This window comes from Toxorhynchites rutilus, chromosome 3 (genome assembly GCF_029784135.1).
Source record: "Toxorhynchites rutilus septentrionalis strain SRP chromosome 3, ASM2978413v1, whole genome shotgun sequence".
Lineage (NCBI taxonomy): Eukaryota > Metazoa > Arthropoda > Insecta > Diptera > Culicidae > Toxorhynchites > Toxorhynchites rutilus.
The window spans coordinates 204,908,491-205,052,669 of NC_073746.1; the positions used below are offsets into that span (position 1 = coordinate 204,908,491).

Consider the following 144,179-nt stretch of genomic DNA (forward strand, 5'->3'; position numbering starts at 1 on the left):
AAATCAACGATACTGGATACTGGTTTACTGGTTTACTGGATACAGGTTTACTAATTACCTACTTTTACTTAGTATTGACTGAAACACTTTGATTTGAATGAGGGTTGATTTTTGTGCCCATCACGGTAGTACCTACAGCTGACAGCTACATCTGTTTCTAAGTATTTTGGAACAAACCAATCCCAGAGAGTAGCTATTGGATCTTAAGGAGAGCATCGTGTTTTTTTACAAATAGTCATACATTTACACTGTTTTGTTCCACAATCTTTCGCACTCTTCCATTCAGGTTGAAAATTCCATCCTTATAAAATTACTTTGTTTTATCATCCAAAAATCCTTTTTTATGCTGCCCGGAGAGTCAAAATTTTTGCCCTTGGGATAATTTCCCAGAGACTTGAACATGGTATAGTCTGATGAATCTGATGATGCAATATATGTTTAGTATAGCTGCCAGGACAGTACATTCCAGTCAATCTTCAAGAAAATTTGTTGGTTTGTTGAAGATTCACGATGTTTGGCGTTGCTTCGATGAAACACGATGCCTATCATACAACAAGCGTGTACTGTACAGTCAAAATTCACACATTAATTTTGAATTCGATGGCTTTGATTCTTCTACATTAGCCTGTAATAATGTAAAAGATTAAAAGTAATCGATCGTCATTTGTATGTTTTTACGTCTGCCAACATCTTCTAATTCAATATATCAGAAGTTTCAAGCAGCCGCAAATTTTTTTTCGTTGTTAAAATTGTGGATTTTTGGGATGAGACGTTGTGTCCTCTTCTGTTATCGACTCGGCTTAAAAAAAAGAACTGAAAAGTATGGTAGCTTCCATAATAAAGCGAGTGACTTTGTTTTATCACGTCATTCGCGGAGTGGAATAGGGGAGAGCGTTTTGCAAAGTATACGAGCCGTCTGTACCCGTAACCCAACTTGTTGAACACTCTTCTAAGTGTTCATTCATTTCCGTGTTAGGGGCGACAACACGGGTTTTGTTTGTAAACGTATGACGGGGGGAGTTGCAGACTCAGATAAATGAGCTTGAATAACGTTATTAATCCACAGCAAACCATTGAAAACAATGCCTCAAATTTGGCCATCATGTGCAGGTATTAATGGTAATTACAAGGTATCAAAAAACTAAAAATGAATGAGCCTTGCGAATTATTTGCCAGTTCAACTTCAGAATATTATTTATTGCAACTCATAAAGTGAACTATTAATCCCCAGATTCTTTCAGTTTATCCTTTTACTATATTCCGTGAGCCTGAGTGTAATTAAAGCGTACAGAACTGTTTGCTTATTCTCTTCAAATCACCTAATTACCTGAAGTCGTCGAAATATATACTAAAAGAAAGAATAGAATAATGACACTCTATGGTTTACGGCTATGCTATATAACAAAGCAAAGAACACAAACTCGTACCTCCCCAACACGATTATGTCTACCCAGACGGATAGAATAATTTTATTGTTGGAATTGCCATCGAACTTCAATGCTTGCAAGCATTGCAAGCAACAGACAAGAGAATTGATTGAATGTTATTGTGGGTGGTCCTGGAAAGAATAATCCTATAGACCACATAAAGTAATCAACGAAAATGCAGTGACAACTGCCAGTGAAACAAATGCATCCGTAATTGCACTGAGAAGGCCAAAATGCACAATCTGTCCAGACACCCTTATGTGCTTTTCAATTATCTTGGCTAATTTAAAACAAATGGTGATAAAAAAGTTGTCTTACAAACTTATTAATATTAGATAATTTCTGATTTATAGAATAAATCTAGCTTTTGCTCGGGTGAATACTTAACCAAGTTAGCAATTCAGTCGCATTTTCTTGTTACCGGAAGCCGTTTCTCTGATACGACATGAAAATGATAATTGTGACTATTTAAACGAAAGTTTATGATCATCTCCCATTTTGCCAACAATTTATGAGTAAATTCCTACTGATTCCGGCCGAAATCTCACGTACACGGAGGATAGTTTATGTTGGGAGCGCTATGAGCATAATAAATACATTGATAAAAAGCGATATCGATTCGCTGCGTAAAATGGGGGTAGAACAAGAGAGCATTGGATTCACCGGGGGTCGTAATAACCATTTTTTAGAGGAAAGTGCCATCAATCAGAGAGCAACAGGCGTAGTGCAGGCGATATCATTGAGTCATATATTCAGTGTAAACATGAATAAGTTATTTACTTCCACAACCATTGCGACGGTACGTGTGATAATAAATATTTTCAATTACTCGTGTAACACTCTATCTACCTGTTGGATGAATTGTGTGAAACGATAATTTATTGTATACATAATTAACAACTGAAAACAACTTAGTTAGCATCCCATATCGACTATTTCGCGAAAATAACGTCACTTACATAGCATAAGTTGAATATTTAGTCACTATTACTAATTCAACCTTGTGGGTCGTACGCGGTTGCGCGTTCGCTTACCAAGCGATCGATCGTGAGTTCAAACTCAGGGCCCTCAATTGACCATATTTGTGTTGTTATAGAATAACTACGTCCACGCAACCATCATCAGCGATGGAGATCGATTCACGGTGGAACAAAGATCGATTAACCCATACAACTGCTCTGCCCTGCAAGAAACATCAGGCTGCTGTTCTATAAATAACCCAACAATGATCAATATCAACTGTCTCCGCTGTCCGGTCTGCTGAACAATGGAAGAACAAAAAGAATACCCTTACGCCTAAATGGCTACTACTGTGTAATTTACCATAATCTAATGGCACAGAAAACCTAACGCCTAAATGGCTACTAATACTGTGTAATTTACAATTTATAGAAACATAAACATCTGTACATGTACACGATTAAAACCCGGCTCTGTTATTGATAAATTGCTAATGAGCCTAATAAATAAATAAATGGGATAAAAAACTCAACCTAGACTTTAAGTGGACTATTACGTGAACTCTTTGTGGAACTTTTTTTTTTTTCGTATGTTCTCATAGTGTAAACTGTAGACTTAGTGGATCAGGAAGTATACAGCCATTACATACCAAACCGATATAGTTGTTCTTAGATTTTCGTTAAAATTGATAGTTTTTGTTCCTTCTTGCAAATATTTTAACCGCATTTTTTTTTCATTAAGGTGTTTATTTCCATTTTAGGGTGGTCCGCAAAATCACATTTTTCCTTTTTTCCAAAAATTCATCACTTTTGAACTACTAGACCGATTCAGATGATCAACATATCAAGTTGAAAACAATTAGCTGAAAATATCACACCTGCGGGAAAATTCGATTTTGTTTTTTTTAAATTTATGATTGTACTAGCTGACCCGGCAAACTTCGTCCCGCCCAAAATTTGTGTTTCGTTATCAATACCTTCAAACATCCACGTTTTCTTACTATGAGCATGTTCAAGGGTCCAATCGCAGAATAGTTCATTGATTGATCTTCTAATCGACCCCGTTGAATTTACCTTTTGCTATAAAATTCCTAGTATTTCTAACAAAACTTATCATTATAATATCAGATTATTTTCAGACACAATTCTCGACATTTTTCAACCACTTGCAAATTACACGTTTTCCGCTGCATGGAATAAATGTTTTATACAGAAAATATGATATAATAAAGACATCCCTAAATAGTTAAATTACTTCCTCGAGTTCTGTTCTCATCAATACATCCGGCGATCCTTTTTTTTTATATAGATAGAAGAAGATATAGGTGTGCGTTTCATCACATTAAAATCCATTTCCAGTTTCGAACAATGATTAATTTCGCTAGCGCAAACATCAAATGGACTAACAGCTCTTATCACTATGTAATTGTAGAACATATGGGAATTCACTTTTCCGGATTTTCCCTTTTTAGTTCAGAGTTTTCCGAATATTTTCAATTGTCATGTTTGGTTGGAATATTTTTGGTTGAAATACGCGTAATATTTTTATGGGACCCCTACTCCATTCCAGAAGAGGGAGGGGTGTCATACCATTATAGAAACATTTCTCATACCCAAAAACCCTCACACCCCAAATTATGTTTGATTAGTTCTCGAGTTATGCAGAAATTTGTGTTTCGTTTGTATGGCAGCCCCCCTTAGAGAGTGGGGAGGAGTGTATTCACCATAGAAACGTTTCGTGTCCCGTAAAACCTTCACTTGCCAAATTTGGCTCCATTTGCTTGATTAGTTATCGAGTTATGCTGAAATTTGTGTTTCATTTGTATGACAGCCCACCCTTAGAGAGCGGGAGGAGTATCTAACCATCATAGAATCATTTATTGCACCCTAAAACCTCCATATGCCAAATTTCGTTTCATTTGCTTGATTATTTCCCGAGTAATGTAGCAATTTGAGTTTAATTTGTATGGCGGACAATTCTTTCTCGAGTTTTGCTCTTATCAACACATTCGGCGATCTATTTTTAGTTATATAGATAGAAGACGATATAGGAGTGCGTTTTATCACATTAAAATCCATTACCACTTTCGAACGAAGATCAATTTCGTTACCGCGAATATCAAACGGACTAACAACGCTTGTCAATATGTAATTGTAGATTACATATTGACAAGCATGCGAATTGAATTTTTCGAATTTTCCTCATTTTCCATCAGAGTTTTCCGAAAATTTTCAATTGTCCGGTTTGGTTGGAATATGTTTGGTTGAAATATGTGCATTATTTTTATGGGACCTCCTCTCCTTCCCAGAGGAGGAAGGAGTATCATACCATCATAGAAACATATCTCGTACCCAAAGCCATTACATCCCAAATCAAATTTGGCTCCATTTGCTTGATTAGTTTCGAGTTAAGAAGTTTGTGGTTCATTTATATAGCAGTCCCCCTTTAGAGAGGGGGGAGGAGTGTCGAACTACCATAGAAACGTTTATCGAGCCCTGAAACCTCTAAATGCTAAGTTCGATTCCATTTGTTGTAAAAAACATTTATTGCTCCCTAAAACCTACATATGCCAAATTTGGTTCCATTTGCTTGATTAGTTCTCGAGTTATGCAGAAGTTTGTGTTTCATTTGTATGGAAGCCCCCATTTAGAGAGGGGGATGAGTGTCGAACTACCATAGAAACGTTTATCGATCCCTCAAACCTCTTTATGCTAAGTTTGATTCCATTTGTTTGATTAGTTCTCGAGTTGTTCAGCAACATCTCTCTCCTCCCCTTAGAGTGTCTAACAACCATAGAAACATTTATTGCACCCCAAAATCTCCACATGCCAAATATCGTTTCATTTGCTTGATTAATTCTCGAGTAATGCAGAAATTTATGTTTCATTTGTATGGGAGCTCTTAGAGAGGGAGGTGGAGTGTCTAGCCACCGTGAAACGTTTAATGCACCCTAAAACCTCCACATGCCAAATATCGTTTCATTTGCTTGATTAGTTCTCGAGTAATGCAGATATTTGTGTTTCATTTGTATGGCAGCTCCCCCTTAGAGAGGGGAGTGGAGTGTCTAACCACCATAGAAACATTTATTGCACCCTAAAACCTTCACATGCCAAATTTGGTTTCATTTGCTTGATTAATTCTCAAATAATACAGAAATTTATGTGTCATTTGTATGGCAGCCCCACCTTAGAGAGGGGGGAGGAGTCTCAAACTATCATAAAAACCTTCCCCGACCCCAAAACCCCCTACATACCAATTTTCATGTCGATCGGTTCAGTAGTTTCCGAGCCCATAAGAATCAGACAGGCAGACAGACAGAAATCCATTTTATATATATATATATATAGATTTGTTTTTCATAGTTTACATGGTTTCAGGAGCGAGGGCGCTATATTTTTTATATTTTTTTTTGTGAAAGCTGAGGTTTTTAACATAACATATTGAGCTTTTGAGTTATGGGTTTTTTGTGATAAGGAACAAAACTATAATTTTTCACGAAAATCTGAGAACCACTATATCGAATTGGCGTGGAATGGCTGTTTATAAATATATACTATTAGGCTGTCAAAAAAGTCCTGCGGTATTTCCGCGAGGTGTCGTTGTAAGCGCGTAGTTCTAGTTGTATTCATTGTATCGAGTCATACTATAGCTTGCTGGAAAGGTATTTTTGCGCGCTATAATAGTCCTTGACAATGTTTTGTTTGGTTAAGTCGTTCGTGAGTTATAGTGTCGCAAATATGGAGCAAAATAAAGAGAAAATCCGACATATTTTACAGTACTACTATGACAAAGGCAAAAATGCATCTCAAGTTGCCAATAAAATTTGTGCAGTTTATGGACCCGATACAGTTTCCATTTGCACCGCACAACGATGGTTTCAACGTTTTCGTTCTGGTGTAGAGGTCGTCGAAGATGCGCCACACTCCGGAAGGCCTGTCGTCGAAAATTGCGACAAAATCGCTGAATTAGCCGAGAAAGACTGGCATAGTAGCAGCCGTAGCATCGGCCAAGAGCTGGGGATAAGTCATCAAACCGTTATTAACCAATTGAAGAAGCTTGGATTCACAAAGAAGCTCGATGTATGGGTGCCACACACGTTGACGCAAAAAAACATCTTTGACCGTATCGACGCATGTGAATCGCTGCTGAATCGCAACAAAATCGACCCGTTTCTGAAGCGGATGGTGACTGGCGATGAAAAGTGGGTCACTTACGACAACGTGAAGCGCAAACGGTCGTGGTCGAAGCCCGCTGAAGCGGCTCAGAAGGCCAGGAAGGTTCTGCTGTGTGTTTGGTGGGATTGTCAAGGAATAATCTATTATGAGCTGCTTCCCTATGGCCAAACGCTCAATTCGGACCTGTACTGCCAACAACTGGACCGCTTGAAGGTAGCACTCATGAAGAAGAGACCATCTTTGATAAACAGAGGCCGCATTGTCTTCCATCAGGACAACGCCAGGCAACACACTTCTTTGGTGACGCGCCAGAAGCTCCGGTAGCTCGGATGGGAGGTTCTTTTGCATCCGCCGTTTAGTCCAAGTGAGTACCACCTGTTTTTGTCCATGGCGAACGAGCTAGGTAGTCAGAAGTTAGCCACAAAAGAGGCCTGTGAAAATTGGCTATCCGAGTTTTTTGCCAATAAGGAAGCGAGCTTCTAATACAGGGGTATTATGAAGTTGGCATCTCGTTGGGAACAAGTCATCGAACAAAACGGCGCATAATTGACTTAAAACAGATGATTGTAACTAATTTTATGAACAAATGAAAATTCAAAAAAAAAATACCGCAGACTTTTTTTAACAGCCTAATACTAATCTCAAGTAAACCGCAAGTAATGTTTTTTTGTCCTCTTGAGAATAAGTACAACCGTGATTTGTAAGTTTCTAAAAATTTAATCATGAAATTGCAGTCCGAAGGGCTAACGCTAGAAGAGCCTAATGAAGATCATATTTTGAATTTTTTTTTTGGAATTCAACTCTATTTAATCCGATTTTTTTCCAAACTTAAAGGGTGTTCCAAATCAAATTGCGTAATGGAGAAAAAACACTGTAAAAAATGACCCATTGGATATTTTCTCTTGAAAATATGGGTAGAAATAGTTTAGAGTGTTTTGTTTACACTGTATTTTTATCGCTGTCAGTTTTTGGAAAATAAAAAAAAATGGCGTCACCCGAAAAGCAACGTCGTGATTTGATTTTGCGCAAGTACCCGGAAAATCCACAACACTCTCGTCGGAACATCACAAAACAACTCGGAATCGTGCAGTCAATGGTGAATCCTGGAATTAAACGTGACTACGAAACTCTGAGCATCGAATGGAAGGAGAAAGAATTACAAACGTGGCGTGATAGCGTTTAAGCGGCTCCAAATGCTTCGATCAGATATGTGGTCAAAAAGATGAGTCTGTCTAAGTATTTCGTTCAGAGAGCCAAGGGACGTATCCCGGGAGGGACGTATGTAAAAAGTGCAGAAGGCTCCAAAACGTGACGAACTTCAAAACACAGTGGGAAAGTCACGGGCCTGGAAACTGTACACCTGACAAAGCCATTTATCATCATGGATGATGAGACTCACGTCAAGGCGGACTTCCGGCAGCTTCCAGAGTTACTGTTCTTTATCGCCCAACACAAGTTTGATGTTCCAGAGGAAGTAAGGAAGCAGAAAGAAGCAAAGTTTGGCAAGAAAAGCGAGGTATGTTCAAAAAATATCGCGACTTTTGAATTTTCGCGGGTTACGTATATTCGATTCTAGATTTTTTGTGGCATTATGTTGGTACTCGTGTCTCTCACTTATGCTGACAAGCAGGTATGGGCAAAATCGCATCGAAATTCGTTCAACAACACTCATTCACAGATAAAACTCACCCTTCTATTCTCCGTTTATGTCTCACTTCTATTGAGACAGAAAACATTCACCTATCATCTTCGCTAAGTTCATTCTCGATTTTAACGGAAAAATACTGCCTCGATTCCGCTCATCTATTCTCAGAGAATTTTGCATTCCCTCATTTGTCTCTCGGAATGACGTTAGATGGTGAGAGAATCAAATTGGAATCTTTTGCTTGAGCCAGCGAGTGTCTCTGTAGAAACATTCGTTTTTCACACAAATAGAAATCATTGAAGCCTCGATCGCGGCAGTAAAATATAGGTAGATAGTTTAAATCGAGTTGTTTCCTGTGCACTATTGCAATGACATTTTCTTGTTTCTAGTATGAAACTATGATCTAAGCCAACGCAATACACAATCTACACAATCTTATTTTTACGTCCATATAAACTGAAACGAAAATAAGTTGATTTTTGATAAAAAAAAAAAGGTGGTTACACCATTAATTCTTCTTCTTCTTCTTCAATGGCACTAACGTTCCTAGAGGAACTTCGCCGTCTCAACGTAGTATTACTTGCGTCATTTTTATTAGTACTTAGTTGAGATTTCTATGCCAAATAACACGCCTTGAATGCATTCTGAGTGGCAAGTTCTAGAATACGCGTGATCACAGTGCAAGTCAGAGGAAATTTCTTTGACGAAAAATTCCCCCGACCAGAACGGGAATCGAAACCGAACACCCGGCATGTTAGTTATGACGCTAACCACTCGGCCAAGGGAGCATAATGGATGGTTTATTGTCTATCCACCGTGAACCTAAACCAATGAACTTAGATAGTTATTAGGTATGCCATAAAGGTTCTCGCGTTAGTATTAGTAAATAGCGTGCGAAATAGCGGATCATCCGGATCGGACAAGCAAAAGTGAGCGTCCATTTCAAAGTTAAGGTTATGCTTGCATCACATTTCGGGGGATTCGAAGAGCAACTGCCAAACTTGCCAAAACTTACCGTAAACTCGGTGGAATGTCCATATGGACTCGCATGTTCACCATACCAAGCAGCACGTGTCTTGAACAAGCTCGCTGAGGACGAAGGAGATCGATATCCACTTGCTGCACTCGTAGTTACGAAACGATTTTATGTCGACGATGTCCTGGCAGGAGGAGACAATATCGAAGAAGTCGCTGAGACTAGTCGTCAATTACATGATCTTCTAGCTCAAGGAAGGACCTCTTCCCAGTTGTACTTTGAATTCCTTCTCTGCAGGAATTCAATGTTGTCATCGATGTCGTACAGTAGAGTCCAAAATATCGAATTGTTCGACCCCCTTGGTCGCTTGGGGTCAGTCGTAATCAGTGCCAGAATGTTCGTGCAAGGATTGTGGGCGAAACGGCTGGATTGGGATGAACAATTACAAGCGCATGAGAATCGGTGGTGGCAAGCTTTCCGTGACAAGTTGGATCAACTAAAAGAGATCACCGTACCGTGCTTCTTGAGAACCATCGATAGTATAAACTGCACAGCTTTTGTGATGCTTCATCGAGAGGCTATGGATGCTGTGTGTATTTTGTCGGATCGGCTGCCGAAGGATCCTGATAGCGAAGTCGAGAGTTGCTTCTCTTTGATAAAGAATACGGACTTTTCGAACTCCGTAATTTTTTGGACAGACAGTACAGTTGTTCTCCACTGGATTCGATCACCATCGCATGAATGGAAAATGTTTGTAGCAGAGATTCAGTGCCTTACCAGAGATGCTACATGGAAATACGTCTCTTCTGAGCTAAATCCAGCGGATCGCATATCAAGAGGTACTCAACCAAGTCAAATTATGAATGATTCTTTGTAGTGGCGTGGGCCACCATTCCTCACACAACCTGTAGATACATGTCCCACCATTTATCTCTTCTTCCACCGACCTCGAGCAGGAGAAACTTCTAGTTATCGTGTTATCAGCAGTGGAAATTGATGATTCCATCTTCGAGTGATATTCGGAGTTGGGAAAACCGTTAAAGATTGTCGCTGTTTGTGTAAGATTCAGTAATAACTGCCGACGTGCAAAAGCAGAGCGATGTTCCGGCAGTATAACCCCAGCAGAAGTGAACACAGCGTTGAAGTCAATGGTGCGATTGGCTCAGGCGATTTCCTTTTCAAAAGAAATTCATTCGACAACAAATTCGGCACATGTCACCCAATTGATTTTGATACCAAATCACCTCTAAGAAATCTCAAAATCTGAGCTGAGAAAATTTCTCGATAATTATGATAGTTTACGCATTAACGGACGATTGAGTAATATTAGTTTGTTTATTCATTACTATCAACAGGCCTGAACATGAGTGCCCTAATGATACCTAATAAATTAATAACTTAAAATACTTAATCTACTTAAAACTATGCCTAACTGGAAAGAGCGGTCAAGAATGCCTTTCTTAAACTGGCGCGAGATAAGTGAAAGTCATAAGATAAGTAACAGCGGTTAAATACACGAGACATACTCGATACGGGTTCGTTGTAACCGTAGTTTGTGCGAGAGTGAGGAAGGCAGAGAAATGTATGTGAACGCAGGTTACGAGGGCGTATATTAAAATCGATCGACTGAAGAAGATCAGCACAATCGATTTTCGAGGAAATTAGATCGGATATAAATGTTGCCTTCGCTACATCTCTACGTAAGGTCAACAAATCGAGTCCGATCAATTTACAACGATCCTCATAGCTGGGTAAGTTCGAAGGATCGCTCCAGGGCAAGTTGCGTAAGGGCGAAACGGACGAATTTCCACTGGATCACCTCAATTCGCTGGACACTATTTTGGTAGTAGGGAGACCATACTATGCACGCATATTCAAGATGAGGGCGCACTAAAGCACAATAAAGAGCTTTGATACAATGTGGGTCTTTGAATTGCTTTGTGATGCGAAAAATGAAACCTAACATCCTAGATGCCTTGGTGGTGATGTATGAGATATGGTCGTTGAACGTTAGCTTTGAGTCTAAGACGATACCAAGATCCTTGATAGTTACAACACGTTTCAAAGAGATATTGCGTATTTTATACGAAAATGTTACGGGCGATCGTTTCCGCGTGAACGATATGACTGAACACTTTGCTGGATTTAAAACCATTCTATTGGTTTCGCACCAATCAGAGAAAATATCGAGTTGTTGCTGTAGGAATATCGCATCATCGACACTATTCACAGTGTAGAACAATTTAAAATCGTCCGCATATGCAAGTTTGGGACACTTTAGACAAAGATTAATATCATTGAGGTAAAGCAGGAATATATAAGGACCTATATAAAGGGTGTGTCACATCAAATTGCATCACGGAAAAAACGCTGTAGAAATTTAATTTTTAGGAATTATATCTTCAGCTTTCGCTTATAATCAGATAAGAGTGTATAGATCACGTTGGCCATGCTTCACTGTCAATTTTTCGTTAATTTGGAAAAATGTCGTCGAACGAAAAAGAGCGTCGTGAATTAATCCTGTGCACTCATTTCGAGAATCCGGAGTTGTCACATCGGGACATCGGTAAGATGCTGGGAATCGTCCAATCCACGGTCAGCAGAGTACTAAAACGATACTTCGAGAACCTAACCATCGACCGGAAGGTGAAGAACGGCAAAAATGGATGCTCCGTCAGTGAAAAAAATCACAAGCGCGTAGTTAAGCAGTTTAGACGTGATCCGAGAAGTTCGGTCCGGGATGTCGCCAATAAGCTGAATTTGTCAAGTTCATTTGTCCAGCGGACCAAGCAGCGGGAGGGCCTGCGTACATACAAGGTTCAGAAGGCTCCTAACCGCGACGAAAGGCAAAACATGGTGGGAAAGACGCGAGCCCGGAAGCTGTACACCGAAATGCTGACGAAGCCGCATTGCCTGGTAATGGACGACGAAACCTACGTCAAAGCGGACTTTCGTCAGCTGCCGGGCCTGTTATTCTTCTCCGCAGAGGACAAATTCAGCGTTCCGGAGGAGATTCGCAAGCAGAAACTATCCAAGTTTGCCAAAAAGTACATGGTGTGGCAAGCGATCTGCTCTTGCGGAAAGCGGAGCGCCCCCTTCGTGATGACCGGCACGGTAAACGGGCAGGTTTACCTTAAGGAGTGCCTACAGAAGTGCTTACTACCACTATTGAAGCAGCACGAGGGCCCGACCATCTTCTGGCCGGATCTCGCTTCGTGTCACTATTCAAAGGACGTGTTGGAGTGGTACGAAGCCAACGGGGTCACCTTCGTGCCAAAGGAAATGAACCCGCCCAACGCGCCGGAGCTTCGCCCAATAGAGAAATATTGGGCGATTATGAAGCAGGCCCTCCGGAAGAACCCAAAAGTTGTCAAATCGGAGGCGGACTTCAAGAGAAAATTGTTTTCTGTTCAAAAAAAACTACAACCTGACGTTGTACAGAACCTTATGGAAGGGGTAAAGAGGAAGGTGCGAGCATACGGGCTTGGGCTCGAAGTATGAATAAAAAGAAAATGCCAAAAGTTGTTTAATAGTTTTTATTTTACTGTCTAAAATTTTCAAAAGGATCGGTCTACTGGGCGAATTTCTACAGTGTTTTCTCCGTGATGCAATTTGATGTGACACACCCTTTATTGCTGGTCCATTAGATTCTAGGTATCCACTGATTTTACTAGCAAATCACCGTTTGAGTTTTTTGATCGCACATTATTTACACTTAAGGACGGCCGCGTGTATCAATGCGAACAAACGGTTCGAAGCTCGACGCGGGCGATTAATCGATTTTCGTTGAAATTGATAGTTTTTGTTCCTTCTTGCAAATATTTTAACCGCATTTTTTTTCATTAAGGTGTTCATTTCCATTTTAGGGTGGTCCGCAAAATCACATTTTTCCTTTTTTCCAAAAATTCATCACTTTTGAACTACTAGACCGATTCAGATGATCAACATATCAAGTTGAAAACAATTAGCTGAAAATATCACACCTGCGGGAAAATTCGATTTTGTTTTTTTTAAATTTATGATTGTACTAGCTGACCCGGCAAACTTCGTCCCGCCCAAAATTTGTGTTTTGATATCAATACCTTCAAACATCCACGTTTTCTTACTATGAGCATGTTCAAGGGTCCAATCGCAGAATAGTTCATTGATTGATCTTCTAATCGACCCCGTTGAATTTACCTTTTGCTATAAAATTCCTAGTATTTCTAACAAAACTTATCATTATAATATCAGATTATTTTCAGACACAATTCTCGAGATTTTTCAACCACTTGCAAATTACACGTTTTCCGCTGCATGGAATAAATGTTTTATACAGAAAATATTTATTTTTTTTTTTTTATTTATTTATTTATTTACCATCTTTGGTCACAGACCACACAGACTATTTAGACATTCTTAATTCTATCTTTAAAAACTAGTCTACTTATGTTGAAATCAAAAATATCGTGCACATCGTTAAAAAGCCTACAGCATCTATCTAGCGGATTGTTATATCCGTATGTAGTACGGTGCCCTTGAACTCTGAGAAAGGAAGTGCTTCGGAGTTGGCGGTTCGGAACGTGAATATTAATATTTTGCAGTATGCTGCCGCAGTCGATGTTGTTGCTTAGTACGTCGTAGATGAACAGCCGTTGCAGAAAACTACGCCGGCTCGACAGAGTTTGGAGTCCGATGAGCGCGCATCGATGTTCGTAAGGCGGTAGATTGTCGGGATTTGTCCATGGGAGCCGCCGTAATGCACTTCTTATAAAACGTTTCTGGATTTTTTCGATACGTGTTACGTGCACACTGTGATACGGGGCCCAGATCTGCACTCCATACTCTAATACGCTGCGAACCAGAGAACAGTACAGTGACTTCATGGCATGTACGTCGTCAAATTGCGCTGTATTTCTTCTCAGGAAGCCAAGCATGGAGTTTGCTTTAGTGACTGTCATCGATATGTGCTCGTTGAATCTCAATTTCCTGTCTAAAAGTAGCCCAAGGTCCTTGATAGAGCATACTCTCACAAGCGGTGTCTCATTCATCGAATATTCGAACGTGACCGGTGTTCGACTTCGGCTGAAGGTGATGATTTTGCATTTGGCTGGGTTTGCCAACATTCCGTTCATCTTACACCACGATGACAAGCGTTCAATATCAGCTTGCAGAGCCAGGCAATCAACCGTCGTCTTGATAATGCGGTAGAGTTTTAGGTCATCTGCATACAAGAGCTTGCAGCAGCTTAGGTGGTCGCATACATCGTTTAAAAAAAGTATAAAGATGAGAGGACCAAGGTGACTACCCTGAGGAACCCCGGACGGTAGTTGAAACGCATTCGATGTGGCATCGTGAACCTTCACGAAAGCTTTCCTGGACGAAAGGTACGATTCTATCCAGCGAACAATCCACGAAGGAAGACCGAGGCGGCTCAGTTTTGTGATAGCGAGACCATGCGGAACTTTGTCGAACGCCTTGGAGAAATCGATATACACGGCATCAACTTGACGACGCTTCTCGATGGCACCAACCAGAGTGTTAGTGAAGGTCATCAGATTGGTAATGGTGGAGCGTTTCTTCATAAACCCGTGCTGAAATTCCGAGATTAACGATCGGACTGCCGTGTACAGCTTATCGTGTAGCAGTCTTTCCAGGACTTTCGCCAAACAGTCCAGTATCGAGATTGGACGGTAGTTTTCCACGCTGTGAATGTTTCCAGATTTGAAGATCGGGGTTATGGATGCTAGCTTCCATGACTCAGGAAAGACGCCGTCAAGAAGTGATCGATTGAAAATAAACTTCACAGGGATGGTCAATGATGCAGCACAATTCCTAATGAAGGAAGGTGGAATTCGATCCGGACCAGGACCTTTCGAGGCGTCAACAGAAGAGAAGGCTTTGAAAATATCGTCGTGGCTGAAGGTGATTTGCTGTAGACGAATATCAAAACTCGGCAAGTTATCGATGTATTCCTGCGGAGTCGGAGCCTGATCGACTTCGTAAACGGTTCGGAAGAATTCCGCAAAGAGATTAGCAGAGCTAGCAGCGTCAGAGGAGCTTTGACTACAGTATGTAACGTCCACTGGAATACGTGCAGAGCCTTTTCGGGAATTTACGAAATTCCAGAAAGATGATGGGTTTATCTTGAAACTACTCTGCAAATTGTCAATGTACTGCCGAAAGCTAAGTTCATGTAAACCACTATACTCGGCTTCAGCCGACTGTACAGCAGTTTTATTAGCAGCTGTTTTGGAGCGGAAATAACGTTTCCGAGCTTTTCGCAGACGGTTACGCAGATTACGGAGTTCGGAATTCCACCATGGTTGTGTGAAATTTAGGGAAGGCTTACATCTTTTAACAGGAACGGTGTCTTGAATTATTTGATATATGTTGTCGTAGAAGGCAGAGACGGCTGCATCAATGTCAGAGAGGTCAAGAAGCTCTGTCCAATTCAACGAGCCGATTCGCTCGTTGATAGCGTTAAAGTCAAACAGCGTGATAGCGTTAAAGGACAGCTCAATACCGTCTGAATCGCTAACGAATACCAGGTCAAGTAACTTGCCATTCACATTGACTAGATCGTTGATTTGCTTGAGTCCAACGGACAAAATGGACTCGACAAGAGCAAGTTCTTGTTCAGACGATGCATTGAGTGGCAACAGGCCGTTGATGTCTTCTTCGAAATTCCACACTAGATTTGGTAGGTTATAATCACCCACGACGATAGTTGAATCATGAGGCTTTGCCATATCTATAAGTTGTTGCACAGACTCGGCGTGTTTGGTATAAATATCCAGATGGCTGTTGGGACGAAAAAATATGATATAATAAAGACATCCCTAAATAGTTAAATTACTTCCTCGAGTTCTGTTCTTATCAATACATCCGGCGATCCTTTTTTTTATATAGATAGAAGAAGATATAGGTGTGCGTTTCATCACATTAAAATCCATTTCCAGTTTCGAACAATGATTAATTTCGCTAGCGCAAACATCAAATGGACTAACAGCTCTTATCACTATGTAATTGTAGAACATATGGGAATTCACTTTTCCGGATTTTCCCTTTTTAGTTCAGAGTTTTCCGAATATTTTCAATTGTCATGTTTGGTTGGAATATTTTTGGTTGAAATACGCGTAATATTTTTATGGGACCCCTACTCCATTCCAGAAGAGGGAGGGGTGTCATACCATTATAGAAACATTTCTCATACCCAAAAACCCTCACACCCCAAATTATGTTTGATTAGTTCTCGAGTTATGCAGAAATTTGTGTTTCGTTTGTATGGCAGCCCCCCTTAGAGAGTGGGGAGGAGTGTATTCACCATAGAAACGTTTCGTGTCCCATAAAACCTTCACTTGCCAAATTTGGCTCCATTTGCTTGATTAGTTATCGAGTTATGCTGAAATTTGTGTTTCATTTGTATGACAGCCCACCCTTAGAGAGCGGGAGGAGTATCTAACCATCATAGAATCATTTATTGCACCCTAAAACCTCCATATGCCAAATTTCGTTTCATTTGCTTGATTATTTCCCGAGTAATGTAGCAATTTGAGTTTAATTTGTATGGCGGACAATTCTTTCTCGAGTTTTGCTCTTATCAACACATTCGGCGATCTATTTTTAGTTATATAGATAGAAGACGATATAGGAGTGCGTTTTATCACATTAAAATCCATTACCACTTTCGAACGAAGATCAATTTCGTTACCGCGAATATCAAACGGACTAACAACGCTTGTCAATATGTAATTGTAGATTACATATTGACAAGCATGCGAATTGAATTTTTCGAATTTTCCTCATTTTCCATCAGAGTTTTCCGAAAATTTTCAATTGTCCGGTTTGGTTGGAATATGTTTGGTTGAAATATGTGCATTATTTTTATGGGACCTCCTCTCCTTCCCAGAGGAGGAAGGAGTATCATACCATCATAGAAACATATCTCGTACCCAAAGCCATTACATCCCAAATCAAATTTGGCTCCATTTGCTTGATTAGTTTCGAGTTAAGAAGTTTGTGGTTCATTTATATAGCAGTCCCCCTTTAGAGAGGGGGGGAGGAGTGTCGAACTACCATAGAAACGTTTATCGAGCCCTGAAACCTCTAAATGCTAAGTTCGATTCCATTTGTTGTAAAAAAACATTTATTGCTCCCTGAAACCTACATATGCCAAATTTGGTTCCATTTGCTTGATTAGTTCTCGAGTTATGCAGAAGTTTGTGTTTCATTTGTATGGAAGCCCCCATTTAGAGAGGGGGATGAGTGTCGAACTACCATAGAAACGTTTATCGATCCCTCAAACCTCTTTATGCTAAGTTTGATTCCATTTGTTTGATTAGTTCTCGAGTTGTTCAGCAACATCTCTCTCCTCCCCTTAGAGTGTCTAACAACCATAGAAACATTTATTGCACCCCAAAATCTCCACATGCCAAATATCGTTTCATTTGCTTGATTAATTCTCGAGTAATGCAGAAATTTATGTTTCATTTGTATGGGAGCTCTTAGAGAGGGAGGTGGAGTGTCTAGCCACCGTGAAACGTTTAATGCACCCTAAAACCTCCACATGCCAAATATCATTTCATTTGCTTGATTAGTTCTCGAGTAATGCAGATATTTGTGTTTCATTTGTATGGCAGCTCCCCCTTAGAGAGGGGAGTGGAGTGTCTAACCACCATAGAAACATTTATTGCACCCAAAACCTTCACATGCCAAATTTGGTTTCATTTGCTTGATTAATTCTCAAATAATACAGAAATTTATGTGTCATTTGTATGGCAGCCCCACCTTAGAGAGAGGGGAGGAGTCTCAAACTATCATAAAAACCTTCCCCGACCCCAAAACCCCCTACATACCAATTTTCATGTCGATCGGTTCAGTAGTTTCCGAGCCCATAAGAATCAGACAGGCAGACAGACAGAAATCCATTTTATATATATAGATTTGTTTTTCATAGTTTACATGGTTTCAGGAGCGAGGGCGCTATATTTTTTATATTTTTTTTTGTGAAAGCTGAGGTTTTTAACATAACATATTGAGCTTTTGAGTTATGGGTTTTTTGTGATAAGGAACAAAACTATAATTTTTCACGAAAATCTGAGAACCACTATATCGAATTGGCGTGGAATGGCTGTTTATAAATATATACTATTAGGCTGTCAAAAAAGTCCTGCGGTATTTCCGCGAGGTGTCGTTGTAAGCGCGTAGTTCTAGTTGTATTCATTGTATCGAGTCATACTATAGCTTGCTGGAAAGGTATTTTTGCGCGCTATAATAGTCCTTGACAATGTTTTGTTTGGTTAAGTCGTTCGTGAGTTATAGTGTCGCAAATATGGAGCAAAATAAAGAGAAAATCCGACATATTTTACAGTACTACTATGACAAAGGCAAAAATGCATCTCAAGTTGCCAATAAAATTTGTGCAGTTTATGGACCCGATACAGTTTCCATTTGCACCGCACAACGATGGTTTCAACGTTTTCGTTCTGGTGTAGAGGTCGTCGAAGATGCGCCACGCTCCGGAAGGCCTGTCGTCGAAAATTGCGACAAAATCGCTGAATTAGCCGAGAAAGACTGGCATAGTAGCAGCCGTAGCATCGGCCAAAAGCTGGGGATAAGTCATCAAACCGTTATTAACCAATTGAAGAAGCTTGGATTCACAAAGAAGCTCGATGTATGGGTGCCACACACGTTGACGCAAAAAAACATCTTTGACCGTATCGACGCATGTGAATCGCTGCTGAATCGCAACAAAATCGACCCGTTTCTGAAGCGGATGGTGACTGGCGATGAAAAGTGGGTCACTTACGACAACGTGAAGCGCAAACGGTCGTGGTCGAAGCCCGCTGAAGCGGCTCAGAAGGCCAGGAAGGTTCTGCTGTGTGTTTGGTGGGATTGTCAAGGAATAATCTATTATGAGCTGCTTCCCTATGGCCAAACGCTCAATTCGGACCTGTACTGCCAACAACTGGACCGCTTGAAGGTAGCACTCATGAAGAAGAGACCATCTTTGATAAACAGAGGCCGCATTGTCTTCCATCAGGACAACGCCAGGCAACACACTTCTTTGGTGACGCGCCAGAAGCTCCGGTAGCTCGGATGGGAGGTTCTTTTGCATCCGCCGTTTAGTCCAAGTGACTACCACCTGTTTTTGTCCATGGCGAACGAGCTAGGTAGTCAGAAGTTAGCCACAAAAGAGGCCTGTGAAAATTGGCTATCCGAGTTTTTTGCCAATAAGGAAGCGAGCTTCTAATACAGGGGTATTATGAAGTTGGCATCTCGTTGGGAACAAGTCATCGAACAAAACGGCGCATATTTGACTTAAAACAGATGATTGTAACTAATTTTATGAACAAATGAAAATTCAAAAAAAATACCGCAGACTTTTTTTAACAGCCTAATACTAATCTCAAGTAAACCGCAAGTAATGTTTTTTTGTCCTCTTGAGAATAAGTATAACCGTGATTTGTAAGTTTCTAAAAATTTAATCATGAAATTGCAGTCCGAAGGGCTAACGCTAGAAGAGCCTAATGAAGATCATATTTTGAATTTTTTTTTTTTGGAATTCAACTCTATTTAGTCCGATTTTTTTCCAAACTTAAAGGGTGTTCCAAATCAAATTGCGTAATGGAGAAAAAACACTGTAAAAAATGACCCATTGGATATTTTCTCTTGAAAATATGGGTAGAAATAGTTTAGAGTGTTTTGTTTACACTGTATTTTTATCGCTGTCAGTTTTTGGAAAATAAAAAAAAATGGCGTCACCCGAAAAGCAACGTTGTGATTTGATTTTGCGCAAGTACCCGGAAAATCCACAACACTCTCGTCGGAACATCACAAAACAACTCGGAATCGTGCAGTCAATGGTGAATCCTGGAATTAAACGTGACTACGAAACTCTGAGCATCGAATGGAAGGAGAAAGAATTACAAACGTGTCGTGATAGCGTTTAAGCGGCTCCAAATGCTTCGATCAGATATGTGGTCAAAAAGATGAGTCTGTCTAAGTATTTCGTTCAGAGAGCCAAGGGACGTATCCCGGGAGGGACGTATGTAAAAAGTGCAGAAGGCTCCAAAACGTGACGAACTTCAAAACACAGTGGGAAAGTCACGGGCCTGGAAACTGTACACCTGACAAAACCATTTATCATCATGGATGATGAGACTCACGTCAAGGCGGACTTCCGGCAGCTTCCAGAGTTACTGTTCTTTATCGCCCAACACAAGTTTGATGTTCCAGAGGAAGTAAGGAAGCAGAAAGAAGCAAAGTTTGGCAAGAAAAGCGAGGTATGTTCAAAAAATATCGCGACTTTTGAATTTTCGCGACTTTTGAAACTTCGCCGTCTCAACGTAGTATTACTTGCGTCATTTTTATTAGTACTTAGTTGAGATTTCTATGCCAAATAACACGCCTTGAATGCATTCTGAGTGGCAAGTTCTAGAATACGCGTGATCACAGTGCACGTCAGAGGAAATTTCTTTGACGAAAAATTCCCCCGACCAGAACGGAAATCGAACCCGAACACCCGGCATGTTAGTTATGACGCTAACCACTCGGCCAAGGGAGCATAATGGATGGTTTATTGTCTATCCACCGTGAACCTAAACCAATGAACTTAGATAGTTATTAGGTATGCCATAAAGGTTCTCGCGTTAGTATTAGTAAATAGCGTGCGAAATAGCGGATCATCCGGATCGGACAAGCAAAAGTGAGCGTCCATTTCAAAGTTAAGGTTATGCTTGCATCACATTTCGGGGGATTCGAAGAGCAACTGCCAAACTTGCCAAAACTTACCGTAAACTCGGTGGAATGTCCATATGGACTCGCATGTTCACCATACCAAGCAGCACGTGTCTTGAACAAGCTCGCTGAGGACGAAGGAGATCGATATCCACTTGCTGCACTCGTAGTCACGAAACGATTTTATGTCGACGATGTCCTGGCAGGAGGAGACAATATCGAAGAAGTCGCTGAGACTAGTCGTCAATTACATGATCTTCTAGCTCAAGGAAGGACCTCTTCCCAGTTGTACTTTGAATTCCTTCTCTGCAGGAATTCAATGTTGTCATCGATGTCGTACAGTAGAGTCCGAAATATCGAATTGTTCGACCCCCTTGGTCGCTTGGGGTCAGTCGTAATCAGTGCCAGAATGTTCGTGCAAGGATTGTGGGCGAAACGGCTGGATTGGGATGAACAATTACAAGCGCATGAGAATCGGTGGTGGCAAGCTTTCCGTGACAAGTTGGATCAACTAAAAGAGATCACCGTACCGTGCTTCTTGAGAACCATCGATAGTATAAACTGCACAGCTTTTGTGATGCTTCATCGAGAGGCTATGGATGCTGTGTGTATTTTGTCGGATCGGCTGCCGAAGGCTCCTGATAGCGAAGTCGAGAGTTGCTTCTCTTTGATAAAGAATACGGACTTTTCGAACTCCGTAATTTTTTGGACAGACAATACAGTTGTTCTCCACTGGATTCGATCACCATCGCATGAATGGAAGATGTTTGTAGCAGAGATTCAGTGCCTTACCAGAGATGCTACATGGAAATACGTCTCTTTTGAGCTAATTCCAGCGGATCGCATATCAAGAGGTACTCAACCAAGTCAAATTATGAATGATTCTTTGTAGTGGCGTGGGCCACCATTCCTCACACAACCTGTAGATACATGTCCCACCATTTATCTCTTCTTCCACCGACCTCGAGCAGGAGAAACGTCTAGTTATCGTGTTATCAGCAGTGGAAATTGATGATTCCATCTTCGAGTGATATTCGGAGTTGGTAAAACCGTTAAAGATTGTCGCTGTTTGTGTAAGATTCAGTAATAACTGCCGACGTGCAAAAGCAGAGCGATGTTCCGGCAGTATAACCCCAGCAGAAGTGAACACAGCGTTGAAGTCAATGGTGCGATTGGCTCAGGCGATTTTCTTTTCAAAAGAAATTCATTCGACAACAAATTCGGCACATGTCACCCAATTGATTTGGATACCAAATCACCTCTAAGAAATCTCAAAATCTGAGCTGAGAAAATTTCTCGATAATTATGATAGTTTACGCATTAACGGACGATTGAGTAATATTAGTTTGTTTATTCATTACTATCAACAGGCCTGAACATGAGTGCCCTAATGATACCTAATAAATTAATAACTTAAAATACTTAATCTACTTAAAACTATGCCTAACTGGAAAGAGCGGTCAAGAATGCCTTTCTTAAACTGGCGCGAGATAAGTGAAAGTCATAAGATAAGTAACAGCGGTTAAATACACGAGACATACTCGATACGGGTTCGTTGTAACCGTAGTTTGTGCGAGAGTGAGGAAGGCAGAGAAATGTATGTGAACGCAGGTTACGAGGGCGTATATTAAAATCGATCGACTGAAGAAGATTAGCACAATCGATTTTCGAGGAAATTAGATCGGATATAAATGTTGCCTTCGCTACATCTCTACGTAAGGTCAACAAATCGAGTCCGATCAATTTACAACGATCCTCATAGCTGGGTAAGTTCGAAGGATCGCTCCAGGGCAAGTTGCGTAAGGGCGAAACGGACGAATTTCCACTGGATCACCTCAATTCGCTGGACACTATTTTGGTAGTAGGGAGACCATACTATGCACGCATATTCAAGATGAGGGCGCACTAAAGCACAATAAAGAGCTTTGATACAATGTGGGTCTTTGAATTGCTTTGTGATGCGAAAAATGAAACCTAACATCCTAGATGCCTTGGTGGTGATGTATGAGATATGGTCGTTGAACGTTAGCTTTGAGTCTAAGACGATACCAAGATCCTTGATAGTTACAACACGTTTCGAAGAGATATTGCGTATTTTATACGAAAATGTTACGGGCGATCGTTTCCGCGTGAACGATATGACTGAACACTTTGCTGGATTTAAAACCATTCTATTGGTTTCGCACCAATCAGAGAAAATATCGAGTTGTTGCTGTAGGAATATCGCATCATCGACACTATTCACAGTGTAGAACAATTTAAAATCGTCCGCATATGCAAGTTTGGGACACTTTAGACAAAGATTAATATCATTGAGGTAAAGCAGGAATATATAAGGACCTATATAAAGGGTGTGTCACATCAAATTGCATCACGGAAAAAACGCTGTAGAAATTTAATTTTTAGGAATTATATCTTCAGCTTTCGCTTATAATCAGATAAGAGTGTATAGATCACGTTGGCCATGCTTCACTGTCAATTTTTCGTTAATTTGGAAAAATGTCGTCGAACGAAAAAGAGCGTCGTGAATTAATCCTGTGCACTCATTTCGAGAATCCGGAGTTGTCACATCGGGACATCGGTAAGATGCTGGGAATCGTCCAATCCACGGTCAGCAGAGTACTAAAACGATACTTCGAGAACCTAACCATCGACCGGAAGGTGAAGAACGGCAAAAATGGATGCTCCGTCAGTGAAAAAAATCACAAGCGCGTAGTTAAGCAGTTTAGACGTGATCCGAGAAGTTCGGTCCGGGATGTCGCCAATAAGCTGAATTTGTCAAGTTCATTCGTCCAGCGGACCAAGCAGCGGGAGGGCCTGCGTACATACAAGGTTCAGAAGGCTCCTAACCGCGACGAAAGGCAAAACATGGTGGGGAGACGCAAGCCCGGAAGCTGTACACCGAAATGCTGACGAAGCCGCATTGCCTGGTAATGGACGACGAAACCTACGTCAAAGCGGACTTTCGTCAGCTGCCGGGCCTGTTGTTCTTCTCCGCAGAGGACAAATTCAGCGTTCCGGAGGAGATTCGCAAGCAGAAACTATCCAAGTTTGCCAAAAAGTACATGGTGTGGCAAGCGATCTGCTCTTGCGGAAAGCGGAGCGCCCCCTTCGTGATGACCGGCACGGTAAACGGGCAGGTTTACCTTAAGGAGTGCCTACAGAAGTGCTTACTACCACTATTGAAGCAGCACGAGGGCCCGACCATCTTCTGGCCGGATCTCGCTTCGTGTCATTATTCAAAGGATGTGTTGGAGTGGTACGAAGCCAACGGGGTCACCTTCGTGCCAAAGGAAATGAACCCGCCCAACGCGCCGGAGCTTCGCCCAATAGAGAAAAATTGGGCGATTATGAAGCAGGCCCTCCGGAAGAACCCAAAAGTTGTCAAATCAGAGGCGGACTTCAAGAGAAAATTGATTTCTGTTCAAAAAAAACTACAACCTGACGTTGTACAGAACCTTATGGACGGGGTAAAGAGGAAGGTGCGAGCATACGGGCTTGGGCTCGAAGTATGAATAAAAAGAAAATGCCAAAAGTTGTTTAATAGTTTTTATTTTACTGTCTAAAATTTTCAAAAGGATCGGTCTACTGGGCGAATTTCTACAGTGTTTTCTCCGTGATGCAATTTGATGTGACACACCCTTTATTGCTGGTCCATTAGATTCTAGGTATCCACTGATTTTACTAGCAAATCACCGTTTGAGTTTTTTGATCGCACATTATTTACACTTAAGGACGGCCGCGTGTATCAATGCGATCAAACGGTTCGAAGCTCAACGCGGGCGATTAATCGAGCAGCGCTGTGATAACGCGACAGCTGTTGTCGGGGCTGATCGCGAATTGGCTGCGTTCCGTCTGCAGTACCTCGAGCAGTTCAAGTCGAATGAATGGATTCGATTCTGGGATAAGCTTCTTCTTCATTCCGGCTCGTTCTCCGCACTTCGGGGGTTTGTGGGAGGCCGTAGTGAAATCATTTAAATTTCACTTTCGTCGTTTTGGTGGACCATCTAACACTTTGGACGAATTTTCCACGGCAACTATCCATATTGAAAGCATCGTGATCTCAGGGCCTCTTACACCCCTTACGGGCCACTAGCCAACTCTATCAACGCTCGAAGTGGAAAGGGCAACCACGAACATTCAGGTGAGAGCCTTAGTCTTGCTGAAGCAGAACCATCTTCCTCCATTCATGTGGAACTCTGTCAAGAGAGACGTATGCCGGCCAAGACGGACTAGTTAGAGTGGTCCTCGTGCGTACGGGCGATGGACACTATAAACGAGCAGGAGATTACGGAGATTAGTGTACTACCAATAGATGCCACGGACGATGCTGTCAATACTGAAGATCAACAGCCAACGGATGAGCAACTACCAGAACAGTAATGTTGGAACAGACAGATTTAACGGGACCGTGTGTGTCTCAGAAAAGAAATGTTTATTAATCATCAATTAATTATTTAGTGTTATATAGGGTCCAACTAGTTTGCACTACAATCTATACACATTACTACATTTTACAAGTCTTGATTTACACAGTTCAATTACTGTAGCAGGAAGTAATCTAACTAGTCACGCCTGCGTGTGACCTACAACCTTGAATCGACTCTGGTGATCCCCGCCCTATTAGCTGTTGTGTTAAGAAAAAATAAATTGAATCAGAAAAAATCCCTTAGATTGCGCAGATAAAATTATTTTCTATTGAATTTCTCTTTACCCATTTTGAAATCTAGCTTAAAACAATATACAAATAGAAGTAGAAAACCGTGAATATGTTAATTAGTTGAAAAAAATAAACTATAAAAAAACTGTATAGATGCATAAATGCAATTATGCACATCTCCGAGTAGGAAGCTTGGTTTACTGAGAAAAATATCTTGCCGCTGGATTAGTCATTTTGTAGTCCCCATTCCAACCCCATTAAGAACCTATGTGTTGGGCCAAAATCGATATGGCAACACTGCGGAAGTTTTTCGATTTCGATTCCAAACGGTATTTTTGAAGCGATCCGAAACGATAAAGGTCATAGTAAATATTCGCTATGGTTTCTCTTCGAACTATGCTTTATTTTAGTTGAAATTTGACAATTCGTACAGTTCAACCCAGCTCTCGATTCCGCAATCGCTTCGAAAAGTTGATCAACATATTGGACATATTCTAATCAGGAGCTCAAATCTGTTGTTATTGGTTCATTTGCATTGAAACACCTCAGGCAATATTTCTGGTGTTCCCTGGGAAATCAACAAATCACACTTGAATTTTTAAAAATTCTTCAAATGCATAGCTGACAAATGAATACATAAAAGAGGTATTTTTATTGATTCGCTAATGCGAGTCTAGGATTGCGATACATTGTTTCTTCCAGAAGCAGTATTCTTATGCCAAAATATTCAGATCATATTTGTGTGATCTGCGGTGTCTTCCCCTCTATGCTATTTACTCGATGGCCAACAACAGCTTTATGATGCGTACATGCGTTTCGCTAGCTTGTTTTTATTTGACTTTAATACTCAATTCCGTAATTATTTGTTTAGGGCCGCAAGATACTCATATCGATGTAATGTTATATTGATAAACCGCTCCGAGGTTCACGGCGAATCTCATGAATATTGCCGTGGCTTCTTATGATGATACACCGGGACAGTCAGTTTTGATAGAAACAATCAAAATATACATAAGTCAGATCGCCATCTCTGTCCATCGGACTATTTTTCCCAGCATAATGTGCACATAAATGTGCGTGCTAAACTATACTCAGATGGGAGAAATCAATAGATTTATTCCCTCAGGGCAAGTGGAGACTCCGTCGTATGTTGCATAATGATTTATGCTATGTATGGTTCACCCGAAAAATATGATTCCGTTCGTCAACTGACTTTGAATACAACGGCTTTTCAGAGGTTTGTGCATGTGCAATTTGTTCAATCAATGGATGGAAATAAACGGAGGTTTTTAAACGTTTTGGTTTAAACACTGATACATTTTACCTCATTATATTTTACTAGAGATAATGCACTATAAGTTTGAAAAGAACTGACGCAATGGACTGTTTAACAATATGCTCGGCTTTCCATTCATCAGAAACATTATCGGTGTGTTGATATGTGTTTATGTCTTTATTTCTGCAGTTTGTCTATATAGCGAGTTTGCTTTCACATTTTCTCTATCTGCGTTATCTTCGTTGGGCTTTGTTTCATTAAAATTTCAAAATCAACCATAACTAAGTCGAGCAGATTTCCGTTCACGATTAACATACAAACGCGGTGATATTTGAATAAATATCACATTAACACACATAGAACGTATTTCCGGTGTTAGCATTTGATTAATAATTACGTTCAATCAATTTTGATAGCAGTCATCTTCCCATACACCCAATATGCTAACATGCCGTAACAGAAAAAAGTCAAGATCACATCTCCCAACATTAGCTACTCTCATCCGTGGATATATTAATTATAAACGGTACCATGTAAGGGCCCTGGATGGTATATATTTTCAACATGACACGAACAGTGCAATATCGTTTCAGCCGCTTCAGATGAATCTTCTCTCCCGTCTCGATATCGGAAGACGATAGTCGAATTTATACCAGGTGGTAGCCAGTATGATGCTGTTTTCATTTTTCTTCTTGTTTTCCTCATTTTCTACACAATCATCGTGACCTCTTTTGGTGCTTCGTTTTCTCCCTAAAATCGGCCAAACGGCTGCTGCTGCTGCTGCTACTGGTGCTGGTTTATCATAGAAACGATTATTATCGGGCGCACACACAAAAAAAATAAGGAAGAGAAATTTAGTGCGAACCCTTTCCTATTACCAGACAAACACAAATAATTCCTCCTTTGGCACTTTTTGGTCCTGTGTCTGTCTTTGGGATTTTTATTAGGGCGAGAGATGAGGGAAAAGCCTATACGTCTAGAGGAATCTCTTTAAATCGTGTTGTAAGATACTTCCCAGGATCAATGCCGGCTGCTGCCGGATGGATGGTATGTTTTGCTAACATTCCAGGCTATTCGTTGAGATTTGCTCTAAACACTTTTCAACGGTTATTTTGTACCCTACTTTTTTAGTCTGCCAATACATTTAGCTAAGCTGTTATACCCAATTCCACTGACACTTGAGGTGATCAAACATATCCTAGCTTTGCGCTATATGTCTCATTCAGACAGTAAATATCCTTATAATTTCTTTGACCGAAGTCATAATTAAAACCGTTCCCACCTAGTCCCACATGGTGAAGAAATATGGTTTGTTCTTTTATCCAGTACAATTCGATTATTTGGGATTTGAATTCCATGGTTGCATATGAAATATCTACCGAAAGGTGTCTCCATGACAAGTTATTCACACGTAAAATTATTCACATTTGAACGTAAAGTTATTCACATTTGGTTATGCGAAAATGAAGCATTTCGTTTCCTAAGACGAGCTGCAGAAAATTTATTATTGACCTACCAACAGGTGTCTTCAACAATATTGTAACTTATGATGTAACGTTGTTCGTTGTTGTTGAAGAGTGCCTTACACTAAAAGCTAGGTTCACCAAGATATTCCCTTTTTGAAAATGCGGAAGCATTTAGTCATGCACAATTTAATATTCTTAACATTCTCATAATCGAAACCCTATGGTAGATACAACTAGTATAGCATCATGGACTGTCAGTGAAACTGTGACTGTTGGCAGCAGAAAATTTTCAGGCAGAGCAATTTCAAGTCAAATCGATCAAAATGAGTAATTTTTGACCTGACTCTCTCCGATTTTTTTGAAACTTAGTACTCACGATGGAAGCTTGACGCAAAATGGTGTCGTGTCGGACTCACCAAAATGGAGATATGATTTTTTCAAAATTTATGAAATTTCTTCGTGATACTTCGTGATACATCGTGAAATCGTAACCATTTAAGAAAAGTAACATGAAAAATAGAATCTACATGCGATTCAACATGAAAAACTATTTGTATCACTTTATCCTAGGACCACCCGTTCTCGAGATATAACGAATTTCTTATAATGAAAATAATGTTGGTAAAATGTCGGATCCACAGTCGTAATCAGGGTTACATTATCTACAGAATACTCTGTATTTATACAGATTTTTCTGACTTTTTGAAACCAAGAATCTGTAGTTACAGATCACAGATTTTTTAGATTTTCATACAGATTTATAGATTCTTCCAATATTAGTTATAACTTGATCTCAATATTATTTTTTCCAATCTCACCAATTTTATTCATATAGCATTCGAATCAGTCTGAATGAGAGCCATTTTGCCATTCATATGTAGCGTAAAGTACTGCTTACTCATGTTCTATCTAAGGCGAAAATAGGCAAAAGCCCGTTGTAATCGGATAGCTTCACAATAAATTAATAACACTTTTTATCTTTTTCCTACTAAAGCACAGTGAATTCGTACACCAACATGCATATGTAATTAAATTTTAATTCTATTTTGAAGGCGTTTATTAATTTCCTAATTCCAACTTTAGTATGTGGAACCTTGTTCATTGCAACTGCCTTTAATTGCCTTTAGTTAGTCGTTATCTATGATCTATTTGATGTATTCGGGAGGAAAATTTAACCATCCATCCATCAAGTGGTTTTAATTACTGTTTTTGTTAGAAATCAGTCGATTTCTAACATTGTTATCCAAATAATCGCCATAGCTTTTCAATAGGAGCGATGTCGATAGATTGTGGTGAAGTATCAGCAACTTTTGAGCAATTGTGAAGTAAAAATAGTAAATATAGAAAAATCACCATACCTTGTGCTTTGAATCAGTGTCTTGGTAAAACTAGAATCCACAATTCAATCCCATTTCGTTGACACCTTGTTTCAATTTTTTCCTTCAGGATACTAGGGTAAATGATGTTGGTATGTCTGATTTAGGATGTTTTCACGCCACTAGTGAATGCAAATCGATTTTTCTTCATGAAAATCACATATAGTCAAGAAGAGTTTGGATCTTTAAGTCTCTAATTACTAATAATACCATAAGACGTTCAAATTATCCTAAAGGGCCTGGCCGGGTAAGGGAGTATAAAGTGCCCCCACACCAAATCACCACCTGTATGGCAAATATTGTATAGGATATTAAATAAGGAATTTTGACGGTTCATTTGAACCCCTATGTGGTTTAACATAGGATCTATAGTGAAAAACGTATTTTCTCGTTTATTTCACGTCATCCTCAAAAGCTTCGAGATAAAAATTTGAAAAAAAAACTGAATGCGCATCTTACTACGGTGTATCAAGAAAAATTACAAAAAAAATTTCATCAAAAATTTTAATACTAAAAAAAATATTGAAATTTTGAAAATTTGTTTTTTTGGATTTAGAGATTCAGTACTACTCTAATTGATGTTTAAATGTGTTTCTACGGCTTTTCTAGATATGTGTGATCTTTTTCAGATTTTTTTCAGTGTTGCTGTTCAAAAAAATATATTTTTTATATTTCCCAAGAGTCTGGCTGGGTAAGGGAGTAAAAAGTCCCCCAAACCAAATCACCAGCTGTATAGAAAATATTGTATAGGGTACTAATAAAACATTTTGGCAGTAGTGCCATATATTTGAGTACTTATATGGTACACCATAGCATATATGGTGAAAAATGCACCTTTTCGTTTTTCTCACGCCATTCTCAATAGCTTTGAGACAAAAATATGAAAAAATACTGGAAGTACATCTTACTAAGGTGTATCGATAAATATCTTTAAACTATTTTTTTCATCAAAAAATCGAAACTTAAAAAAAATATATATATTTTCTGGCATTTCGAAATTTAAAAAAAAATAACTTTGAGACCCCCTTCTGCTCTAATTTTTATTTAAATTTCCTTTTTTTGTGTCTTTTTTCTACATGTGGCGTAATTTTTCCTGAATTTTTAAGAGCATTGCGAGACACAAAAATAATTTTCTTCATCGTCTGCATTATTATTTTTATTTTCTTGAAATCGATTATTTTATTGTATTCGTGGTATTCAATTGTGAGATTAAAATTAAATCTGTACAAAAAAAAATGTAAAAATGTAAAAATAACTGTAAACAATTTTTTTCGCGCAATTTGCTTAAAAATTCAAGAAAAAAATTACGCTACATGTGGAAAAAAACCAACACATACGAACGTATTTAAATAAAAAATTAAAAATGCTACTTTTCATATCAGCAAGGAAACTAAGCAATGGATTGAGGACCAAAAACTTAATTTTTTGGACTGGTCACTTCCAGATTTGAATCCTGTTGAAAATCTTAGGGGGATCCTTGTACGCAGAATCTACACTGAGGGAAAACGGTACACCACGATTGAAGAGTTCAAGGTCGCAATTTCGGAAACATGAAAATTCGTTCAGCAGCATTTGGTAAATAGTATTCCAACACGAGTTTTCCAGGTTATTAGTCGAAATGGCAAGGTTGTCATGTAAATCAGCCGATCGTTTTGAATTTTTCATTCATTTTTCCTTATGAATTTTGAAATGGTCTTATAGAAACTGGACCGCTGAAATTATCATATTTAAGCACAATAAATAAACAAACAACACTTTTGAAAGAAAATGACGTTAAATATAGTTTATTCTAAGCAAAGCATGAATGTATCTTGTTGAAATTCTAACAGTTTGTGTTGCAACGAAATAGAATCAGGGTGGTCTTATAAAAGTTGGACAGAGTGTAGTACTTTTTTCCTGAATACTATGGGATATGATAAGAACAGCAGGTTCGTGTTTTTTTCAATTAATTTAATTTGTAAAGGCAATCTGCAATGTTGGTAATTTTAGTAATTTTTAGTAATTAAAATGATTTACCGATATCATGATCAATCGCATAAAGATGGTGGAGTGACTTACACCAACGGTATGAGTAAATGCTGAGTATGTGGAATAATTGGAAGTCGAATCCGATGAGTTATAATACTAAAAACCAATTTTTTTTTATATTATTGCTACATCATCTACTTGAAGATTCAAATGCAGAAATTTAGGTAATTATAACATTAAAAAACACAATTAATTCTCTTTTATTTAAATTTAAAATAATTCAAATTAAAATAATAAAATAAAATTATTCAAGATTACCTTAGCATGGGTTCCCTCTCATTGCTCGATTCCGGGGAATGAGAAAGCGGACTCGCTAGCTAAGGTGGGCGCTTTAGAAGGCACTCTTTTTGAAAGGCAAATTGCTTATAATGAATTTTTCCACATTCCTCGTCAGTATATGCTCGTAAGTTGGCAGCGCATGTGGAGTGGAGATGAGTTCGGTCGTTGGTTACACACGATTATCCCTAAGGTCTCGACGAGGGCATGGTTCAAGGGATTGAATATAGGTCGTGATTTCATTCGCGTGATATCTCGGCTTATGTCCAATCACTACAACCTAAACGCGCATCTCTATCGCATTGGGCTCGCAGCAAACAATCTTTGTGATTGTGGCGATGGCTACCACGACATCGAGCATGTTGTCTGGTCGTGTATCCGGTTCCATGCTGCTCGCTCTCAGCTCTCTAGAGCACTAAGAGCACAAGGCAGACAATCGGATATCCCCGTCCGGGATATCTTAGGTAGCCGTGATCCTGATCTTCTGCTTCATCTATACCTGTTCCTCAGAAACGCCGATGTCAACGTTTAATGATGTTTCCTTCGTTGTGTCCCCGTTTCATATCCCTCCTATCCGATCGATAAACTTTTACTTAGTCGCGGCAATACATACACACACTCTTTACAGACACACGGGCAAAAGGTTGTGCAGTCCACTGATCATTCAACAAGAGCCAAAGGTTGTACCGATCATGACAACTCTACACGAACTGATGATTGCGCCGGCTAGTGACCATTCTATCCTGGATTCCTCGAGTCGAGAAAGACGCACCACGCTAGATATGAGGTACAGACTAGGGGGGCGTTGCTGATTAATGGTCAGCTGCATCCCAATAGGAAGTATCCCGTGTCGGGCACACGTACAGAGCATTGGAGACAGCAACATCCCAATTACGAAAACACTTGTAATACTAACCTCGAGCCAACCGCGAGTAATCGGTTACATATTACTAACATAGATAATAAGAAAAATTGTATTGAACTCCCGGCCCCGTGAGGCTAACGCCATATGAGCCTTTATTAAAAATATATATTTTGGAAAAAAAAATTCTCTTTGTTCATCGCAATGCAGTGTACAGAAAATAGTAATTATATGAGCAGCGTTTCAATGGTTTCTTATATTCATCTATTAGGAAACACTAAGCAATAAGACACTATCGTGACAGGCATGTTTGGACACTACAAAGAATGTGATTCAACTGTAGATTTAGCTTATAGCACATAATACTGACAATTGTTGATTTTCGAACGATGTATGAAAGCTGTATGGAACTGCGTCTGTTATGCGGACAAACAGTTTTCGAACAAAAAATGTTTGTTTGCATGTTGAGCAAACGTATTACACTGCGTAGAAAACAAACGGAGAAAAAGTCGATTTTGTTCATTTTGTCGCTTACGTCTCCTATACAAACATAGGCAGTTGAGGCAACTGCCATAACATGATCCCACCCATCTTCCTGATTACGAGACAGCTTCGCGGAAGACAACTATTGGCGATACGGCCACATAGAACGTCGTACGGCAGAACTGTCTCTTGACCAGCTGCTTCCGTGTATTCAACGAAGTTGGATGTAACTTCGATTTTAATGTGTCCAAATGTGTATTCAAACGTATAATTAAGAATATTAGGTATCTGTCTATAACGAAGTAAAAGTAAATAAATAAATATATAAATATTTTGAGATTTTGATTTATTTTTGAGATTTGATCAAACATCGTGGCGGCAGCTCGAAAATTTTAATAAATGATAGTATGCAATCTAGATTATAAAAACTATGTATAAGTATTATCAAACACACGAATGACTCGCAAATGTAAATGTAGTATTTGTAGTAAAGAAATGAGTATTTTTTGCACGTTAAGAAATTAGTTTTTTCTCCACAACGAATATTTTCGATGGTACAGATTTTTGGTACAGATTTTTGGAAAACAAGTACAGATGAGAAAGATTTTTAACCCCTCTGGTACAGATTTGTGGCAACACTGATCACAGTGGACATTTTTATGCGGAAGCTTCAGTCGAGGCCGGCAATGGACCACCACAAACAACTTCAGAGCCAGGTTTGACGACAAATAAAATTATGCTGTGTTATGGAATCATGGAATTGGAAAATTCGTCCATTATATGGTTACTAACAATTAATTCAACAAAATCAAATTGGAACGGTTTGCAGCTGAGTTATTCACGATAGAAAAAGTTGATAAAGAGAAAATCGATCAAAGGAGAAATCGAAAATGTCACTTACTTTCCTGATGTCGTCTAAAGACGACGCTCGTAACGAAAGGTTTAAGGGGGACCCCGGTCTGGAAGATCGAAAAAATCGAATTTTTGTTTTTCGATTTTTCGGTATTTGATTTAGTTGGAAAGTTACAGCCAAAAGAATGAGGTCACCTCCAGGGATATAGTATAGCTGTATGAATTTTAAAACGCATTTTTCTAGAAACCATGTTTTTTAAACTGATGGTATTAACATCTCAGAATATACTTGAGCGATTTGGCTGAGAATTTTTATCAGCATGTAAAACTGAATTATCGTAACGCTTTAGATAATTCAGTTTTACATGCTGATAAAAATTCTAAAATAGCTGTTTTTTGATATCTCATTTTTTCGATTTTTTATGAGCGATTTCGATTTTCTTAACAGCAATTTTTCATGAAAAATAACTCATTTTTAACAAAAGTTGCCGTCATTTTTCAATTTTCCGAATTTTCATAAATCCCGAAGTTTCAAAATATTCATTGAAATTTATTCTGCGACACTCCGTTGCTTCAGCAAGGTATCGATTTTCAGACAGCATCTACGCATCCAGCTGTCAACAGCGTAACAATCATTATTAGTTGTATACAAAAAAAATTGTTGTATCAAAATGAAGATAATGTATTGTGTTTTTCAGAAAAAAAATATTAAAAATTATTCCGTTACATTTTTGATGAATTTTCGTACTTTTCTTCGGGTACCATCCATCAGAGTTTGGATTCTCGGTTGGTCAACCTTACATGAATCGTTCGTTCTTCGTCAGAAGTTTGTCGTACAACTTTCGAGCGCATCTTTCGGCCACCAGATTTCGCTTCAGCGTGTTTTTGGCGATGTCGTAGTCCGAGAATCCTGGGATTGCCTTAATTGTTCTCAATGCTTTGAACTTCAGCTGCTGATCGTAAGTTTCACTACGACGCGTCCTCTAAATCATCCGAATAAAAGTTGTACGTTAGCGGAAACGTTTCAGCACATCATACACTGTCGATTTAGCCACTTTGGGTGTGGGGTAATAAAGGTGTCCAACCTCAATTTTTTTCTCTCGGCTTCCAGACTGCACAACTTCTTCAAAAAAAAAACGGAACAACGTGAAATTACTACCGCCGAAAAATATGAATTTCCAATCAATTAGCTGTCAGAAGACTTCAGATACGCCTACTTCGACCGTTGCTAAAAAATGAACAGTGAATCCAGATTTCAAGTGTTTCAAGCCTTTGAGGGAACATGGTTGGGAAGATGTGACGAATCCACCATATAGTTCGGATCTTGCACCGTCTGACTAACATTTGTCTCAATCTGTGCTCTCTTGATGGAAAAAAAAATTAGCCAGCGTAAGAGCTGTCAAAAATCACATGGAAAAGTTCTTCGCCATTGAACCACAGAAGTTCTACATGGACAAAGTTTTGAAATTGACCGAAAAATGGCGAATGGTTATGGATAAAAATGGCCAATATATACTTGATTAAGATTGATTTTTAGTGAATAACAATTTCATTCAAAATTGAGAAAAAAAACCGTGGATACTTTCTTAATGACTTAATATTAGATGATCGGGCATCATTCGTGTTTTCATAAAGTACTGGACAAACCAAACAAGTTTTGCTTTTCTCCGAAAAATGGTGCAGTTGCTCCATGATTACTGCTTCTCTTCAGCGGAATGGCCGCAGTAAAATCCGGCTCTCGACCAGATGAAACCGTCGGCAGCAACAATCTTTCGCAATAGAAGTGATTGTTTTCCCGATCACCCCGTTCGAGCCGAAGTGAGCGAGCATTTATCACTCTGGTTGTAGCAGCCGTGACCTTTCTTACGCAATGTTTGGGTGCAACTAGCGAGACAAAACAGAGGCACAAAGAATGATTCAGAATTAAAGCTAATCGACGTATTTCGTGTCTCATGATTAATGATACAGGTGCAAAACGAGCAAAAATATAATGGGTCGTTTAGATTTAGTATGTTTGAATGGTTGCATTACAATTTTTACGATGCAATTTTGGATCATCTTTGCTTCTGCTATACTTCTTAAATGCCACCATCGTTCCGAATAGGAACTGCATCTTCTCATTGCACTATTACTCGAATCATTCACATTAACATGGAGAGATAAGTATATCGCAAGTCGATAGGTTTTACGAGAACATTCTCGAGCTTGAACGAGCATCTAATCTGGAACTCCGACCCTGACACAACTGGCCACTCGATCACGGGAGTTATCATCACGTGTTGTCTCATTTGTCTGTCGTTATACTCAAGGTCTTTAACAGTCTGGTTTCCACAAATTGCTTCATAATACGCTTAATGATCGTTCCAAATAAACTTTAACTATTCCTTCCGTCTTCGGTCGAAGTCTCAAAATATAAGAGTAAGTAAGTAAGTCATTTCTAATGAATTTATGAGATTTTTGCATTAATTGTTTTGGGCACTTAATAACAATCCATTACAATGAATAAAATGCTATATTTTATGAAACTAACTATTTGATGTTTGATGTTTAATTTCCTACAGATGTGCGTCGTATATGTCCCATTTGAAAACCGAGAATTCAATTTCTGTTGTTTGCTCGAGCAAACTGTGGTAGGAATATGTGCTCTTAGTGAAAGTGCACTTGTTCGCGCCCGACTTAACCGCTCCGAAATAGAATTATCGGTGCATGCATCGAACGCATATGCGGCACATTCTCTGTACAGCTAGTTCACCGACAAACCAGATATGTAGGTGGCATTTAAATCACACGTATAGCTGGTCGGAGGCCGCATTCGTACGACAATAAGCCGTGTTTTCCCAGCGGCAACGATGCTACCTTAGTAGTTTTCCCCCCCCCCCTGGTGAAGTGCACATGTGGTACGCCTATCATATGCAGGCTTGAAAGGTGAAACGATTTATCTCAATCTTCATTTATAAAAACCTATCGCCACAAATGCAACAGATAGCCTAACGTCAACCATGCATTCGTGTTTCGGATGCAACCCTCCTGTGACTTTTTTTCATTGCAAAATAATTGTATTGCGCCTACATTCCATTTTATGTTTGTTTCATTATGTACTTAGATCATTATCATTATCAAAAATAAAAATTAACTCAAGTAAACAAATTGTAGGTTTAGAAAATAAAGACTTAGTGGAGCCATCCTTCTTTCGAGGTAACGCAATATTTTATTGCTTTAGGAGCCTGTAACGTAAGTCTGGTATGATTCTGATGCTAACCTTGAATCAAACAATCTTCATTATTTTGACTTACTTAGTAGTAGACATTTGGGGAATCTGTTCAGTCTGCGATTAGGACGATTTTTAGCGGCCCCGAAAAAAAAAGAAAATTTTTATATCGTTTTTTTTACTCAAATTTCATTCACGATGTCGTGTTTTCCCCCCGTAAATATTTGCATCACAATATCAGCTTTACTTTATAGTTTACTACTGAGCATTTTCACGACTCATTAACCGCTGTTTCGATACTCTATTTCGCTATACGCTGTGGACAACCCAAATTACAATTTTCACTGTAATATGAACAATCGTAATAGCAACTGAGTAGGAGTGCACCCGTGGCCGAGTGGTTAGCGTCTCACATTATCATGCCGGGTGTTCGGGTTCGAATCCCGTCATGGGCGGGGGATTTTTCGTCAAAGAAATTTCATTCGACTTGCACTGTGGTCATGCGTATTCTAGAGCTTGCCCCTCGGAATACATTCAAGGCGTGTTATTTGGCTTAAGAAATTTCAACTAAGTATTTATTAATACTTGACGCTAGTTAATGCTTACGTTGAGACGGCAAAAGTTCCATAGGGAACGTTAACGCCATTCAAGAAGAAGACATTTATCAACAAAGTCGAAAGCCAACTGTCTGTTCAAAATACGAAGTTTATTTTTGAAAAATTAGTTAATATTCTAGGAAAAAAATTTAAAAAAAAATATTGGTTTAACTCTTCGACATAGAAAATAATTTTGAGGACTAACATGGAATGGACAATTTCAGAAGAAGGTTTATGCAACCACCTCCACGTTTGAATGAAATCTTTTTTCCGGTAGCCATTCCGTAGATTCGGTATCTAATAGTAATCCAAGGGAGCCAAGTCTGGAGAATAGAGGGATATCAAACGATTTTTTTGCAGACTTATCTCACTTCTAAACTAGGCGAACCTTGCCAGAATGTTCACCTGTCCCTGCGCTTCTGAATGCCAAAGGGGGACTAGACCCTGGGGAATGCACGTATCTGCACACTCGTGCTGTTTTAGCTCTGTCCATAGAATTGTCGGAATTGTTGCGCAGGTACTAAGGATAACCGACTTTTGGATGCCGGCCAATTCCTTCTCCATGTTCAACACCTTTAAGGCTTCCAGAAGTATTTTCGGGACAATCCCAGTTTCAGGGAGAACGACTGGAACAATTCTTGGGACCTCCCTTAGCCCCCACAATTCTTTGAGTTCCACGCCCAATGGTCGGTACTTGAAAATTTTTCGGCCGTGGGTCTCCTCCAGATTCTGGATCAGTTGAATAGAGACATCGATGATGGTGACGTGTCGATCGCTCTTGTCATACACCATAATATCTGGATGGTTGTTGTGGATCGAGAGGTCGGTCGGAACAGTAGATCCCGGTACAGCTTGAAACGATCATTTTCCAGTACAGGTGCAGGCAGATACCGGTAATTGGGTACGTTGTCTTCCAATATACCACATTGGAGCGCCTGTTGTCGATGAACAATGCGGACCACGTTGTTGTGGCGCTCGATGTGGGATGTGTTGGCCATAACCGGACAGCCCCCCCTAATGTGCTCTATGTTTTCTCCGGGTTTATAGCACATCCGGCAAATGTCATCATCGCCAGAATGCCAGAAGTACCGCCTGCAGATGCCAGAAGTACCGCCTGCAGTTTCGTGTTGGCATTATCCTGGCCTGGATGGCTATCATGTCGGCTTCTACTACTGAAGAGAGTTCATCACCCATTAGCCATAGATTAGATGCGTTTTGGTTAGTGCGTTGTGCAAAGTACTCGCGCAGTTGGGCAACACACAGTGCAGATGTGTTGACGATTCCGAGCCCCTCTTCTTTGCGTGGAAGTGACACTCTCTCTAGTGCCGATCGAGAATGGTGCATTCCAGCCTATTTGAGTGCTTTCCTCATCCTCCTCTCAAGGTGGTCTAGGTCAGTTTTGCTACACTTGACTATTTCAAAACTGAAGGTCAAACGGGGAACCACGAAAGTGTTGGTCGCGCGTACAGTTCACTCGACTCAAGAACTTGTTTCGCAGCTCCGTCTTGATGTCGGAGTGGCGAATCCCGGTGAGCTGAGATTGTGAGGAGAGATTCCTATTCTTCTCTCTTTATCTCTCTATCTAAATTACAGCTTAATAATCAACAAAATCAACCCGCTCTCAGCTTTCCAGAGCATTGAGGGCACTAGGCAGACAATCGGATAACCCCGTCCGGGATATCTTAGGTAGTCGTGATCCTGATCTTCTGCTTCATCTATACCTGTTCCTCAGAAATGCCGATGTCAACGTTTAATGATGTTTCCTCCGTTGTATCCCTGTATCATATCCCTCCTATCCAATCGATAAACTTTTACTTAGTCGCGGCAATACATACACATCGAGACTCTTTATAGATACACAGGTCGAAGGTGCACAACAGGTCCACTGATCATTCAACAAGAGCCAAAGGTTGTGCCGCTCATGACAACTCTACACGAGCTGAAGATTGTACCGCCCAGTGACCATTCTACCCTGGATTCCTCGAGTCAAGAGAGATGCACCACGATTGATATGAGGTACAAACTAGGGGGGCGTCGCTGATCAATGGTCAGTTGCACCCCAAAAGGAAGTATCCCGTGTCGGCCACACATACATAGTACTGGAGACTGCAACATCCCAATTATGAGAATCTTTGTAATACTAACCTCGAGCCAACCGCGAGTAATCGGTTACATATTACTAACATAGTTGTAAGACAAAAATTGTCAAAATATTGGACTCCCGGCCCCGTCAGGCTAACGCTACATGTGCCTTAATGAAATATATATTTTGGAACAACAGATATTTAATAAATTTCCAAAAGTCCCTCTGAAACTGTTTCTATTGTTCCACCTTAATCCCGGAATTATTTCATAAAACCGAACATTGATGCTCTTAGATTGAAGGAAATCGCTCTTACCGTCAGCCATAAAGCCGCTTTATGTGTCTTATTTTTTTTTAAATTTATTTCAATTATATCAGTTTTCATTTTTAGGGCAACAATTATTAGCAAAATAATGAAATTACAATTTTTAACACGCAAAATAGCACTGTAGCTTGGAATGGTTATTGTTAGCTCGCTTGGATAGTCAGCAATACAATTAATTCTAATCATTCACTATTCATTCACAAATACAACAAAATATACAAAGCAATAGCAAAAATGTGTGTTTTTTTCATATAGAGGTGAGGAACGCTCTACCAGTCTTACCTAAGAAGGGTTAACCCAGACGTCGAGTGGGGATCGCACCAACAAAAACCAAGCCCTCTTCTCATAGCTTCATTCCCCCCGGGACCACATCTGGGCGACTACTTCGGGGGGCGGCTGTACTCATGCACTTCACCTTTTGTTCCCTTTTTCTTTCTTTTTTATTCTATTCCAATTTTGCAGCATCCGTTTACCCGTTGAAACGTGTACCGATTAGAAATTGCCCTCCAACCTGACGCGCAGCCCGTCACTGTCACCCTTGCGGGATTTCTCTTCCCATCGGAGCACCGATTAGGCAGTGCCTTCCATCATGACGCGCACTCCGTCACAGCTGCTCTCGTGGGGTATTGACCGGTTTAATGATGACTTCCTCCTACAAGCTCGCTCCGTAGAAACGCTCGCAGTGCTGCTGCATCCAGATATTGCCAGACTAGCATGTTGTTGCTTTCCGCGCCAGTATCCGTTTACCCGTCGAGACGTGTACCGATTAGGAATTGCCCTCCAAGTTGACGCGCAACCCGTCACGGCCACCCTCGCGGGGTTTCTCACCGGTCGAGACGTGAACCGATTAGGAAGCGCCCTCCAACTTGACGCGCGCCTCGTCACAGTCAGCCTCGCAGGATTTCTCTTCCCAATGAAGTGCCGATTAGGTAGTGCCCTCCAACCTGACACGCACTCCGTCACAGCTACTCTCGAGGGGTACCATCGGTTGCAACAGCCGTCGCTGTTGTTCGCCTTGCAGTCAGGCGTTGTCAGCATGTTGATCGACTCTCTACTTTCGCTGCAGCTCCGAAATGATTTGTGTGATTGCACTGCTCACGGTATTTCAGATTCTCTCGTCGCGACACATCTCCTCCACAATATTCCCGACATGAAGTGCAGGCAGCCCCTCGCACCTTACGGTGAACCTGGGACAGACAAAAAAGACGTGCTCCGGTGTTTCCTCCATATCTCCACACTCCGGACAAAGGGGAAACTGCGTGCCCGAACCGATGTAGATATTGCCTGAAACAGCCATGTCCAGACAGAAAGTGCGTCAAGTAGAAGTTAACCTCACCGTGTTTCCTGTTCAACCAGGTCGATAGCACCGGTATCAGCCTGTACGTCCATCTACCGTTTTCTGCAGTATTCCATTCCTGCTGCCCTTTGTCCAAAGATTCCGCTCTCATCAATGTCCGGATACCTTTGCTTTCCCGCCGCTTGTAGCACTCGCTGTCTTCCGTCAGAGTGATGCCGATGGGAATCATTCCGGCGATTGCACACACAGTTTCTGTCGAAATGGTCCTGTACGCGCTTACGACTCGCATGGCCATGAGTCGGAATGTACTATTTAGCTTCCTCCTATTTCGGTGGGTATCCAGAGCCGCCAACCAAGCAGGGCCACCGTACCTCGTAATCGACGAAGATACACTTGCCAAGAGACGCCTCTTGCTGCTGCTTGGGCCAAGGCTATTTGGCATAATCTTCGTCACTACGTTGATGCCCTTTGACGCCTTCCCACATGCATAGTTGAAGTGCTGGTTGAAATTCAAACGGTAGTCGATCATGACTCCGAGGTATTTCACTGCCCGCTTCGAAACGATGGTATGTCCTCCGACCGATACCTCTGCCCGCAGCACTGCCTTACGATTGCTCACTAACAGCACCTCGGTTTTTTGATGTGCCATCTGGAGCTTTACGCTGTCCATCCAACTACCGATCATGTCTACAGCCTCAGTCGCCAACATTTCCACCTCCTGGAGCGTCTCGCCGAGTACAGTTATTATGATGTCGTCCGCGAATTCCACGATCTCCACACCTCTGGGTAGTTTCAGCGTTAGTACACCGTCGTACATCATGTTCCAAAGCGTAGGACCTAGGATGGAACCTTGTGGAACTCTCGTCGAGATGTTCTTCTGTTTCTGTCCCCTGTCTGTTTTGTAAACTAGGATCCGATTCTGGAAATAGCTCACCATTATCCTGAACAGGTAGCCAGGGACCTTCAGTTTGTGTAGCGCCTCGGCCTCCCAGCTGGCACTATTAAAGGAGTTCTTTACGTCAATTGAAATCACCGCGCAGTAACGATCGCCTCTTCGTTTTTGTTCAAGCGAGACCTGAGCTTTCTCGATAACTGTCCGAATAGCGTCCACTGTCGACTTTCCTTTCCGGAACCCAAACTGCATTTTCGACAGTCCGTGATCTCCCTCCGTGCATTTCACCAGTCTGTTGAGAATAACCCTCTCCAAGAGCTTTCCTAAAGCATCCAGCAAACAAAGAGGCCTGTACGATGCTGGATCTCCAGGTGGCTTTCCTGGTTTCGGAAGCAGCACCAACTTCTTGATCTTCCATTTCGCAGGGAAGAGACTGTCATCCAGGCATTTCTGCAGCACCATCCTAAACATGTCGGGGAAAGCAAGGATCGCCGGTTTCAAGGCCACGTTGGGAATTCCATCGGGGCCGGGTGCTTTTTTCAACTTTAAACCTTTTGCCACCGCAATGGGTTCTTCGTTGGTAACTCGTGCGTTCTCGGCTTCGTCGTCACCGTACAGTGTGGGTGGCCACGTCGGTGGATCGTGCTGCGGAAAGAATCCTCCCACGATGAACTCGAGTTTATCCAGACATGATTTCATGGGAGTCGTTTTTTATTTATTTTTTTTAATTTATAATGATACTACATCCCATTGAGAGATTAGATCTTCTTCACAATTTTTCGCCAATAGTCCCGATCCATTGCTGCAGTTCTCCAACTCCCGGCTGCACCGATTCTTGCCAAGTCCTGCTCCACCTGGTCCAACCACCTCGCTCGCTGGGCTCCTCTCCTTCTTGTTCCTACCGGATTCGATGCGAACACCATCTTTGCAGGGCTGCTGTCCGGCAATCTTGCAACATGCCCTGCCCATCGCACTCGTCCAGCCTTGGCGACTTTCTGAATGCTGGGTTCGCCGTAGAGTTGCGCCAGTTCGTGGTTCATTCTCCTTCTCCATACTCCGCTTTCCTGTACACCACCGTATATTGTTCTGAGCACTCGGCGTTCGAAAACTCCAAGCGCTTGTGAGGCCTCTTCAAGCAGATTACCCCATGCTTCGTGCCCATAAAGAACAACCGGTCGAATTAGGGATTTGTACATGGTACACTTCGTACGGGGTCGGAGTTTGTTGGACCTCAAGGATTTGCGGAGCCCATAGTAGGCACGACTTCCATTGACAATGCGTCTTCGAATTTCACGGCTGTTGTTGTTGTCAGTTGTTATCAACGAGCCAAGGTAGACAAATTCCTCTACCACCTCGAGCTCGTCGCCGTCGATCACAACACTACTACCAAGAAGAACTCTGTTGCGATCAGTCCCTCCAGCTATCATGTATTTAGACTTAGACGCATTGATCCCAAGCCCAATCAGCCCTGCTTCGTGTTTCAGTCGGGTATACAAGTCGGCTACCGTCGCATGTGTTCTTCCGATTATGTCCACGTCGTCGGCGAAGCAGATAAACTGACTAGACTTGTTGAAAATCGTGCCCCGCATGTTGAAGCCCGCTCTCCGCATAACACCTTCCAGCGCCACGTTGAAGAGCAGACAGGAGATTCCATCGCCTCGTCGAAGTCCCCTGTGAGTCTCAAATGATTCCGACAGCTCACCTGAGATCCGCACACCGTTCATCGTTGCCTGAATCAGTCTTGTCAGCTTTCGGGGAAAGCCGTGTTCGTCCATGATCCTCCATAGCTGTCGTCGGTCGATTGTATCATATGCGGCCTTGAAGTCGACGAAGATGTGGTGTGTAGGGACCTGATACTCGCGGCACTTTTGGAAGATCTGCCGCAGTGTAAAAATCTGGTCCGTCGTCGAGCAACCGGGCATGAATCCGGCCTGATAACTTCCCACAAATCTACTTACTATTGGCGATAGGCGGCGGAAGAGGATCTGAGACAAAATTGTGTAGGCACCATTCAGGATTGTGATGGCACGATAGTTCCCACAATCCAACTTGTCGCCTTTTTTATAGATGGGGCAGATTACCCCGTCCTTCCACTCCTCCGGTAGCTGTTCTGTGTCCCAGATCCTGACTATCAACCGGTGCATACACTCTACAAGTTTTCTCGGACCTCCCTTGAAGAGCTCCGCTACGAGGCCATCCTTACCAGCTGCTTTGTGGTTTTTGAGCTGATTAATGGTCTCCTTAACTTCACCCATCGTCGGGGTTGGTACGTCGTCGTTGTTCATTGCACCGGTGTAGTCCTCCTCAACGCCGTCTAGGTCTCCTGTCTGCACGCTGTTCAGGTTTTCATAGTAGTGCTGCCTCCACCTTTCGATCACCTCGCGTTCGTTCGTCAAGATGCCTCCTTCCTTGTTTCTGCACATTTCGGCCCGCGGCACAAAGCCTTTGTGCGAGGCGTTTAGTTTCTTGAAGAACTTCCGCGATTCTCGAGAACGATAAAGCAGCTCCATCTCCTCACACTCTTTCTCTTCCAGGCGGCGCTTTTTTTCCCGAAAGAGATGTGTTTGCTGCCTTCGTTTCAGTCTGTATCGTTCCACGTTTTGTCGAGTCGCTCGTTGCAGCATGGCTGCGCGTGCTGCATCCTTCTCGTTCAGGAGCGCTCGGCACTCGTCGTCAAACCATTCGTTCCGTTGTCCTCGTTGTTCATACATTCATCGAGGGGAACAGCATCCAGTTCGTCTACCCCCGGTAACGCAGCTTCAAGACGCTGCGAATATATTGCAGCAACGTTCGGCTCCTGTAGTCGTCGTAGGTGGTACCGTGGTGAGCGCTGGTGTCTTATGTTATTGACGACTGACAGCTTAGAACGCAGTTTGACCATCACCAGGTAGTGGTCTGAATCGATGTTAGCGCCACGATAGGTTCTGACGTCGATGATATCCGAGAAGCGCCGACCGTCGATCAAAACGTGGTCAATTTGTGTTTCTGTTTGCTGTGGTGATCTCCAGGTGTAACGGTATTGGAGGCTGTGCTGGAAGAAGGTGCTACGTATGGCCATGTTCTTGGAGGCAGCGAAGTCGATAAGTCTTAGGCCGTTTTTGGTAGGTAATTGGTAGGTTCAGCGCCCATCAGCGAACCAAGATGGGCGCTGAACCTACCAATTACCGGTCTGAATTCCTCCTCCTGGCCGACCTGAGCGTTCAAATCACCGATGACGATTTTGATGTCGTGTTTTGGGCAGCGATCGTATTCACGCTCTAGCTGCGCGTAGAATTCTTCTTTATCGTCATCGGTGCTAGCTAGATGGGGGCTGTGGACGTTGATAATGCTGATATTGAAGAAGTGGCCTCTCATCCTCAATCTGCACATTCTTTCATTGATCGGCCACCAACCAATCACCCGTTTTTGCATCTCCCCCATCACGATGAAAGCTGTACCCAGCTCGTGTGTGTTGCCGCAGCTCTGATAGATGGTATATCCACCATGGAACGATCGCACCATCGAACCTTTCCAGCACACCTCCTGCAACGCTACGATGTTGAAATTGCGGGCTCTCAATATTTCCGAAAGAATTCGGGTACTCGCAAGAAAATTGAGAGACTTGCAGTTCCATGTTCCGAGTTTCCAATCTCTAGTCCGTGTTCTTTGCGTAGGTCTAGTCCGATTGTCCTGTCTCGAATTTCTTTGTGAATTTTCCTGTGCGTTTTATTTTTACGGATGGCTTGCAGGGCCTGCACCAACCCCCTGTCTCGCCGGAGGACCGTCGTGCACAGCTCTTTTTAGAGTCCCCGCTGGCACGAAGACAGTGATCAGCCGCCCCTAACATGGGGATCAGACGCTGTTTTGAGCCGCACCTCCATGGTGAACAGACGCTCGGATAGGCCCCCTTCCCTGTCAGCATACGACCAAGATCCCACCGGGGTTGGTTACCCGATCTTCACTATGGTTACTCGTACCCCAGCCGGTACCACGGGGAGGTAGGGATAGGAGTTACTGGACAGGAAGCTAAGGACCACGAATGGGGTCTATTTTATGCCTGCAGGTACGCGAAGTACCGATGGTACGCTTAGTCCAGTCATTTACCAACCTCATGGGAGTCGTTGAACCGCGGAATTTCGCCATCACGATTCGATATGCTCCACCCCAAGAATTTGCGTTCACGTCTCGACACAGCTCCCTATAGCAGTTTGATTTGCTCCTCCGTATCTTTCGTTTCAAGGCGGCTCTGGTCACTCGAAAGGACGCGCGGTGCTCTGAACCGACTTATTCGATATGGATCTACAAAACATACATGGTGGGACAGTTATGAATAGAATATCAACATGGGACAATTCAACTTGATGTTGTTTTTTTAAAAGTTGGGAATAAACTATATGTTTTCTTTTGTGTTTTCCGTAAGATTATGCATAAAAATAACGTTTTAAGAAGAAAAGTGAAAATCGTCAAAAAGTAACATGGGACAACTATGCGTAGAACGGCAGAACAAGGACTGATTTCAGTTCTATTTCATCAATTGTTTGCATCAATTCATTTCGCTCAACATCGTCTAATGATCATCACTATAAATTATCGGGTTTTCAATCGAATTGATGACTCTACACGAAACGACATCATTTGAAAATGTTTCAGTGTAATAATCAAAACTTTAATAATTTCTCATTGCTATACATTAGCTTCTCCATTTGCCTCCGGTTCAAGCAATTCAATTTGATTTCAAAAAGCCTCGATTTTATTATTTTAATATTGAAATAAGTTTTTTGGCCATTTCACTGGCTTTTATTTTACGCGATAGATGCGTTTGTGTGCGCGCGTGTTTGTATGTATGGATGTATTTGTGTGTTCGTGTGCGTTGTACACCCACACAAACGAGCACAAATACACAGCAAATACACGCACGAACAGAACACACGCGAACATACAATCACACATGTATAAACACACACATGCACAAACACACGCCCACAAACGCGCACACATGCACAAACATGCACGAACACAAGCGCGCACTTGCACACATATGCACAAACACACGCGCACACATGCACACACATGCAAAAACAAACACGAACACTCGCGCACACATGCAAACACATGCACAAACACACGCGCACATACGTGCACAAAAACGCGCGCTTGTGTTGCGCACATGCATGTGTGTGCATGAGTGCGCGTGTGTGGACGTGTGTTTTGCGTGCTCTCGCGTTTCTGCGTATGCACGCAGAAAATTTTTGGACCTGATCGAAAATCGCGTAATTTCGAGCAAATCGCGTTAAAAAAAAGAATCCAGTGTAGCAGTTTTATCCATCCATCATCTTAAAAAGAAAATAGTTTTTTTCCATTACAAATTCTCAACTTGTTTAGTTCTCAACTTACTTCTATTCAAAATTGTTTTATTTTAACTTTAACAATTGAACTTCACCAAACTCCTCTATCGGACCAGTATTATTGACTTTCTTTCCTTAGTTGATAGTTTTTGCTCAATTTTTCTTGTATTTCTTGGGTTTTTAACATAGAATTGTTGATTTTCCGAGATACAAAATCACGTGGTTTAATTTTGACTTTTATAACTATTTCCATTAATTTTTCTACCACAACTGCTGAGGCGTGAGCTGTTGCGCTGCGGCGATAAGAAATCACTCGACTTCATCGCTGCAAACGAATGCCAAATATGAAGAAACATACCGATATGGTTGAAACTTGGTGTGTGTTGTCTTACTTGGCGAAACAATTAACCGTAATTTTTAACGTATGTGAATACATGACTTGATATATTCGGTTACCAAACAATTCATATCGCAAAATGGCGAACAAGAATCTCGACAATTCACGAGTAGATTCTTGTTTAACAACTGCCAGAATATGGGGTTATATTTTTCGAACCGCGAAATATCCATTATACTTAAATTTTCTTGTTCAATACTTCTAATCAATTCATCTATTAGACAAAAACTATTTTAAAAAAAACATTTTATTGGTTATTGTATCAATTGAATTACGATTGACACAGCGAGTTAAAACATATGATCGTGCGGAGCTTCTGCAAATAATCTGAATAAATCAGCTTAGAGCGTGATAAACTTTACAGCACAAACTCGCTTTGATCTCTGTGAAGAATGCGTCGTAGGTGTCCGGCAAGGCATACACGAAGAGAAATGAAAACAGAAATAAAAATAAAATAGAAAAATGAAATAATACCGTGTGGCAACCAAGCTGCTTTTTCTTCCTACCAGTGTCAACCAATGAATCAGTCAGTGCGATTTCTCATTTCTGTTGCATTGCAGCAAGGATCTCGTTCCTGTAGGTACTTGCCCGCCCATTCTCAGTCTGTTTTTTCGGCTATCGAAGTAGAACTGTCTGGCGGTATATTTAAGCCTACAATTTTTAATCACCGGCGCCAGTTGTCCTGGAAACCCCCGGGGGTATTGAAAGTTGTGCATAGGATTTTGCCTTGTTATCGATGTTCCAACCATAGAGAAGGTGTTGATTTGAACTATTTCAGCAATTCGATGGTGCACAGTAGATAATATACCATTGGAGAAATAAGAAGCAAATCACCTCACATCATTCTAAATTCACTAATTATATATGTTAAATGTCATAGATCAAGACGAAATATTCGGAGCATTGTTTCTATTCGATAAGCGATAATTTCATTTTCTCTTCAAAGTTTTCTCAGCTTTCGAGAAATCCTTGGATGCATTTCCTATGTAATTATAGGTCATAAATACGCCCAGCTTTGTGGCTGCTCGATCGTGTTTATCTATCTATCATCTATCGGGTATGTTATTAAAGATTTCAGTCGATTAGAAAATTTTGTTCACAAATATGTAAATTATACAGCCGATGAACTTTGTTTTGTCACATTTTTTTGTTGATACATGCAGACGGGTGAATAATCGATAAAATCCCCATTTCCGTTGATCTACAAAATTTAGAAATTATCTCTTGTAGCAGTTATTGTACATGCATATTGGTATTGAATGGATTTTTATTATTTATTCGATTAGAACTAATTAACATGGATATTACTAACAACTATGAATTAATGATTGAGCCGAAAGCTTTCATTATTGCCACGATCTCTGTTCATGGTAACGTTGACTCGTATGATTTGTCGAGTGCTAGGACTAGGTGTGCGATAACAGAGGGACCTATAACCGGTCGGTATGGGTGGCGGGTCTCCCGACTCATTCAATTTGTCTGGCGACCCATGTCCGTAGTCGTCCATCTCATATGAATCCAAGTTGAGGAATGTTTCACAATTGGTATCATAGCCTTTGTTGACAGTTTTGGTAACTTTTGAAGTTCCCAGAAGCCGCTGTTGATGTCTGTTTAGCATTTCGAGAGATATATTAGAAATATTATCCAACAAAATGTTGGCGAAACTATCTTCCTCATTTTCAGTGATGGGTCTTATCTCGCAATCTCGAATATCCCGTGGTTTGAGCGGAATGATCTTCTTATCGTGTATTTCATACCCTTGAATAAATATGTGGGGTATACTCGTGTTGGAAAACACCGGCGTCTCTTCAGGCGACGAATGAGACTGATTCGATCCGTAAGCTTTCGCCAGATGTTGATGCTGCACGCAAAAAGGCGGCAATTTACGTGAACTCTTCACATTTTTCGGAGCAAGGGTTTGTGTCCCTGGCGGAATGTTAAGATTGACAATTACTAGCGGTGTCTTAGTAGTTTTGGTCGGTTTTCTGGAAGAAGGAGAAAACAAAAGAGAAACATGAATTATAAGACTATAGAGCACTGAATTAATATATATCATGCCTTGCGGGCACGACTTTGGTGCTGCTCTCATATAGCGTGTGAAAGTTGTTTCACGCTGTTTTGTGAATCAACACAAAACTGCTAGCGCCTCGTATATTAAAAATAATTTGGTCGTATCAACTCGTTCGTATTCGTATTCCTCTTCTTAGCTTAATATCTCTTCTTAGATTTCCAATTCTCGTGAACGCCAATCTAGAAGTGACTCATAATGTCTGCACGTCTTCGAATTGACCTACAACAAATGCAACATGATGTGCTTTGGGGCTAAATTTTTTTTACTCTTCGTCCTCTCACGTTTGCTTTTAGGGATGTTAGCGTTTTTGACGCCGGTAGTACCAGTTTGTTGCTCTCCGATGCTGAAATTTGTGGTCTCCGTCAATAAGCAGCACACTCTTTTTAATGTCTTCTCATTAGTCGGTCCTGACGATTGTTTCTGAATTCTTGGAACAGAGCGGCGCGAATGAGCTACAACCGCGTCAAAACTTATTTACATATATATTTTTTAATTATATGAATGCGCTATATTGGCCATTAAATATTAACAATCAAACGATGCCGCTCTACACATGGAAATTGTTAGCAAAACTCGCCTGATCGTGATTTTGGTTGCTGCTGAAATGAAATATTCGCGGATGAATGAAATTAAATGCGTATGTATTTCTCTATCGCGTCAAATATCTTGTTCGGTTTTTAAAACAAGGAGAACCGTTTGTCATTCCATTATTGTTTTTGCAGTATGATTATATGAGTTTCTGTATCATGGCTGTAGCATTTTTTTAGTATTATATGGTGGGAATACAAATATTTCAGACCTCCCAAAACATACGATTTAAAGCTGTTGTGGCTCGATTAGTAACGTTGAATAATATCTGGTCATGTAAGCATCTATACTTTTTTCAGTGCACATGTCGCTAACAATTACATCGTATCCAATACATTTTAACACAAATTCAAACTTATGATTAAAATCTGGATTCCATATTTGCAAAATTTGCAGGAACTTAACCCTTTAAACGCCCCGTCACCCAGATCTGGGTGACGGGTGTATTTCCTAGGAGGCCTCGTTGAATTTGAATAGGATTTTCAAACGGAATTTGATAGAATAGACACTTAAATGTAAATGTGAGATATGTCGAATATTCATAAAATCAAAAACATAAAAATTCCTGTTGACCGATTGATCTGAAATTTAGAACACACCTTAATCTCTGCTGTCGTTATAAAACCGCGTATTCCATAATCTTGAAAATCCAAGATGGCGGCCGCTACAAAATGGCGGACTACATATTTTATCGAAACCCCTTCAATGTGGGATCAAATGAAATGGTTTGACTAGTAGAACACAGTTATTTATGAAAATGCAAATTCAAAATGGCCCCCATCACAAAATGGCGACATTTTTTTCTATTCATCGATATAGGTATCGAACGAAAGGGCTTTACTAGTAGAACAAACAGATTTGTGAAAATGCAAATCCAAAATGGCGATATGTTTTTTTTTTCCCAAACCCAATTAATATGGATATCAAATGAGAAGGTCTGACTAGTAGAACACATTAGATCATTAAAATCCCAAGTTCAAAATGGCCTATTACTTTTATTTATACAAATATATTCCACCCCAAATCACCGGTTGCTGACACGACCCTCTACGATTTTTTCAAAACATGGTGCCAATGATGGAAACTACCTAAAATTAAATTTTTTTGTTATTATATTGTATAAATAAAATTGTCTTTTTCATTATTTACAGTAGTTTTATAGTGTTTTTCCACGGAATCACATGTTTTAAAGGATTATAAAATACACCTTCTATATAATATTGTAAACATCATGCTCAAAATTGTCTTTTTCATTATTTACAGTAGTTTTATAGTGTTTTTTTTTTCACGGAATCACATGTTTTAAAAAATTATAAAATACACCTTCTAAAACATCATGCTTGCACACTATTTGTATCAGATTTACATAGCTAAACCATTGAATTAACGTATTTTGATGAACTCAATTCTGATTATGAGTTGTCCAATTCAATAATGTTGTTTTGTCCACATGATTTCTATGGCAACTGCTTGACGCACTGCTGTTTGTTTATTATGTCATTTATGTCATTCGCGCATAGCAGAAATAAAGTTTCTCTGTGTTGAGTGTGTTGAAGGTAACACTTTCAAAATGCCCAAGAAAAGGCAATATTCCGAAGAAAGTCTATATTATGAATGGATCAATATGATGACAGTAAACTCAAACAATGATAAATGCAACATCTACTTGAGAATTCGAATGTTTTCATTCAAAAATGGCGAGTTCTAAAACCAGACCAACCGTGATCATTTTTGGGATAAACCATGATCATAATTTCTCTTTAAGAAAATCGTTAAAGAAACAAAAAAAATTAATAATTTCAACGTCTTATGGTAGTACAGGTCGGACTCGATTATCCGGAGACTCCATTATCCGGGATTCGATTATCCGAAATTTTAGACTCGACTATCCGGAGTATTTTATTTTTGATTTTCGAAGATTTTGAATAATTTGTATAATAATTCCATATTGAATAGCTAGTATGGGTATAAAATGAAAGTGACTAGTGACTAGTAGAATGTTGTTATTTATGAAAAATGCAAATCCAAGATGGCGGCCACTACAAAATGGTGGATTACATATTCTCTCAGAACCCCATCAATATGGGTATCAAATGAAAGTGCTTGACTGGCAGAATACAGCTATTTATAAAAAGTGCAAATACAAGATGGAGGCTATATTTTTTTCACAACCTCATCTATATAGGTATTGAATAAAAGGGCTTGACTGGTAGAATACAGTAGATCATAAAAAATCCAAATCCAAGATAACCGCAGTTCCCAAATAAACAATTACTTTTTAATGGTTCCATTCAGCTTGCTCTTGTCATTTTTTAACGAAGGCCAAATTGAATTCTTTTCTAGATCATGAAATACGCAATTTTATAATGATACCAGGGATAAAGATGTGTTCCAAATTTTAGATCAAACGGTCAACAGAATAGGGGTTAAATTTCTATTAAAGTCGTAAAGCGCTACAGACAAAGCTACAAAATTACAAAGTTTCAAAGACACAAACATACAAACGGGTCAACCTAGATAAAACCGTTAAATAAATAAGTGCAAATCATAATTATATTACGTTTACCGAGAGAAAATTCGTTTTTTTATGACTCGATTATCCGGAGGATTTAATTATCCGGACTCGTATCGATCATATGTGATTTTCATGAAGAAAAACAGGAAGTGGGTTATATCTATGGTATAACCGCAATGGTGACGTAGGACTATCGTTGATTCAGTGATCATTTGTTTTAAGTTGAATCTGAATCCATTCTGAATGAAGAATAAATGAATATTCGGGGGACTTCGAAAACGAGAGCGTTGTGTTAGAGGTACAAGGTTTTATGCATCCAATATTGGATACGAAAATATCCTACTGATGAGGAAGAATAATCTTCAGAAGCTTTCCTGCTAATTGCCCTTGATTGAAAAATCACAGAACGAAATGTATTAGGTCGCAGTGTTATATGGTTAGAAAACATTAAAATAAACTCTTTCGCTTGCATGTTATTTTCAATGCCAAGGGGAACTGGCAGATTATTTTGCAGCAGCGATATCTTTCCGGATTCTTCTCGAAGCCCATCACCAGTGGTTAATGCTAACTCGATAACCACCTGTTAATTGCACTTGATTGCAACATCACAAAACCAATTGTATTGTATTTTAAACCAATTGTATTTGGTCGCAGTATTATATGGATAGAAAACGTTAAAATAAATTCTGATAATTGCACTTGATTGAAAAATCACAAAAACAAATGTATTTCGTCGCAGTGTTATATGGTTAGGAAACATTAAAATAAACTCTTTCGCATGAATTTATCAATTCCCAGGGGAACTGGCAGAATATTTTTCAGCAACGATAATATTCTTCCGGAATCTTCTCGATGCTGGATGGCATTTAAACGAAAGAAGTTCCGCACGTATATGTGTGTGTGTGTGTGTGTGTGTGTGTGTCGGCTGCTCTGATGTCTCAAACGGAACCGTTTTTCGGTGCTGATACTCTCTCGGTCGTCTTTTCTTCTTCTGATGGATCGGTTTTTCTGCGCTCCCTCACTGTTCCAAACTAACTGAATGCGTTTCATGTCAGGTAATGAATCTCTTGATCCTTCGCCCTTCAGCTCGTCCAGCACGTTCAGCTCGCTCAATAACGATGTCCTCACGAAAAATGATTGCATTTCATGATGATGATGTTGAATTAAAGAGGCTTTAAACTTTTCAGTTCATTCGCCTCTAACAGATTGCGTTTCACCACCAGAATATCGCTTAAGTATGCTTTTTGTCCGTGATTGAATAGAAAGAAGGTGTGGTTTACGATGGCAATTTGAAAAAAATCTTGTTTGAAAACAATCGCTCAGTGATGCGACAGAGAGCCTTTTTTCTCTGGTCCTCCAGCCGAAGTAGTGAACAAGCGAAATAATTTCGTAGTCCTGCATTAATAATGCGGTCTTGTCTTGGACATAAATCTCCATATTTTTTTAGAACACTTTGCACCACACTAGTCCGAAATAGTGTTTCTTTTTTATGTTGAAGAGTTATAATAAAATTAAAAAATCATCATCAGCAAATTAGTGGCAGATAAATGTTTAAATGTTTTGAAGATCGCTAATAGTAGTACAACATGACAGTATTACAAATATTTTTTTTCTTTGTACTCAAAATACGGTACAAAATGATAAAAATACGGAACCATCAAAAATGGTCGAAAATACGGTACTGTATTTTATTGAGTAGTGCATGTACAAAATATAGCTTCCTAAATTGTTGATTCGGTAAATCAATTGTATGGCTACTTTTACGATATTTCTATAACTATTTTTGGACTTCGAAAAAAAACTACAGTAACGTCTCGATTATATCACGTTCAAAAAAAATCGCGTGATATAATGGAAATATTGGAAACAGATTTTATTTTCTAATAAAAAAAATTGTTTTTTTTTTCTCCAATATGTAATTTAAACACTTTTTTTTCAATAACGATGTTGTCTTGTCGATGTCCTCACAAAAAATGATTGCGTTTCATGATGATGTTGAATTAAAGAGGCTTTAAACTTTTCAGTTCATTCGCCTCTAACAGATTGCATTTCACCACCAGAATATCGCTTAAGTATGCTTTTTGTCCGTGATTGAAAAGAATGAAGGTGTGGTTTACGATGGCAATTTGGAAGGCAAAATAGAGGCGAATGAACTCTCTGAGTTTGAAACTTTCAGCGACTGAGCAATAATCGATTGAGAATTATGTTTTTCGCGATGCGAAACATTTTCCGTTGCGCGCGCATCCAATATTGGAAACGAACATATCCTACTGATGGGGAAGAAAAATCTTCAGAAGCTTTCCTGCTAATTGCACTTGATTGAAAAATCACAAAACCAAATGTATTTGGTCGCAGCGTTATATGTTAGAAAACATTAAAATAAACTCTTTAGCATGAATGTATTTTTCAATTCCCAGGGTAACTGGCAGATTATTTTCCAGCAACAATAACATCTTCCCAGATTCTCCTCGATACTCGAAGCCCACCAGTGGTTAATGCTAACTCGATAACCACCTGTTAATAGCACTTAATTGAAAAATATTTGGTCGCAGTTTTACATGGATAGAAAACATTAAAATAAACTCTTTCACATTCATGTATTTTTCAATTCCCAGGGAACTGACAGATTATTTTTCAGCAGCGATTAGATCTTTCCGGAATTTTTTCGATGCTGAATGGCATCCAAACGAGAAATTCCGCGCGTGTATGTGTGTGTGTGGCGGCTGCTTCGATGTCTTCCCGGAGAACCGTTTTTCGATGATGATACTCTCTTGGTCACTATCTCTTCTCCTCCTGATGGCTCGGCTTTTCTGCCCTCCCTCACAGTTCCAAACAAACTGCATGTCTTTCAGGTTAGGTCAGGCTAGGTAATGAATATCTCGATCCCTCGATTCCTCGCCGTCCAGCTCGTTCAATTATGATTTTACCTTGTCGATGTCCTCACGAAAAATGAATGCGTTTCACCACCAGAATATCGCTTAAGTATGCTTTTTGTGCGTGATTGAATCGAGAGAAGATGTGGTTTACGATAGCAATTTGGAAGACAAACAAGAGGGGAATGAACTCTCTGAGTTTGAAACATTCGGCGACTGAGCAATAATCGATTGAAAATTATATAATTTTCGCGATGCGAAACATTTTCCGTTGCGCGCGCATACAATATTGGATACGAAAATTTTCTACTGATGGGAAGAATAATTTTCAGAAGCTTCCATGTTAATTGCGATCGATTGAAAAATCACAAAACAAAATGTATTTGGTTGCAGTGTTATATGCATAGAAAACATTAGAATAAACTCTTTCGCATCAATGTATTTCTCAATTCCCAGGGGAATTCGCAGGGTATTTTTCAGTAAAGATTAGTTTGTTCCAGATTTTCCTCGATACTCGAAGCCGATCAGTGGTTAATGCTAACTCGATAACCACCTGTTAATAGCACCTAATTGAAAAATATTTGGTCGCAGTGTTACATGGATAGAAAACATTAAAATGAACTCTTTTGCATGAATGCATTTTTCAGTTTCCAGAGGAACTGGCGGATTATTTTTCAGCAACGATTGAATCTTTCCGGAATTTTCTCGATGCTGAATGGCATCCAAACGAAGAGTTCCGCGCGTGTATGTGTGTGGCGGCTGCTCCGAACTCTTCCCGGGGAACCGTTTGTGGCATCACTCTCCTCCTGATGGATTTCCTTCTGGTCTAAGGTGCACAAACAGGCTCTTGGTGGCACCGTTCATCCGCGCTTTCATGATAAACGAAGAGCTTCACCACAACAGCGACAACATGTTCCAATCGCTGTTCAATTATAACTGAGTGGATTTCCGAGCGACGCTCGCTTATATACCGATTGGTGAATTCAATAGCCTGTTTTGAAAGCAATTTTAAGACTATTGAAACAAGATTTTGAATCAAAAAGTAACAAGTATAGAACGCGTAGACATTATATCTTTCGAATGAAGTGTTTATCATACCATTTCGCTCAGTTGTTTAGGAGCTATTAACGCTCAAAATCTCGGTCTCCGGCGTAACGCTTTCGTTTTCGAAACTTTGATTTTACACCTCGGTATAGAAATGAAAGACGTAGTCCTACGTCAAAATCGATTCGCATTTACTAGTTGCGTGAAAACACCCCAAATCGGACAAACCAAGATCATTTACCCTATGACTGCAATCGACTGCCTCGCTCTACAAAAAGACATCGACGAACTGCTACTGTGGTGCACTGAAAACGGTATGAGCGTCAATATTAACAAATGCAAGGTGATTTCATTTTCCCGAAGAAACACCATCGAACATCAATACGCTATCGGATCTTCTGCACTAGAGCGCGTTACCTCGATTTGTGATCTTGGTGTCACGTTTGACTCCAAGACTAGATTCTGGGTACCTTATTATGTATCCATGGTCGTCAGAATTGAACGAATACAGAAGCGCTTTATTCGATTCACTTTACGAAACCTACTATGGAATGACCCGTCAAATCTGCCTGATTACCCTGCCCGCTGCATGTTAATCAAAATGAAAACATTAAATGACAGGCGCAGAGCAATTCAACAACTAATGGTCTTTAACATTCTAAGTGACAACATTGACTGTCCTCAACTCTTGCAGGACATTCCTCTATGCGTGCCTCCTCGGCAACTGAGGAACTCACAAATATGAAATCAATCGATGCGTGTTTAAAAATAGAATTAAGATTTTTAGAAGTAATTAGTAGTCTGTACTTTTAAATCGAAGACGAATGAATAGATAAATAAATGTTCTAAATTATATAAGATTATAATCATAATAATACGATTTCAATGTTGCAGGCCCCGGAAGTAAAGCAATGTGCGTTGCATCGAAAGTAAGATGCGCCGCCTGAGTTGAGAATTGTTTCACGAGCACTCTAGAAGCCAATTAGATATTCAATGCAGGATGGTCGCTAGGAATTTGTTAATACAGTGATAGACATTCGTTTAGCCGCGCTTGAAAAAAAAAACTTGAAACACTTACAAAACAACTAGGAATGTTCTTTTTATCGGAATACTTATTTGCTGTAGTGATAGTATATTTAGATCACTTTTATTGAAAGGACGTGCGACACAATCACACACACACACAATGCGGCATCGGTGGATATAAACATTCAAACGTCATTCAAGCCTTTATCTGTGTTTTTTGAAAAAAATACTTGGGAATGTTCAATTTACAAGATAAATATTAGATGTGCAACGTAAGAAGTTGGTCAGATTAGTGATTTACGTAGAATTTAAAGGAATGGCGAAAGGTATTCTATTGACGGAAGAGGGGCGGAAAATCATAAAGATATTCAGTGAATAAAGGTTTTCTAATCGCTCGATCGTAACAAAAATTGGTCTATTTGAGAAAGTGGTACGGAATTTCTTTAAATAGTGCCAGAAATATGGGATATATAGGAAAACCTGTTTTTGTGCGATTTTTCATTTGTGTGACTGTTTAGGTGCGATTTTATTATGTGTGCGATTAGTTTGTGTGCTTCACGACCCGATGTCATAATAAAATCGTACAGAAAGAGTCGCACAAACGAGAAATCACCAAAGTTACTTTGCGTCTTAAAGGTCGAATAAGACACGAAGCAACCAGGAAACGATGTCCTGCTCATGCATTAAGGCAGAATCGGATGTTCCAGTAACGAAGAGACATATTGCGCGCATCTTGAATGAGTCACCAAACATCATTTGGAAGAAACCTCAAGGGAAGCCGAAACTGACCGCCACCCATAAGCAAAACCATCTCATTTTCGCCCGGCAATACATGGAACGGAAACTAGAATGGAGAAATGTTGTATTTTCCGGCAAAAAATGTTCAATTTGGATGGTCCAGACTGTTACAGTTGCTGTTGGTACAATTTAAGTCAACGGCATGAATCTCAAGCGAAACTTTGGGGACGGAAGTTTGACAGTGTGGGGAGCCGTTTCCTATCACAGCAAGCATCTCATTTGTTTCAATTTCACCCGAATGAACTCCGAAAAGTATCTTCAATTACTGGAGGTTTGGCCATATTGAGAATAACGCTATCGAGGATATCGTTTTTTCAGCAGGATTATGCATAGATCCACGTTTCCAAGCTATCGAAGGCATGGTTTGCCGAGAAGGACATTCCGCTTCTTGAATGACCTGCTGGCAGTCGATAGCAATCCCATAGAGAACCTAGAGAGAATCTTGGCCGAGATGGTCTATGCAAACGGATGACAGATTGACAACATTTCCAGTCTCAAGGCAGTAATTCATGAATGTTGGGCTATAATCAATATGGCAACACTTTAAAAGCTGTCTGACTTAATGCCAAATCGAGTATCCAAAGTGATCCGAAATGGAGGTGGACATACTAAATATTAGCTACCGATTGGACTCGAAATTTGCGAAATTTCTTTTATTGAAATTTTAGGATGCGGCTAAACGAATGTCCACCCTGATTCGACATATTTGAATTACTTAGAAAACAAAAAGTGAGTTTATACTTTTTTTTAGAATGAATTCGATGAAAATAAACAATAATCGTCTTTTATGAGCAAAACTGTACAAAGAATTGACTTATTTTGTTTATTTGTTTATTTGTTTATTTGTTTAGATATAACATTCATCTGACAAAATCGTCTTAATGAACAAAAATTAGTATAATAGTCGAACAAAAACATAACATTAAAAAACATAACATTAAACACATCGGGATTCTGAATTCGGTTTCTGAAGCGTAGTGATGATTCTCCAAAGTCATAAAACTGCTCTACGGATGAAAAGGTTCTGATCATTTCCGTGACCGGCTCATGTTGACCATACGATGAACGATGTGCAAGCGGTTGCAGCAAAAACGAGGATCGTAGAATTCTACTGGGAGCGCGAAAGTTCATCTTCTCGAGCAAGTTAGGCGCATCGATTTCACCACAAAGAAGTTTGGCAACGAAGGTGGCTTGTTGAATACGCCTACGACGCTCAAGAGTATTCAAGTTCAGTAAGCGACATCTAGCTGTATATGACGGCAGGTTCCGCGGGTCACGCCAAGGCAGATTCCTAAGCGCTCTATGGATGAACCATTTTTGAATCCGTTCAATCCTGACGATCCACATGTGTTGGTACGGGCTCCATACTACAGATGCGGTTTCAAGAATCGGCCGAACAAGCGAGCAGAAGAGAGATTTCAGGCAGTAGGGATCAGTAAAGTCCCTAGAGATTCTCGAAATAAACCCAAGCTGACGATTGGCCTTGGATATCAATGCAGATCGGTGTGCGTCGAAAGTGAGCTTAGGGTCGAGAGTTACGCCCAAGTCATTGACCTGACTGACTCTCTCCAAGATAATATCATCGATCGTGTAGTCGAATATAGTTGGTTGTCTTTTTCGATGGAAACTCATGATGACACATTTATTTATACTGATAGTTAGTTTGTTCAGGCGACACCAACTCACAAACTGGTCAAGCAGGCTCTGTAACCGTCGGCAATCCTCGAGGGTTTCGATGGCTAGATAGATTTTTAAGTCGTCTGCATATATCGACACACAGTCACATGCTAGAATAAGCGACACATCGTTATAGAAGATCGCGAACAGCAGTGGTCCAAGATTGCTGCCTTGCGGAACACCCGAAGAAACAGCAAACGGAGATGAAGTGTGAGACAGGAGCTTGACACGGAGCGTTCTTCCAGACAGGTATGATCTCAGCCAGTTGATGAATTCGTCGGAAGCACCAAGACGGGATAGTTTTCTCAGTAGGATGCGATGGTCAATTCGATCGAAAGCGGCTTTTATGTCGGTGTAGATAGCATCAACTTGAGCGCGTTCCTCTAGACGGTTGATACAAAACGACGAAAACTCGAGGAGATTGGTGCTAACCGAGCGTCCTGGCATAAAGCCATGTTGTACTGGTGAGATATAACGCTTAACTTTGAAAAAGACAGCATCGTTCACGATCAACTCAAAAAGCTTGGAGGCGGCAGATAAACTGGTTATGCCACGATAGTTAGCCACGTTACACTTATCACCTTTCTTAAACACGGGAAACATAAAGGAATGCTTCCACACATCTGGAAAAACCCCTTGACTCAGCGAAGCTGTGTAAATACGGGAGAGCGGTAAAGCCAAAGATGTAGCACAGCGGCAAAAAACTATAGCTGGAACGCCATCTGGGCCAGGAACTGTTGAACGTTTCAATTTTTTTACGCCCTTCTCAACCATCTGTGGGGTAACGACGAATGGTCCCAAGTCTATTAAACTCTCTGGAATGTTAGCTGCAGCTCTCTCGGCTTCTGACGGGGTGGCTGCCTCAGCGACAAACACCGATGCAAAGTGTTTTGAAAATAAATCGCACATTTCAGAAACGGAGGACGATTCCTGAGCGCCCGAGAACACCTTAGACGGGATATCTGCTGTTTTTCGCTTGGAATTGACAAACTTCCAGAAGCTCTTTGGATTTCTACGCAGGTTTGTCTGGACACGAAGCACGTATGATTTGTAGAGGGCACGGTTAAGGCGTCGGTATACACTGCTAGCGAGTTGAAAGTTGTGTATGGTTTCAACAGTTCGTCGACGGCGTAATTTACGTTGGCAAGAATTTTTGTCGCGCCGTAGAATGCGAAGAAGTGGAGTGCTCCAAGCTGGAGACATTGGAGGTTTCCTTCGTGGGGTATTCGTCACGAGCCAGCTGCAAACGATTTCGCAAAAACGCGTCGCCATGTCGTTAACGTCCTGACCAAGAGCGTTCCAATTGTAGCTACTCAGAAACTCGTTAAATGCAGCGAAATTAATTTTTGCGTAACTCAACGCTTGTTCGCCTTCGTTCCGATCCTCAACGGCCAACACTGCTCCTCTTGTATCCGATAACGATAACGAATACTAACGAATACTAACGGAGGATGGTGCAAATCCACCGCTAGCAGTGGCGATACAGATTCGTTGATAGCGATGTTAATATCGGGAGCACAAAAAACCAGATCCAGTGTTCGGCCACGAAAATTACGAATGAAGTTGCGCTGCTGGAGACCGAGAAAGGTGATTCCATCCAATAGAACAGCACTCGCCGCAGAGGTCAAAGACGGATTCAGATCAACAACAGAGTTAGCATGTAATTCCCATGCAATATGAGGCTGATTGTAATCGCCACATACCAATACGGTGTCATCAGAAGACGCACGGTCACACAGCTCACGCACAGAAGCCAAATGGGAATCATAAACCCCCACGTCACGACTGCGGTCGGGAGGAATGTATACTGCGCAAAGTAATATCCTTTTCCCACGTATGGTAGTGGAGACACAAATCTGTTCCAAAGAGTTTCCATTCCTCGTTTGAACCGATACAGCAGAGAAGTGACGAGCTACTGCGATAAGGACACCACCAAATCTGGACTTGGAACTGTTGGAAGGACTACGGTCACAACGGAAAACGTTAAATTCAGCTCCGAATAGCTGTATGGAGTTGATGCTGTCGTCAAGTCCGGATTCAGTCAACATGATGACGTCGTAATTACAATCGCATACTGCTACATAGAGATCGTCAATTTTCGTCCTCAGACCGCGTACATTCTGATAATACAGCCACATAACATTGGAAGTCGTGTCGTTGCCCCTAGAAATGAGAGGCAGATCAGGTTGCGAATGGTGCTCGATTGAATCGTACTCGTTTAAAAAATATTGAGGAAAAATAGGGTGCGGCTAAATGAATGTCTGCTGTATGCTTTTGGTCTAGATTCAATTTTCCATTCCGATTCCATTTTTTCTTTAGCTTGAACTGTGTTGATACCGTACTTTGTGCAATACTGAAATGTTTTGTAGCTTCGGACCCCTTCAGTACTTTTAGACCTGCTCAATGATGCTCAAACGTTGCGCAATGGTTAGCATTTTAATTGTTCGCTTGAAAGGTTTTTCGTGGTTTTCTATACTTGAGAAGAAACTTCTTGATTGCACGAACACTTCGTCTTCACTTTCAAGAGCAATTGAAATCACAGTTGATACTGCACAAAAACATGTACGCGAAAATCAATCGAGTTAGGGAATCCAAATCCATGGAAAAAATGAATCAAAACACATCGAGTAAGGGAGGCATCGAGTTAGGGAGGTATCGAGATATGGAAAGAAGAATGTTTGTAAAATCAAAGGTACCATGACATTCATCGAGTTAGAGAAAATATCGAGTTACAGAACATCGAGTAAGGAAGAGTTGACTGTATTAGATTGGGGAAAAAGTAATCCATTATATTTAGGTGAAATTCAAAACTATTTTTAATATGCTTCAGATTGTCCGATTTGGGTCAAATATGTACCTTTTTGTTGTAAAATTTGTTGCCATGCTGAAGGTAGCTTCATAATGTCTCTATCATAGAGGTCTTGGTCCTGATTGGCGAAAAACTCTAGCATTAGATTTTTAAAACCTTTTTTTAATCCCAATTTCTTATCACTCTGGAAATTTTGTAATGCGAGAAAAAGGTGGTAATTGTTTGGTGACAGGTGACAGACGTATTATACTGTGACAGTATCGGCACCATACACTCTATTCACAATTTCATTTTGCATTTTGCTTGCATTTTTGCATTTATAGAAGAAAAAGGGTAAAATGTACCAAATTTTCTCTTTGTTGACCTCCATTGTTAACACCCTGTAACTCACAACTGAATGGAACAAATAAAAAATAGCAAAAGATTTTTTTTTGTGTGACCTTTACAACGAGCCTAAACATGAAGTCGCATGATCGATATTACGCGAGATATTGATCACTGAAGCCAGCTACCAAAAAAATAATGGATAACTTTTTCCCCAACCTAATATTATTAAATGAGCTATCACCACAACAAAACGCAGTGAAATACAATCAACAATGCAACAAACTACAATGACGAAACTGTCCCCGGACTTTATGCAAATTAGCTTCCGTTGCATGTTGCTTTCATTTTTCAAACTAACATGTGATGCTTATTAGGAGCAACTTTTTTCGTAAATTAACACTAGGCGGACAAAAACCATTTAAATGTTAATCGAAATATTTTATTTGCTGCTATAATCATAAACCATTTTGCTATCAAACTGTTACTCATTGATGAAAAGCAATGTACGAAGTAAACCAGAAGCAAACGCGGCGCGAGCATCTCACTCTATACATAAATTAAATATTTATCAACAGCAGCAGCAGCCGCAAAAGCACTATCTCACTGCTTTTGTTGATGATGATGAGCATTTTAATATCTTTACCTTCCATGATGACCGACTGAGAACAGCGCCGAGTCTTTTTCGTTTCCATCCAGTTTGCGCGCGGTGCAAGGACGAATAATTGGCCCTTCATTGGGTTCACGCGGGGGCTGAATGTGGCGCTCGGTTAGACGCATCTTTCGACACAGCATCTCGTTGCCCGACTGATCGTGGCTTCCAGGAAAATGAATCTGTAAACAAACCAAGTGAAAAATTGTCGTTAGTAGCAGGCACCCAGCAATAGATTGATGGACCAACCAGGAAGAGTAAAACACATTCAATGCCAGTCTCGCGAAATGATTTTATTACCAAACTACTTGTTCAATAAGATTTTCCAGTATGTCAATCAATCAATTTTCAAACTAATGCTTTGCCCTCGTTTTTTTTTTCTCTTTCGGACATAGACACGATGCTGCGTATCGTTATACATACATAAATGTGCCACTGCTCTGACTGCCGATTGTAGGTTCCTCGCCGGTCTTTTGCTTTTGGGAGGCGAAAAGATTTAAATCAGTATGGAAGACAATAAGTCGTCAACAGTGGACATTCAGCAGAGGTTCATAGTACACACGAACTAAATAAACCACATGTGAATCTGGTTCATACACACTCCAGTTAGGGATGTTATGTTTCCACAGCGCAAATGAACATTGAAAAATCATGTTCACTTCAAATTCCGGATTTGGATATTAAAATTATTTCAATGTTCTTCCACAATTAGAAGAGTTGTGAATTTTGGCTATTAACAGCATTGATGTCTATCGATTACATTTTACATTACATAGAATAGGTAGCATGCACCAATAATTATTCCGTGTTGAAGATGCTTACTGTTAGTAACATTCAACCAAAATACAATCATTCAAAAATGAGCCGGGTTAAGCAATCAAATTTGAACATCACCAGCCTCCAGAATACACTCGGTTGCACCAGTGGTTGAGGGATATTTTATTGCTGTCGCTTGGTCGGTTCAAAAAATAAATTATCAACGATATCGTATTACACACTTTTTTTATCTGATGCTTTCAAAAGTCAGTCGAAGAAGAACTTTTTTTCATTCCTGCTTTTTAGCTAGCAAATATAAGCAACACGAAGTTCAGTAGATTGTGTGTAAAATTTGATAATAAGTCGTTTAGGGTTACCGATTCCATCGATACCACAGTTCCATCATTCAAGATTGGACAGCAAATAAATGGAAACCATCACAGCACAGATTCCTCATATTTTCAACTTTGAATGTCTTGGAATTAATACACAGAAATCGGGCGGCGTCTCAGTATCAAGTTGAAGGCAAAGAGGTCGATTAGATGGAAATCATCTCTACGCTAATTTGGTTATATCGAAGTTGACAAGTGTAGTAAAAATATATTACGCGTTAAAGGTAGAATAGCGAAATTGATACACTGGGGATGCGTTTAACTGTATCCACAAGCTTCTTTCAACAGTATTAAAGATAGATTTTTGATTTTACATTTCCATATTTTTTCATCGTACAGGTAGATCTTGTCATTATCTTTCCTATGACGTGTTCAATTCGATAGTATATGTTTCGATTTTTTCATAAATAATATATAATGATGAAATAGCCGACGATAATCATCAATTATATAAGCTGTTCGACTAAGAACAGTTTTACAATAAACCATTTTTTCAATGAGGCTGCCTCCTATTAGATCTTTCTTACAACACAATTTTGCTAAAAGAGCCCAACCTCAATCTTCGCCAACTCCTGCTAATCCAAATACTACCTCGCTCGCGAGACTCCTCTACTTCTAGTCCCGACCTGATTCGGTGGAAGGACCATATTTGTGGAGCTGTTGGCCGCGATGAAACAACATGATGTAACGGGGTCGATTTATTCGGTTTATCGGCCGATGCTCTCCTAAGAAATTTGTATACTTCGTTTTGTAGATCCCCGGCCACGATGCGATCGTTTCCGAGTTCAAGCAGCTGAGCAAACCCAAGCCTAACTTTAGCCGATACTTCAGGCCCATTACTTATCTCAAGGCATGTCAAGAAAATTTCCAACCCGAAAAAATCCGATCAGGAATTAAACCCAATACCTATGTCAGCATTAGCCTTGAATTTACAAAGGAATTCCCGCTTCACTAGATACCCGACAACATTCTGCAAATGTGATCGAGACCAGACAGTTGAGCAAACCTAAGCCTAATTCCAACCAATACTTCAGGCCCTACATTCAACCTGGAGTATAAACGTATCGACCAGAATCTGCAATGAGATCTGCCACAATTTACGAGTATTCCGGTTGAGCTATCCATAGCTTCCCTCTGGTTTTCACATTATACCCTTTGGAATGCTTCAATTTTTCCGCGAAAAACTGCTTTTGCTTATGTTCGATATAAAGTATTTTTATGTCTGTCAACGCGCGCGGGCTCAAACTATTGCAGACTTCACAACTATTTTATTTGTTAAATCTTAAAAACTAAAAATGAAATCCAAACAAAATCAATCAATACCATCATCATCAAAGTCTTGAAATAAAACAAAATAAAATTTAAAGAAAAATACACAAACAAAAATACACAAACACAGAAGACAATATTTTAAAATATGAAATCATGATGATGGTACCCTTACAAAAGCTTGAGCTGAACGAGTTCTCTTGTTAATAATTATTATGAAGAAATTTATGAAAAAAAAGACGGGTGGGTAATGTCGGGAGAACCGGAGTGACGTAGGACTATACAAAGGGGACAGCTTTTGTTAAATATATATTTTAAATATATTGTTTTATTTTCTTCTCCTACGTGAATACCTACCTATCTACCTGAAAAATGGATTAGTTTACTGTTTACTCTTTATGAATATGTGGATGGTTCTGAAAAGAACCTTTGGTGTTATGTTTTTGTTATCACTCGATATTCCCATCTTGTTCGGTTAAACCTTCCTGTTTAGCTATTGCGTTTGCCACTCGCCACAGCTTTCACAGTTGGAAAATTTTTTCCCATCCAGCTTATGACATGTTGTTCAGTAAATTACATTTAATGCGACGTGCCGAAGCGCCACTCAGTGTCGCATTGGAGGCGATTTTAACCTGTAATTGAACATTTGCGATGACAGTGGTACAGTGTCGACTTTCAATGTGGGGTCATAATTTGGATCTCTATGTTTACAAAAATGTCCAACTAAATAAGTCGCATTACATGTCCGTCCAATTAGCTAAATGTCGAACTAATTGTAAATTACTGTACTTTCAATCTGGAAACAATTTAAGAATTGGTGAAAATTGAATAATCAGGAAAGTCCCCAACTATCAATAAGCTCAGAACAACTGCCAAATTCACATACTCATCAGATCCTGGCAAACAAATTATGAAAAAATCAATTTTTTTTTATCCCTTTTGTTTTATTTTAGGCTCATTAGCATTTTAGCTGTAACAGAGCCAAATTTGAATCGTGCACATGTCACATGTTTATCATATCTATAATTAGCACATTACACAGTTGCCATTTTTCGGCGTTAGACTATTCCCTACTATACCATTGCATATGGTACACATTTACACAGTAGCCATTTAGGCGTAAGAGTTTTCTATCTGTTCTTCTATTATCCAGTTAGACCGGACAGCGGAGACAGTTGTTGATCATTGTTGAGTTATTTATAGAACAGCAGCCCGATGTTTCTTGCAGAGCAGAGCAGTTGTATGGACGAATCGATCTTTATTCGACCGTGGATCGATCTCCATCGCTGATGATTGTTGCGTGGACGTAGCTATTCTGTAACAACACAAAGATGGTCAATGAGGGCCCTGAGACAAAAAAAAAAAAAAAAAAAAAAGGTTCTGCATGGAGTTCGGCCTCGACAAGTGCCGCTGTGTCCACCTGCTGAAGGGACAACTTACCGAATCCGGAGGCTACGAGGTCTATGACGGCGAGTTTATAAGAGACATGGTTCGTGGCGTATCCTATAAATATCTTGGATTCCGACAGCTCACCGGGATTCGCCACTCCGACATCAAGACGGAGCTGCGAGACAAGTTCTTGAGTCGAGTGAACTGTGTCCTGAGGACTTTCCTCAACGCGGGGAACAAGGTACGCGCGATCAACACATTGCGGTTCCCCTGCTGACCTTCAGTTTTGGTGTAGTCAAATGGAGCAAAACTGACCTAGAGGACCTTGAGAGGAGGATGAGGAAAGCATTTAAAGAGGCCGGAATGCACCATCCTCAATCGGCACTGGAGAGAGTTTCACTGCCACGCAAAGAAGGGGAACTTGGAATAGTCGACATATCTGCACTGTGTGTTGCCCAGGTACGACAACTGCGCGAGTACTTCGCAGAACGCGCCAACCAAAACGCGCTATACCGGGCTGTCTGCGCCGCCGACAGAGGATACAGCGCTCTGCACTTGGCGCAAGCGGAGTACCAACTCAACTGCAATCTGCAGACAGTGGAGGAGAAGATTGCAGCTTGGAAGCAGAAGGCAGTGCATGGTGCCCACCCCCATCAACTGGACCGGCCACACGTCGACAAGGCCGCATCTAATCTGTGCTAACGCGTGGTGAACTCTCTTCAGTAGTAGAAGCCGACATGATAGCCATCCAGGACAGGATAATGCCGACGAGAAACTGCAGGCGGTACGTCTGGCATCAAGACGTTGATGACATTTGCCGGATGTGCCATCAACCAGGTGAAAACATAGAGCACATTATGGGAGGCTGTCCCGTTTTGGCCAACGCAGCCTACACCGAGCGCCACAACAACGTGGCCCGTATTGTTCATCGACAACTGGCGCTCCAATGTGCTCTGCTGGAAGACAACGTACCAAACTACCGGTACCTGCCTGCACCTGTCCTGGAAAATGACCGTTTCAAGCTGTACTGGGATCGCACTGTTCTGACCGACCTCTCGATCCACCACAACCGCCCAGATATAATGGTTTACGACAAGAGCGACCGCAAAGTCACCATCATCGATGTCGCTATTCCACTGAACCAGAATCTGGAGGAGACCCACGGTCGCAAAATCTGCAAGTACCGACCATTAGCCGTGGAGCTCAAGGAACTGTGGGGGCTAAGGGAGGTCCCAAGAATTGTTCCAGTCGTTCTCTCTGGAACTGGAATTATCCCGAAGACACTTCTGGAAGCGCTAAAGGTGTTGAACATCGAGAAGGAATTGGCCGGCATCCAAAAGTCGGTCATCCTTAGCACCTGCGCGATTGTCCGACAATTCCTCGGTCAGGACTAAAACAGCACGAGCATGCAGATACGTGCATTCCGCAGAGCCTAGTCCCCCTTTGGCATTCAGAAGCCCGGGGGCAGGTGAAAATTCTGGCTAGGTTCGCCTAGTTAAGAAGTGAGATAAGTCTGCCTAAAAAAAAAATCAATTTGTGTTTTATTATTATTTTGGATAATGTTTTAGAAAGCATTGAACTGTATTTCCTAAACTCTTTTTTTGGAAGGATTAATGGCCCTGAAAAGCGCCTTGTTTTATGGAATGGTTCCAATTTAGAAAACTTAGTACTCGTGGTTTTGAAAATGCCTGGTTTTCGAACACCCTCGATGCCGCCTTGTTCTGGATTTGCCACCAAAGCAGTTTGTATAAAGAACAAACTTTTTTCTTCTGCTACCTGATGCCGTTTTGCGATTGCGTTTGCCACTCGCCACTCGCTGCAACTGCCTGTTGTCTTGATGTCCACCGAACCGAATGTGTTCTGTTCCGAATGCGGATTTTCTTATCGTCGCGAGCAGCTTTGCCAGCTAACTCGATCACTTCGGCGGCCGGAACTATATAAAGCCGGCTAGGTGGACTGGTGCACTGGAACTAACGCGCTCGGCCTAGCTACCCTTGCGGGGAACTCCAGATCAACACGGTTCGAGCGGGATTTTGCCTTTCCCTTCATTTTCCTCCTTTACCATGTCCAGATATGACTGCTTGGGTTTGTTTGTTGATGTGTTGTGATGCGAAACGATGTGGTGTACGGTTTGAATGAGAATGATCGTTACGGAAGGAAGGAAGGTCTTGAATTATAGAGACTTTAAACTTTTGCAGTTCATTCGTCTCTAGCCTTGAGAAAGGCCCTTTGAAAACTCTACTCTACTCTTTTACTCTACTCCAGCGCTACCACCTCCGCCCTCTTGCCTTGAGAAAGGCACTCGATCCCTCGCCGTCCAGCCCGTCCAGCAACGATGTTGTCCAGTCGGTGTCCACACAAAGAATGATCGTTACGGCAGCGGAGTGGGGATTTTTAAGCTGACTGACTGGTAGAGAATTACGCATGTGTGAGACTGCGACCAATGTTTCGTTCTTTTTTTTTCTTTTTCCTGTCCAATCGTGCTTCATTCTATTTCGCAGCTGCTCTGGTTGCCCGTTTTGGTCGGTACGATTTGAGGAGCACGAAATGGACCAATCAAAAATGGGCACATAGTGCATTTTGACAATGCTTGATATTTCACAATTATTCAATTATTTATCTCAAGAAAAATGAAATGTTATTCGTTATGATAGATGCGTAGATATATTTCCTATCAATTGATACAAAAACCTTTGCGATCTATTAAGAAATGCTCGAGTTATAAGCGTTCCAAATCTTGCATTTTTTCCTACTTGTTCAGAGCCTAGATTTCCTTTTCACCCCCTATATCTTCCGGCCAGACGTAGTCCTACGTCAACAGACTGTTTACGTCACAGGCATAGATTCCCATTCGAAAGAGCAACTTAAATCATCATCTGGACCTATTTATTCCATGGCATGTCGAGAGAATTTCCAACCCGGGAAGACCCTACACCGATCGGGAATTGAACCTAATACCTATGTCAGCATTAGTCTTGAATTTACAAAGGAATTCCCACTTTACTAGATACCCGACAACGACCTGCTAATGCGGTCATTTTCGAGACCAGACAGCTGAGCAAACCTAAGCCTAATTCCAGCCGATACTTCAGGCCCTACATTCAACCCAGGGTGTAACGTGTCAACCTGACTTAGCAATGAGATCCGCCACAACACAGAAAAATCTCGTTATAATTATCAGTTGAGAAGATGAATTTACGAGTATTCTGGTTGAGCTATCCCTAGCTTCATTCTGGTTTCCACATTAAGCCCATTGGAATGTTTTTTTTTATGTTAATCGAGAGAAATTGCTTTTACTTGTGTTGAATCTCCTGCTTCTTTGCGTCTGTCACAGCGCGCGGGCTCAAACTATTGTTTGAAGTTAAATTTGGGTCTACGACTAAAGGAAAAGAATATATTGCAAAACTAAACAAATAATTAACATACCATCATCATCATAGTCTTAAGATAAGAAACACAAATGTCCGTTATAACTTCGTCATCTTACACACTAACATTGATTAACATTGCATACTGGGTTAAAAATCTAGATCATGTTTCAAAAACTATTTACAAATACTACGGAACGTTCGAAGGCTTCATTTGGTAATGTGTTGTATAGTCTATATCCTTTATAAAAAAAGTGAATTTTGGGTACATGACATTCGAAAGTTCATGGTTCTGAGGTCGTTTGCTTGTCTTGTGTTATATCGATGCATGTCTCTTCCATACGCTATGGTGTTTTGTAAATAATTCGGTGTCATCCCGTTAGTCATCTTATGTATGAACGTAAGCGTGCAATATTTAATACGCTGTCCACTGACATCCATTGCAGGCAATCGAGCATAAATCTCCGTGGAGTTAATCGATCACATCTCAATATCAGGCGCATTGCCTTTTTTTTTTTATTAAATCGTTTATTTTTACAGGCTCAGTTACATAAGTTTAAAGGAGCCAAACTCCTATCTGTATAGTTACAAGTATACATAAACATTTTTTATTAATTCTAATGTTAATGAGGTAGAGAACCGGTTACTCGCGGCTTGCTCGAGTTTAGAAGGGTGACATTTTGTTTCAGGAAAAGGATGGGATATAAGGATATGTTAACAATGTTCACACTCACATTCGCACTCACATTCATCATACTCAATTCTTAAGCCTATCTTATATCTAACATGTATTTACATTTCACCTTATTCTATTGTTAGTAAGAAGGGATTTGATTTCTCGCGAAGGAAAAGGAAAAGGAGAATATAAGGATATAAGGACAATCACACACGAAGATCGATAGCTTTTAGGAAGACATATATTTGGGACATGTAATCAAGGTCTAACCGAGCCAACACATCTCTCACCGGCACATTGGGCTGCTTTCCTCTAGCCCGAAGAGAGTTTTCTAAACTCGATCTGGCAACAAGATACTCCTCGCACGACCAAACAACGTGTTCGATGTCGTGGTAACCTTGGCCACAAGCACATATATTGCCATAGGCAAGATTAAAACGAAAGAGTAGCGCGTCTAACGAACAGTGATTGGACATGAGTCGAGAGAAGGTGCGAATAAAGTCCCGACTTAAGTCCAGACTTTTGAACCATGGTTTGAGGCTAACCTTAGGGATAATCGAGTGGAACCACCGACCCAATTCATCTTCGTTCCACTTACGTTGCCAGTTAGCGATGGTATTTTTACGGACTAAAGAATAAAATTCATTGAAAGCGATTTGACGCTGATAAATATCGCCTTCAATTGCACCTACCTTTGCTAATGAGTCAGCCCTCTCATTACCCGGAATTGAGCAATGTGAAGGGACCCAGACAAAGGTAATGACATAACAGCGTCTGGTTAAAGCACTCAAATTTTCTCGTATTCTCTCAAGGAAGTACGGCGAGTGCTTTTCCGGCCTCACTGAACGGATAGCTTCGACAGAGCTAAGACTATCCGTTACAATGTAATAGTGTTCAACAGGTCGTGAGGCGACGCTGTCCAGCGCCCAATGTATTGCTGCCAATTCAGCAATATACACAGAGCAAGGATTCTGAAGACTGTGGAAGGTGCTAAAAAATTCGTTGAACACTCCAAATCCTGTGGACTCATTCATAGAGGACCCATCAGTAAAGTACATATTATCACAATTGACACGCCCATACTTTGCATTGAAGATCGTAGGAACGATCCCCGATCGATGATAATCTGGAATTCCATGGATTTTCTCCTTCATGAACAGATCAAAATGTACAGAGGAATTGATGTAGTCAGGAAAACAAACGGTTGGGAGTATACGAAGAAGGATCAACCTGCATGGAGAGGAATTCATGATATGAGCTCATGAATCCTGAATGAAAATTTAGCTCGATAAGCTGCTCAAAATTTCCGATCACCAATGGGTTCATAACCTTACACCGGATGAGGAACCGAAGCGATAATAAATTGAAGCGATCTTTTAGTGGGAGTAGGCCTGCCAAAACCTCGAGACTCATGGTATGCGTTGAGGGCATACATCCCAACGCAATACGGAGACAAAGATACTGAATTCGCTCGAGTTTAATTAAGTGTGTTTTGGCAGCTGATTGAAAACAGAAACTGCCATACTCCATCACTGAGAGAATAGTTGTTCGATACAACATTATAAGATCTTCGGGATGGGCTCCCCACCAGGTGCCGGTAATTGTACGGAGAAAGTTTATTCTTTGTTGGCATTTTTTACTCAGATACCTAATATGGGCCCCCCAAGTACATTTGGAGTCGAACCAGACCCCAAGATACTTGAATGACATAGCATGAGTGATCGGTTTACCCAAAAGTTGAAGCTTTGGTTTTGCTGGTCTATGCTTCCTAGAAAAAACCACCATCTCTGTTTTCTCCGTGGAGAATTCGATCCCTAGCCCAATGGCCCAGGTTGAAAAATTGTTCAAAGTATCTTGTAAGGGTCCTTGCAGGTCAGATTCGTTTGATCCTACGACAGACGCCACTCCGTCATCTGCAAGTTGTCTTAGGCTGCAATTTTGTGTAAGACAATTGTCGATGTCGCTTACATAGAAGTTGTACAAAAGGGGGCTTAAACATGAGCCCTGGGGGAGGCCCATGTAGGAGACCCGATTTACTGTCGAATCCCCGTGAGAAAAGTTCAACTGTTTCTCACAAAGCAAGTTATATAACATATTATTCAACAGAGGCGGCAGACCCCGAGAGTGTAATTTGTCTGACAAAACTTCTATTGAAACAGAATCAAAGGCCCCCTTTATGTCCAAGAATACTGAAGCCATTTGTTTTTTTTCGGCGTAAGCCATTTGAACTTCTGAAGAAAGCAACGCAAGACAATCATTCGTCCCCTTGCCCCTGCGGAACCCATATTGTGTATCTGAGAGTAGGCCATTCGTTTCAACCCATCGATCAAGGCGAAACAAGATCATTTTCTCCAACAATTTCCGTATACAAGACAGCATTGCTATTGGACGGTACGAATTGAAGTCGGACGCGGGTTTTCCGGGTTTTTGAATAGCTATAATTCGCACTTGTCTCCAATCATCTGGAACAATATTATGCTCCAGAAACCGATTGAATAAATTCAACAAGCGATGTTTCGCCACATCAGGGAGGTTTTTTTAACAAGTTGAACTTAATTCTATCCGTTCCTGGAGCCGAATTGTTACAAGAAAGGAGAGCAAGAGAGAATTCTACCATCGAAAACTCGGAATCAAGATCGCACCTATCTTGTGGTATATCTCGAACAATTTTTTGCACAGGAACGGAATCGGGACAAACCTTCCGTGCAAAATTAAAAATCCATCGATGTGAATATTCTTCGCTTTGATTCGATGAAAAGCGATTTCTCATGTTTCGAGCCACTTTCCATAATTTTTTCATTGACGTTTCTCGTGACAAACCTCCCACGAAATTTCGCCAATAAGCACGTTTTTTCCCTTTGATCAAGTTTTTAAATTGATTTTCAAGGTCAAAATACGTTTGAAAATTCTCAATGGTTCCACGTTTCCGAAAAGCTTTAAATGCGTTCGATTTATCCTGATAAAGCTTGGAACATTGGCTATCCCACCATGGATTGGGAGGCCTTTGACAAAAAGTGGAGCCTGAGATGGGTTTCGTTTGAGCGCGAACCGCGCTGTCATATATCAAACGAGAAAGGAAGTTATACTCCTCCAATGGAGGCAAACCATCTCTGGAATTGATGGCTAGAGCAATTGCGTCCGCATATTTTTTCCAGTCAATGTGTCTTGTGAGGTCATATGCCATGTTTATAGATTCAGAAGAATTCGAACCAATGGTGATGGAAATTTTGATTGGCAAGTGATCACTACCGTTGGGGTCCTGGATTACATTCCACTTGCAATCTAACGATAATGAATTCGAGCAAAGCGAGAGGTCAAGAGCACTTGGGTTAGCAGGAGGTTTAGGAACACGTGTTGTTTCCCCAGTATTCAAAACGGTCATATTGAAGTTGTTACAAAGGTCATATATCATCGATGAACGATTGTCGTCGTACTGTTCCCCCCAGGCAGTTCCGTGAGAGTTGAAGTCTCCCAAGATCAATCGTGGCTCAGGAAGGAGTGAGCACATGTCAACAAGTTGCTTGCGGCTAACCGCAGCTCTCGGAGGCCAATACAAGCTGACAATACAAAGGTCTTTGCCTCTGATGTTTGCATGACAAGCCACAGCTTCGATCCCCCCAATAGGTGGAAGGTCAATTCTAAAAAATGAGTGGCACTTATTGATCCCCAATAGCACCCCTCCGTATCTGTCAACACGGTCCAAGCGTATAATATTAAAATCGTGGAAAGAGAGATCATCTCGCGAAGAAAGCCAAGTTTCGGACAGAGCAAAAACGTCACAATTGAAGTTATGAATTAAAAATTTGAATGTATCCAATTTAGGGATAAGACTACGACAATTCCACTGTAAAACAGTGATATCTCCGACCTCTCTATTTGAATTAGACATCAAGAGAGATAATCATTGCAAGGAGGGGCCATGTTTGCATCAATTGTTGCAAAATTGTCTTTAATACTGGAAGCATTGAAATGACAATGGTTCTGATGGAGTCGGAAACATTAAAACACTTGAAGATTTGGTCCAAAAGGTCAGACAACTTTATAAATCCCGATTGGGGAGTTGAGCTGGACGGAAAAATAGGGGCATTTGGGGTTTTTGATGTTCCCTCGAGTGCTGGGTCGTTCGAAGGTGAACTATTCCCACGGAAGCCAGGAGGAACCTGATTTTGCTTGTCCGCTGCACTCGATTTTTTAGGCATGCTAACAGGAGGTATAACCGGAGGGGCTTGTCCTTGAACTTTGGGAGTGGTCACATTTTTGCGCCGTGGATTCCCTTGGAAAATGAACGGTGTGCCCCCGTTAGCTGTGTCCGCTTCCATTTCGTCAACGGGCAACGTGGCGAAGACATTTTGTGTGATGATTGGTTGTTGTTGTTGGGCCAGTGGAGAAGCGCCCTTTAAAATATCCGCAAAAGTGCGTTTCGAGCGTTCCTTCAAAGAGCGCTTCTGTTTCTCCCAGCGACTCTTGTAAGTTTCACAAACTGAGAGCTCGTGTGGGGATCCCCCGCAATATGGACATTTATGCTCAGTCGCACTGCAGGATTTCCCCTCATGTTGCTCTCCGCAAGTGGCACAGCGCTCCTTGTTGGCACAATAATCTGAAGTGTGACCAACTGACTTGCATTTTTGGCAAGTCATGGGCTTTGGCACGAAGAGTCGCACAGGCAGTCTTAATTTGCCCACCATGACGTAGTCAGGGAGAGCGGAACCAGCAAAAGTTACTCGAAACGAGTCGAGTCTGACGGCGTGAATTTAGTTTTTCCCTTTTCTTGGGATACTTTCCCTAGTTGGCGGCTGTCCAAAATTTTAACGCCTACCAACGGGAGTCTTTTAAATTTACCAACTACTTCCTTTATCATTTCACACGTCAGACCCGTTTCAGTTATCACCCCCGAGATTTCTACGTCATGGGACGGCACGTAGACACGATACTCTCGGGAGAATCTCTCGTCGATCACAACTGCATTTGCGTGTTTCCGATCACTCACGACAACACGCAGTTTGTTCGGTCTAACCTTAGAGATTTCGACCACGGAGGAATAATATCTTGCCAGATCTTTCGAAACCTGAATGACATTGATGGATTTTCCGTTCGGTTTGGGCCGGAAAAAAACAACCCATGGGCCAGCTCCAGGTGAATCTTCTGGATAGACCTTGACACGAGGAGAGGAAGCAACTGAGGGGGAGGTCGAGGTCGATTGTTGAGCGGGAGCGGGATCAGTAGGGCTGGGAGGCAAGTTCGGGAGTTGAGCGGAAACGGGAGCGGGAGAATGAGGGGGTGAAGAGGAAAGGTTTGCAAATTTTCTTGAGGGAGGCTTGTTGAGGTGAGTTAACTCTTCCTGTGAAGAGACATCTTCTGAGGGGGGAACGCGTTTAAGCGACTTCCCAGCACCCGTAGCTGGGGAGGGGGAGACAGTGGATTCGATATCCATGTCAACGCTTTCTTCCCCTTCTGCCATTTAAAATGGCAGATGTACACTTTCTTATAATTTTTGCAATTTTTTTTTATAATTAACCTTAACCTAATAACCTTAACCTATTAATTTCAGTATACTTATTATGCACACCAGTGCGGATTATTTATAACGGTGCTGCGTGTTGATCGTTCGGTACAGCTGAACCCGTGTATCGCACCACGCGGTGATGATGTCGAAGACGGTGCTACGGCGATAACACACCAGCACACAGCGCTCGCGTGCAGGGTTTCTTCCTCTCGCTTGTTGTGTCTGCTTCAATGAATTCACAGGGAATCCCGTTAGTGTCCAACACTCACTTCACCAGCCACGAAAATAACGGTATCACTTCAACGATGGACGATAACGATATAAAACCGTCCGGCGGCTTCGAGCTTAGGAAGACGAATGGCGCATTGCCTTATTTTGCACAATTTGCATTCTTTGCCTCTTATTCGCGAGAAATAGCACAGATGCACAATAATCAAAATGTGGAGCGATCAGCGCTTTGTAGATCGTGATTTTATTTTCAGAAGTCAAGAATCGATTTATTCTACAAAGCACTCCATATTTTTGAGCTGCCTTCTTTATAGTATAGTTAATATGTCCATCGAAGTGCAGCATTTCGTCAAGAATAACGCCAAGACATTTGATCGATGATGCTCTTTCTAGCGTTTGCCTATCAATATTTATACTGAGACCTTCACTGTCAAAATTGCGTGTCGATACTACCATGTACTTTGTTTTGTTTATGTTTAACTTTAGTTTTTTCCAATTCAACCATTCGTCTAAGTTTTGCAGTTCATGGTTCATCTTTGTGTAGCAATCTTACAATGTCTCAGCTACAACGAATATTACAGTGTCGTCAGCAAATAAGTTTATGTCACTGTCATTTAGCACCTGTTTGATGTCATTGATATAAAGCAAGAAAAGTAGCGGCCCCAGAACACTTCCTTGAGGCACACCCAGATTCACTGGTCCCGCCGATGATTTACTGTCCCTGTAAATAGTGATTTGTGTTCGTCCTCTCAGGTAAATTTCTAACCATTTCAATGCAGGTCCAGTAACATTGTAATTGTAAAGCAAATTTAGTAATTCTATTCGATCTATTGTTTCAAAAGCCCTTTTCAAGTCAATAAATACGGCTAATACTATCTTCTTCGCTTCTATAGCCTGTTTCCACTTCAGGAGCAACAAATTGAGAGCCGTTTCGCAAGAGTGGTTTTTTCTGAACCCAGACTGTTCATCCACCAGTATTCCATTTTTCGTTATATGTTCCAACAATTGATCTTTAATTACAATCTCGAAAACCTTTTCGTATAATGGCAACATATTAACTGGTCTACGGTCTTCTGGTTTGGATGATTTCGGATTTTTTGGAATCGGTATGACAACAGATTTTTTCCAACTTTGTGGGCATTCGCCGCGAAGCATCGATTCATTTACTATATATAGCAAATTCTCTTTGATTAAGTCAAATGCATCTACTAATACTGTTTTATTGATGTTTTCAACACCTGCACAGTTTCTTAAATCCATCACTACCTTCCTAAGAGTTCCCATGTTGATAGTTTTAACACATCTCAATTGCGAAGCCAGGCTAGGGAAACCAAAATTCAGTCGATTTGATGGAGCTACAATACCATTGTGGATTTCTTCTACACTTGACGTGAAAAATTTGTTAAGTTTCTCTGCTGTTATGTTGTCACTTTCTTTGTTACCGTCAAACTCAATGTCGATGTCTTTGCGGCCGCCTGGATTACACAATGCTTTAATTTTTTTCCATAGCTTCTTCGGATCATGTTGAATTGCATGTATTTCATTTTGGATGAATTTATTCTTTGAATTCTTCAGCTCACGTACATACATATTTCTCCATAATCTGTACGTGTTCCAATTTTCAATAGTTTTTGTGCTATTATTAGGTAATAATCTCGTCTTCTCTTGATGTAAGCCAATGAAGAGTTATACCAGACTTTGTTGCCAATATGTCTGAGTACTGCAACTCCAGTGTGAATACCAGCAATTATCTGGTTCATTGAAGAGCAAAGCGCTTCTTCAAGATTTTCTGCAACAACATGAAGAGAGATTCGTTCACTAACCGGAGTTATTTTGTTCTGAAGAACAGATAGCAACCTTCGTTTCGAATAATTATTCCAACACTTATAAGATTTTTCTTTTTGTATTTCGGAAAAGTCTACATCAGAAAAATTGTACTCCATACCAATTGTTTCATGATCCGAAATTTTGCTATCATAAAAAATCTCAATCACACCATCGTCAAAATTTGTAAATACTAAGTCGATGGTCGTCGAAGATGTTCTTGTTATTCTGGTGTGATCATTAATTCTCTGTTTGAATCCAGCGGCTTGGGTGATTGCTCGTTATTCAGAAGATTTTCTATGCTCGGTCCAATCAATATTAAAATCACCAGTAATGATAATTCTTTTTTGTTCATGTACTTGTATGTGTTGTAACCATACATCTTCCATAAAATCTAAGAAATGTTTGTCGCTACTGCTAGGTGAATGGTATATTCCAGCGTAGATTCCCGAAATTTTGCCTCCCCTGACTTCTAAAGCTAGAAACCAATTGTCCCCGTATGTCTCATTGAAAATCTCTTTAAAATTTAAAAGGTTCGAAATATACATAGATACGCCTCCAGTATGGACGGATCTCGACAAGCAATTAACCATTGTGTATCCAACTACATTGAATCCATTCAGATCAGTTGATTCCGTTAAATGTGTTTCAACAATAATTAGTAATTTCGATTTTTCGTTGGATAACAAAATTTCTATTTCGTCGAAATGTGTGTGTAATCCAGTCACATTCAAATAAAGTACACCATATCTTATATATGCCCCTTTCTTGGATGGCTATATAGAGAAGTCCACCTGTTCCTTCTTCCTCTCGTTTTCGTTTCGTAGGAATATAGGACAACTTGTACTCCACGCAAAATGTTTCGTATCTATGTCAATTCGTCGCTCGTTTTTAATTTTATTACAATTTGAACATTGAATTTTTTCGGATGTGCAATTCTTCAATTCATGATTTTTGCCGCATTTACGCTATGTTCAGCTTGATCTTCTAATGTACCCTTTTAAATTATTTTTTACTATAAAATTTCAGTACTTCTACCAACACTTATAATATCAGATTATTTTCAGACACAATTATCGTGCAAGATTTTTCATCCACTTGCAAATAACATGCTCCTCCGTTACATGGAATAAATGTTTGATACACAAAATATGATAGAATGAAGACAGCCCTAAATCAAACAATTCCTTTCTCGAGTTTTGCTCTTATCAACACATTCGGAGATCTATTTTTATTTATATAGATTTATATAGATCCACTTTCGAACGAAGATCAATTTCGTTACCACAAACATCAAATGGACTAACAGCGCTTGTCAATATGTAATTGTAGAACACATGCGAATTGAATTTTTCGATTTTTCTCATTTTCCTTCAGAGTTTTCCGAAAATTTTCAATTGTCATACTTGGTTGGAATATGTGTATTATTTTTATGGAACCCCCTTTCCATTCCAGAGAAAAGAGGGGTGTCATACCATCATAGAAACATTTCTCATACCCAACAACCCTCACATCCCAAATTTGGCTCCATTTGCTTTATTAGTTCTCCAGCTATGCAAAAATTTGTGTTTCATTTGCATGACAGCCTCTCCTTAGAGAGAGGGTAGGAGTGTCTATTCACCATAGAAATGCCAAATTTGGCTCCATTTGCTTGATTAGTTTCCGAGTTTGTCTTTCATTTGTATGGAAGCTTTTGTTCTTGGCGCTTTGCAGAGTCAGAGTAACGTTTCAGCCGTTTTGCTGTTGCTTTACCAGTGTGAGTTTTTCCGTCAGCTGGTGAGCTACCAGCTGGCGAAGTTCAGTAGGTCTCACGATCACAGCATCTTGGTGACATAATTTCGCCGAACTGCTGCCTCTTTTACACGTCATCAGTGTTTCAATTACGGCGCGCTTGTTTAGGATCCGTTCCTCTAATCTCTTTCGCCATGGAGGTAAGGCCTCTTGGCCTTACATGGTATCCCAAACTTTTAGCGGTAACCGCAGCAGTACAGTAAACTTTCAGTTGCAGCTCCTCCTTGTTCTCAGCATCAACCAAGTGCAGCGGAAGACCTTGCTCGTTCATGAGCTTTACTGCACTTGTCAGCCTGTGGGAATACTGCAACTTTGAGATCCTGAGTGCGACAATGGGTCTGTGCCTCGAAACTGTGAGATAGCCTCACCCTCATGGAAGACCAGATCGCGTAGTAGTTGTTGATCTGGCTGTGGGTCTTCCGGCTCAAGGGGTTGGCCTCTACTGGTGCTAATGATTCGCGTGCCCCGCTCGCGTATGAATTGCTCAGCATCGCTTGCTCTGTTTTCTCTGAAGCTTAGTTCTCTCTGCACCTGCTGCTTGATCTAATCGATTTGCGTTTGGTAGAGTATATTGTTGCGTACAATCTCTCTACGCCTCGCGTTTATCGCGTTTTTGTGAAGCCTCCGGACGAACTCTGGATACGCTCCCTCGAACATTGATAATATTCGAGGGCGACCGCTCATGTCCGTCTCCAAAGCAGAGCATAGGTGCGGATCACGAATTTGTTCATCCCGTGTGTCCACATTATCCGTCGCCTAGTGGTACCCACAAGTGTGGAGACAATTGTCTGGCACCCGCAATACGTCTCGTGGGCGCAGCGTTTCTTCGGAGATGTCGATGGCTGAAGCAAACCAGACCAGAAACGTCCAGAATTGGCCAACCGAAGAGGTGTTGTGTTCCATCAGGACAACGCACGATTTTACACAACTCCGGGACCTTGGACCTGGCACCAAGCGATTACCACCTATTTCTCGTATTGCAAAATTTCCTGAGTGTTAATAAATTGGAATCAAGAAATAATTGTAAAAATCTATTGTTGGAGTTTTTCGCCAATAAGCACCAAGACTTCTATGAGAGACGCATTATGAAGCTACCTTTAGAATGGCGACAAATGCATATTTGACCCAAATCGGACAATTCGGAACATAATGGAATACTTTTCTCCCCAACCTAATATTATTATATGTATTTTTTCCTAAATAGTTGATTATTTACCAATAACTTTTATAAAACATCATATTTTAATCAGACATCTGGATTTTCAATTACTATTTTTCGAATGAAAAAGATGAATGATTTTGAACACGCTTTTTCGAAAAAATAATAGTAGGGGAAATCGAGGTAAAACCGACACCCTAAGAATTTCCACATATTCCCAAGATCTACCATGTGTCCTCGACGTTAAATCGTTACAGAACCTCTCTTCAGCTGTTTATGAACCATTCTATAGTATCTGTTGATCATTTTTGAGTAGAACTCGAATTTTGATAGAATACAAAAATTGATGTTTTCAGGTGAAATAATGGGAACGCGGGTGAGATCGACACTCTGTCGGATAAAACCGACACCTATGAAGGATGAATGAAAACTTGTTACAATAATTTCAAATTATTAAGAGTTATATTTATACTATGTGGACACTTTAAGATCCCAGCTTAAGTGAACATCCACGTGAAATGTGCCGATGAACGTTGAACGAAGGGATACCATGAGCTCCGCCAGGAATTTTCGTTGACATGCCCGATTCAACGTCGGTTTTTGGTTGTTTTATCGGTTCAGCTCAACGGTTTTGCCTTTCGAATATAAACACGAGGTATCTACAAAAAGTAAGAACACATTTTTTCCAGTCTGTGAAACAGTCTGTGTCGGTTTTATCCTGGCTGAAGGTGTCGATGTTACCCCGAATGGACTCGAAATTTCAAAACAATTTTTTCGAGCATTGATGAGCAACAAAACCATCAACACCAACACCAATATGTGTGCTCCCGTGGCCGAGTGGTTAGCGTCATAACTAACATGCCGGGTGTTCGGGTTCGATTCCCGTTCTGGTCGGGGGAATTTTTCGTCAAAGAAATTTACTCCGACTTGCACTGTGATCACGCGTATTCTAGAGCTTGCCACTCAGAATGCATTCAAGGCGTGTTATTTGGCATAGAAATCTCAACTAAGTACTAATAAAAATGACGCAAGTAATACTACGTTGAGACGGCGAAGTTCCTCTAGGAACGTTAGTACCATTGAAGAAGAAGAAGACCATCTGCCGTCTAACAAACTACACTGAACAATGATCTACGATGAATTAAGCTCATAAAAGTATCGAATTTTCCAAAATGTTTCGACTTAAACATTCAAATTCCACGAGTGAAATTTTACATGGACTGTCTCCTGTTTTCTAACAGGTTCTGTTTTGTTGTTTGTTTTGGCAGCAAAGCGACTTCCGCAGCTGTGGGGTGACTCGAAGTGTAAAAAATGACAAGTATGTAAAGGGGACATAGAATGTTTTCAAAAAATGACATCTAACTGAAAAAATCGGAGGGTGTCGGTTTCACCCACAGAGTCGGGTTTTCCCTGATTTCCCCTAATTTAAATTGGTCGTAAAATGATGAAAAATGTGACTTTGAGTAACTTCCTTCATATGTACTAAGTTTTAATAAAATCCAGTAGGATCGTGTGAAAATTTGCTGTTTTCAGCTAATTTTGCATGGAATTGCTCTTGAGGAAGTGCAGAGATATCTCCTGATACATAAAAATAGTTGAAACTTAAAATATTCTAAATATAATCCTGTAGTTTATTAAACTCGGCCTTTTCAAAGATTGGTGCATCAAAATTAGATTCATTCCAGAGAAATTATGTTGTAACCAGTGTTGCCACACGTATAGATTTATCTGGAATGGTACAGATTCTTTCATTATTTTTGGTACAGATTCTGTACGGTACAGAGTACAGATTTCCGTCAAAAAGTACAGATTGGTACAGATTTTTTCCATTTGGGAAATTTCTTGCATTTGAACAAAGCAACATTGAGGTACATGACGACTATTGCGCAGCAGTATCGCTTGGTGCTGCTGATCATAAAAGCAATGATTTACAATGCAATCCGTTTGATAAGAACGAAATTCCTTACAAGGATCGTCTGAAACGATTCGCATCGGAAGGCGCGACGTATGTTTTGCCCCAGATCAACAGATTGAATCGTTTGTTCCAGGCTAAAAAACCTGAATTCACGATGCTACATGAAGAGCTGAAAGGTATTTATTTGATCATTCTCACTAATATCTGCGAAGAATCTTACATTGTTTCAATGTCCAATGCTATTAAATATGAAGATCATTTGAAAAGCGACAAGAATTTTAGGTTTAAATAGCAGCATAAGAAATTATCACAACAATCAACAGCGAAAGGTAGATCATTTCAAAAGATATTTGTCACAGATTTTTTCGTGGAGCTGATCAAACAAATGAGAAAAAGATTAGATTTTGTTGATTCGACGCTCAAGTCTACGGCAATGTTGAATCCCAGAAACTTTTCCAATTTGACTAGCATTAACGTTGTGTTAGAAGCGTTTCCAGGATTCTACAATGGGAATATACAAGATGTGAAGAATTAATTCTGTAGCCGAAAAATAAAATTACTCCGTAAGGAAATCACAATATCAGAAAACGAGCATGTGCAGGATTGGTGGACAAAAATTGAATGCTTAAAAAAAGTTGACGGTTCGCTCGCCTTTTCGACGCCTCGATGCCTTGTTTCTAAAGTTCTCACTATGCCTCACTCCTCGGCAACTGTCGAGCGATTTTTCTCTGAAAATAATCAGGACAAAAATAAGCTTTGAAATCGGCTCTGCAAAGATACGATGAACTCTATTTTGAGATCAAAGGATTTGGTCAAACATGGTGGCGGCAGCTCGAAAATTGAAAAAAATTATAGTATGCAATCTAGATTCAAACAAAAATATGTATAAGCATCATCAAACACACGAATGACTTACAAATGTTGATGTAGTGTTTGTAGTAAATATGAGTAATGAGTATTTTTTTAATGCTAATAAATTATTTTTTCTCTACAACGAATATAATAAAAACAAGTACAGATGAGAAAGATTTTTGACCACTCTGGTACAGATTTAAATGTGGCAACACTGGTTATAACTAGTGCTTGTTCAGATAACGTTTCCAATTTGCCCCGAAACTGATTTGAAATTTGGTTTCTTGGTGCATAACCTCATGGATTGGGTCTTTTGTTTTTGATGATTCAATGATTTTTTAGTACGTACAATGCATTAAAAAAACAATAATAGAATATAACGTTAAAATATGACTAGATTTTTCGCAAAATACACTTATCCCAACCCTTAATTGTGCATAATCGGCTGCATAAGGCAAAATAAGAAGATCATCAAGAACATGAACTCGATAATAACATGACAACTTATCAACGCAAAATTTGATTTACATTCGAACATTCGACTGAGTTTCATGAAATTTTCCCAGGAGTAGTGGTATTTATGCGATGGTGTCTGCTAATATCTTTCGACGTGTTCTATGCGTAGTTTCAAGGCTTTTGACAATGGTATAATATACTTCCTCGTGGTTTTCTTCCTCTTCAACCCACCATTCTTTTATCTTCGTTTGCGCTTAATTTAGTTGCCGTTCCAGTCCTGTTGATGTGTTTTTTCCTTTTTACGGTTATTCGCATTTTCTCTGTCATATTTCGGCACACCAACTGGAGATGAGATAAATGCACTGAAGGAAACGTGAAATCAAACGCAAACCATGCACGGTGAAACTTGTAGGAGTTGTTTATGCTTTTATGCTTCTCATTTACTCGCTGAAGGACCGAACGAGAGAGCTGTAGCGAAAATGTAAACAAGGATACCGAATTTCCTCCTTCTTCCAGACACGTTTCGCTTGTGCGTTCCACACAATGTGACTCTCTACTTGTCTATAAGCTCCGTGAGAGACAATGCGACAGGGGCGAATTTGGGGGGTTTTGTGGTTCGTTTGGATGAATGAAAATTGTGGTTGTGATTTGGCGAAAAATACCATATGTATGAACTTGTTTTTCACATCATGCCACATCTCTTTGTACCTCAGAGGAAAATCCGAAATTCGGCTCTGAACATTGTGAAAATAATACGCTAGCAGCTGGACGCAAAATTCCTAGAAAAGGAACATATTTTTGAAGAAGACAAAAAATGAGAGTTATTTCAGAGTGCAGTTGTGAGAAACCGACAAAGATTATAGCTTTTTTCATTCGTTTAATTTCGAAAATAGATTATGTTCGGCAAAGCCATTGTTCCAGCAGCCGGGATCCGATGACGAAGATGAAGTGTTGGTGGGAACGAGACATGAAAGATTCTGGGAGTTCGCAATGGGAATCAGTCGAGCCAACGAATAGATGAATGTATAGCAGCATCATAGGAGCATACGAAGAGAACACAAAACAACCGAACAAAATTGATTGCTGATTTCGATCATGCACTTTACGATTACGATTGTTTGAGTACACAAGAGCTTCCTGGCCCTGAAAAGGTGTCGTGTTTCTCCCCTCCTTCCTGGCGAGCTTATTCTCCCACCATGTTCCATGCTAAATATATTCGCGCAGGTGAAAAAATTTCCCACAGTCCAATGGGAAAGGGTAACACAATTATATTACGAGCAAATGTTACACTGGTGAAATGTTCGTATCATCATTAATTGTTGCTTAACATATGTGAAAAGACGGATGGAAAATAATATTAGTTTGCATTATTATTATATCAATAAAAGCAATTCTGACCGTGAAGAAGAACTTGCCACTAATTGACAACAATTCAATCGGCTCGAAGAACTTTTTTATATTCCATGAACCTAACATAATAACAATAGATTCAAACTAGTCGCTGGTATCACATTTATAGCAGTTGATTTATACGATTAACTCCTTCTCGTATTATTTAATACGTCACACATCAAGTGATTTCACTAGCGTGCTGAGCGTTCTAGCGCCCTATGTTATTCAAGTACCCACGAGTGAGACTCGATGTTATACGGGAAAGGGTTAAGGACTTGTATGATAGATTATTCTTTATTGGTCTTTTGGACTGATTACCACTTATCTGTATTGCCGTAATCTCGCATCTTGGCGTAAGCGTTAGAGGAAAGAATTTTCTAATACGAAGGTTTTCTTGAAATAGCATGTATAATAGGATTGGGCGATCCTGGATAGATCTTTAGGAGACTGTTTTTTCTATTCCGATGTCTGATTTTTTTTTGATTAATTCTTTGTACTCGGAAAAATCGCGAAAATCGATTTTTATTCTTTCGTTTTCTCGATTTTAGAAACAAATTTCGTAAATTAGTTTTCCAGTGTACAATGATTTTATTTAATCTCACCAAAGACCACTGACAAAGTCTGTTTGGCTCTCCTATGACTTACTTCCGTACATACACTGACAGGATTAGCGTTGTCAACTGAGCTCTGGGTAGATACCAGTTGTTGAATTTCTAATATATATTTTTTAAATTATTTCAATTAAATGATTCGATGACGGCAAATGATGAATGTCCTGGAAAATGCTTTTTTTCTGGACTTGGAAATTCTTTTTGTTGACTTCATGCTGAAGAACAAAACAATCCTTCTGATGTTTGAACAGAAATATGAAATTTCCATTCCTTGCTTGAAGAAAAGACGACATAGAGTAAGTAAATAAATTGGAAAAAAAGGCGCCAGTTCAAAACGAATTGACAGATACGTTTGATTTTGATCGATTTTATTATTCACCCGGAACTCAATAGTGCATTTCCGTAATTAGGTTGAGTTCAATATACTCGGGTTATACGGTTTGAACCATACAGTATATATTAAATAAGTTTGTAATGTTTTGGTTAAAATTGATTTTTTCATCCGTTTTTTATGGTTTATTTTTGTACATGAAAAAAATGAAAAAAAAATCAAAGAGGAAGGGGTGCATCCACTCGACGCCACTGTATATGACATCTGTTATTGACATAACTGCTTTTTAACTGAGATGGCCCAGTCAGCCCAGTAAACGCACGCTTTGTTAAAGATCAGACCAGCTAAAGTACGCCCAGTTAGCGAGGAAAGTATTTCTAACTCGTGTTTATAGCTGATTACAGCTATATTTTATTAGAGTTTACTTTTCAGATACATATACGTTGTACTACATGGGCTGAGAAGCCTCGGAATTTTTAATGAAAACAACCTTTATTTATTCCTCAACATAGTTTCCTTTGAGGGTAATACACTTGGTATAGCGAGCTGCCAACATTTCGATTCCCTTTCTGTAGTACGAAACGTCTGAGTCTCTGAAATATGCCTCAGTTTCTGCGATGTCTTTCTCATTCGATGAGAATCTCTTTCCCTGGAGCCACCGCTTGAGGTTTGGGAATATATAGTAGTCGCTGGGGGACAAGTCTGGAGGATATGGTGGGTGAGCAACATACAGAATTTTTTTCTTCGCCATATGGCGCCGTTTTTTATTTATTTCGTCGTTCAGTTTGTCCAATAATGCTGCATAATACTCTCCGGTAATTGTTTCCCCTTCTGCAGGTAATCAATGAAGATTATGCTATGCGCATCCCAAAAAACGGAGCCTAAAACCTTCCCGGCCGACCGTTGGTCTTTTAGCCGCTTCGGCCGGTTTACGTGGCTTGTCAGCCACTCTGCAGACTGCTTGTTGGTCTCAGGAGTGCGGTAATGGATCCACGTTTCATCGATTGTAACAAAATGTCGAATGAAGTCCACTCGATTACGCTTCAACAACGCCAAACCGGCTGTTGAATCATCAACACGACGCTGTTTCTGGTCGACGGTCATCAAACCCATCCTAATTTATCGCACGGATAGCTTTTTCATGTCCAGAATATCGTGTAAAATGTATCCCATTCGTTCTTTTGAAATGCCTACGGCCTCAGCTAACTCGCGTAACTTCACTTTACGATCATTCAAAACGAGTCAATGCACTTGTTTTACGATGTCTGGATACGTAGCCTCTCTTGGCCTTCCAGAGCGAGGTGCATCTGCTTGTACGGCCCATTTTAAATTCACTAAACCACCGATAAACTGTTGTTCTTGAAGGAGCAGAAGTGGAATAACATTTCGTCAACCACTGCATTGATTCTCCAGGAGTTTTTCCCATCAAAAAAACCATCAACAAACAAATATTTTATTTTATTTATCCAGTCTTCGCCAAAAAATTTGTCGGACAGACTAAAATTTAACTATTAATCCTTATACTAAACACATTTCTAGTCATGTCAAATTCAAACAAGTAATACACATCATTAAACCGTTTGCAACAAACATCGAAAGGTATATTTTGTCCGTATAGAGTACGATGCGCTGCCTGCCGGAAGAAAACAGCTTGTCTAGTTGATCTACCCGAAGCGTTGATTCGAAGCTTGCCCAAAAGTTCTGCACAGTCAATATTGTTGCTAAGAAGGTCAAAAATCAGCAGTCTCTGGAGAAACTCACGTCGTTTTTGCAGTGTCGGTAAATGGATCAGTGCGCAGCGTTCTTCGTACGAGGTCAGATGCTGGTCGCTGCGCCACGGAAGCTGACGAAGAGCATATCGGATGAAACTTTTCTGCACACGTTCCAGTCGAGCGATGTGAACGGCGTAGTATGGGGCCCAAACAGTAACACCGTATTCCAATAAACTGCGTACGAGAGACACATACAACGCTTTGAGGCAATATACATCACTAAATGCCTGAGTGTGGCGTCTTATCAAGCCGAGAACGGTAAAAGCCTTAGCTGTAACTGTTGCAATATGCTCTGTAAATTTTAACTCGTTGTCGAAATGTCATGAAACTTCACACATAAGCTAGTGACAGCTGAACCTCTCGAAATGAATTTTGTTCATTTTTTACGTGACGCCATCTGTTGTAAAATCTTGGGACTTTTCGGCCCATTAATACATGAGTTTGTCTATGTGTTCGAGCACTTCTTCGCTTCGCAGTGCCATCTGTTGTTCTGGAACACTGTATCTTTCACCATTGTGCGCCGGAGACATTGTGGGAACCTGTAGAACTGTAGGGAAGTGATATCTTGCCGCATTTTCCCATCCGGCGGTAATTTTCCGCGAGGTCATTCGACTGCGAGTTGGAGGGAGTGGACTTCAGATGACGTTGAGCTCGTAATAGGTTTCGAACACTTTGTTGGTGAACTGCATCTAATTGTCGGTAACTAGGTCTCCGGTGACCCGAACCTGGCGAAAGGTGGTGCGAAGTGTCGCTGCAGAAGTGATGCTTTCTGTTCGGACTACCTCCGACCGTTTGGTGTACGCGTCCACTAGGATCAGGTAATACCACCCATCAATAGGACTGTTCAGCTGACCCTGAAAAAGATCGATCTGAAGCCGTGACCAGGACCTCTTTGGGGCTGGCTCCAATTCGAGATTGGTTTCACGGTTCGTCTCCCCACCACTCGAACATTCGTTGCATGCTCGTATGAGACCAGTAGAATCCTCGATGACTCGAGTGTTCATCCCACCGACATTTTGGTAATACACCAGTAGTGGCTTATTAACACGAGCGAGATTCACACTCGTCTCAGCGGAGCACTTTGATAGAGACTGCTTCTTTGTAACGACTCTTGTATGAATGGATTGCATTTGGATTGAAGTGTTTTTAGGATACCTTTGAGATTCGTTGGGTTGATGTTGCAATTGGGGAGTGGTGAAATTGCGATGCGTCCGCACTGGTGGTCGATCTAAAAAAAAGAAATATCGAAACACCACTCGGCCAGAAGTTTTTAGAATAATTAGAGCCTTCCAATGACTCGTATACATCCAGTTTGAATGATACAAAATATATTTATCTATTATCCTCACTGTTCTGGTGCATTAATTTGTGGCACATAATAAGAGAGGAATTGCTATTGCATTCTTCGTTAGGCATGAAGCGGGTTACGTAAAACCAGTCAACGCACGTCCTGTTGAAGGTCAGACGAGCTAAAGTACGCCCAGTTAGCGAACCACTTATGTATTTACAATATCAGTATTTCTAACGCGTGTTTAGGGCTGATGACAGCTAGATTTTATTGGGGTTTACTTTGTTGGTTACTTTGCTTAGCTGGTTTTACTGGAGGAGCGATGGAAAGCATTGGAATGAAGGCGAAAATGCGTTGCGAACGAAGCAAGTCCTATTTGGTCGAATGGATACAAATCTGTCTCTCCATTCAATTGACTTCATTCCACATTTCTACCCCCCTAGGAACGAAATTATTACCCGCGTACGCAATCTTATTTTGGTGAAGAAGCCAAAAGTCATTTCCAACTGAATACGGATATAGTCAGTCAGATAATCAGCTGACTATCCTCAGTTGACACTGACTATGCCGAGCCCTGGTAACAACTGTCGAATACCTGAAATGAAGGATTAGATACGTCTATTGCTGTTTGTGTGTAGAATACGTTTACTCATGTACCGTCGATGGGGGTGAAAATGGGTCAAAAAGGTAGTTTTCGAACTTTTTGTTGAATAACTATCGTAAATTAGAGTAAAACACAATTCTGATTACGTATAAATGTTCTTTAATTATGAACACTCGTAAGAGTTCAAGGAAGTAGTGAATATTACTTTCTATTAATAATTGTGTTTAGAAATCAGTTTCTCAATAACTTCAAGATAATTAAACAACATGTAAGTGTCTTGAATGATTATTTGAGTTACGAAAATAGTGATAATCCACCTAGAAGTGCGATGGAAATGTTTATATACAGCCATTCCATGTCAAACCGATATAGTGGTTCTCAGATTTTCGTGAAAAGTGGTAGTTTTGTTCTTTATCGCAAAACATTTGACCTTTTTTTTACATTAGGGTGATCATTTCCATATAAGGGTTGCCCAAAAAATAATTTTTTTCCCATTTTTCCCAAAAATGATTTTTTTTTAATTTATAACTTTTGAACTACTGTATGATCCACATATCAAATTAAATGGGTGAGCATTTCCATTTTGAGGTAGACCGAAAAATAATTTTTTCTCATTTTTTCCAAAAAATGCCTTTTTTAAAAACTCATAACATTTTAACTACTGCACTGATACAGATGATCGACATATCAAATTAAAACCAATTAGCTAGTATCTTTTCGGGAAATATTATACTTACAGAAATTTTGGATTTTGGTCTTGTAGTTATTGATTGTATTTTTTTTATAGTTTACAGTGTCTGGTAATATTTTTTATATTTTTTCTTGAAAGCTAACTTTCTTTTTGGATTTTCCAAAAAGAAATGAAAAACAATCACAATCAATAAATACGAAAACAAAATCTAATTTATTTTTTTTCAATTGTAATGTTGTAAATAAAATTGTAAATTTTCAAACAAAACTAGCTCATTGGCTTTAATTTGATATATCGATCATCTAAATCGGTCCAGTAGTTTAAAAGTTATGAATTAATGAAAAAGGTAAATTTTAAGAAAATGGGAATCATGGGAAAAGTTTATTTTTAGGTCCACTATAAAATGGAAATGGCCACCCTGACGAAAAAAATAAAAAATACCGGTCTAATATTTTATAATGAGGAATAAAACTACCAATTTTCATGAAAATCTTACAATCTGACATATATCATAATCTGACATATCGGGTTGGCATGGAATTCAATTTTGTGCTTGACCCATTCTCACCCCCATAAGAGATTATTTCGAAAATATTAAAATTCAAATGGAAAAAAATTCTGATGTTCAAAATCAGTAATGACTCATCTGGCAAAACTTTAAAGAATAATTCTAACCAATATTTACAATTTTAGTAGTTCTATATAATGCTGGGCATGAGATTTTTTCTGAGGTGTTATATGATGGCTATTTACACATCAAACTTTGATGAATGATTAAATAATAACTATTTGTACTACAGTTAAGTATTATGCATTGGAAGATGTGGAAATATGTTTCCTATTAAACAGCTCACAGCCTTCAAAAATATTCGCAATATTTGTTAAAATATTGCAAATAAAGGGTGTGTCACATCAAATTGCATCACGGAAAAAACGCTGTAGAAATTCGCCCAGTAGACCGATCCTTTTGAAAATTTTAGACAGTAAAATTAAAAATATTAAACAACTTTTGGCATTTTCTTTTTATTCATACTTCGAGCCCAAGCCCGTATGCTCGCACCTTCCTCTTTACCCCGTCCATAAGGTTCTGTACAACGTCAGGTTGTAGTTTTTTTTTTTGAACAGAAATCCATTTTCTCTTGAAGTCCGCCTCCGATTTGACAACTTTTGGGTTCTTCCGGAGGGCCTGCTTCATAATCGCCCAATATTTCTCTATTGGGCGAAGCTCCGGCGCGTTGGGCGGGTTCATTTCCTTTGGCACGAAGGTGACCCCGTTGGCTTCGTACCACTCCAACACGTCCTTTGAATAGTGGCACGAAGCGAGATCCGGCCAGAAGATGGTCGGGCCCTCGTGCTGCTTCAATAGTGGTAGTAAGCGCTTCTGTAGGCACTCCTTAAGGTAAACCTGCCCGTTTACCGTGCCGGTCATCACGAAGGGGGCGCTCCGCTTTCCGCAAGAGCAGATCACTTGCCACACCATGTACTTTTTGGCAAACTTGGATAGTTTCTGCTTGCGAATCTCCTCCGGAACGCTGAATTTGTCCTCTGCGGAGAAGAACAACAGGCCCGGCAGCTGACGAAAGTCCGCTTTGACGTAGGTTTCGTCGTCCATTACCAGGCAATGCGGCTTCGTCAGCATTTCGGTGTACAGCTTCCGGGCTCGCGTCTTCCCCACCATGTTTTGCCTTTCGTCGCAGTTAGGAGCCTTCTGAACCTTGTATGTTTTTTTTTTTTTTTTTTTTTTTTTAATCTGTATTATAGTGATTTTCAACTCATTTGGCTGGTTCGTCACTTTTTACTTCCATTTTTGGAAGAATGTTGGGAGTGAGAATTGAACTCGTGACCTTCAGCGTGAGAGGCATGGATGTTACCACTACGCCAGATCGCCTCCACAACCTTGTATGTACGCAGGCCCTCCCGCTGCTTGGTCCGCTGGACGAATGAACTTGACAAATTCAGCTTATTGGCGACATCCCGGACCGAACTTCTCGGATCACGTCTAAACTGCTTAACTACGCGCTTGTGATCTTTTTCACTGACGGAGCATCCATTTTTGCCGTTCTTCACCTTCGAAGTATCGTTTTAGTACTCTGCTGACCGTGGATTGGACGATTCCCAGCATCTTACCGATGTCCCGATGTGACAACTCCGGATTCTCGAAATGAGTGCACAGAATTAATTCACAACGTTCTTTTTCGTTCGACGACATTTTTCCAAATTTACGAAAAATTGACAGTGAAGCATGGCCAACGTGATCTATACACTCTTATCTGATTATAAGCAAAAGCTGAAGATATAATTCCTAAAAATTAAATTTCTACAGCGTTTTTTCCGTGATGCAATTTGATGTGACATACCCTTTAGTAACTTTCTCCATTTTTACCAAATTTCACCCCCATTACTCATTTTCACCCCCATCGACGGTACCAGTATTTATGACTATACTATGTATTTCGATAGTCTAAAATTCTGAAATTTCCACAAATTGTAGTCTTTGTAGTCTCAAAATAAATGTTCGATACCACTCGAAGACCGTAATGGCAAATTCCGTTAGTGACATTCCTGCTTAAATAATTCTACGAAATCGAATTTATCTCGAACAGCCCAATTATTCCAAGACCGACGGTTGTTGAAAGACAGGCATCATTTTGAAATATCCAACATTGACCACATTGTTCTACGAAGAATTCGGATGATTTTTGAATACACTAATTAGGGCCGAGTTTGTGTTCAATGCAAAACTTTGATTGAAGCATTTAAGCTTTTGTTTAGCTTTTTTTTAAGTATACGTTATCTCGAGTTGTTTTACAATAGCTAGCTTATAATCGATTGTCAAAATGTCTTTTATATGATAAGCTAAGAGAGCTAAGAGGAAGGATAATTTCGTACATATCCTTTATAAGCACCTTTCAACAGGCAATGTGAAGCCAAAAGTAGCCATCATATTAAACACAAAGAACACTCTTTTACTATGGTCAATTGCTTTCAGTGCGCTTCCCACCGATAAGGAACCCATTCCCCCTGAAAAGGTATATAAATTGGACCAATAACAATGCATTAAATATTCATTCTCACACAATTACGTTTCGCGGCGAAAAGAATCACTGAAAAATAATTTACCATAATGATCGCAGTGTGTATTCCGGTGTTGCAGGATAAAGCTGCTATACTTACAGTTGAAGGAGTCCAAATGTCGCGAGGCTCCTTTCTTTGCTTCACGTTGAACTCGAAGGCTGAAAACGCTCCTGTGAGAGAAGAAGGAGCGCGGATTCAACGGGTGGAGGGTGAGTGCTAACAGGTTATCCGACTTTTATAAACACATTGCTTTCGGTTCACTTGTTTTCTTTTTGGAAAAAGTGGGAAAGCCGCGCCAGAAAGTGTTCTACTTGATAACACCACTTGCGTCTCGCCTGAAAATCCCTAGGTGGTAACATTACTCTTTAAAATAAACACTCCTTTCAAGACTTTCCTTCCACTTCGAAGTTGTGCCTGCGGGAAACCAGTCGATGGCGACGAAACAGCACGATGAAAGCTCACATTTTTATTCTGGTTTTATTCATAATCGTTTGGAAAGTTTGAAATATTCATTCGGCGCTGTTGAGAAGTTCATCCCACATTAATTTTTCATGATAATTATAGCGCTGCTTTCAAGTTTCAATTTCGTTGATTATTTTCTAAATATTTGAGGCAATTCTGATAAAAATTCCTATCGACGTCCTTATTAAATATTAATCACAGTTCATTAACAGAATGTCGTATCGTCGATTGAGGAATTCGTCGGATTTACTTGAAATAGAGCACCATAATTAAATTCAGTTTGGAAGAATTCGCTAAAATTCAATATCACCACCAGTCACTTAAGGCATCAGAGAGCTGCTGTGATGTATGATAACCATGCCTTATTGCCAACACTAATTAAGGCCTATAAATACACGAGCAGCGAAATGAGCACTGCCAGAAAAACTACTTCGCAACATTGGTTAGCCTTCGAGCGGAATGCGATAAAGGCACTACTCGTTGATTTTTCCACGAGTTCTCACCTCCTCAGCCCGTGAAAATAATTCCTCCATGCATAATCTAACTTGCTTTAATCGAGCCCCGACCCATCGGAAATAACACACAACGACCAATAAGGGTTCTGATTATTTGTTTTGATATGGCGTTTACTACAGGGTCTTTCAGATTAAACGCTCACGCAACAAATTTTAATAACTTCCACAAAAGTGAACCGATTTTTATTTTTAAAAAACCAAAATAAAGCTTATTTTAGGATATTTCCGATGTGACCACCCTTTTTTCGATAACGCTTTTTAAACGGCGAACAAACTTCTTCATGCACAACCTTAACATTACGACTTCGATGCTGTTGAAAATCCGGGTTATTTCTTCTTTAAGTACCTCCAAATTTTGTGGCTTATTAACATAGTAACGGTCCTTCACGTAATCTTCAAAGGCGTTGCTAACAGTTGAGTTGAGCTGTTCGCAAATGTTCAGATAATTTTCGAGATGAGCGTCAGATTTGTATTTCATATAAATTTTATGTGTCTTCTGTTTTTTATTTGTTAGATTCTTTATGTTTTGATTAAACCAAATCGGATATTTTGTGTTTATTTTTCTCCTTTTTTGTCTTGTTGGTATCTCCTCCTCTATAATTTCATTGATCATCGAGTAAAATGTCGTCACTGCTCCTTCAATGTTTTCCACACTTCTAAATGAATCCTGCCAATTTATATAGCTAAGCTTACACCTAATTGATTGGTAATTTGCTTTATTGTTATCAGAGACTTCTTCGAACAAAAATCTTCGGGCAAATTTTTTTATCCTATCAGTTTTATTTTATTAGGCTCATTTAGTAATCCAGCTGTAAACAGAACCGAATTCAATCGTGTACATTTTCTATTTTAAGATAACCTTTGTTGTATATTACACTGTTACCATTTATAGGCGTAAGAGTATTCATATCCATCGATAAACATTTGTTTTATCTATTACACAGTAGCCGTTCAGGCGTAAGAGAATTCCTATTCTATCGATACACAACACATGTCGCCTTTTTCGACGAAAGAATATTTCTATTATTCGAATGTTCACAGTTGGACTGTTCACAGCGGGACTGTTGATATGAGGCTTCATTATGTTATTAATATGTTATAAATAGTGCCAATTACGGATGCAACAGACCGAAAATGTGAGCGGTAAGGGGCTGGCATAGTAGCTAGAATAACACACAAAGATGGTCAGTTGACGGGCCCTGATTTATGAGCTCATGATCGTTCGCTTGGTAGCGGACACACAACCAATTAATTCATATTTGTCAACAAGAAATCCAACAAGCATTTCTGTCGATTATAAACATTGTTTATTTGATTCAACCCAAAACCGGCTATTTTATCGGAAATAAATTGCAGAGTCTTATTATCACCAACAACTGGAAGCAAGTTAAATTCATTGTCAAAATCAATAAATAAATAAAAAGTAAACAGATGTAAATATATGTATCTCTCCCTTCAATAAGTGCTTTGACCCACACTTGCTCAAACTCGTCGAATTCTGTTGTTGCAATATGTTCTGAATGTATTAATGAATTAATAGCAATAAGGACGCAGCCTCCCGATTTTTTATGGAATCTGTGAAGATTACGGTCATCCATGAAGACATTAAATCGATTTCCGAATGCTTCCTCGCTTCTAACCCTATCATCCCAACTTGTCTCTGTTGTCATAATTATCGAGAAAGAAGAGTTCAGAATAATAATTTGGATTTCTTTCATTTTAAGTGGACTTTTCATACGGTTTAAATTTTGGCAGTATATCAAAATTTCAACTACATTCAGTTATTGAGGCGAAGAAGTTGGTTCATTATCTACTGCTTGGTATGACGATGCAATCAAATTGTTAAAACTTACTACTTCTCCTTGGTGTGAAGCTGACAATTCATTATCTTCTGCGACGTCTGACATGTCTGTCATCTGTCATGTCTTGCCTTTATAAGGAGCTATTCGATTTTATCGCGTGAGCGTTTAATCTGAAAGACCCTGTATTCTAATGAAAACTGTTGCGGTTAATTTGAGATTTTAAGGACTTGAGTAGCTTTATTTATGATTTATTCAAATACAAAACACAATACAATGAATTCATAAGTCGAAAATCGAGTACAAAATTTATATTCAGTACATTCAATCACACGGGGAATTAAAAACAAGCAAACATTATAACACCTCCTTCTAGTGCCCCAACGGATTATGAACACGAACACTTGCAAACTCGCATTGAAAGTGTATCCTGCACATTGCCAATGCGAATCAACGATTATGCTTCATGAATGGATAAAAATAAAAGTGTGCAAACATGCTGAGGCATGCAACCAACCACCCAAGTGAACATTTCACCACTTCCTCCAATCTTGGTCTGCAGCAGAGCACTTTCAGACCGACCTGGAAAATCAATAATTTAGAAAATTGGTTCAAGCTGTCATTCAAAAATTTTCATTTTCTATAGTTTCTATAGTGAATATTCGTAAACTAGCACTACAGGTTAGCCCAACTGTATACTGTTCTTCAGTTACAAAGCATCATGTTTGAGTTTTGCCACGTTTTTCACAATTCAATAGCGACCGGAAAAAGTCTTACACGTTTGAAGCTAGGGAGCGTATCGGGAGAAATAGAATGATTTCGGGAATATTGGTTTATTATAGTAGATCCGGTTATCGGTTTCGGTTACTTTTCGGAACTTACTATTACATTGGATGTGGACGTCAACATTCACTAGTTTGTTCCATCGTGGGAAAAAAGCATTATTCATAACTTTGTGCCTTATCATTATTGTGGCTTTCAATAAGTTTCTACCGCTTTTTTCGGTGGAAATGAAAACTGGCTGGCATCCTTCTTTGTCCTATCTAGTGTCGGTGGAACGAATATCTACGCAGCTTCCCCTACCGAGGAAAAATTGAGTTTTAGAACTTTTTGAACGCAATACATTCAGTAATACTAATTGTTATTTAGCAGTAGTTCACCAAGGTGTTTGTTACATTTGTCGCTGTACACGTTCCCCTATGAAACGGCCCATTTATTGTATACTAAGGTCTATATCATGGGTGGTCAAAGCATAGTCCACGATCTACCAGACGCCCGCCAGCTGATTTTGGACAGTGTCTCTTCCAAATCATTGACCATTCCGCGTGGCAGGGATCTAATGAGTGAAGTGTGCCGCCAATGCCATACCTGCTTCTATCATAAGCCGGTATGAAAACAGTAAGCAACAGTAAGCAACAGGCAGGACTCATCAAAGTATACATCGCATGATTTGTGTGCTTCTCAATGCAGGCTGTACATCTGGAGTCAAAAATAGATCGTCGACTTCAGACTGGTTATGTGACCCCTTAGAAGTGCCTCTGCTATTCTAACTATAGATAAATGACGCAACTTTACTTCTGGAGAAGTGGTGCTATTTCGTATACCCAGACAACACAAAAATCTTCGTTATCGAAGACGAAGACGTGTCTTCGACTTCAGTTGTTACTGAACATGTTTGTATTGTGATATCATGTCAATAAAATGATCCTAAGTGCCACGTACATTGGAAGAAAATCCAATTGCAGGTGGAACACACCATTGACGGGACCGCTCACGAGTTTTCTCGTGTTTCGCGTTCCGTCTGTTACGGATGGATAACGGAATAACCCGTGTTTTCTACACTTGATGGTTAAATCCTTGGTCTGCCTTTGTCTCATCCACACCGAAAGAAACGATCTAATTCGTGGAATCCAAACAAATGCAGCGTACAAGTTTGTCCCTAACGTGCGGTCTTTAATGTGTTAATACGCAGCGTTTCCGAAGTTCCAGTTTAAACTTCAAACTGAATTCATCCAGTTTTTTCCTCGATCTAGTCAAACAGTTCAATCCTGAATTCTTCCAGTTTTTTTTAAATGACCAATTACATCCAATTTTTTATATGTGCGCTTCAGTTTTACCCATTTTATGTAACATAATTTCACAATGTATGCATGGTAACCCTCGCTAACCCTTCCTATCCCTGTGGAAACCGTGGGAAGAACCTTTCCTGAATACAACATCAGCAAAATGAAGAATAGAAACAGGCTGGTGAACGTTATAATGAAAGGTATTCTGGCTAGGAAAATCTTCGTTTTTTTCACGGGGAGCAATCGAGGGCCGTTCTGGTTGTTGAGTCAACGTAATTTGACTTCGCCCCTGCACAACACAATCCTGGTATCCGAAGTTAGCTGTAGTCGTTCGTGCAATCAAGTTGGAAAGCGGTGCATTGTAATTGGACATTCACCGCACTTCTTCTTACTCGACGATTGGTGTTTAAAACGGTGTTTGGTGTTTTGAACATCAAGCTTGCAATGATGAGTTATAGGTACGAGCAGAATTTTTGTTTTATATGTAAGAAGATGTGCTTTCTCCACTTCCACTTTATTCCAGAACACGAGGAAAACATGTATTTTTTTGTATTTTTACAATAAATCTGTTATATTACAGAATTATTATTAATTACTACTACGGTATACAGGTAATCCTAATTACGGGTATAATGAACCCGTTTCGAGTATGTGCCTAGTTTTCAACCGCTCGTACACTTCGTACGATTTTAACTTGACCCGTTCACATCTGAAAAGGATTTTTTCTAATGCCCTTAGATATTAAGTAGAATTTAAGTTAGATTTAAGTATATCATTAGGGCACTCTTGTTCAGGCCTGTTGATAACAAATAAATAAACAATATTAATATTTAATCCTCTATCGTTAACCTTTTCTCTTATTGGACAGACTACCTAAGCAGCAAAGTGCTACACCGCATTATATAAATATCAGATGTTCTAGATCCTCCAAATCATACTAAAATTCAGAAGAATATAGAGTCAATGTGCTCCATTGACTTTAATTGAAATGAATACAAAACCCAAGTAAACCTGTTTCCGTTTACCTCAACGAGATAATAATTTCTCATGGTCACATAAAGGGCTTTTAGTTCCAAATAGCATTAATATTACGCATAATCTAAGCCCTCCTATTCGACGCATAATAATAAAGTAATAAAGTAATAAAGAAAGATAATGCTATAAGAATGCATAATAACATAATGCATAAAATACATATGCACTATAGTGTTTATTTCGCATACCTTTATTTTGTGCTGTGTATCATTTTGCTACTTGAAGAAACAGTAATGGAAGGCCATTTTTGGATCAGTTCATTGATTTCAACTTTCATCCATACTTTCTATTCACTCTTATCGGCCATGGCAATAAATTAACCATCGATAACCGAAGCCAATTATAGAATTATTTTGGCAGCCATTCAATTATCCACGAGTAGGAGTGAAAGAAAAGGTGCACCCGTGGCCGAGTGGTTAGCGTCTCACATTATCATGCCGGGTGTTCGGGTTCGATTCCCGTTCTGGTCGGAGGGATTTTTCGTCAAAGAAAATTTCCTTCGACTTGCACTGTGGTCACGCGTATTCTAGAGCTTGCCCCTCGGAATACATTCAAGGCGTGTTATTTGACTGAAGAAATCTCAACTTAGTATTACTAAATGACGCTAGTTAATGCATACGTTGAGACGGCAAAAGTTCCACAGGAACGTGAACGCCATTCAAGAAGAAGAAGGAGTGAAAGAAACAGAGTCCATTAGTCGTCTCTTTTTCTTTTCGGTGAATTTATTCACATAAAGTAGAACTGCACCCAATTTTAGTGATTTCTCATCAATGAGAAATTCACCAGCGTTTACACATGCTGAATTTATTTTATTCCCAGTAGGTATCTTCTTCTTCTTGAATAGCGTTAACGTTCCCTGTGGAACTTTTGCCGTCTCAACGTATGTATTAACTAGCGTCATTTATTAATATTTAGTTGAGATTTCTTAAGCCAAATAACACGCCTTGAATGTATTCCTAGGGGCAAGCTCTAGAATACACGTGACCACAGTGCAAGTCGGAGGAAATTTCTCTGACGAAAAATCCCCCGGCCAGAACGGGAATCGAACCCGAACACCCGGCATGATAATGCGAGACGCTAACCACTCGGCCACGGATGCACAAGTAGGCATATGTACCTCAAATAATTGTATCAGATATATTCTCTCCCGCTTACATATATTTTCACATGAATAAATCCATCTATAGATATAGATTTTTCTTTTGCAAACGCGTCATAACGGTGTGTTTAGACTAGTGATATATTGAAAAAATATGATGATAATTGCATAAACCGTTTATACTAGCGCAAATTTATATACAGTAAAACCTGTTTTTGTGCGGTTTTTTTTGTGCGAATTTTCTGTTGTGCGATTTTTTTGGTGCGAAATATGAAAAAAAGCATATTTGACGAAGTTATCGTCCATTTAGCTTTTTTCGATGGTTTATATGCATTTCAGTGCGAAAACAGCATAATTGCGTCTCAATTATCCACTTCTGAAATCATTCCCCTCCTCCCATCAAATGCTCTAAGTTTTTCTAAGATTTTGCATGACATGATATCTAACAGCATCACGTTTCGGCATGCAACTAAAAGCACAAAACAGCCACGCGCAACTGAAGAGGCAAACTGTCCGATCGCAAAGCAGGGAAACAGAAGGAAATTAAACGGTGGACGGCGTGGATTTGAGTTATTTTCTTGGGGGAAACTTTTTTTATGCGGTCCCTATCTACCGCACAAAAAAAGTTTTTTTTTTCAAAATGTGTAACGAACACGGTTTTTTAAAGTTACTGGTGAAGTTTTGCACGATTTTTTTATGCGGTCCCTATCCCCCGCACAAAAAAAGGTTTTCCCGTAATGAATATATTCATTTTTTCGGTTAATTTATTCACCTGAAGTAGAACTGAATTCTATTCATAGTAGTTATATGCAGTGTTGCCACACGTACAGATTTATCTGGAATGGTACAGATTTTTTCGTTATTTTTGGTGCAGATTCTGTACGGTCCAGAGTACAGATTTTCGTCAAAAAGTACAGATTGGTACAGATTTTCTTCATTTGTAAAATACCTTATATTTGAACAAAGCAACATTGAGGTACATGACGACTTTTACGCCGCGGTATCGTTTGATGCTGCTGATCATAAAAACATTTCCTTACAAGGTTCGTCTGAAAAGATTTGTGTCGGACGGTGCGACGTATGTTCCGCCCCAGATCAACAGATTGAATCGTTTGTGCCAGGCTGAAAAACCTGAATTCACGATGTTACATGAAGAGCTAGAAGATGTTTATTTGACCATTCACACTAATATCTACGAGGAATCTTACGTTGTTTCAATGTCCAATGCTATTAAATATGTAGATCCTTTGAAAAGCGACAACAATTTTAGGTTGGAATAGCAGCAGAAGAAATTTTCAGAAAAATGGACAACGAAAGGCAGATCATTTCGAAGGATATTTGGCGCATTTTTTTCGTGGAGCTTATCAAACAAATAAGAAAAAGATTCGATTTCGATGATTCGACGCTCAAGTCTACGGCAATGTTAAATCCCAGAAACTTTTCCGATTTGACTAGCATTAACATTGTGTTAGAGGCGTTCCCAGGATTCACCAACGGGAATGTACAAGAATTGACGGATTTTTTTATAAAAAAAAATATATTTCCCTTCAACGAATATTTTCGATGGCACAGATTTTTAGAAAAAAACACAAGAAGTGGGTTATATCTGTGCATCAAATCAGTCTACATATTTTTTTGCGTTCGCTCATCCTTTCTCACAACACCCATTTCTCGTTTGAGAAATTGTTGAGCAAACATCGTTTGCCAGTGCGCGTAGAACGGGAATTCCTTCTTAGGATTCATTGCACCTCTAATAAATTGCCGAAAGACGTGGTCTTACGTTGATCGCACTTGATTGAAAAATCACAAAACCAAATGTATTTGGTCGCAGTATTATATGGATAGAAATGTTCAATTCCAAGGGAATGAATGAATGCGTTTCAGGTCAAGTCAGGCCAGGTAATGAATTCCTCGATCCCTCGCAGTTCAGCTCGTCCAGCTCGTCCAGCTCGTTCAGCTCGTTCAGCTCGTTCAGTAACGATGTTGTCTTGTCGATGTCCTCACGAAAAATGAATGCGTTTCACCACCAGAACATCGCTTAAGTATGCTTTTTGTACGTGATTGAATCGAGAGAAGGTGTGGTTTACGATGGCAATTTGGGAGGCAAACTAGAGGGGAATGAACTCTCTGAGTTTGAAACTTTCAGCAACAGAGCAATCGATTGAAAATTATATAATTTTAGCGATACCGTTGTGCGCGCATGCAATATTGGATACGAAAATTTTCTACTGAGGGAAGAATAATTTTCAGAAGCTTTCCTGTTAATTCAGATTAATTGAAAAATCACAAAACCAAATGTATTTGGTTGCAGTGTTATATGGATAGAAAACATTAGAATAAACTCTTTCGCATCAATGTATTTTTCAATTCCCAGTGGAACTAACAGAATATTTTTCAGCAACGATTAGTTCTTTCTCGATTTTCCTCGATACTCGAAGCCCACCAATGGTTAATGCTAACTCGATACCCACCTGTTAATAGCACTTGATTGAAAAATATTTGGTCACAGTGTTATATGGTTAGAAAAAATTAAAATAAACTCTTTCGCATGAATGTATTTTTCAATTCCCAGGGAACTGGCAGATTATTTTTCAGCAGCGATTAGATCTTTCCGGAATTTTCTCGATGCTGAATGGCATCCAAACGAATATACTCCTTTCAGTTTGGCCTGTAAAAAACTTTTCTGAACTCTAATCCATCAAATTTGGAGCCCTGAAAAGGGCCGTTGGTTATATGCCAAGCTAATATAGCACGCACTCCTTGGATTCGACGGGCCAGCTGAATGTCCTTGGGCATGATGTGACGCGTTTCGCGTGGATAGCACACAAATTAGTATCTTCGAATAGGCTTCCTGCAGCGTCATAACCGCGGAACTTTTGAAGCACAAGTCGGTTTTGAAGTCCTGGGCAATTCCACGAACCAAATGCTGCAAAGCTAGCTTGCGGATCAGCAATTCGGTCGACTTCTGATAGCGTATAATATCACGCTTCCTTTGCTTTCGTTCATTTCTTACTCTACTCTCGCACCGTGAGACTTGTTTGTTGAGGGACCAAGCAGTTAGCTCGTTAGTCTTTCGGTGGTAAGGCACCACGAAAGCAGCTCGGATAAGCTCACCAGTCGTAGGAAGTGTGTTAAAAATCCACATCGCTATCGACCGGGAACTTTGCGTGAAATTCGTCTATCGCTATCAGAAGTCGACCGAATTGCTGATCCGCAAGCTACCTTTGCAGCGTTTGGTTCGTGGGATTGCCCAGGACTTCAAAACCGACTTGCTCGTCAAAGTTCCGCGGTTGTGTCACTGCAGGAGGCCTATTCGAAGATACCAATTTGTGTGCTATCCACGCAAAGCGCGTCACATTATGCCCAAGGACATCCAGCTGGCCCATCGTATCCGAGGAGAGCGTGCTATATTAGCTTAGCATATAATCAACGGCCCTTTTCAGGGCTCCAAATTTGATGAATTAGATTTCAGAAAAGTTTTTTGCCGGCCGAACTGAAATGAGCATTTAGCGAAAATCGTAGTGTCGATGATAATTCGATACCGATAGGGGCCATGTATATGGATTTGATAGTGAAGAATATGAAATACATGACACGGTATAGTGAATATCTCCCATATCGAAGAAATCACTTCGATGAAACTGCATTATAAAATTATTTGTGTATGAATGCCGCAATCGATAGTCGACTCTAATTTGCGCTGGGTAATTTCCTCGGAGGACTCGATTCCTCCTTTGAGCATTAATAATCTCTTTCTGGCAAAACGAAGTGGTATGAATCACATTATTCGAAAGATAAAATGAAGATGTTTTCTGCCAATTTCCTTCAACCTCCAAACATCTCTTTCTCCCGTTTGTCGTTATTGCGTTCGCTAATCCTTTCTCACAACACCCATTTCTCTTTTGAGAAATTGTTGAGTAACATCGTTTGCCAGTGCGCGTAGAGCGGGAATTCCTTAAGATTCATTGCACCTCTAATAAATTGCCGAAAGACATGGTCTTACGTTGATCGCACTTGATTGAAAAATCACAAAACCAAATGTATTTGGTCGCAGTATTATATGGATAGAAATGTTCAATTCCAAGGGAATGAATGAATGCGTTTCAGGTCAAGTCAGGCCAGGTAATGAATTCCTCGATCCCTCGCCGTTCAGCTCGTCCAGCTCGTCCAGCTCGTTCAGCTCGTTCAGCTCGTTCAGTAACGATGTTGTCTTGTCGATGTCCTCACGAAAAATGAATGCGTTTCACCACCAGAACATCGCTTAAGTATGCTTTTTGTACGTGATTGAATCGAGAGAAGGTGTGGTTTACGATGGCAATTTGGAAGGCAAACTAGAGGGGAATGAACTCTCTGAGTTTGAAACTTTCAGCAACAGAGCAATCGATTGAAAATTATATAATTTTAGCGATACGAAAAATTTTCCGTTGTGCGCGCATGCAATATTGGATACGAAAATTTTCTACTGAGGGAAGAATAATTTTCAGAAGCTTTCCTGTTAATTCAGATTAATTGAAAAATCACAAAACCAAATGTATTTGGTTGCAGTGTTATATGGATAGAAAACATTAGAATAAACTCTTTCGCATCAATGTATTTTTCAATTCCCAGTGGAACTAACAGAATATTTTTCAGCAACGATTAGTTCTTTCCCGATTTTCCTCGATACTCGAAGCCCACCAGTGGTTAATGCTAACTCGATAACCACCTGTTAATAGCACTTGATTGAAAAATATTTGGTCACAGTGTTATATGGTTAGAAAAAATTAAAATAAACTCTTTCGCATGAATGTATTTTTCAATTCCCAGGGAACTGGCAGATTATTTTTCAGCAGCGATTAGATCTTTCCGGAATTTTCTCGATGCTGAATGGCATCCAAACGAATATACTCCTTTCAGTTTGGCCTGTAAATAACTTTTCTGAACTCTAATCCATCAAATTTGGAGCGCTGAAAAGGGCCGTTGATTATATGCCAAGCTAATATAGCACGCTCTCCTTGGATTCGACGGGCCAGCTGAATGTCCTTGGGCATGATGTGACGCGTTTCGCGTGGATAGCACACAAATTAGTATCTTCGAATAGGCTTCCTGCAGCGTCATAACCGCGGAACTTTTGAAGCACAAGTCGGTTTTGAAGTCCTGGGCAATTCCACGAACCAAATGCTGCAAAGCTAGCTTGCGGATCAGCAATTCGGTCGACTTCTAATAGCGTATAATATCACGCTTCCTTTGCTTTCGTTCATTTCTTACTCTACTCTCGCACCGTGAGGACTTGTTTGTTGAGGGACCAAGCAGTTAGCTCGTTAGTCTTTCGGTGGAAAGGCACCACGAAAGCAGCTCGGATAAGCTCACCAGTCGTAGGAAGTGTGTTAAAAATCCACATCGCTATCGACCGGGAACTTTGCGTGAAATTCGTCTATCGCTATCAGAAGTCGACCGAATTGCTGATCCGCAAGCTACCTTTGCAGCGTTTGGTTCGTGGAATTGCCCAGGACTTCAAAACCGACTTGCTCGTCAAAGTTCCGCGGTTGTGTCACTGCAGGAGGCCTATTCGAAGATACCAATTTGTGTGCTATCCACGCAAAGCGCGTCACATTATGCCCAAGGACATTCAGCTGGCCCATCGTATTCGAGGAGAGCGTGCTATATTAGCTTAGCATATAATCAACGGCCCTTTTCAGGGCTCCAAATTTGATGAATTAGATTTCAGAAAAGTTTTTTGCAGGCCGAACTGAAATGAGCATTCAGCGAAAATCATAGTGTCGATGATAATTCGATACCGATAGGGGCCATGTATATGGATTTGATAGTGAAGAATATGAAATACATGACATGGTATAGTGAATATCTCCCATATCGAAGAAATCACTTCGATGAAACTGCATTATAAAATTATTTGTGTACGAATGCCGCAATCGATAGTCGACTCTAATTTGCGCTGGGTAATTTCCTCGGAGGACTCGATTCCTCCTTTGAGCATTAATAATCTCTTTCTGGCAAAACGAAGTGGTATGAATCACATTATTCGAAAGATAAAATGAAGATGTTTCCTTCAACCTCCAAACATCTCTTTCTCCCGTTTGTCGTTATTGCGTTCGCTAATCCTTTCTCACAACACCCATTTCTCTTTTGAGAAATTGTTGAGTAACATCGTTTGCCAGTGCGCGTAGAGCGGGAATTCCTTAAGATTCATTGCACCTCTAATAAATTGCCGAAAGACGTGGTCTTACGTTGATCGCACTTGATTGAAAAATCCAAAACGAAATGTATTTGGTCACAGCATTATATGAGTAGGAAGCAAATAGTCGCTCGAAAATTACATGATTTTCGCGATGTGAAAAATTTTCCGTTTTTCATGTTATGCATCCAATATTGGATACGAAAATTATCTACTGATGGGGAAAAATAATATTCAGAAGCTTTCCTGTCAATTGCGATTGATTGAAAAATCACAAAACCAAATGTATTTGTTTCCAGTATTGTATGGATAGAAAACATCAAAATAAACTCTTTCGTGTGAATGTATTTTTCAATGCCCAGGGGAACTGGTAGATTATTTTTCAGCAACGATGATAGCAACGAGGGTTCCGCGCGTGTATGTGTGTGTGGCGGCTGCTCCGATGTTTCAAGTGGAACCGTGGCATCACTCTCATCCTGATGGATTCCCTTCTGGCCTAAAGTGCACAAACAGGCTATTGGTGACACCGTTCATCAGCGCTTTCGTGATAAACGAAGTTAGCTTCACCCAAACAGCGACAACATGCTCCAATCGCTGTTCAATTATAACTGAGTGGGTTCACGAGCGACGCTCGCTTATATACCGATTGGTGATTTCAATAGCCTGTTTTGAAAGCAATTTTAAGGCTATTGAAACAAGTTTTTGGATGAACAAGTAACAAGTATATAACGCGTAGACATTTTATCTTTCGAATGAATTGTTTATCATACCATTTCGTTCAGTTGTTTAGGAGCTATTAACGCTCAAATCTCGGTCTCCGGCGTAACGCTTTCGTTTTAGAAACTTTGATTTTACACCCCGGTATAGAAATGAAAGACGTAGTCCTACGTCAAAAGTACAGATGAGAAAGATTTTTGACCCCTCTGGTACGGATTTAAATATGGCAACACTGGTTATATATATCTCATACCATAAATGTATCATATATATTCTCACCCGTTTACATCTATTTTTGGATGAATAAATCCATCTATAGCTATAAATCTCCCTAATGTAAACGTGCCATAACGTGTTCAGAAGCCATAATTTAGAAGTAATCGCGAAGGGAAATAAATGAAGTGTTCTCGTCATAGCGGAAAGTAAACTGATTTGGGTTCAAAGCATAAACACAGATGAGTAGAAACTCTTGCAACGTACTAATAGAATGCATCTTTTATTCTTCCAATACAAATTAACTTATTAAAAACTGCTACCAGCTGTGCATCCTAGCAAATGAACCTTACTTAGATCGCGAACAAACAAAAAATCACATCCATGCAAAGTGATTCTGGCTGCAATAAAACAGATTCCAACTTGGCATTGCGTTCGTCCACGGGAAGGGCTACCGTCGCGGGAACCATCGTATAATGTCGCATAAAAGGCGGTCTTATTCTCAATCATAAGTGCCCGCGTAATAAATTTTTATGTATCTTAATTCAAGCAGTTTATTTAGATTGAATAGGACACCGTGTATTTCCTTGCGGAATATTTTGTCGTTCGCGATATTATTTGCTGCACCTTCAACCCTGCACGTATTCCAATATGTGTCTATTAAAAATGCCCATAAAACGGATCAATCGGTAAGGAAAACAGAAAAAAAGACGTAATTTCCGTATAAAAATCCATATTTACGACTGAGGTTGTAAAACAAGCGAACACAAATTGTGGGATATGGATGGGATGTTTTGAGAGGGACGAGATTGTGGAAACATTTTCGTATAAATCATATTTTATTGTGGTTATATCTGCGTGAGAGGTGTACACCTGAAAATCGCCATTGGCGATGGAACGAAAATCATCTCATGGTGAATCTTGACTGTCAACTGTCCATCACTTGCTAGAGTTAATAATAGCTATCAATTTGAATAGTAATTCGATTTGAGTTTGGTTTTCATCTACCTCGCGTATAATTATCGCAGAGTGTGAGTTATCATATAAAAACGAAGTGTACCTTAACTAGAGGTGTTCATAGCAGTTTAATCTGCGGCTTGTGACTTTGTTCTAGGCACCTAGTAAACTACGAACCATTATAGAGGAAAGTCACGCGAACATGAATAACCGACAGACACGCAATTCCGCGTCTGCTGGAGTGATGTTAGAGAAATTACGAAGCAGAATATTTTCCCCGAGTCGGTTCGGAACGATTCAAACGAAATTAAAATAATTGAAATATGTACATCCCTTCAATGTAATTCCAACAAATCAACAACGAATGTGAACTCGAGTCTATTTGCCCACATGTTTCATGCCGATTACAAGCTTCCCATGTCCTTATCACTCGCTAGTAACATTGTACTTTTCTAAGCATTGTGCATTACCGCGAAACATGCAATAATGCATCGTTTTATTAGGGAAGCTACAGAACTAGCATATAATTTTTGTGGACAGGTTATTTTCGAATTAAACATCTTTCACTCACAATAGAATCCAATTATTCGAAAGCAATATCATGCTGTCGGGTAGTGCCAAGTTTGTAAAAATTAGAACCATATGTTCCACACTTGTTAAGATTTTACGCCTGGCTGAGACACACTTGTTACTCTCATGTTTCTGTAATAGCTTCAGCGATTTGCTTGTTCGCCTTTTGCCTTCTTTAATATATTGAAATGAATGGATTTCCATAATAGAATATTGCAAATCTTGCAGCATATATCGTTCCGTATCTTAACCCTCCGTTTTTTATTCAGTGTGAACAAGAGGTACGGGAAAAAGATCATTTCCCTTCACCCTTACACACTTTCTTCCATAGTCTCGGCTGTCTGGAACAAATAAACGGATGAATAATTTAATGCAGTCATGCTGGGATTTGTAGGATATGTCTTCTTCGCTCCGCAATCTGTACATAGCCCTCGGACTTATTGTTGTGGCAGTGTTGAGGCAGAGTAAGGAAATTCCATTCAATCACTTGCTCAAATCCTCCAGAGAAAAAGACAACTTTATTGAGCAATCGCGAGTTGTGAATTCCGGCACTGTTTTCACCAATTGAGATGGTAACTTTTGAAATCACATTTTATAGACTTTCTACTCCATAAGCATTGTAAACACAGTGTTGCATCGATCCTGGACCCTCAATGTTATGGAATTCTCCTCCGAATGATTGCAAAAATGGGAAAAGGTGGAAAAGAACAATAATAGTGTTATCTACGTAGTAATACTTACGTCAATTTCATTAGTACTTAGTTTCTATCCCAAATTACACGCCTTGTATGTATTCTGAGTGGTAAAATTGTGAAATACGCGCGACCACAGTGCAAGTCGGAAAAAAAAATTTTTGATGAAAAATCCCTCGACCAGCACGGAAATCGAACCCAAACCCCCGGCATTAGAGTGTGTGACACTAACCACTCAAACACGGGAGCATCACGACATGAGTCGTGATATAACGATCTCAAATCAAAACAAACTTTTCATTTTCATGTCATATTTTCTTCCCAAAAAGTGCCCGAGATGTACCAGACGAATGAGGAGTTGGATAATATCACGATTTACATATATATAAAAAAAAGAAATGTCGTATTTATGATCTAAATTTGACGCTTTATTTAAAATACTAGGTAGTGCCCTCCAACCTGACGCGCACTCCGTCACAGCTACTCTCGTGGGGTACCATCGGTTGCAACAGCCGTCGCCGTTGTTCGCCTTGCAGTCAGGCGTTGTCAGCATGTTGATCGACTCTCCACTTCCGCTGCAGCTCCGACATGATTTGTGTGATTGCACTGCTCACGGTATTCCAGATCCTCTCGTCGCGACACATCTCCTCCACAATATTCCCGACATGAAGTGAGAGCAGCCCCTCGCGCCTTACGGTGAACCTGGGACAAACAAAAACGACGTGCTCCGGTGTTTCCTCCACATCTCCACACTCCGGACAAAGGGGTGAAACTGCGTGCCCGAACCGATGTAGATATTGCCTGAAACAGCGATGTCCAGACAGAAACTGCGTCAAGTAGAAGTTAACCTCACCGTGTTTCCTGTTCAACCAGGTCGATAGCACCGGTATCAGCCTGTACGTCCATCTACCGTTTTCTGCCGTATCCCATTCCTGCTGCTATTTGTTACTCCGACTCCGCTCTCATCAATTTCCGGATATTTTTTTTTTATCTGTATTATAGTGATTTTCAACTCATTTGGCTGGTTCGTCACTTTTTACTTCCATTTTTGGAAGAATGTCGGGAGTGAGAATTGAACTCGTAACCTTTAGCGTGAGAGGCATGGATGTTACCACTACGCCAGATCGCCTCCAATTTCCGGATACCTCTGGTTTCCCGCCGCTTGTAGCACTCGCTGTCTTCCACCAGGGTGATGCTGATGGGAATCATACCGGCGATGACACACGCAGCTTCTGTCGAAATGGTCCTGTACGCGCTTACGACTCGCATGGCCATGAGTCGGAATGTGCTATTGAGTTTCCTCCTATTTCGGTGGGTATCCAGAGCCGCCAACCAAGCAGGGCCACCATACCTCAGAATCGACGAAGATACACTTGCCAAGAGACGCCTCTTGCTGCTGCTTAGGCCAAAGCTATTTGGCATGATCCTCGCCACCACGTTGATGGCCTTTGAAGCCTTCCCACATGCATAGTCGACGTGCTGGTTGAAATTTAGACGGTCGTCGATCATGACTCCGAGGTATTTCACTGCCAGCTTCGAAACAATGGTGTGTCCTCCGACCGATACCTCTGCCCGCAGCACTGCCTGTCTATGTTGTAAACTAGGATCCTTTTCTGGAAATAGCTTCCCAGTATCCTGAACATGTAGCCAGGTAGCTGTCCGAATAGCGTCCACTGTCGACTTTCCTTTCCGGAACCCGAACTGCATTTTCGACAGTCCGTGATCACCCTCCGTGCATTCCACCAGTCTATTGAGAATAACCCTCTCCAAAAGCTTTCCCAAGGTATCCAACAAACAAATAGGCCTATACGATGCTGGATCTCCAGGTGGCTTTCCTGGTTTCGGGAGCAGCACCAACTTTTGGATCTTCCATTTCGCAGGGGAGAGACCGTCATCCAGGCATTTCTGCAGCACCACCCTAAACATGTCGGGGAAAGTAAGGATCGCCGATTTTAGGTCCACATTGGGGATTCCGTCGGGGCCGGGTGCTTTTTTCAACTTTAGACCTTTTGCCACCGCGATGAGTTCTTCGTTGGTGACTTGTGCGTTCTCTGCTTCGTCCTCACCGTACAGTGTGGGTGGCCACGTCGGTGGATCGTGCTGCGGAAAGAGTCCATTCACAATGACCTCGAGTTTTTCCGGACATAATTCCATGGGAGTCGTTGAACTACGGAATTTCGCCATCATGATTCGATATGCTTCACCCCAAGGATTTGCGTCGACGTCTCGATACAGCTCCCTATAGCAGTTCGATTTGCTCCTACTATCTCTCGTTTCAAGGCGGCTCTGGTCGCTCGGAAAGACGCACGGTGCTCCTCTCTCTCTACATCGGTTCGTGCCCTCTGGACTCTTCTTCTGGCTCGTAGACAGTTAGCGCGGATGATGCTGAGTGTCTCGTTCCACCAGTAGGCTGGACGTCGTTCATTCGGCGGGTTCAGTCTTCTCGGCATCGCTGTATCGCATGCCCTCACCAATGTTCCTGTCAGCCCGCCGGCGCTCAGATTAGGAGTTCTGCTGTCTATGCGTAGTGCTTCGACGAAAAGCTCCTTGTCCCTCCCTCCGCCACTCTCCACTTCGTGTTTGCTGCCAGTGATGGACTGCAGAAAGTTATATCGATGATGGATTCGCGGCCGTCTCTTCGGAAGGTGCTGCTAGTGCCTTCTTTCAGAAGTGTGACGTCTAGTTTTGCGAAGGCTTCTAGTAGGCTGTACCCCTGGCGTTGGTACATCTGCTTCCCCACTCCTCAGCCCAGGCGTTGAAGTGTCCTCCGATGATGACTGGTTTGCGGCCGCTGACTTTATCCGTGAGTACTTTCAACATCTCGTGAAACTGCTCCGCTGACCATCTTGGGGGTGCATAGCAACTACACATGAAGATTCCGTTGATTTTGACGATCACGAAACCTTCCTGTGAGCTTTCCACCACTTTTTGGATGGGGTGATGGGGTACCTTCCCATCACTAGTATTGCAGCCATCCCTGTTTTATCCACCATCCAGTTTCCGTTATCGCGAGGAGCTCGGTACGGTTCTGCGATCATTGCAACGTCGCATTTAGTTTCAATTGTTGACTGCCACAACAATTGCTGTGCTATGTCGCAATGATTGAGGTTGATCTGGGTAACCTCCATTACTGCGAACCCGCAATCGCCTTTTTGTACGCCGGACATTTGAAGATACCTGTGACGTGTCGTTTCCGTCCTCCTCATTGCACAACATGCACCTCGGTTGCTTTGTGCTGTCTCTAGCAATGTGACCTTCCGTCCCGCACTTCCTGCACAATTTCGATCTGTCAGGACCACCGCAGTTTTTCGCCTGGTGACCGAAGCCCATGCATTGAAAGCATCTCTCCATTTGCTTGGCCATACGAGGGGTAGCTTTCATCGGGCACACGGACCACCCCACTTTTATTTTACCCTTCTCCACCAGTTTATTCGGAGTTTCGAGAGCCGTATCGGGGCCGTTTGTGTCCCACCGTGCGCCTTTCTCAGCCGGATTGTCATCGGCACATCGCCATGGTCACATTGTGACTGTAACGCAGTTCTCGATTCCTCAACAGTCGTGGTCTCGTCCAGATACCGGCACTCGATGGTTGACTCCTGAAAGAGAGCTCTCACCTTCGCCTCCTCCCCTTATGACTTCTCAATGAGTTGTTTGAAAGCAGAGCATCTCGCCTTTCTGCGTGCGCCTAGTTTTCACGACGTTCTCGCCCAGTGTCTGCAACTCCGGATCGTCTCTCACTTTCCGAAGAATAGCTGCGTACGATACCCCTGCTGACACTTCAACGATCAGAGCATCACCCTTGATTCGCTCCACTCGAGGTCCGAGTTTCTTCTTTTCCTGTTGAACTTTTTTCTTCTCCTTCTGTTTTTTTGCGTTTTTCTGCCTGGTTATCGACAGTACGCCATTCACTGCTTTCACCTCCTTTCGCGTTAGTCAGATCGTTCTTGGCCTTTTTCAGCTCTTCTTCTTCTCCTGGGGTGTCCCTCCTTCTCTTGTCCGATCGTAGGATCAGAGGACCCTTCGGCGTCTCAAGTATCTCGACGGTTTTCTCCTTCGCATCGAGCAGAGCTATTTCAGCACCCTCTGCTCTCATCTGCAGTTCCTTATGCTCGCGTTCAGCGAACATAACGGTGGATCTAATACTTTTCACCAGCTGCTTGATTTTTAGACGGACGTTGTTCTTATCATTTACAAAGTCAAATAGCTCGTTCACCTTTCTTCTGACGTCCATTATATAATATTAGACCTCCCAAGTTGGACCCCTCCTTGGGATGTGCTGTTGGATGCATTTCTGCATTGCTCGAGAATAAATGAAGGAAATGAAAACAAATTTGGCATGTGGAGGTTTTAGGGTGCAATAAATGTTTCTATGGTGGTTGGTCCTATAGTCCTACAACCCCCCCCCCCCCCCTCTCTCTCTCTAAGAGGGGCTGCCATACAATGAAACTCAAATTTCTGCATTATTCGAGAATTATCCAAGCAAATGGAACTAAATTTTGCATGTGGGGGTTTTAGCGTGCAATAAATAATTCTATGGTGGTTAGATACTCCTCCCCCCTTTCTTAGGAGGGGTTGCCATACAAATGAAACACAAATTTCTGCATTACTCGAGAATTAATCAAGCAAATGAAACCAAATTTGGCATGTGAAAGTTTTAGGGTATAATAAATGTTTTTGCGGTGGTTAAACACTCCACCCTCCTCTCTAAAGGGGAGCTGCCATACAAATGAGAGACAAACTTCTGCAAAATTCGAAAACAAATCAAGCAAATAGAGCCAAATTTGTCATGCGAATGTTTTAGGGGACACGAAACGTTTCCATGGTGAATAGACACTCTTCCCCTCTCTCTGAAGGGGGGCTGCCATACGAATGAAACACAAATTTCTGCATTACTCGAAAATTATTCAAGTAAATGGAACCGAATTTTGCATGTGAAGGTTTTAGGGTGCAATAAATATTTTTAAAGTGGTTAGACACTCCACCCCCCTCTCTAAAGGGGTGCTGCCATACAAATGACAGACAAAGTTCTGCATAATTCGAAAACTAATCAAACAAATAGAGACAAATTTTTCATGCGAATGCTTATACGAAACGTTTCCATGGTGAATACACACTCCTCCTCTCTCTCTGAGGAGGGGTTGCCATACAAATGAAATTCAAATTTCTGCATTACTCGAGAATTAATCAAGTAAATGGAACCAAATTTTGCATGTGGAGGTTTTAGGGTGTAATAAATGATTATATGGTGGTTAGATACTCCTCCCTCCTCTCTTAGGTGGGGCTGCCATACAAATGAAACACAAATTTCTGCATAACTCGAAAATTAATCAAGCAAAATACAATATAACAACGCTCAATCGCATCTTGCAGTTGTCGTGAGAACATATCTAAATGGACAAGCCTTCTTGAGATCGCCAGTTTTTGTAGATGCACTCAGTTCTGGCGGAACATTATTACATTATTACGAAATCATCAGAATGTTGTTTAGTATATGAAACCCTCGGTGCACCGCAAAAAGAAAGGTACCAAGACCCGCCATAGTAATCGAAAGTGCAGCGGCAGATTCGGAAAACCAGCTGCGGAGTTAAGAGGTAAAAGATCCGTTAATATCCCAAAACAAATTGCCATTTTGGAAAACTGTGTTTTGTTTACATAAACATGTTAAATGTTTTACTAGTGCAGAGATCATTCATAAGACGGTAGTGATTGAAGCTCCCATCCCTTTGGTGAAACTATGTCGTCATCGTCCACCACCATTAGTCTCTGTATCGGTTACACCACCGCTTGTTTTTAATTGCACTACCGAATTAATTTATTACAACTATCGTAAGGCCAACTTTACGTCAATGAACCGTTTCTTTCTAACCATAGATTGGGATGAAATTTTGAACGACAATGACATTGACAAAGCTACATCATCCATGTCAAATGTATTGCTTTACGCAATCGAGCAGCTCGTTCCCAAAAGGATGACTAGTGGAGCGCCGCATCCACCATGGACAAATCGCAATATGAAACGATTAAAGTCAATTAAAAGATCCAACCTAAAAAAAAATCCCGATATCGCTGTGACTATTGGAGAAACCGGTGTTCAGTTTCGAACAAAAATTATAAACGTTTAAACAATGCTTTGTATATCGCCTATCAAAATCGTACTCAAACTAACTTACGTGTCAACCCAAGAGGTTTCTGGAGATATGTTGACAGCCAGAGAAAAGAGATCGGTTTGCCTACCACGAAGCGGCGCGATAATGTTGTGGCAGCTACCAGAGAAGGTATCTGTGAGTTGTTCCGGAAACAATTCAGCAGAGTCTTTGTCAACGAAACTCTTAGTAACGATCAAGTTTCCGCTACTACTAGCAACGTACCCAGCCTATCATCTGTCAGAGGATTTCCTGTGATAAATGCAGATATTGTACTCGATGCCTGTAAAAAATTGAAAAAAAAAAATCAAATCCCGGACCCGATAGTACCCCGTCTCTAGCAGCCTCTCGATACCATTGAGTAACTTATTCTGTCGCTCCATTTTCTGCGGAAAGTTTCCGAATGCATTGAAAAAATCATTCGTCTTCCCGGTCTTTAAGAAGGGCTGCAAAAACTACGTCAGAAACTACAGAGGCATTGCCTACCTATGCGCTATCTCGAAGCTATTCGAGATAATTATTCTGGATTTCATATCTCATGCCTGCAACAACTACTTCGCTGAAGAACAACATGGATTCATGTCTAAAGGTCAACCTCCACAAATCTCGTTCTGTATACATCGTCAGCTCTTTAGAATCAAGAAAACAAATTGATGCGGTGTACACTGATTTCTCGGCAGCGTTTGATATAATCAACCATGACATCACAGTAGCTAAACTTCATCGTCTTGGAGTCAACGGCCCCTTTTTGAAAAGGCTTCACTCCTTCCTCACTGACCGTGTAATGTCAGTTAAAATAGGTGAAACAATATTTACTCCTTTCCGTGTAACATCTGGTGTTCCCCAGGGCAGTCACCTTGGTCCTTACCTGTTTTTGTTGTATCTCAACTATATCAACTTTAGTTTGAAGTGTCTCAAACTCTCGTATGCAGATGACTTCAAATTGTTCCTTCCAGTGAACTGCATCGGAGTTGCTGAGATTTTACAAGAGCAACTCAACATCTTCGCCGAATGGTGCGCAACCAACAGCATGTTTTTGAATCCATCTAAGTGTTCGGTAATATCATTCTCACGCAAGCACTATTAAAGACCTTAGCGTTATGCTGGATTCGAAACTAACCTTTCGCAATTACGTATCCTACATCATCTCTAAAGCATCCAGAATACTTGGATTTATCTTCCGCGTCACAAAGCGATTTAAGCACGTGCACTGCATCAATACTCTTTATTGTTCGTTAGTTCGCTCGATTCTAGAGTATGCTTGTGTGGTGTGGTCGCCTTACTACCAAAATAGCATTCAGCGAATTGAGTCGATCCAGCGGAAATTCATCCGATTCGCACTACGAAATTTACCATGGAATGATCCGATAAATCTCCCTAGCTACGAGGATCGATGCAAGCTAATAGGACTCGACTCATTAGTTTCACGTAACGTTGCCAAAGCCCTATTTACTTCGGACCTCATTACTTCGAACATCGACTGTCCTGAGCTCCTCCAGTTAATCAATTTCAATGTTAATTATCGTTATTTGCGTTTTCGTAATGTTCTGTACCTCTCCTCAACACGAACAAATTACGGATACCACGAACCTGTAACGGCACATGCTAGGCCGTGTGTTTAACCGTTGTAGCTCCTGTTTTGACATCATCTCTCTCGTTCGTCCCTCAAAAAATTGTATGTTGTTGCTCTCACATAATGTGAAACTTCTAATGTAATAGTTTTAGTAGGCTTTGTAGAAATAGATTAAGATAACTTAAGTATCTAACATTAGGGCAAATATTGCCTGTTGTATTTGTGAAATAAATTATAAATCGATTGAAGAGCAAGAGTACGCATGAACATCGTTGAAGTACAATCGTCAATTTAAAAACTATTCGTTTTTGTTCCAGGGTATATAAAACAAACACGGATCGCAATAACTGCACTCCGGAGAAGCTGGAAGAGGTAACAAAGATGATCCAAAACCGGCATTCCAAGCGACAAATTGCCAAAGAATCCGGTATATCAGAAGCATCACTTTGACGTAGACTGAAGACGCTACACACATTTTACTTATTACGAATTACGTCGTCTACAAACTTGGGTGATTTTCACAGGCATCCACTTCCCAGAAATTCACGAAAGTATCAGAACACTGTCGTATGCTTGTCCAGGTTTTCTACGGGCTATCTTTCAAGGATTTTCGGCAGTTTGGTTTCGAATATGTTGTAGCAAACAACATCGTGACTCTTCCAGGTAACGAAACCGCGATGATAGGGAAACATAGACATTGAAGTTTCTGAGAGCACATTACCTGATTCTCAGCAGACATATCTGGCAAAGATGATGGGGTTCAATAGTTTGCAGACAAGTACTTTTTTCGATAACCTATTTTGGCTGCAGGAACACACCCTATCTCTATTGGCAAAGGTTTACACCCAACCCTATCGGAACATGGACAAGCCTGGTGAGCAACAGCAGCAGTTTGTGCGTTCGGACACTACATACCACCAGCCTTAATATTTCAACGGAAACAACCTAAAGATAATTTACATAAAGATACCCCTCCGGGACAATCAGGTGTATTTCCGACCGAAAACCCCGCTCTGCTGATAACCGATTATCATAGTATGAACTATGACCTATATGACTATGATGCTCTGTCGAGATAGCGGTATACATGTCGAAACCCCGAGATAGTATTCCAGCATTCCACACTAATGCAATGAGTACTAGTCCAATAAGTTTCCAGTGTGAATTCGGAGGTATTGTTGGAATGTGCGAGAGTTGTTCTTCAGCAATTAGGGATGCTCAATTTAAATCTGACATTCGGCCAGACTGACCGTCGTTCAGTCCGGATGACGCTGGAACAACAGCTGATTCTTGCTTGTCGACGTCACCAAGCGCCTTCTCAACTTCTTCGGTGAAATCTTCAATCTTGTCACCCGGGATGAATCGTTTCATGAACTCTGCACACGTTGCTGTTCTGTTCGGTCCATCGTGAGTCCCAATTTTCTCAACGTCGTAGCGATCATAGCGCCCAAATTGTTTCCGATAAGTTTCCAATTTGTCTCCGATCGAACTGCTCTTCCATCTGCTTCTGTGCCTCCGATATCTTCGCTCTTGCATCTACACGTTCTTCAACCCTTGCTTCGTGGAATGATTCGGCCTGTTCCTGCATTATGACTTCAGCCAAACGTACAACTTCGGGAGACTTTTCTGGAAATCAGAAAATCGGCGTCGGTACATTGATTCTTTCAGCGTTACATCAATAATACCCACCAACGAAGTATCGACCGTAGTCCGTTTGAAATACTCTTTGGAACAGTCAAAAGAGTAGTTCAAACGAACTACGAATGATACACATAGGAACAGTCAAAAGAGTAGTTCAAAAGGACTACGAATGATACTTCGTTGGTGCGTATTATTGATGTAACGCTGTAAGGGATCAATGAACCGATTCCAATATTCTGGATTCTCGATCGATAACTTCGTCAGCGCTGGAACGATGATTCCGTGGATCTTCTCCACCTGTCCATTTCCTCTAGGGATACCAGTTGTTATTAGCAGATGTTCAATTCCTTCTGCTTCGCAATATCTCTGGAGCGCTGTTGACATAAAGGCTGCACATCGATTAATTATGATTCTCGCTGGATTCCCAAAGGTAGCTTTCTGGATCGCCAACTTCTGCAGGAACTTCTTCTGCAATTGTAGATTTTAATGGATAAATCCATACAAGTTTGGTGAATGTATCCACAACCGTAAAAAGAGAGGAATTGGATGAATTGCCGTTCCTTTTTTCCAGACTTTCGTGTTGTTAAAATGCAAGAAATACAACCTTTGGGAATTCTCTCCAGCCTGGCTTCAAGATTGTCAATCCAGTACCCCCGTTGAATAAGAATAAGAATAAGCTCCTGAACCTTTCTCACGCCGAAATGTCCCTGCACGTGAATTTGCCGGATAACCGAGCTTTGCATCGCTGCTGCTAATACCAGGAGTTCTCCACCGCCATGCCAGTTTTTCATCCGCTAGCTGACTCAGCTTCACTTGGTCAAACACGTTATTCCGCAGCAGATGAACCGCTGATGTTCGACTCAGCGTCGTAACATGGTTCATTCGAGATTCTGGACGATGTTCGATTACGTAATCATATTCCTCCAAAAGAAGCGCCCAGCCAGCGATTCTCGGTGCAATGTTTTTTTTCTTCTTGAAGGCAGAACAATCGGTGATGTACTCAATCCAAACGGCGTTGGTAAAAATTCGTATTGACCGGAGGGTGTGACGAAAGTTGTATACTTTCGGCAAGCTTCGTCCACTGGAACCCTTGCCCCTTGTAGTTCATCTATAACGTCCTCAATCAACGGAAATGGAAATGGTCGCGAATGATGACCTTGACGCTTATAATCGACGCATAACCTCCTGGTGCCGTCTTTTTTATGGGCCAGAAATCGGACTGCTAAACTCACAGGAGCTTGATTGGATTCCCCCTTCCTCCAAACAACTTAGCAATTTCTTTCTGTACGATCTCCTTTTCTAACGGCATTAATTGTCGAGCTAGCTGCTGAATTGGTCTCACATCTTTCAGGAATATTTTCAACTTCACGTTCGTTTTATTTGGTTTCCGAGGTTTGTACCCGGCGATGAGTGTTCTAACTGCATCTCAGATATCGGCATTACAAATGTGATTCACTGGGTCATCCAGTGACTTATCTTCCACTCCGATGCTGAACACAAAATTCTCAACTTGAAGTCACTGGTAAAAACGCTATATCTCCATTGATAAGCAAGTTCCGCTCCAACAGCACTTGACCCCTGAAGTACTGATACGGACACTCAGTGTGGGCAAGTCTTGTTTTCCACTTAAGTTGCAGTGTAAATTCACATACCAGACACAAGTGCCAGTCGCTCGTTTAGTATGTATGGGATCGTTCCAGTCGACCAAGGTGTGTACAGAAACTCGCGGTAACTTTAGCCAGAGTCGATGAAAAAATGAATGTCAGCATGCTCTTCAGATCTTTCGTGGTCTTTGTGATCAACTGCTTCTCTATTTTTGGCCATGACATTATTGGAGCAAAGGGTGTCCCACATCAAATTGCATTACGGAACCCATTGCGCATTTTCTCTTGAAAATTTGGGCAAAAGTAGTTTAAAGTGTATTGTATTTTTATCACTGTCAGTTTTGCGCAAGGATTGAGGTGCGCAAGCAATTCGAAAATACTCAACTCTGTCATCGGGACATCGGGAAGCAACTCGGAATCATGCATCATGTCAACGGCGAGTCGTGTGATTAAACGTAACTGCGAAACTTCGAGCATCGAACGGAAGGAGAAATGTGGTCAGAATGTATGTTCTATTAGTGATCAGGATCACAAGCGTGTCGTGAAAGTGTGTGAGCGAAATCCCAATGCTTCGGTCAGGGATGTGGCCAAAAAGTTGAATTTGTCCAAGTCTTTCGTTAAGAGAGCCAAGGACCGGGAGAGACTGCATACGTACAAAGTGCCGAAGGCTCCAATTCGTGACAAACGGCAAAATATGGTGGTAAAGTCACAGACCCGGAAATTGTACCCCCAGATGCTGACGAAGTCTCATTGTCTTATCATAGATGATAAGACTTATGTCAAGGCGGACTTCCGGCAGCTTCCGGGGATACTGTTCTTCACCGCCCAGCACAAGTTTGATGTTTCGGAGGAAGTTAGGAAGTAGAAACTTTCAAAGTTTGCCAAGAATTACATGATTTGGCAAGCGTTATGCTCATGTGGCTGGGAGGTTAAGCCTGAGGAAGGCATGAAGAAAAAATGGGTTTCCGCACAGAAGAAGCTGCAGCCAGATGTAGGTTATGGTAATGAAGTTGAATGAAATAAATATGCCAAAAGTTTACTAATGGGTTATATTATATTGTCTGAAAGTTTGAAAAGGATCGGTCAACTAGATAATTTTTACAGCGTTTTTTCCGTGATGCGATTTAATGTGGGACACCTTTTAGATCCTCCGTTTGAGGTTTGCCTCAAAATTTTCCATCGGTCGTAGCTGAAGGAGATTGGGAGGGTTGGCGTTCTTTGGTTCGTCACATCCTCCTTCGTGCGATACTTCTTGAAAAAGGTGGTAGTATTCGGCAGACACTTCTTGCTGTGTAACTCCCCATACACTGCTAGCCCCGAAAAAAAGAACAGCGGCTTGGACATTCGGTTCTCGCTGATCGTCAGCCTCATGAAGACCTGCTTCGGGAATCTAGTATGGGAAATATATTTGACGTCATCGTTTACCTCCTTGGTGGAGGGGCGTGAAGTACCCGATCCCTGCCAGTTGTTGCCGTCCAGCTTCAAATAGGACTCGTCATTCATTGTTTCCAAGACGTCGCTCTTCGCCAGAAAGGCACTCCTTTGCGTAGCCGGCCTTTCTCAAATGAGTCAAAACTTTCACATGGTTGATTCATAGTTGGTTATACAGTTTTTATACCGGTCTTACTGGAGTACACTCTGTCCAACTTCTATAAAACCACCTTGAATATATTTCGTTGTAACAAAAACAGCATATTTATCGTCAATTTTGTTCAATATTTATTGGACTTAAATATGATAATTTCATCTGTCCAGTTCTATAAGCCCATTCCAAAATTCATAAGTATTATCAATGAAAAATTCAAAACAATCGGCAGGTTCACATTACAATAATTAATAACCTTACCATTTCGGTTAATAACCCGGAAAATTCGTGTTGGAATACTATTTACCAAATTCTGCCGGATGGATTTCTCGATATTTTCCCATGTCTCCGAAATTACGGCCTTGAGTTCATCAACTGTGGTGTACTACTTTTCCTTAGCGTAGATCCTGCATACTGAGATCCCCCAAATATTTTCAACAGTATTCAAGTCTGGAGAACGAGCCAGCCAGTTCAACAAGTCATGTTTTTGGACCACAGCTCATTGCTTAGTTTCCTAGCTGGCTGGAAATGTAAATTTTTTGCAACGATATCTACACAAAATCGGTAGGAAAGATGATTCGAGAACATGATCCTTGCTATTCATTTTGAATGATGTGAAAGCTATCTTGAGATTTGCGGTTGCCCAGAATCCCGCCCAAACCATGCACGAGCCTCCATCTAAGTTGCTAGTTGAAAAATACTGCTCCTCCTTCCGCAAATCCCGCCGGTACTCATTGAAACCATCAAGACCATCCAAATTGAACTTTTTTTTCGTTATAGATGACAACCTAGCAAAGTTAAAAGTAAAAAATGTCGTTATAAATGTCTTGGACTCCCAATTTTTCCATAAATTTACACCGATTTCATTTAAAATTTCTGCAAGATAAATATTAATAACTTCCTCTAAAATAACTTTCTTTGTTTCCCTCAACGAAACGAAGTCAATTAATTCCTAGTGGAACCCTTTTCGCGATGCTTGTTAATCATTTACTAGCGGTAAATTAGAATTGACGCGAACGAGCACAACTACACATTAATCAAAACAGAACAAATGATCGGATACGAAATTTCCGCCGTAGAGCTAATTAGAAACTATACGACCATGTCAGGACTGTCAAAACCAGCTTAGCACTCCTGTTAGCTTGTGCCTTAATTTTTAATCAGTGCCTAAATAACCATCCTATTGAGACATAAAATATGTAGGTGAAATTTCTAAATCTAATTTTAGGATAATCACACAATGATAAAAACACAAGCACAAGTGACGAAAAACAAATTGGAAAATAAATCTACGAGAAATGCACCTTCATCACAAACAAATGTTAAATTTAGACTATAAAATTCGTTGCAACATTGTTTCTCTAGGAACGAGTAAAATTTTCACACACATGTTGACTAGTTGTCTTGATTGACAAAAATGTTCTTATCTTTCTCTGGTAGCCACATAGTCACATAGTCTCTCCCCTTTCGATTTTCCCCCACAATGTAAACATACACCTTTCCATTTCGGCATTCAGGATGCTGGGTCGAGCGTTAAACACCGAACACAACCCACCGCTATTCTAAATTCTCAAGCTCATTGTTTCGAAACCCACGGCGTGTTCTCGAGTCACCCTCTCAGTACTTTTGCATTAAACCACACAGTGCGCTTGGACATAGAAAATCGGTAAAATACGGAATGGGTGACCGGCAGACTAAAATCTCCGATTGCGATAGCTTGAATCACACAATACCTACAATCATGTTTTTCTCAATACACATAATTGCGCAAAAAAAAGGATTCTATTGTTTACATCGTATTCCATTAAACAACAATATTTCGAAACTTCTCAACTTTAAATTTTTGACCATTTTCGCCAATACTGATTATAAGGTGTGTATGAGAGTGGACTGGTCCATCTAAGCACATGGAACGTTTTATCTCATCACAAGCGGGGCCCGAACATCGAGTTTGTGTATTATATACACGGTAACGACATTGAGGTTACTTGCGTATACAACACGTGGACCTGGAGCCCACCAGCACAAGGCTCCCCTACAACACACTGGTTCCTATGGACCTGGTCATTTAGATCATGCCTTGAGAGAAGCTGTGTGTAACGTACGGCGACGGGAGCAAGCATGTATATATAGTGGCCGGAGCGGCGGTCTTTTTCTCGACGGTCGAAGAAAACAGTCCCCTTGATTTTAAGCATTTGAAAACCCCTTTTTCTCCGGACAGGCGACTGGCCTGGTATATAATAATATATACGCATGCTGTAAAATATACACAATCCTCTTTTGCTCTTGTTCAAAAATTCTACTCTGCTTTCTCCTCACACACCATTAAAACGGACGTCAGGCCGCTGAGAGTAAATTATGCGTGTCACCCTTTCGCAGCAAAACTCCTCGGAACTCTTGTCTAGGTACGTGCTGGTAAAGAGTGGGTGGAATTTTGGGTGGTTTTGGTGGACGAAAAATGGGTGGTTAAAAAGTGAAAGTAGAAGGTTGTTCGTGGAGAGTGCGAAGTGTGAGTTCAAACTGGGGGCTGATTTGAGCTGGTTTTAAGTTCAAATATAAACCGGCAAGCTGTTGGCAAGGTTCTCTGGTTTGTTCCATGTGTGGTCCATCTAAATCTCCCCCATTGAAGTCAGTGAACAAGTGAAGGCGTACAACTATGGAATGATGGCATGTGTTCACCGCTCACTGTGGATCGTGTAAAATTTCGAACCTTCGCAAGTATTTAATCACTCATGATCCATGCTCGTCAAACAAATAGTTTAATAGTAAAATGCCATTTAAGGTATTATAAAATAAAGTATTCTGGCTAGTTCCCATTTCTGCATGTAAACTGTAATGAAGAAAGTCTCTCATCCTCACAAGCTTCGAGACCGTGCTTCAATTCGTCAAACGATGACAGGGAACAACAATTGATAGTAATATGGAGATTAAACTTGTTCAGTTTTTCGTTATTATTTTAATTTTTTTTGTATCTGACTTCTCCCCTCATTGGTTCCATTAGACAGGTTTGTTAACATCCTCCTTTCTTCTTTTCTCCTCACATTATCGACGGAGAGACAGAGAGAATTTTGACACAGGTATAACCTAACCAGAAACATTCCTGCCCACGGCAACTTAATGCCAAAGGTGATCTGCATACTAAAGATGACCGATGTTCGAATGCCAGCCAATTTCTTCTCGATGTTCAACACCATTAGTACTTCCAAAAAAGTCTTCAAACTCATTCTAGTTCCAGAGAGGACGCAATTCTTGAGATCGTCATCTGGGAATTGATCTCAATGCAGCTTGAAAGGGAAATGTTTCTTAACAGGTGTATGTTGGTACCGGTAATTTGGTATGATATTTTTCAGTATACCTCATTTCATTCACTTTCAAAGCTTCGTGAACAAATTACTTAAGGTGTGAAGCGGTGGAATGGGCTGGGGATACGTTTTGTAACTTCGTTACTCGTGTGAGTGACTAGCTCAAACAACACAATGTTATAACCACAGGATCGTTCCCCTAAGAACTCATCGGTAGCATCCAGCTGTCAATCGGGAGCTCGGGTTTAATTTCTCAAAGTGTGATACACACGCTTCAATGGGTAGAACACTCAACCGTTTTCCAACATCACTCATAGGCTCACCATGGCCTGTGCCCTCCAACATGACGCGCAACCTGTCACAGCCACCCTCGCGGAGTTTCCCGGATACCTCTGGTTTCCTTGCGTCTATAGCACTTGCCGTCTTCCACAAGGATGATGCCAATCGGGATCATGCCGGCGATAACGCACACTGCTTCCATCGAGATCGTCCTGAACGCGCTCGCAACTCGCATCGTCATGGACCGAAACGTACGGTCCAGTTTTCTACGATTCCGATGGGTTTCGAGAGCCGCAGACCAGGCTGGCGCTCCGTACCGCGGTCTCGTAGGTGTCGTCGACGTGGTTGTCGATTCGTAATTCAGCCGATCGTCGATTATAACTCCCAAATACTTCAACATACGCTTTGAAATCACCACGTGTTCCCCGACTATGACTTCCGCTCGCTGCACGGCTTTGCAATTACTCACCAACAGCACTTCCGTTTTATCATGAGCAATCCGTAGTTTTAAATTCTCTACTGTGACGATGGACTCGGTTGCTAGCTTCTTCACCTCTCCGAGCGTTTCGCCTGTCACTGTTAGTGCGACGTCGTCCGCGAAGCCCACGATCTCCACGCTTTTAGGAAGCTGCAAATGTCTACACTCCGTTACACAAGATATTCCACAGTGTTGAATGGAGCCCAGCCTTGTGATACACAGGCCGTTATCTTCATCGGTACCGCCGTTGTTTCAGGAAGGTGTCATCCTTCATTACTAAGGGAACAGGATAGCACGACTGTCAGCTTTTTGCGTCGAATTCAATTCATTTCCATATCGTGTCCATTTTCCTGTCATAACCAGTTTGACATAATCACGATCTTACTGGCGTCAATCCTGATGTGCTAGGCACCCCTTTCGTAGCTCCTGTATACGGTATTTCCTCCGTGCAGCCTCCATAGGCTTTACCACGCGCTTACCCGCGTTGTCGTCTGATTACTCGCCTCCTACGACAGGGACAGGGATCAAGACCCGAAGTGCTATTCTAGGCCGACAGCTCCACTGCGCAGTGTACGGTGTGGTGTTGTGATGTGAGTGTAATGTAATGTGCCAAAGACACATATGAGATGAAACCTAAAATTTTCTGCAGTTGTCAAAATTACTAAGGTTAATCGAGACAAACTGCAAGTAGTTGTTTTGGCCTTGTTCGGGCGAATTAAATCGAAATATGAAGGCTTCAAAAATGACTGCTATGTTTACATTCCCTGTCGAGTACAGTAAAACCTGTTTTTGTGCGGTTTTTTTTTGTGCGAATTTTTTTTTGAGCGATTTTTTTTGTGCGAGTTTTTCTAAGTTTTTGCATGACATGATTTCTAACAGCAACACGTTTCGACATGCAATAAAAGCACAAAACAGCCACGCACAACCGAAAAGGCAAAGTGTCCCATCGCAAAGCAGGGAAACAAAAGCAAATTGAACGGTGAATGGCGTGGATTTGAGTTATTTTCTTGGGGGAAACTTTTTTTATGCGGTCACTATCTACCGCACAAAAAAAGCTTTTTCAAAATATGTACCGAACACGATTTTTCAAAGCTGCTGGTGAAGTTTGACACGATTTTTTATGCGACTTTTTTGTGCGGTCTCTATCCCCCGCACAAAAAAAGGTTTGCCTGCAGTGATTTGCGACGTAGTGATCACCGAACGAAATAACATTCCGTGTCTACTACTAACGGCTTGAAAAAAGTGTTTACTCCATCGGACTGGTTTCGAGTCCCTTTTGTCGAGTCAGCACATCCCTAAAGTGCGCATTAAAACAAAATGAACTATCAGATGACGATGCAAAAATAGATAAACATAGTGGAACATATTTTCCTTAAATCCAATGTTTATTAAGCCTTCTACAAAAATGCTTCGTCATCCTGCCGGGTGGTTCGAGCCATTATCGATGCAAAGATGGATTTCAGAACACGCTTCAGTTCTTTCGTGACCTCGGCTGTTTGGCCACAAAATTATTGATCCTCCGTTTAAAGTCCGTCCAAAAATTTTCTATCCGTCGCTGCTGGGTGACGGTACAACGTTTATCTTCAACCGGTTCATCTCCTCCAGTGATCTTTTGGCTCTATTCTGCGAAGTATGTTCGGACAAATACACATCTTTCTTCGCGGGATACACTGGATGAAGGTGGCAACTTCCGGCATGCACTTCGTTTCCCCGTTCATCACAAGCTCCGAAAGAAAAAAGGAACAGCAGCTTGTGCATTCTTTTCTGACCGAATAAGGAGCTTCTTCGGGAACTTGGCGTTGGAGATATGTTTGACGTCATCGTCTTGGTGAGAGGCGTGAAGTATCCGGTCCTCTGCCAGTCGTTGCCATATAGCGTCAACTAGACCTCGTCAACGTTTATGATCACTAAATCGCGCTCCACCGGAAAGATGTTTTTGGCCGGCACCTTCAACCGCTTCTTCTAGGAATGCGTGTTGCTCAGACGCAGCTGGCATGATCATGTTCATTCTGGCCTAGTACTTCATTACCATCAGGCCGGTCGCTCCGATCTTCCGGCCCGAGACGTTCGTCTCATAATCGCTTTGAAGCGGTATGTCGCGTACGACTTTTTGTGCAGACTTCCTTCCAGACTAAAAATCCAACGGTCAGAATATATCTCTCTTTCGTTTGTATGGTTTCAGTCACTAATTCTTCTAGCTTCATTCCAAAGAGTACTCATAACGGTCTCACTCGGCAAACCATTGACGAACTTCCGCCAATATTTACACTTCTTCGCTTTAATCAATCCTTTTAATTTGATCACCAGGACTTACTTTCAAGTACACAAGTTCTCAAGTGTAAACTCCCGTGTTTTATTTCACCGGAATTGATCCGAAACTGGTTCTCTGGTCCACTGCGTTTGGTCTGGTCGTATCGTCGTCAGGTCCTGGGCCCAGGAAGTGTAAGGCCCAGACTGACATACCGAAGCGGGAAGCGGGGAGAGGGGGCGCTAACTGCAACGTATTTGCATAATTGTTTGCCTTTGAGAAGTGTACCAGAAACTCTCTACGAACTCTGGTGGGATCGTAAGCCGGAGCATATGCCGGATCAGAAGCGAGAAAAGCTTGAGAGTAAATCAACGAAGCTTCGTTTTGTGATTTTCCCGATGGACCACAAAACCTACAGGTTTGTGGATTGCGAGACTTACCTCCAGAGAAAAATTTTAAGGCGTGTTCGCTCCTGTCACTTGACATGCAACTTTTCGTACGCTGTTGGCCATTGCATCGAAGCGAAAAATGGCAGTGAGTCATCTTGATAGTAGCTCTACAGTATTTTGTAAGGAGAGGTCTTCATGTGCCATCCACCGGAATGTGAAGAACCAGTTCAAGAATGTTACGTATGCAGGCTTAAGAAGAGTATTATGCGTTGAAGACACAAACGGCTCCACGATGTGCTGGACAAGCTACAGTTCAGGCAATCGTCGGCTGACTCTTGTCTGTATTTGTGGGATTGCGGAGATAAGTGTTCTTACTCGTCTATTCTACGATATTCTTCTGTCGTCACGCGTGACAGTAACGAGTTTGATGTCACGTATTTGGCTGATATTCGTTATTTCCTTGGCATGGAGATTCGTCGTGAGTACGATGCATATACTATTCGACAGCAGAACTACATCAAGAAGCTAAAGCAAAACCGGAATCAGGAATGTCTTCGGAAGTCTCCTATACCTTTTGATAGCGGCTCCCCCTGACATAGCTAACAGCGCGGCCCTTCTTAGAAGAAAGTTTGCTGCACCCATAGGAGGTGGCGGAAAGAATGGAGAGATATCTCAAAAGTACTATCGGCTGTAGTCTACCTTTCGACTGTAGTGTGGGCTATCGACTGTGGTGTGGGCTGTAGTCTAAAAATTCTATCGGCTGCAGTATAATCTGTGTTTGGCGGCGAAGAAAATCAGGCATTGCTGGGCTTTCGGATGCCTATTGAGCTGGTGATTTGGCAAGTCGCAACACTTTTTTTGCGTTTTCATGAATAAAGCACACAAAATTAAACGATGTTATAGTAAAATTAAGAAAAATTCCAACAAGAATAATCAGTTGGAGAATATTTTATAGTTAGATTGGCTTGTTGCCAGTCAAATACTTTTGTGACGTGGCAACACCTGACTTTTTGCTGTTTCGGACTGTTGAACATTAATGATGAATTTAATTAATTACACTTCCGTTTCAAAACATACAAATGATCTTTCTCCTATGTTTTATCAAAAATATATGAACGTAGAATCCATAATATAAGATATGAGATATAATCTTATTTCAACTTCCGGTTTTCTGATGGTAGTACAGATCAGACTCGATTATCCGGAGTATTTTATTTTTGATTTTTGGAAATTTTGAATAATTTGTATAATCATTCTATATTGAATAGCTAATATGGGTATCAAGTGAAAGGACTTGACTAGTAGAATGCAGTTATTTATGAAAAATGCAAATCCAAGTCTCAACACTTTTTTTGCGTTTTCTTGAATAAAGCACACAAAATTAAACGATGTTATAGTAAAATTAAGAAAAATTCCAACAAGAATAATCAGTTGGAGAATATTTTATAGTTAGATTGGCTTGTTGCCAGTCAAATACTTTTGTGACGTGGCAACACCTGACTTTTTGCTGTTTCGGACTGTTGAACATTAATGATGAATTTAATTAATTACACTTCCGTTTCAAAACATACAAATGATCTTTCTCCTATGTTTTATAAAAAATATATGAACGTAGATTCCATAATATAAGATGAGATATAATCTTATTTCAACTTCCGGTTTGCTGATGGTAGTACAGGTTAGACTCGATTATCCGGAGTATTTTATTTTTGATTTTTGGGAATTTTGAATAATTTGTATTATCATTCTATATTGAATAGCTAATATGGGTATCAAGTGAAAAGACTTGACTAGTAGAATGCAGTTATTTATGAAAAATGCAAATCCAAGATGACGGCCACTACAAAATGGCGGATTACATATTTTCTCAGAACCCCATCAATATGGGTATCAAATGAAAGGGCTCGACTAGTAGAACACAGTTATTTATGAAAAATGCAAATCCAAGATGGCGGTCACAACAAAATGGCGGATTACATATTTTCTCAGAACCCCATGAATATCGGTATCAAATGAAAGGGCTTGACTATTAGAACACAGTTATTTATGAAAAATGCAAATCCAAAATGGCCGCCACCACAAGGTGGGGCCATATATATTTTTTCAAAACCTCATCAATATGGGTATCAAAAAAAAAGTTCTCGACTGGTAGAACTGCTATGTTCTAATTATTTTCTTGCTTTTAGTACATTAAACCGTTTAACTTAAAAAGATTGTTTTACTTATTTTATTTTCTAGTTTTTAGTAAATTATCTGTATCATTAGTATACTACTCTACATTAAAACCATTCAAAAAATACTTTTTTAAAATTTTTATTTCTTCCAAATTTCAGATCAATCAGTCAACAGGAACGGGGTCAATTTTCCATTAATGTGGGACAACCCTACAAACATTCAAACATACATAGAAACAGGTCAAGCTGAATGAAACCATTTAAAAAAGTATTTAGTTATTTGGGGACTGCGGCCATCTTGGAATTGGATTTTTCATTATCTGCTATTTTCTACTAGTCGAGAACTTTCTTTTAATACCCTTATTGATGAGATTTAAAAAAAATGACGCTATCTTGTGGTGGCGGCCATTTAGAGTTCACATTTTTCATAAATAACTGTGTTCTACTAGTCAAGCCCTTACATTTGATATACATATTGATGGGGTTCTGAGAAAATATGTAACCCGCCATTTTGTAGCGGCCGTTATCTTGGATTTACATTTTTCAAAAATAACTGTATTCTACTAGTCAATCCCTTTCATTTGATATACATATTGATGGGGTTCTGAGAAAATATGTAATCCGTCATTTTGAAGCGGTCGCCATCTTTGATTTACATTTTCCATAAATAATTGTGTTCTACTGGTCAAGCCCTTTCATTCGATACCCATATTGTTGGGGTTTTGGGAAAACTGGGATTTTGATGGGATTTTGAGAAAATATGTACATAATGCGCCATTTTGCAGCGGCCGCCATCTTGGATTTTCAAGATCATGGAATACGCTGTTCTATAATGACACCAAACGGTCAATAGGAAGGGGGTTAAAATTCTATTAATGTTACAAAGCCACAAACATACAAACGGGTCAACCTATATAAAACCGTTTAATTATAAATAATTAATTAATTAATAAGTGCAAATCATAATTATATTACGTTTACCGAGAAAAAAATCGTTTTTTTATGACTCGATTATCCGGAGGAATCGATTATCCTGAGTGAAAAAAAACAATACTCCGGATAATCGAGTCCGACCTGTATTGAATGCTAAAAAAATATGGAAACCCCGTACGATATGGGCTCACCTGCGGAAGTCGAATATCGTATTCCGATGCCATTTTGGAACCGAGGATGGTGACTTCCGGTTTGTTTAAAACGGATATAAAAGACCGGGAATTGCATGAAATCCCACAATACGATCGTGAATGGTAATGTTGGCATATATCCATGAGTGCGCGAAGAGGAATAAAAAAAATAATAATGTTTGAAAGTGAGAGATAGGATTTAAGTGAGAGTGAGATAATGTTTGAGTGGAAAGAACTTAGCCTTAGAGCGACGTGTGTGGAGTTGTACAAAGAAGGTGCACATACAAATGCACACGCATCAACGATCAACGATCAAAGTCAACGTCAAAATCATCTTCAACACGCAAACATAAACGTCCTTGCATAGGTATGTGCGCGGATGCATACAAAGAGTTTATTAAAAATTTCTGACAGCAAAATCATATGCGTTCCCCTGTAGTGAGCGCCACTCGATGAACCAGTATTGTACTAGCCATTGATGGCAAGCGCCAGAGTGAACGTGTTAAACAATCACGATATAAAAACTGGAGGTCGGTTTTGGACCACTCCGACTTATCCCAAATAAAGACATACCGTGTATTACAGGTAACAGGTAGACTCAATTTATGTAGCTTACATTGATGAACATACCATAAACAATAAAAATTGCCTTGTTACGCAATGTTCACAATCTAAATGAACATGAAACTCATTTTGCACACAGGTCGAATATATTTCTTCTCTGTTTCTGAAGAAATGAAAACGTAAAATAGCGCTAAAATGCTACAACGAAGAGAGCCAGAAAAAAGTCACCATATTTTCAAATTGTCAGCGTTATGACACGTTTCATTTGACACTATTGAAAATTCAGTAGGAAGCACCGTTCCTGAGATACAAAGGAGGACTGCCGGTTGCGTTAGGACCACCTTCCCCTATAGGATGGACTTTTGGAAGAGAAAGGGAAGATCTCAGAGGAAAGTAAGAAGTATTCAGAGCATTAAAAAAACATAAAAAATTGTATATCGCTTGCTAGAATTCGTATTTAATACAACTTATTGATTGTGTGACGTGACAACGCTTCGTGGAGACTGTTTATTCGCACAGAGCGCGTTATCAGGCCACAAAATGCATGCCGTCAAAATGCCTGTTCTTGCGAGTTTTTTGAAAAACTCGCAGGAATCTACGTTCATCTTTCATTGACAAATCACAGAACAAAGTTTATTTGTATGTTTTGAAACGGAACTGAAAATACAACATTAATGTTCAGTCGGAAACCGCAAAAAGAAAGGCGTTGTCACGTCACAAAAGTATTGGGTTGGCAACAAGCGAATTGAACTGTAAAATATTCTCCAACTGAAGATTCTTGTAAGAAATTTTCTCAATTTCATATTAAAATCGTTTACCAATTGGAAATCGTGTGATTTATACATGAAAACGAGAAAACACCTGTTTCTAGTGAGTCAAACCGTTGTCACGTCACGCTGGAATGGGTCATAATCGCTGAATCATGTGACGTGATGGCGACAGTTCCTCAGTAACGCATGTTTTGAGGTATACCTTTCGTCGTTTTTCGATCGTTATAGTAGTTCCAAAATGTTTTCGGGTCCGCCTTCAAATTATCTCCGATGCAATGAATGTAGTCACGAAAACATACTGCGTTCAGAGAGTTGTATTTGGCCTCAGCTTCACACATTTCAGTTTTTCGTTGCTCATTCCCGCATATGAAGAATCGTTTTCTTGCATTGCGTAGAAGTTTTCGAAGGTTACGAAGCCCTACATTCCACCACGGTTGGTTTCTTCGGTGAGTGATGACTGTATCCTCAGTTCAGGCATGAAACTCGTCACGGGTGTATCATGTCAGTAAAAATGCCATCACTGCCTCTGAGGAATGCTTGATTCCTCGTGGTTTGAACACAGAACATTGGGAAAAATCATTAGGAGCCACGCCGCACTGAAGACTCCACCGGGTACGCTTAACCGAATAGATAAACGAAGTGCAGCTATAGGATCGGAGTTTGTTACAGTTAAGAGCACTTTCGTCATTCTTATGAGAATTTCACAGTGCCAAGTGAGGAGTTCTTGAAGTGATCGACACCATCGAGTATCACTTTTTAGGGTCAAATCATTTTCAGTTAATGCGCGGTCTATTTCTGTATTGCAACAGGATACATATACGCGATACTCAATCGTACAAAAGTCACATTGCGGTATTTTGTGCACTTGGGTCCGGGTGGAGACGACAACACGTAGTTTGTCTGGGTTCTTCCGAGTAATCTCGGTAATATCGGAAAAAAATCTTCATTAGTTGCGATGCAAATGACATTTAGAGGTTTGAATTTTCATCTAAAATGTACAATAAACGAATTTGAAACTCTCAGTTTGCAATAAAATTGCGGCAGAAGTAAAATAGATAACAATGCGTTTTCAAAGAACGAAATGTAATGCGATTTGAGTTCTTCAGTTTGGTTGATAGATTAGTTATCTTGTATTTTCGCGAGAAAACTACTGTTCAAGCAAAAAAATAAAGTGACAAAACTTTTAGAAAAAATAATCCAACCCAGGGCTTCAATCCATTTATAATAATTTATTAGAATTTTTCAAAGCAATTTATAACCTCTGTAGTTAAAACCATAGTTATTCATTTAAAAAAATCGTTTCAATCATACTTAACCCTGGTAATGTTGGAATATTTTAATTCTAGAATTCTAGTTGCAGTCAACGAAAAATGGGTCGTGCTCATAATTGCACGGAAACATAGCGGATAGTCATCCGCAAAATGTCCAAAGCAGGCAGCAGCCAACGCGAAATCGCAGCATACTTGAGACTATCCAAAAGCTTCGTGTTGAATGCCCTCCACGACCGCAAAAAAATCCGAAACGATTGGACGCCCAAGGAAGACGACCGCGAAGGATGACTCTGCCATAAAACGAGCCTTCAACAAAAATCCCTTTCAATGCCTCAAAAAAGATCCGGAACGAACTGAATTTGTCCGTGAGTTCCCGGACAGTTCAGCGGTGGCAGGGGCTAGGCGGTAAAAACCCCCAGAAGGTCCCGATGCTGACGCCGAAGCATCTGAAGGCGCGGCAGAAGTTCGCGAAAGACCACTTCGATTGGATCGGCCCGGAGAACGAAAAGCTGTGGCGAAATATACTGTGGTCGGGTGAGTCGAAAGTAAACCCATCGACTTGGACGGAAAAACTTGGGTCCATCGCCCAATAGGCTGCACTTACATGCCACAGTATAACACGAATACATTCAAGCATGGAGGAGGGAACATTATTGTGTGGGGGTGCTTCTCCTGGTACGGGGTTGCCTCCTGTACTGAGTGGATAAGATCATGGATCAGTACCTCTACGTCCAAATCCTAAGGGATGTTATGCTGTCATATGCCGATTGGGAGACACCTCTGAAGTGGCAGTTCATGCAGGATAATGATCCGAAGCACACCACCAAAACAGTCACAAAGTGGTTCCAGGGTAACAAAGTCGACGTCATGGGGAGGCCAGTGCAGTCACCGGATCTGAACCCTATAGAAAGCCTATGGGAGATCGTGTACACGGAATAGTCGAAAAATAACCAGCAACTGTGGGATAGGTTCCAAACTTGTTGGTACGCCATCCCGGTTACCACTTGCCAGAAACTGATGGAACCCATGCTGAACCGGGTGCGTGAAGTGATATGTAACAAAGGTTACACAACCATTTATTAACCCTAGAAGCTTTTTCACAGTGGTCTTAATGTTTTGTTTTAACTACGGATGTTATAAATTTATTCGAACAATGCAAATAAATTAATATAAATGGATTAAAGCACTGGATTGAATTATTTTTTCTCAAAGTTTTGTAATTTTCTTTTTTTTTTGCTTGAGCAGTGGTCTTAATGTGTTATCCGACACTGTATGTCGTACTTAATTACACTACTACAATGTATTACTACTTCGTTCTAATCCAAATTTTGTTATCATCCTAAGGAAAGCAACAAAATAGTACAAGTACCGTACATTTAGTTTTTTTTTTCCCAAAATATATTTTTTATTAAGGCACATGTGGCGTTAGCCTGACGGGGCCGGGAGTCCAATATTTTGACAAATTTTGTCTTACAAATATGTTAGTAATATGTAACCGATTACTCGCGGTTGGCTCGAGGTTAGTATTACAAGTGTTCTCATAATTGCAGTCTTCGATGCTCTATACGTGTGCCCGACACGGGCTACTTCCTATTGGGATGCAGCTGACCATTAGTCAGCAACGCTCCCTAGTCTGTACCCCATATCTAGCGTGGTGCGTCTTTCTCGACTCGAGGAATCCAGGATAGAATGGTCACAAAGTTTGACCATGACATTTAGTTTGACCAAACAGGTTGGGTTCAAGAAAAGTTCAATAACTCTGTAATAGTTGAGGTTTGGCCATAGAACGATTTTTTCTATCTAATTTGACACTATATCATATTTTCTGAAAAACGGCGCAAACTTTCCGAACCAACCAACTTGCTCCGACCAATAGATGCAATGTACGGCTCGAAATAGTTTTGTGACTCACAAAACAAAACTAAGGATCTAGATTATACGTAATATCCAAGCATAATAAAGATTTCTGTAACATAGCTTATATTACTTTTTTGTGTTGCTGTTTGGGTAAGATAAGTAAATAATGATGAAAAAGTTCAACTAGAAGATGAAGCCAACCTTTCTCATGATCATACTGTTGATTAAAACTGGATTCATTTAGAATCCGGAATCATGATATATTTTATATCAAAGTATAGATAATTTATAATTATCTCAGAAAAAAATATTGTAAAAATTATTCCTTTACAGTTTTGATGAATTTTTGTACTTTTCTTCGGAAATTCTCCAGCAAAGCTGGTATTTTTCACGATCACTTCATGCCTATATGCGTTACCACAATTACCCAATATTTTTCAATTTGGCGGAATTAACGTAAATTGGGAGGATTGAGGTCTTTTTCAATGTAATCAATCCCACCTACCACCGAGACCCCCGAGTGTTTGCATTAATAATCTCAATACCATCAACCTCAGCTTCCGATCGTATGTTCCACTAAGATCCGTCCTTTGATTCATCAGAACAATACTTCCACGTTCACGAAAACGTTTCAGTACATCATATACTGTCGATTTAGCCACCCTCAGCGATTTGTCGATTTGTGTACCTGACAAAACGGATCAACGTGGAATTTTCACCGCCGAGAGATATAGGGATTCCGAACCATTTGCTGTCACAACATTTGAGATACGCCTACTACGGATAAAATGAACTTGGATTCCGGATTCTAACTGAATTGAATGTTAAGGGTAACTTGATGAAATAATCGCTCGCACCTTTATTCTTCAGCCAAAGCGTTCAAGCTGTATTGCAGAGCATGTCATGTGAAAATGCAATTTTCGTATGGAAGTCCTGATTATGGGATATGGTTTCAGATATGATACTATGACCTGCTTATTCAGAATGCTCAATACAGAGATAGATTGTTTTTATGGGGTTTCCAATGCTCTAATTAAAGTTCGAGAATCTCTAACCAGACCACCAAGTGAGCTTTGTTGACTTTGTAAGATTGACATGAAACTCTCAGTACCTATTCCGAAAATGTGTACGTTATATCGAGGTAAAATGTACGTTATATCGAAGTTACCCTGTGTGATCCGAAACGGTAATAACGTTTTCTCGGTTTTGTTTATGGTAGGCAAAATATGTTGCACAAAGACTTTAACCACACCTCAATGTAGGTTCATAAACGAAGGTTTACAAATAAAAGATCTTTTGTTCAAATACAAAATAAGCACTGGAACTTTGTTGATATTGTTCAATTTCTGATATCTGTGGACTCGAAACATGAATGATAGAAATTGAAGCTCTCAACCCTGAATAACGCATTTTAAGGACACGTACACGCAAGGATGGCATTCTAAAAACACCTTTTATCTGCAGATTGCTTCGGGCTTTTGTTTTTCCTAAATACATAATAAACAAAGTCAGTTCTGTTCTATAGCCCATTATCACGACGATCTTCTTATTTCCCTGTCTTTTCCCCCTATAGCAACGCAGCGTTGTGTTTTCACCGAGAATCACCATACAGGTTATATGCGATGAGCCCGTATGTAAATTACAAATCATATCTACTACCTCCTTTGCCGTCGCTGTCCACTTTTCGACCATTTCTCTCTATGTGTTGCCCGCATGAACCTTCCTAACTCGTAAACACCATCTTCCCATACTCCGTTAAAATATCGCTATGCGTGTGTTATGCAAAATACACATCCCTTCCTTGTTGCTTCCGAGCATCGCTGGCCGTCGTTGCCGTCGTTGTCGTTTACTTACGTTACCATATCCACCCATTCTCGCATTCCACCCACCGCCAACAACATTTGGTAGCCTTCACCAGCACAGCCACCCACAACCAACCACCCATCGAGTGTGCGTGCGAATATAGGAATAATAATATATAATAAGTCACCAGTGTCCAGCGGAGCCATCCAGCATCGAAGTACCGCTGTTAAGAGGAGAAAGCAGAAAGCGAATCGATACCCTGGAGATTCTCAATGTGTATGAGAATGTCCATATCTCCTTCGTATGTGCCCGAGAAGTGTTTTGCTTTGTAGAGAAATGGAAAATATTTTTAATAAAAATGAAAAGAAGGGTGAGACCGACTGACGGTCATGAGGGTGAGCAGAAGAGTCATGTAAAGCAGATTTTATTCCTTGGGAGAAAAAAACACACATTTGAAGTTGGATGTCCGTAAATATGCAGAACGCGTATATAATCTATGGATAGTACCAACATGCGCGGAATTTCCCTAAAGGGTATTTTGCGATAAGATAAACTGCTCTCAAAATTACTAGCGCAATGATACTCTATGCAGTGGGTAGAATTAAGCATCTACAGAAGGTGGAAATCAACCTGTTCGTATGATGTGGAGAACTATCTCGGTTCACTTTTTGTTGCGTCAAAACTTCTACATTTTCTTTTAAATTGTCAAACGTCATTCGGGAATGTTTCAGTAGAACCTGAAAATGTCTTCGTGAACGAGAAGAGTATTTCTTGATCTAGGAATTATCAGTTCACTCAACCATTAACATATGGCGCCGGAGTTGAAATTTTCAGTGATTTCTAATGCTACTTAATCAAAAAACAAGCTACCAGTAATGATTCTAGACCAGATTGAGCTACGACATAAATGTATTGAAGTGCAATGAGTAGATTTTTAAATTAATTTTGATAATTTAACTTGTAATCTGAATTGTCACACGGAGACACTAGTGTGTATTTATATAGTTGAAATCCAATTTTCTTCATGACAATTAGCATAAGTTGTTGTTACATAGTAACATGAAATTCGATTGTATAAAATTCAATATCCCTACATGTAATCAGAGTTACCAGAACTGAGTGCCACAAACTATTGATAGAAATTGTTATGACACCTCTGCTGGACATATCCTATAATATTTCAATCAACTTAATTACACAATAAAAAAAATAAGAACCTATGCATTACGAGGCTTCCCACAGACATAAAGTACCACGAATTCATACCTCCAGTTTTATTGTCGTTTTACGAGAGTATTATTATCCATTACACAATTATTGAGAATTGGCAAATGTCCGTGCAACCGAAAAAGGCACGCATATTATCGCCGCTAGTGTTGATAATAGCGGTAGCTTTGATGACAGTACAAAAGGGTCAATCCACGAGTGGAGCATTTTCTTACTCATAGATATGTTTGGCTCAGGCTGATAGCTCATGCTATATCTTTGTGGAATGTACCTTTACCTTTTCGCTATGTCTGCGCCATATCAACACGATGACACGTTCGGACAGTTGTAAAAAGAGTACATGAATATTATGACCCAACTTGGTGGAAATTAATATTGCCGATATAAAAAGTCTTGTTATGTGGAAAAAAAATGTAATAAACATTATTACCTCGGTGTAATTTTGACTCTTCATGCCGAGCTCTGCAACATAGCCCTTGCATATATTTCGAAAACAGGAAAAATATCAATTCATGATGATTGGTGATCTTTTTAAAGGCGGTTAAGAATATTTACTGTTAATCTACTTTATGTTTTTTTTAGTTTGAAAATGTATTGCAATTTTTTCCCATTACAGGTAGGACTCGATTATCTACAGACTCGATAATATGTGATTCGATTATTATATACAATTTTGGACTCGATTATACAGTGTCGGACAAAACAATAATACCAACGCTCATCAAATCATATAAAGCTGCGATACTCATAATAGAATCAATAAAATCAATGGTTTTAATCGTGGGAAACTTGTTTATGATGATCATAAAAGAAACAATACAGTTTAAAAGTGTTTAGAACGTTGTAAAAAAATTGCCCTTCTAGCAAACAAAAGGATAAACAAAAATAAGCGACAAAAAATAGGACCAACTATCACTTTCTTTGGCAAAGTGTTCTTTTTGACTTGATTGAAGATTTCATTAGACTGTGATCTTATTGTTTTGTCCGTCACTGTATATAGTTTGGAAATTATTTTTTTTTATATTTCAAATATGACTTATTTCAAGAAGAAATGTAACATTTCAACGATAAAATGTAATTTGAGTGGCTATTACATGTACAGTGGGTTAAAAATCGTGATTTTTGAAGATTTTGCTTGAATTTTCACCACGAATAGTTTATATCGATATTGCAGCTAAATCAAGAAAGATAGAAGTTGGGTGTCAAAGAAAAAATTGTAGGGCGGTAAGAGAGCTTCAATTTAATTGATAGAAACAATATAGTTAAAAATAAATTTTTACGATGAAATTAATAATAACACATTAAAATTTTTAACTTTTAAGTTTTTCACTTCCAAAATGTTATTTTTTTTTTTTTTTTATCCCATTTATTTATTTCAAGCAAACAAAAGGATAAACAAAAATAAGCGACAAAAAATAGGACCAACTATCACTTTCTTTGGCAAAGTGTTCTTTTTGACTTGATTGAAGATTTCATTAGACTGTGATCTTATTGTTTTGTCCGTCACTGTATATAGTTTGGAAATTATTTTTTTTTTATATTTCAAATATGACTTATTTCAAGAAGAAATGTAACATTTCAACGATAAAATGTAATTTGAGTGGCTATTACATGTACAGTGGGTTAAAAATCGTGATTTTTGAAGATTTTGCTTGAATTTTCACCACGAATAGTTTATATCGATATTGCAGCTAAATCAAGAAAGATAGAAGTTGGGTGTCAAAGAAAAAATTGTAGGGCGGTAAGAGAGCTTCAATTTAATTGATAGAAACAATATAGTTAAAAATAAATTTTTACGATGAAATTAATAATAACACATTAAA

The 144,179-nt window shown here is 40.4% G+C and overlaps 1 protein-coding gene across 6 annotated transcripts; it reads right to left on the reverse strand.

Moving 5' to 3' along the window:
- Nucleotides 1-49,554: 49,554 nt before the first annotated feature.
- LOC129775986 (uncharacterized) lies at nt 49,555-96,936 on the reverse strand. Of its 6 annotated transcripts, none has more exons than XM_055781301.1 (4): nt 96,797-96,936; nt 96,124-96,543; nt 64,677-64,864; nt 49,555-50,290 (listed from the first exon to the last, which is right to left on the reverse strand). In XM_055781301.1, the coding sequence occupies exons 3-4, from the start codon at nt 64,823-64,825 to the stop codon at nt 49,627-49,629; spliced, it is 813 nt and encodes a 270-aa protein (XP_055637276.1). In that variant the 5' UTR covers nt 64,826-64,864; nt 96,124-96,543; nt 96,797-96,936; the 3' UTR covers nt 49,555-49,626. The 6 variants fall into 6 exon arrangements, with proteins under 6 accessions (XP_055637276.1, XP_055637277.1, XP_055637275.1 ...); XM_055781302.1 differs by having other exon boundaries at nt 96,751-96,930; XM_055781300.1 differs by having other exon boundaries at nt 96,737-96,930.
- Nucleotides 96,937-144,179: the final 47,243 nt, after the last annotated feature.

What these genes read in the sequence shown, in the direction of transcription:
- LOC129775986 (XM_055781301.1), bottom strand. Translation starts at nt 64,825, where the DNA reads ATGCTGTGTCGAAAGATGCGTCTAACCGAGCGCCACATTCAGCCCCCG. An exon ending in TCAGTCGGTCATCATGGAAG is followed by an intron (nt 50,291 to 64,676) that starts GTAAAGATATTA and finishes TCCTTCTTCCAG; the next exon opens with AAAACCGACCAAAACTACTA.